The sequence below is a fragment of the Adiantum capillus-veneris genome, chromosome 2 (genome assembly GCF_014529385.1).
Source record: "Adiantum capillus-veneris isolate H3 chromosome 2, ASM1452938v2, whole genome shotgun sequence".
NCBI classification, from domain to species: Eukaryota; Viridiplantae; Streptophyta; class Polypodiopsida; order Polypodiales; family Pteridaceae; genus Adiantum; species Adiantum capillus-veneris.
Window position 1 is genome coordinate 81,888,196 of NC_140932.1, and position 144,179 is coordinate 82,032,374.

At 44.0% G+C, this 144,179-nt stretch overlaps 1 protein-coding gene across 1 annotated transcript; it reads right to left on the reverse strand.

Annotated features, from left to right (window-relative positions):
- Positions 1-21,595: 21,595 nt before the first annotated feature.
- On the reverse strand, positions 21,596-120,962 carry LOC147463079 (internal alternative NAD(P)H-ubiquinone oxidoreductase A1, mitochondrial-like). Its single transcript, XM_086487147.1, has 8 exons — positions 120,046-120,962; positions 65,964-66,180; positions 23,421-23,581; positions 23,204-23,269; positions 22,846-23,009; positions 22,626-22,740; positions 22,357-22,536; positions 21,596-22,101 (listed from the first exon to the last, which is right to left on the reverse strand). The coding sequence occupies exons 1-8, from the start codon at positions 120,856-120,858 to the stop codon at positions 21,949-21,951; spliced, it is 1,869 nt and encodes a 622-aa protein (XP_086343273.1). The 5' UTR covers positions 120,859-120,962; the 3' UTR covers positions 21,596-21,948.
- Between the last annotated feature and the right edge of the window lie 23,217 nt (positions 120,963-144,179).

Below are 144,179 nucleotides of genomic sequence, written 5' to 3' on the forward strand. Positions count from 1 at the left end.
ACGCCAGGATCTGATTCAGCTAGATACTAGGAGCACATGGATATAGCTGACACAGGAGTTGGGCACGAAGATGGCCTTCTACAGAGAGCATCTTCTCCAACTTATGGAGGACGGCTTTGTGACTAAGCTTGCATACATGGATACACACTTATCTCATAGGATAAGATGCGCTATTGGGCAAATAAGCACATCCTCACATCAGCTCCAGATCGAGATTGGCCGTTTTCGAGGGGTGCCAGCAGGGGCAAGGATATGTCACCTATGTAACTTAGAGCGAGAGACAGAGCTGCACTGCACGTCATTGCTCGGTGTACTATGAGATACGCGGTTGCTTCCACTGCCTGTTCAGAGAAGGTTTCAGACCTTTTTCTAGAGTCATGCAATACAAGGATCAGAGATGTCTCGGATTGTTCTTGCTAGAGCTGTGCAGACTTAGGGAGAGCTTGTTGAGGACATAAGGGGAAAGATAGTCTCAAAGACGAATCACAAATTTCATTACACCAGCCAGGGAGAACCAGAGGAGCAGTCATTACAACAGATCTCAGAGCCCACCCATACTAGAAGTACGTTGCTTGACGAGCCACTGAGCTAGGCAAATCCAGACGCCCACGACCTTGGGGGTCTCCTACCACCGATGAAGGTTGCAACAGAGGATACAGATCACTCTAGCTCGACATGCAAGACGCCCAACTAGAGTATTGACCATGGAGGAGGTTGATGAGATCCGATAACGACCGATGAGAGATTTCATCTGAACCCACCAATCGCCACCCACTCCCCCCCCCCCCCCCCCCCCCTATCTCGTCTCAATCTCGAATCAATTTCAGATTTATTTCCTTTCTCCTTAGTGTTTTAGTGTTAGTAATTTCCTTTCTCCTTTCTAATTTTCGAACTCAGACATGATATCAGATTCACCAATTGTAACTTTTCTGGTCTCATAGGCCATTTTGGCCTTTCGAAGACGTTAATATAACATTTCATTTCATCTCTCTCTGTCTCTCTCCACCCCCCCCCCCCCCCCCCACCCAAAAAAAAAGAAAAAGGAATACTATTCTTTATTTGTTAAACGTGAGTTTTCTTTCATTCCAAGTAGGCCGGCATAAATTCTTTAACATTTCTTACGTTTGTTTTAAAATTGAGTTGATAGTAAAATTGTCGTCTTTTGTGTTAAAAGGAAGAGGGTTGAAGGTGGTTTCTGTGGAGGGTTGTGTGAGTGTGTCTTGTCCCTTGCACATTCTAACATATGGGTGGTGCAATGCATAAAAGAAAAATGCAGAGAGCTCCTCACAGAGCTCTCTTCATGAGAGGCATACGATGCATCGGATTTTCGTGCATGTATCACTGGCCTTGATACCAGTGATACGTAAGCCAAAAAATATTGAAGTTTGGAGTGTCAACGTCTGTCATGGAGAGCTCTAATGTGAGCTCTCTAGCTTAAGAGCTCTGCTAATGAATGACCACTCAACCATAGGAGCTCTCTTTATAAAAGACTTTGACCTTCATCGTTCACACTTGGTTGAACAAGACCCAAGGCTTTGATGTGCTGGGCTACACACCCTATGGTTGTCTAAGGCCTCCTGAGATCCCGTGTGGACTCCACCTCTTAGCTTTGCACGAGTAGTGTGTAGTAAGCACCCTACCTGCGCGTGCCACATGTGCCTTATGGTTTCGATGCTATGGATGTCGTGACATTGGGCTCTTACCTCGGGGGTTGGATTGACCACCTGTGATTAGCACGTACTTGGGTATCATGCGTCAATTATCTACGGGGAGGGTACTCCGACGATGAGACATAATCAACAAATGGTCCTAATCTTCATCTCATATCATGTATTGTCATGTCATGTAAATGTCCTAAGGGTAGATTCTTAGGCAAAAGCCATTCTCATCAATCCTCCCCTTGTGGTTTGAGCTATGAAAAAATGTAAATACAACTCATGGGTGTCAAAATGGCACATAGGTTTGCCATGTCAAAGATTGCTCATATCTTAGATGCAAAATAAATGGCTCATAAGTGCCTAAAAGGTTCATAATTATGATGCCATAATGATTCATAAAACATAAAGGCAATGATAGTGTCTGGTTAGTTTTTTAGTTGTGGAGATACGATAATGATTGTTTTAAGTGGATACTTTCAAATCATTGTTTGTTCTTTAATGCTAAATCTTGAAGTTGAGAAAACCAAAACCAATCTCTTTGCTCTCTCTCTCTCTCTCTCTCACTCTCTCTCTCTCTCTCTCCCCCCCCCCCCCCCCCCCAAAAAAAAGAGAGAAAAAGGAATAGTATTTTTTAAACTATTAACTTGAGTTTCTTTCATTCCAAGTAGGTCAGCTCAAATTCTTATAACATTTCTTATGTTTGCTTTAAAATTGAGTTAACACAAAAATTGTTGTTTTTTTGCGTTAAAGGAAGAGGGTTAAGGTGGTTTCTATCGTGGGTTGAGTGAGTGAGTTTCGTCCCTTGTACATTCTAACAAATGGGTGGCAATGCATAAAATAAAATTGCACAGAGATCCTCACAAAGAGCTCTTTATTGGTATCATGTATCACTTGCTTTGATATCAATGATATGTAAGCCGTTGAATGCTATGGTGTCGATGCTTCTCATGGAGAGCTCTAATGTGAGCTCTCTACCTTAGGAGCTCTGCTAATGAATGACCACTCAACCATAGGAGTCCTCTTTATAAAAAGACTTTGACCTTGATCGTTCACACTTGGCCGGATAAGACCCAAGACTTTGATGTGTTAGGCTACATACCCTATGGCCGTCCTAAGCCTCTTGAGATCCCGTGTGGACTCCACCCCCTAGATTTGCACGAGCAGTGTGCACCCTACCTGCTTGTGCCACATGTGCTCAATTGTTTTGATGCTATGGATGATGTGACATTAGGATCTATCCCAAGGATTGGATTGACGACCTATGATTAGAACGTGCTTGGGTATCATGCCTCGATTGTCTAGGGCAGTGTACTTCAACGATGAGACGCAATCAACAAATGCACCTAATCTTCATCTCATATCATGTATTGTCATGCCATGTGAATGTCCTAAGAGTAGATTCATAGGAAAAAGCCCATTCTCATCAATCCTCCCCTTGTGGTTTAAGCTATGAAAAAATGTAGATACAACTCATGGGTGTTAGGCACAGAAGCTTGCCATATAACAGATTACCCTGAGATGCAAAATAAATTACTTATAAGTGCATAAGACTCATAATCATGATGCCATAATGACTCATAAAATAACCCCCCCCCCCCCCCCCCCCCCACCCAAAAAAAAAAAAAAAAAAAACTCACAACTGAAATCAAGCACTTCGAGGCTATCTCCAAAATGATGCAAAAAATAAAAGGTAGAGACAAGGAAATATGATCTATAAACTATCTAAATCAAAGTTTGAGGGGACAAAAGTGTGTGCTCTCTTCATCTTCTTCTTATTATCCTTCTTTTGTGCTTCTTGTTGATGGTCTTCTTTTTTGGTTGGTCCTTGTAGAAATGTATGAGAGGTGGACTACTTGCCTTCGATAGTGGGTATACTTTTTGTTCTTGTAGTGCAATCCTTTGAGATGTGTCTAAGCTTACTAGATGTCAAGACATTGCATATTCTAGTGTTCAATTCACTATAATAAACATTATATGGCATCTCGTGATGCATCAAAATATCACTTATCAAAACCATCCTCCAACAACCAAGATCCATCAATACCATAACAATGTCATCATCATAAATTCATAAAATATATAGACTAAATCCAAATCCATCTTAGCATAACCAATCATTTTCATCATATACTTGGGTTATAAAAACAACACAAACGGGAGTGGCTGCCAATCACATGTGGTGAATCAACACCAAATAGGCGTGCTATCTAAACCAAGAATCTGCAATGAGATTACACTATCTAAATCAATGGAGCTTCAATAGTGCTGCATGATATGCACTAAGCCGTCATGTTGCCTAAACTGATGAATCTGCACTATATACTTGTTGCTTAAATTGACAAATTGACATCAAAATAAAAATGCCCCTTGGTTAAACCGACGAATTTGTGTACATTTGATTCATGGACTGTGAATGGCATACAACTCATTTGGCATACTAGTATGAATTGAAAATTTTGTTGGAATTAGGGTTGCAGAGAAACGCACATAGCTTGGAGAAGCTCAAGGCACACAGTAGAGAGTGTATTACTTAGTGTGCAATGGAAAGATAGATAGCCCTAGAGTGATGGGTGTATATACAATGCACGGGGGAAAAAACCTCCTAAAGAGGAAAAAAATGCCCCGGCGGTCCTAGTGTGTTCACACACATCACTACCACATGTATATGGTAACAAATCCCCCTGGAGTGATGCAGTGAACGAGAGCTGGCACATGAGTAAAGGGAAGTGCCATGCCCCGAGGACATGATCAGTCCACAAAGGGGAGTAAGCCCAAAGCTTTGCAGAAAGCTTCAAGCTTCTCACGAGACAATGCCTTTGTGAAAAGATCTGCAAGGTTGTCCTGTGTTGGCACATAAGCCAAGCTGATCTCTCCTGCTAAGAGCCTCTCCCTGACATAGTGGTAATGCACCTCAATGTGCTTTGTGTGAGCATGAAAAACTGGGTTCCTCGCAACTGCCAATGTGCTCTGACTGTCAGTGTAGATAGTGTTGGCAGTGTCCTGCCCAACACCCAAATCATCCATAAGACGTCTGTGCCATACACACTCAACCGTAGCTGTGAAGACTGCCCTGTACTCAGCCTCACAACTAGAAGTGGCCACAGTAGGTTGCTTCTTGCTCACCCATGATATACATGAACTGCCAAGCATGAAACAAAAACCACTTGTGGACACTCGCGTGTCAAAACAACCAGCCCAATCTGAGTCCGAAAAAGCATGTAAGTCTGGCGGCAATGATCCCCCCTGGGGATAAAACAAGCCAAGGTGTAAAGTGCCACTAAGATAGCGGAAAATCCTCTTGACAGCATGCCAATGCTTAGACCCTGGGCTATGCATGAATCTATTGACCTGTGAGACTGCAAACTGAATATCTAGCCTCGTGTTGCATACATAAATGACGCAGCCAATAGCAGTTTGGTAAAGAGTGACATCAGCAGGATCGCCAACATCATGTAGACTCAACTTCAAACCTGTTTCCATGGGAGTGGCAATAGGTTTGCAATCCTCAAGTCCATACTTACATAGCAATGTCTCTATGTAACTTTTCTGACACAAGGCAATACCACCATCACACTGCTTAAACTGTATACCCAAGTAATGATGCAACAGCCCCAAATCTTTCATCTTGAAAGTAGCATTCAAATCAGCCTTAAATTCAGCAATATGTCTCTCATTTGGTCCAGTGATTAGCAAATCATCGACATAAAGAACCACAATGAGAAGTACATCACCCTCACGCTTTACATACAATGTGCTTTCTGTTGGACTGTTACGAAAGCCTCGTTTAACCAAATGAGTGTCAGCTTTCTCATACCAAGCACGAGGAGATTGCTTCAACCCATACAAAGCCTTCTTACATCTGCACACTTTGTCCTCTTGTCCTTTTATGACAAAACCGCGAGGCTGTGTTACATAAACTTCCTCAAATATGTCACCATTCTAGAAAGCAGTAACAATGTCTGATTGATGTACATCCTAACCAAAATGATCTGCCAATGCACATAGAAAACGCACAGTAGTCATACGACAAGTGGGAGCAAAAGTCTCTTCATAATCTATGCCTTTTTGCTGTGCATAACCCTTTGCAACAAGTCGAGCCTTATGGAGATCGATCTCACCATCCGGCTTGCGTTTTAACTTGTAAACCCACTTTGTACCGATGGCCTTTTTGCTAGAGGCAAATCACATAAAGTCTATGTGTCATTTTGTATAAGTGCATCATATTCTGATTGCATGGTAGCCATCCAATTTTTTGAATTCTGTGCTTCATCAAAAGATAGAGGCTGCTCAACATCATGTAAGCTAGTCACTGCCAAAGCATAACAATCTGATGCATAAGATGCATGGCGAGAGCCTGAACGAGTACGACTAGACAAAGGTGCATCCAATTTACTGTCACACAAAGTGTGCACCAGCCATTTTAGCATACCTCTAGCCTGCTCATTTTCAGCCCTTTCCTCATCAAGTACATCATGTATATCTGCATCAGTATAGGCTGATCTGTAACATTTTTAGAAACCCCCATAGGCTGTACATTTGCCTCATTGGAAATTACATTCGTATTTCCACCACTAAAAAGAGGCAACAAAGTGTCATAAATGTCCTGTGAGCTTACATTACTGTCTCTAGTACATGACAGCAAGAGCTGAACAGAATCTTCCACAAACACTACATCCCGTGAAACCAGAATACGTTTTGTTTGCGGATGATACAACTTGTAACCTTTGCTTTCATCACTATAACCAACAAAAATACATCTGACAGCCTTATCATCCAATTTTCTGCGCTGTGTTTGTGGCACCAAAGCATATGCCAAACAACCAAATCTATGCCTTTGTGCTATGCATAACCATTTGCAACAAGTCAAGTCTTATAGCGATCAATCTCACCATCCGGCTTGCGTTTCAACTTGTAAACCCACTTTGTACCAATGGCCTTTTTGCGAGGAGGCAAATCACATGAAGTCCATGTGTCATTTTCTAAAAGTGCACATATTCGGATTGCATGGCAGCCATCCAATTTTTTGAATTCTCTGCTTCATCAAAAGACAGAGGTTCCTCAACATCATGTAAGCTAGACACAGCCAAAGAATAACAATCTGATGCATAAGATGCATGGTGAGAACCTGAACGAGTATGACTAGATAAAGGTGTATCCAATTTATTGTCCCGCAAAGTATGCACCAGTCATTTTAGCATACCTCTAGCCTGCTCATTTTCAGCCCTTTCCTCATCAAGTACATCATGTAGATCTGCATCAGTAATAGGTTGATCTGTAACGTTTTCAGAAAACACCATAGGCTGTATATTTGCCTCATTGGAATTTACCTTCGAACTTCCACCACTGAAAAGAGGCAACAAAGTGTCATAAATGTCCTGTGAGGTTACATTACTGTCTCTAGTACAGGACAACAAGGACTGAGCAGAATCTTCCACAAACACAACATCCCGTGAAACCAAAATACTCTTTGTTTGTGGATGATACAATCTGTAACCTTTGCTTTCATCACTATAACCAAAAAAAATACATTTGACAGCTTTATCATTTATTTTTCTGCGATGTGTTTGTGGCACCACAACATATGCCAAACAACCAAAAACACGCATGTGCTCAATAGAAGGCTTTCTATCATGCCATGCTTCATATGGAGTAATAGACTGCAAAGCTTTCGTAGGACACCTGTTAAGTACATAAGTGGCACACATGATGGCCTCAAGCCAAAAAAGAATGCGGCAAAGCTTGACTTTTGAACATACATCGTGCCATTTCTGTAAGTGACCTGTTTTTCCTCTCAGCAACACCATTTTGTTGAGGTGTATAAGGCACTGAACATTGGTGTTTTATCCCATGACTAGCCAGAAATGCATTAAATTCATGAGACATATACTCCCCCCCTCGATCGGAACTGAGGGTGCCCATAATACATTTCGAGACATTTTCAGCTATAGCCAGAAATTGTTTGAAGCACATAAAAAGTTCGGACTTCGCTTTAAGTGGAAATACCCATACATGCCTGGAGTAATCATCAAAGAAAGTCACGAAGTACAGGTAATTGCCTAAGGACGGAGTTTGCATGGGCCCACAAACATTACTATGCACAAGCTGCAACTTGCATGTGGCCCGAAGTGAACCATCCTTTGGAAACTTAGAACGCTACATCATACCCAAAATACAGCCTTCACAAACATGTTTGGCAGGTGCTTCAAGAGGCGGCAAAGAAGCAACTACATTAGATTTCTGCAAAGGCAGCAAACTAGCAAAATTCAGATGACCAAAACGTGCATGCCAAAGTTTTGCATCTGAAATAGCCCTTGAATCTGCAACAACATTTGTAAAATTTTGTCCACACTTGTCATACAAAGTGAGCTTATACAACCCACGACACAAAAGGCCAGATGCAACAATTTCATCACCAAAACTGAGATCATGAAGTGTACATCTGTCATCCACAAATTTGACTGCAAGTCCAAGTCTAGCAAGTGCGGATACAGACAAGAGATTCTTCTTGATCCCAGGTACATAAAGTGCATCAACAAGTGTGAAAGAACTGCCATTAGCAGCAGTAAGCACAATCTTTCCAACTCCCTGAACTGGATAAGAGGCATTGCTGGCACAAGTGATTGAATTCCTATGTGGGACAGACTCGAGAGAGGTAAACAATTCACGATGTGAGGTAATGTGCTTTGTAGCACCACTGTCAAAATACCACACATCTGAATCTGTAGCAATTGACAAACATGTATCATGGACATCAGGATTGTAAGTACACTTTGCGCTAAAAGCCTATTCTGCATCAACACCAGCAACACAGTCTTCTTTTACAGAAGACTCAACAATGGCTGCATTTGTAGTGGAACCAACATTTGCAGTGGAACCACCCTCTTTCTTCTTAGCCTCTTTGGCCTTCAACTTAGGACATGACTTGATCAAGTGATCATTAGCTTTACAATAATGGCAACGCATCTTCTTTTTGCCCTTATCACCATAATTTCCAGACGAATTGCTGCCAGCAGAAGCATTAGGAACAGAATTTTTGCCACTCGCAGCAGAATCATAAGAAGTGGCTACATTACTGTTACCACCCTTTCTTTGAGAAGCAATAAAAGCCTGTTCAACTGCACGCTGCCTAGTCGTGTTTTTTCTAGAAAGTGACTCTTGCAACAGCAATGTGCATAATGCATCAAACTTGACAACTTTAGGATTTCCTTGGGTCATCAGTCTCCAAGTACTAGCAAAATTCTGGTAGGAATCTGGTAAGGCATCAAGAACAGTCTGCACAAGGGAACTGTCTGAAATGTCTTCACCTGCAAAAATAAGTTTCTCATTGATATCCTTGACACTAGCAAGAAAAGTGTCCATATCATGTTCCTCATGCATAATCTTCGACTTCAACTCTTTACGCAGCAAAGCAATTTTATCCTCATTGCGGCTTGCATAAAGACCTGCTAGAATATCCCAAGCCTGTTTTGCAAATTTTGCTGAACGGATGTGAGGAACAATGGTGCGCTTCACAGAAAACGCAATTAATGCATGAGCGTGCGCATCCTTTACATCCCAACGAGCTTGTTCTGCCGTAGGCAAAACAACCCTAACAACAACAATCCTTGCAGCAAGACCTGCAACATCCTCAACATCGCCTACATCCTCAGAACCAGGACGTACATCAATGCCCTGCACAATGTTCCAGATGCCCTTTGACACAAGAACATGTTGTATAATATAAGCCCACATAGGGTAGTTGTCCCCATCCAACCTGTCCTCAACAACAAACATCTTGAACACATCTGTGTTGTTGTTGTCAGCCATGGTAAAGCTGCACCTGATGTGAAAACTGTCCGAAAATAGGAGAAACGGAGCGGGAACAACACGTGCTATATAGCACAAACCATAGAAGACTATAAGGCACCTGTTATGTAGAAAACGGCTTGACAAAAATTCTACACAAAATGACGAAATAGCGTGTGCAGTACTGCCTGTAGTGGAAACGGAGGCCGAAATGAGCCCAAATAAAAAATCTGCGAACGCTTGCCAAAGCTCACTGAAATCAAAAAAAGTGAGTAGGCGTGTGTTGGAGCAGCTGGCGACTAAGCCCAGGAGGACGTAACCTGCTCTGATACCAATTGTTGGAATTAGGGTTGCAGAGAAACGCACACAGCTTGGAGAAGATGAAAGAAGCTCAAGGCACACAATAGAGAGTGTATTACTTAGTGTGCAATGGAAAGATAGATAGCTCTAGAGTGATGGGCATATATACAATGCACAGGGGAAAAAACCTCCTAAAGAGGGAAAAAATGCCCCGACGGTCCTAGTGTGTTCACACACATCACTACCACATGTATATGGTAACAAATTTGAGGGAGAATTACCCATAATAGTGTTGTTTCATATTGTTCAAAATTACCTTACTCATGCCCTTTGGCTTTATCCCGGAGGAGAAACTTGTCAATAAATCAATTAATATATTATGAGCAACAAGTTAGAAGGCAATCAAATTTGTGCTTAATAGCAACCTTTGCATTCATATCATCACTTAGAAAAAAAGAAAGAGAGGGGCTGGGGGATTTAATTGATCAACAACAACAAAGACAAAAGCTTTAAAGGGGTCTCTAAGGTGAATGCTCTAGAACTCCTATTACTATCATTAGAGCTCACAGGACACTTTCTTTGAATTTTTACTCCCCTTAATTAACAGTATAAATATGAACTTGAGAATACTAAAGCCAACTTCATGATCAAAATTAAAATACATGAAAAATATTAGAATAAAATATTCGACATGAAATAATCATAAGGAAGAAGAGCATGGCTGCAAGGTGGGCGTTCAAAGAAGTTGCTAGCTCTCTTCATGTGTGTGTGTGTGTGTGTGTGTGTGAGAGAGAGAGAGAGAGAGAGAGAGAGAGAGAGTGTGCAATTATGTTCTACAATATAGAGTCACTACATATTGAATTTTCTTGTTAAGGGGAGTTTGTATATTGGTAAAGGCGAGGGGCGATTAACGAACGTGTTATGGCTCAACCCCTACGCCATGCAGGTGTGTGGGTGCAATCTAGCTGACATTTCGCATCATACTGCAAAGAATAAAGATATTCGAGATTTTGTGGGTACTACAAAGGTGAGTTTAGGAAGAGGTACATACAAAATGGTAGGAGGAAGAGCCCAGGATGCTCTCTGCATGTGAATTGGTAAGCTGCCACGGAGATAGAGTGTCTTTTCACCCATGTGGTGGTGAATGTAGTGTTATTGGCTCAACTCACGCAACAAGGGGGGTGTGCGTTGTAGCAAAAGTAAGAGAGCACTATTGATGATTTTGTTAAAGTTATGGCATCTCAAGTGAATTGCCCAATGTGATAGCATTATTTATTGTGGATTTTAGGAAAGTATGGGTGGTATATATGTAACCCTTTTGCCCCATTGTATTATTATGAATTCATTCCAAGGTTGGTTGGTTCAACACTCTCTCTCTCTCTCTCTCGTATTCTCCATGTTGCTCTACGCTTTTGCATCGTAGACTTTGACATGGTATCAGATCTTTGTGCTCGATGATCGTGGGAGGAATTACACACCAAGAAGAGGAAAGGATTGAAGACATCTACCTTGGGTGATGTGTTCGGTGGGCATTTCTAGTGGCGTTCTGAAATGCTATCGGCGACAGGAAGTAGCACCGACAATTGCTTGGGTATCATGTGTCAATTATCTACGGGGAGGGTACTTTGACGACGATGAGACGTAATCAACAAATGCACCTAATCTTCATCTCATATCATGTATTGCCATGTCATGTGAATATCCTAAGGGTAGATTCTTAGGCAAAATCCATTCTCATCAATCCTCCCTTTGTGGTTTAAGCTATAAAAAAATGTAAATATAACTCATGGGTGTCAAAATGGCACATAGGTTTTCCATGTCAAAGATGCTCATATCTTAGATGCAACATAAATAGCTCATAAGTGCCTAAAAGGTTCATAATCATGATGCCATAATGATTCATTAAACACAAAGGCAATGGTAGTGTTTGGCTAATTTTTTTACCTGTGGAGATACGATAATGATTGTTTTAAGTGGATACTTTCAAATCATTGTTTGTTCTTTAATGCTAAATCTTGAAGTTGAGAAAACCAAAACCAGTCACTTTTGCTTTTTCACTCATCTCTCTCTCTCTCTCTCTCTCTTTCTCTCCCCCCCCCCCCCCAACCCCAAAAAAAAAAGAGAAAAAGAGAAAAAGGAATAGTATTTTTTCAACTATTAACATGAGTTTTCTTTCACTCCAAGTAGGTCGGCTCAAATTCTTATAACATTTCTTATGTTTGCTTTAAAATTGAGTTGACACCAAAATTGTTGTTTTTTCGTGTTAAAGGAAGATGGTTAAGGTGGTTTCTATCGCGGGTTGAGTGAGTGTGTTTCGTCCCTTGTACATTCTAACAAATGGGTGGCGCAATGCATAAAATAAAAATGTAAAGAGCTCCTCGCAGAGAGCTCTTTTTTGGTATCATGTATCACTTGCTTTGACATCGGTGATACGTAAGTCGTTGAATCCTATGGTGTCAACGCTTCTCAGGGAGAGCTCTAATGTGAGCTGTCTAGTTAGGAGCTCTGCTAATGAATGACCACTCAACCATAGGAGTCCTCTTTATAAAAGACTTTGATCTTGATCATTCACACTTGGCCGGATAAGACCCAAGGCTTTGATGTGTTAGGCTACACACCCTATGGCTGTCCTAAGCAACCTTTGCATTTATTCCACCACTTAGAAAAAAACAAAGAGAGGGGCGGGGGGATTTAATCGATCAACAACAAAGACAAAAGCTTTAAAGGGGTCTCTAAGGTGAATGCTCTAGAACTCCTATTACTATCATTAGAGCTTATAGGACACTTTCTTTGAATTTTTACTCCCCTTAATTACTAGCATAAATATCAACTTGAGAATATTAAAGCCAACTTCATGATCAAAATTAAAATACATGAAAAATATTGGAATAAATTATTCGACATGAAATAATCATAAGGAAAGAAGAGCGTGGCTGCAAGGTGGGCCTTCAAAGAAGTTGCTAGTTGCCTTCATATGTGTGTGTGTGTGTGTGAGTGTGTGTGTGAGAGAGAGAGAGAGAGAGAGAGAGAGAGAGAGAGCACAATTATGTTCTCCAATATAGTGTCATTAGATATTAAAGATTTTGTCAAGGGGAGTTTGTATAGTGGTAAAGGCGAGGGGCCATTAACGAACCTGTTATGGTTCAACCCCTACGCCATGGAGGTGTGTGGGCGCAATCTAGCTGATACTTCGCATCATATTGCAAAGAATAAAGATATTTAAGATTTTGTGGGCACCACAAAGGTGAGTTTAGGAAGAGGTACATACCACGATGCTCTCTTCATGTGAATTAGTAAGTTGCCACGGAGATAGAGTGTCTTTGACCCATGTGGTGGTGAATGCAGTGTTATTGGCTCAACTCACGCAACATGGGGGTGTGCGTTGCAGTAAAAATAAGAGAACATTATTGATGATGTTAAAGTTATGGCATCTCAAGTGAACTGCCCAATGTGATCCCATTATTTATTGTGGATTTTATGTATTTATTTTACTTGTTTTTCAAAGCCTTGGTGGTATATATGTAACCCTTTTGCCCCATTGTATTATCACGAATTCATTGCCAAGGTTGGTTGGTTCAACAGTATCTCTCTATCTCTTTCTCTCTCTCGTATTCTCCTTGTTGCTCTACACTTTCGCATCGTAGACTTTGACATGGTATCAGATCTTTGTGCTCGGTGATCGTGGGAGGAATTGCACACCAAGAAGAGGAAAGGATTGAAGACATCTACCTTGGGTGACGTGCTCGATGGGAATTTCTAGTGGCGTTCTGAAATGCGATCGGCGATAGGAAGCAGCACCGACAATTGGTCTCGTTGGCATTTCAACGAGCACGCTGCAACATCGTTTTGGAATGCTGTAGGCAAAGAGACCTAGTGCAATGTACTTTCTTGAGCATTTTAAGGCGCATGTGGGAGCAACAACGTCTTTGGTGTGTTTCCAAATGCATGCTATTGAAGGCAACGGTTGGAAGTGAGATTTGATAAGCCCCTGCGAGCTACGTTTTGAGATGCTTGCATTTTTATGAGACGACCACCTCGTCCGAGCTAGGTGTACAACTCAACAACGATTCCAAATGCCTAGAACGATTGTTCTCTCAATAGCGGCATGAAGCTGAGGTTGTTGCTGATGACAGTGGCCACCTTTTTCATTTTTAAATGCATGGGGATGAGAGGTCATGTGCCTTGGGGCAACTTTTTTGAGACCCCCAAAGATGGTTACCGCCTAGCTTCGACTTCAATGGAGAGCCAAGACCAACACCAACCATTGGCTATGGAAAGCGGATCAGCTAGCATTCTGTCATCCTAGGCTTGACCAAAGCTCTCAACTTGTTTGGCTTGGGAATTTGAAGCCAAAAGAAAATGCACGAGTTCGCTAGAGGACAGAGGCAAAGGCATGCTTGACAAGGTTGACAATACTAGTGCTCAATTAGTTGCCTCGGTACCCACGAAGACCGAGACCTGTTGTTATCATTGCGAGTAGATGCTTTGTTTGGCTCAGGAGTTTGAAGCCAAAGACAAAAGCAAGAACTCCCAAAAGGACAAAGGCAAGCTGAACATATGTAACAATGATAAAGTTTTGATAGAGGAGATCGGCATGGCACATGTGGTGGTGACCATAATGGCCACCACGACACCACATTTCTAGTCAAGAGGCAGTTGCCGCCACTAGCTTCAGCCAAAGAGAGGCTTGTGAGTGGTAGAGAGGGGCAAACAATGCTCCCTATAAATAATTGGGACCCTTGTCTTGGAGTTCAAGTTCTCAATGTTTGAACCTGTGGGTCAGAGTTTAATGCACATGCATCTGGCAGGGAACCAATCAGACTATCTAAAACACTATGGATGTGTGCGCCCATCCATTGTTGTTGGTTGAATTATGGACAAAATGTGTTTCAAAGTTTATTATCTTGGGGTATTTTGAATGTGATGTGTTCACAATTTATGAACGGGGATTCTTGGACATAGTGTGATCTACAATTCAACTTTCTAAAAGGCAACCAATGCTCAAGATGGCATTCTTTTAAGGTACAAAGTTGAGGGTAGACAATCTGCAACAACGGAGCTGTTGTTGCTGGGGTGTCCATGGTAGCTTCTTCATCGAATTGGTCTCATCATTTATGTCCACTATGAGCTACAAAGATATTATTAAAGTTATAGCATCTCAAGTGAACTGCCCAATGTGATCCCATTCTTTATTTTGGCTTTTAGATATTTATTTTACTTATTCTAGGTATGGCACTTTACTTAGATGTCCATGGTAGCTTCTTCATCGACTTGGTCTCACCATTTATGTCCACTATGAGCTACAAAGAGATTATTAAAGTTATAGCATCTCAAGTGAACTGCCCAATGTGATCCCATTCTTTATTTTGGCTTTTAGATATTTATTTTACTTATTTATCAAAGTCTAGGTAGGGCAATTTACTTAGATGGGCATATATATAACCCATTGCCCCATTGTATTATCATCAATTCATTGTCAAGGAAGGTTGGTTTAGTAGTCTCTCTCTCTCTCTCTCTCTCTCTCTCTCTCTCTCTCTCTCTCTCATATATGTATCTCCCCCTTGATGTCGCTATTATTTATGCCCCTAATAGTACTACTAGCCCATATCATAAAAAAAAAATCAATTATCCCACCATTTTTGTGTTCTCGTCCAAAAAAAACGTGAGTACATGCTACATAAATACTAGCACACCTTTCCTGAATAATTTAGTGCTCTCACAAAAATGAATTTAGTGCTCTGACAATTTGCAAAAACAGAAGCGAGCAATGACAACAAAAAATGAATGCATTAATAACAATTTTTTGAGTTCAAATTGACTTCAAATACTAAATGTGAGTATTTGACGTCATATGTCAGACCAAGGGTCAAAGGTCATGGGCCAATCTGAACACGGCTAGGGGGAGCCTATAAGAGGCTATGGCTGGGTGGAGAGTGGCATTCAAATCTCCTATGCGGTCTCATATTGGTATCAGAGCTAGACTATTTTTAGGAGGAAAAGGGGCGTGGTATCTTGTTTTAGTAGGGACACTTGCATGTGCCGGGGGCATGAAGTCTTAGCAGACCGAGGACGAAGGCCATGTGTAAGGCTGCGTTGACTAGCACCAAACCGAGTGCTTTCTGGCTCAGTGGGCTTGCACTACCAAGGGGGAGAAAATGCGACACTGCAACAACGGGGGTGTTTGAAGCCTGTGCCGTGTGGTGTGAGTCTCCTTCTCCTTGCGCAGGTGGCCGCCATCGACACTGCTTTGTGGAGCTTCATATTTTTTGCTTGTTTTCTCGCTAGTAGCAACCCATGGTGGTCTAAGGGTCCATTTAAAGAGCTAGGGAGGGTGCCCATAGTCGTCGTCCCCCCCCCCCCCCCCCCCCCCCCCCCCCCCCCCCCCCCCCCTTCCCCTCTTATTGGAGGTTCAACGAAGTTCTGAAGGCAAAGTTGAAGCGGTTGTCGAGGCAATTAGGGCAATGAAGCCAAGATGATTTTTTGTAATTTCGAAAAACCCATAGAAAATCAAAGTACGAGTTTTTACTAGGTCGAGGTTTTGAATCTTGGCAAATTACCAATAACTGGGGGATTCAAGCGGTGGCATTCGACCAATCGGCAACAAGCTTGAGAGAAAGCACGAAGATAGTAAAATCTCACAATTTTTTTTGGTTTTTTGCAGTTGGACAAGACACAGTCTTTTCCGATGGGCGTGTGACAATCGACAAAGAAAGCGATTGGACGCTTTTTAGCTGTTCAACATCAACATTGACAATTCTCTGCGTCTTCCTAATATTGAAATTAGCAAGGATAATTACTTTTTATTGTGGTGGTTCCGATTTGTTTCTAATGGACGTTGCTTTCTCTAAGGTACCTCTCTTCTCTCTAGCAGAACACAAAATTGCCATGGATTCGGACATTGACATGCAACATACTTTTGATTTTGAAAATCCTGCACAAGTTCCACCGGCCAATGCCCGCCGGTCGGCTACTCTCACGAAGGGTACCCACGCGGAAACATGGTCGGATAATAGCTACGAATTGCTTGACATCCAAGAGTTTAGAGGACTGCAAATATGCATGACTGTTTTAGAGTATAATTTTTCAAAGTTGAATAAAAATGTCACCAAATTTTTTGATATGCTTGTGCAATTCATGCAATAGTCGGCCAAGGGCCAAATTAATGAGTAGGCTTGCGTTTCAGCATCCCCCATGCCTGGCGGGAGCACACCTAGTTTGCAGGAGCAAGGCTCCAATCTGGAGAGGTTGCACCTTCTCAAGAAACGGATGACTTGTTCAAAAATACCAAGCCACCGGTTTGTAAGGGAGAGGAGAGGGAACACACCAAAGATACAGTGAATATATTCTTGAGAAAATGGGATGGTATTCATGATCTTAGATGCACTGCAGATGAAGTCAAAGCACTACAAACAAGTTTGATACTAGAGAGCAATGCCTACAAGTGGTGGATGTCTCTCGAGGAGAAGGGCATCATACCACAAACTTGGAAAACCTTTGAGACTGTGTCCAGAAAATAATTTCTGTCCATGAATGAAGCGAACAGAAATTGGTCTGCTTGGGATAAGTGCTCTATGTGTCAGCATAAGACACTGTTAAAGTATATCTCGCACTATTGTGATGTAATTATCAAGCTGGAGGATACCTTTCAGCAAGTACGTGGATTTATCCGTGGGTTTATAGGAGAGCTTAAGAAGCATGTCAAAACCGAGGACCCCAAGACACTTGAGGAGGCCATAGAGCAAGTGCATATACTCGTCAATCCCGATGAGAAAACACTATATAATACTCACGTGTCTCACATTGCACATGCAAATGCACGCACACATCATGGGAACAATAAAAGAAAGTTATAGTAGCTGCATCTAAGGGTCCAAGAAAGGTCCAAGAAATCCAAGGGGTCTATAAGGGTCCTCTGTCTAGTGAAGAGTTTGAGAAGGCTAAAAAGGAAAATTATGTTTTATATGTTTAGGGAGTGGGGAAGGCAAAACGGATTGTCCCAAGGATAAATCTACTGCCCAACGTAAGGAGAAAGCAGTGCACATGATGCAATTGTTACCTCTTGAGTCCTCCTCTCGTTTATCCAATGTGGAGGTAATACACACCAAAGCGGTGCACAAGTGGTGTATAACGGCCTCAATGTGATAGCCAACCTTTTGTCCATATGAGTTGGTGCATATGCATGGGTCTATCCAAGGGCACAAGGTACATATATTGGTGGACGATGATGCTTCGCACAATTTTATTAATTATAAGTTAGTGAAACGGCTCAAGTTGCCCCAGATTTTGAGTTCCCACCATTACAAGGTAGCAATGATAAACAACCATGACGTCGAGGTGTGGGATACTCAAGTGAAAGAAGTACCGCTTGAGATTCAAGGATGCCACAAGTCTTTGAATTTTCAAGTCATAAATATGGAGGGGACTGATGTGGTTCTTAGTCGGGAGTGGTTACATAGTCTAAGATGATCACTTCAATATAGCTATGAGCACAACAGTTTGATGTTCGAATCCAATGGAGTGCTTGTGTTACTATTGGGAGAGAAGGATGTGTCTTCCTTGTTACTCATTTGTACAACCGGGCTTATGAAGCTCTCTTCTTAAGATGAAATAGAAAAAAAGTTTTTGTGTTTCTCCACGTGTCATTTTCTTTCAAATGTTGATAATGTTTTTAAACGACACTTCCTCAACGTCAACCAAGTGCTAGAGGATATGGTATGATCATATGTTAGTAAAAAGCAATCACATTGGGAAGATTATCTTCCTATTCTCGAGTTTTCTTACAATAGTGCTAAGCATGTTACGAGATTGGTTTTAGTACTTTCATGCTTATGCATGGTTGTCCTACAACCTCTTATTACCTGCGCACTCTCGCACTCATCCAATATTTCATGTAAGGTGGTTACATAAATGCTTGCATAAGGACGACAATGTCATTGATTAACAGATTATCTTCCTATTCTCGAGTTTTCTTACAATAGTTCTAAGCATGTTACGAGATTGGTTTTAGTACTTTCATGCTTATGCATGGTTGTCCTACAAACTCTTGTTAATTGCACACTCTCGCACTCATCCAATATTTCATGTAAGTCGTTTACATAAATGCTTGCATAAGGATGACAAAGTCATTGATCAACAGATTTTGGTTGACTTCATTGAACTCCCAACTTAGTTGCATGAACTTGAGCGCATTTTTGATTACCATGATTTACGTACTCGTCATCATCTGCGTCGACAAGCATTAGTCAAGTGGAAAGACAGACGGGAGAAAGATGCCACTTGTAAAAACATTAGTGTTCTTAAGAAGAAGGTCCCCACTTTTGTTTTCGAGGACAAAAACGCTTTTCCAAGGGGGGAGTAATGTCAGGCCAACGGCTGGTTTGAACGTGGCTAGGGAAAGTCCATAAGAGGCTACGGCTAGGTGGAGAGTGTCATTCAGATCTCCCCTGTGGTTTCATATCATACACATGGAAATAATAGCATACATACAATCTATATTGATTTAATCCTATGTCTAAGACTTCATATTAGTCTTGCTCTCTCTCTCTCTCTCTCTCTCTCTCTCTCTCTCTCACACACACACACACACACACACACACACACACACACACACACACACACACACACATAAAGTTCCACATCACCACAAAATAAACAAATTGCAAGACTTAACTTTCAGCATGATGGTCTTTGTAGCCATAAAAGTGTCAATTGGAGCGTAGCTTTGGGCATTAAGATCATTGCAGCAAGCAAAGGCTGAACGTAGCATATGACATAAGAAACCACCTTAGATGATGATTGCTACAAGTTCCATGGATGGATGGAGAGAGAGAGAGAGAGAGAGAGAGAGAGAGAGAGAGAGCACCTTCACAACTGGAGTGCTACACATGCATGCAGTATACGAGAGGACAAAGAGGAGAAGAGCGACCTGGACATTGGAACAAAGGTTACTTCCCTCCATATGGGTCCTTCAACGAACCCATGTGAGCTTAATTATTAGTTTCATAAACCACCTTAGGTGATTGCTACAAGTTCCATGGAAGGATGGAGAGAGAGAGAGAGAGAGAGAGAGAGAGAGAGAGAGAGAGAGAGAGAGAGAGGCCCTCCGCAACCGGAGTGCTACACATGCATGCAAGAGAGGAGAGAACAAAGAGGTGAAGAGCGACATGAACATTGGGGAAAAGGTTACTTCCCTCCACATGGGTCCTTCAATGAACCCATGTGAGATTAATTATTTTTACAAAAGAGTCATAATAATAGAAAGAGAGAATTTATAAATAGAGGTGTCACTGTCATTAATAACAGTCTTACCCATATGTACCTAATATCATCTGTTAAAATTTGAGATGTAATTCTAGTTTGAGAGAATTTATAAATAGAGGTGTCACTGTCATTAATAACAGTCTTACCCATATGTACCGGATATCATCTGTTAAAATTTGAGATGTAATTCTAGTTTGCATATGTCAACCATTCAATACATATATAAGTGTATTGTTAATCGATACCACTACACTCTAGCCAAGGAGAGAACAAGGATTTTAGACATAAAAGTCAAACATGTAATGGGTCTCTACTTAGCTATGTCATCCTTGTTCTCCCCTTTTGTGTATGATTATACCAACATGAAGAGCACCTACTTTTGCCAAACTACGGGACCAAGAAGTCTTCATACTTGATTAAGAACTCATTGGGTAAACCATCTAGACTAGTATACTTTTGTACTTATACTTTCCCTAATCTCTTCTTTGGTTGTGGTCACGTGAGGTAGGCTTGGTGATATCAAATAACAAAGCCTTCCTTTTTGTACCTAAGCCTCTTTTGGCATAGTTGCAAAAGTATGCAAAAAGCTAAGCCTTTTAGCATTTTGCGCATGATAACGTATAAAAGTAAAACACCAAAATGCTTACATCACTTAGCTGAATAGGGGGATAACTATGCCTCACGTGACCATAGCCTAACAAGGTGTCTCTACATGGAGCTAATGATTTTTGTTTTGAAAGCGTAGTTTGAGCCAGTCAAGCATATGTTTGTTTCATCTACTAATCTTCTCTCTTAAGCAAGGGCACCCTAGGACCTCTTTCTATTTAAGTTTTAGGGCCATAAGTTCTAGGGAGGACATTGTAATGTCCTATTTATGAATCTAGCATGGGCAGTTGAGGCACCCCACAACTCTACTCAACTCTACTGTTCATTTTGAAGGCCTAAAAAAAACTCCACTTTTCTTTCTACACAAACTGGAACGGCATCCCATTTGACCCTCTCCTAGGCTTGTCTTCATTACTTGCAACCTATTCCATCCTTCAACCTCCAAGTTGGTAGCAGTGCAGTGGGGTTGATTCTCACCACACGTCCTACTTGACTTGTTTGTTGAACCATCTCTTTTGTATCTAACTCTGGGGAAAGTGAAGGGCCGTGCTGAAAAGCCTATAAATTATGGGAAATACCAGCTGAGGAGTTGCAATCCGACATTTGGATGTTCAATAGTATTTGGTTATCCGATTAAATTACTCATGAGCTGATTATGTGTTCTTGGCGTTTAGAAAGTTGGGGGTAGATTGTTTTCTTGGTATGTGTGTGTGTGAGAGAGAGAGAGAGCTTTCTGTATATGAATTTTTCTTGATCGCCCAAGCTGTTAGTGTTAAGAGGGTAATGAAAGTTTCTTTTGCAAAGAGGAAAACAATTAATAAGTGTATTCTTGGCGTTTAGAAAGTTGGGGGTAGATTGTTTTCTTGGTATGTGTGTGTGTGAGAGAGAGAGAGAGCTTTCTGTATATGAATTTTTCTTGATCGCCCAAGCTGTTAGTGTTAAGAGGGTAATGAAAGTTTCTTTTGCAAAGAGGAAAACAATTAATAAGTGTACAACCGCAAGGGTATGACTTGCGCAATTTATTGAATGGCAGTACGGCAGCTTATGAACTCAACCAAAAACTAGTCCTTGCCCACTCCTTAGCTACCTTAAGTGTCAGATTTTGTCTTTGTGAGAGTTTAGCCTACGTTACAAGATCTTCGAAGTCCTGTAGCATGTAATTACTTTGCTTTATGGACATGTAATACAACAATCGGATGATCAGGCCAAATTGTGACCATGCACACACCATTGACCAAGACAGAATGGGTGCTAAGTACATTTGCAGCATAAACAGAGTTGTGCTACCGAGCAAATGAGCCAAGCGCCCCATTACATTGGGAAATGCATGGCGCATAGTCTATATGCGTGAGATGTCCCGTCCAAACACAAAGGTTGTGGCCCAATTCACAGCAACATAGAACCTGTTTCGCCAACTGATCACACGAGTCAAGTATGCTGACCGCCATACAAGCCAGCTCAAAAATCCTGCCCAAGAGATTCCTTTGGCCTCCTGGAAAATTGGACAAACATAAAACATCAACAGACATTGATAACATGTATTTAAGTTGCCTCTACCTGCTATCCTAAGCAAGAGTTGAGCCCTGAGCTCAAATTTTGACATGAATAGTAGAGGGACTGCTTCATTACTTCCAATATGCACAGCAAGAATGCAAGCATAACAAGAATGGTGCTGATGATAAAAGAACACGTGAAAAATTATCCAGGGCCCGAACAGGATGATGTTTTGTGGGGATCAATTCACTACCTTGCTTTGACGAAGATCAACTAATGCTTTGTATCTGCCAACAGAGGCCATACTTCCCAAATGCTTGTAGACAAACAATGGGCCTTCTGACACATTCTTACTATTGCCTGCATGACCGCCACCACTTTTCAAGATTCTGTTCACCTCTTTAGCAAGATACTTACCCTGCCTCTCTGCAACCTGGACAGAACAAATCATGTAAGAAAAAGCAGCGCACATCAATTTCTATCATGTCTTCTTGGTCACCACTAAAGGATTGAAACACAGGCCTGTGCCAGTGCAGGAAGAACAGGTTTCCCAACACTTTCTACGTAGCCAGCACAATCGCCGATCGCATACACATCTTCCATGCCAATCACCTTCAGCCTTTCATCGATCCCAATCCTGCTAGCTCCAAATTCATTAGCACTTTCCCAGAGTTAATTCTGCAGACATGCTTTCAAGAAAAGCCACAGTCATTGATATTGAAAACGAAGGCTTAGTCGGAACCTTCCATCAGGTGATTTTGGTAATTGTAACGATTTGACGAAGTCAGAAGGTCCAACACCAGTGGACCAAACCAGCAAGCCATATGGTACCTCTGATCCATCACTAAGCATGATTTTACCAGGCTGAACATCCTTAACTACTCCTTGAACCAACTTCACCCCTGCCTAAAATAAGAATTCTGAGAACCATCTGCTTAGTGATTTGAAAAGTCAACATTACTCAATAAGTATGTTCAAGACTGAGCTTAAAGATTAAAAGAGTGTGGTGTGTAGGGAAAAACAAAGTTTTTGATGGAAGACTTGCAACAAAGGTTTAGGAAACATCCAAAAACCAGAAACACCTCTAGGGTTCTTAATACCTTAGTTAGATGCTTTATTGCATATGATCGTAAACTGACATCAAACGAGGAGAGTATCTCTTTTGCCTGCACCAAAACAATCGTAATCATAAACCGAGGATCTCTTTCGCCTCACCAGAACAATTGTAATTATAAACTGAAAATTACTAGGTACCAGCCTTTCCATATCATGTTTGTAGAAAAAGGCAACTTAAAAATGGACAAGTCTTTAAGTTACCTCAATTAATGTTACATGTATATAATGTTGTACATGAGCATATCTTTGGTGTACATCTCTTCTGATGAAGTCACTAAGCTCACCACTAAACTCAACCCCAGTAGGCCCTCCACCAACCACGACACAGTGCAAAAGCCTTTGCTTCTCCTGTTCTGAGGTCCCTGCAGAATGCATTCCGCAAAGCCAAATTAACATCAGCCACCAAGAATATAGTGCTGCAAATGAGTTTGTGTGGAATGACTTTAGAAAGACATAAAATTGGGAAAAACAATTTAGAAAATCAACACAGCACTAGGGACCAAAAGGTGGGCTGGTCCCCCCCTAGAAGGAGATTTTTATTAATTTCTAAACTGTTACAAGCACGTGAACCCAAAATAGAATTCACTGTTCATGTCCCAAAAACTTTATGTCTGCTTGGTACTGGGATTTTCAATGCGGGAGAGGCTACTACTGATATCTGCTCGTGTAGGGGATGCTTGGCTGAAATCTACTTTTGGAACGCGTAAGAGTGCTGAAATTTTCATGAACTGATACTGCGCTTGTCTGAGTGCGACTAGGCCTTCACAAACACCAGAGCAAGAAAATCGCGAGGAGAGAGAGAATTGGCTTGTCTGAGTGCGACTAGGCCTTCACAAACACCAGAGCAAGAAAATCGTGAGGAGAGAGAGAATTGGCTGAAGTGAGAGCCGAGAGAGGGGACTTTGTTTGTGGACGGAACTGTTGCAGAGCAGTGCGAAGAGGTAGCGCTAGCTCTTTCTTATATCTTGGCAAGAGAAACTGACAATCTAGTGTTGCATGAAGAAGAAGAGAGAGATCGTAAAGCAAAAAATGCTGGCTGTTGCAGTTTCTTACGCTAGCTAACTTTGTTTAATGTTTATTAAATCTGGCCCTTCCAAATTGGCCAGCCATTGAGTTTGAAAGGTTTTTAAACTTTACACTTAAAAACGGGCGTTCAACCAGGTTTTCTGTCCAATCTGAAGCATTAGTTACTCATCTGATTTCATCTCTCTCCTGATTCAGTCTGCCGACTCTCGCTGGGTCGTATCTCCACTGTGTTTTGCCTGGCCACTTCGTGGGCGGCCACTGCAAAATTATTAAATTATAGCTTTTTCTAGCGAATTGGGGACACCATCTTATTCATGTTCTTATTCTAAACTATTCTGCATTGCGTCACGCTACTATTCTACTTATCATACTATCCGGTCACAGATAAATTGCCAAATGGCACATTGCATCGGAAAATTTACTTCTTCATAACTAATTGGTACCAATAAATTCATAAATTCATTCTGTGTGCACAAAAATCATTTTCATTTATCTGTAGCGGTAGCTAATCATTTCCATTTATATGTAGCCGTAGGTAAGAATATTACACCCCTTTGGCTTCTAAAAGTTGTCCTCACCTATAGGGCTTCATGATACTGATGCAAGATGTCTGAGAAATCTTACAATTCTAATTCAATCATCCAAATTGCATCATTTTCATTCGGGGTTCATGGCAAATCCATTATAAAATCCATGGCTATACTTTCCTAGGGTACCCGAGGTACCGGTAGGAGCTGAAGCAAGCCAGGAGTCTTATGGCGATCATACTTAGCTTTTTGCCATAGCACACATTATTTGTCTATGTTAGCTAATAGCGTTGGCCAATAAAACTATCTTTCTAAGGCCTGTGTTGTGGACATCTGTGTCCTTCGTAAGGAGAAGCATGTGCTTCATCCATTACATTTGTTCTAAGTGGATGCGCTACACAAAGAGCCTGATGAAAATAAAGGTAACTGTCACAAATTGCTGACATGTCAAGCCATTGAAGACGGAGCAGCTTGCAGATCCTAGCTGAGGGGCCTAAACCCTAGAAGAAGCAGAGGCAACAGAAGAAGAATTGCGTAAATACTGATGACGTGGCACAGCTGTACGGAATCCCACATTTTACACTGACATGCTGACGTGGCAATTATATGGACGCCTGGATTTCACGCTGATAGGTGATGATGTGGCAGTGTACAGATTTCTGTGTTTTGCGTTGACAGGTGCTGATGTGGCACTGTACGGATTTTCGTAATTTGCGCCGATAGCTTTTAGACATGATGCTTTTGGACCAATTAACTACTTTTCATAGGTCAAGGGCCTTTAAATTTGTGCAGAGGGCTCATTCTCTAGCACTCTTCTGGGTGAAGGTGCAAAGCGTGAGTACTGGCATTGTATTGAGTTCAAGTAATATAAAGAAATATTGAAAGGGGCGCCAAGGTTTGGGGCCAATACTCTCTGGGGTGAAATTCCACCACTTCGTGTTGCGTGTGCTCTCTCTTTTTTTCAATTCAATTGTTATTGAAGTGCTAAAAGTTTGTTCAGTCCGTTCTTTTCTATTGACACGTGGTGCCCGTCTTGTGACAGTGATATTAGAGTTTCAGGCGTGTGCTTTTCTGAAAGCATACCGGTCCTACCAAAGAGCAGACAGAGCACTTGGGCACTCTGGAAATTTTATACGAAGAATCTTCAAAAAATCTTCGTACCCCAACCCTGGACTTATCAGTGACTCCCACCCTTACTTCATCAGTGACTTATCAGTGACTCCCACCCTTCATCGCGCATCGAGCGTGCTCTCGTCTTCATCGCTCTGTCTTACAGGGCATAAGCCATAAAGATCAATTGCAAGAGAAGGATCAAGGATTTGTTTCGAGCTGCTGTTTTTCTTAGAAGTAGTGCCATACAGAGGTTGATGTCTATAGCTACCAAGCCGCACACTCCAAGGACTTGGCAAGCTTTCAAGAATTTTTTTGCCAGAAGCTATATGGTTTCTGGCAGCTTCTGGCAAAGTGGGTTGACCTAAAATGCTTGCCATGGAACCCTAGCAGCTTATAACTTGAAATTTCTCGACATCTCTCAGTAGGTGTCTCTTCTCGAGATGATAACCTTGGAGGTCCAGTATGATTGCTATGTCTTGGGACTACCATCACCGCCAGCGAAACACCGTGTGTCCAAGAGCTGATGGACCATGCTGTGGTCGGCTACGACCTTATGGAAGGAACCTAACCCTAATTTTTGGTGCAGGTTTTAGGATGGAAAGTCAGTTGACTTTTCGAGCTCGGCTGTTGTTGAGATTGTTTTTTAAGTTTGAATTTTGTTTGAGAACCTGCCTTGGTGCTGATTTGAACTTTTTGACTCTAGTTTGAATACTGGTTTCAATGCTTGGTGATTTACTCCCGGGTGGAGTAGTGAGAAATGATGTTTGAGAATGCTTGCACATACTCATGGCCCGGACCCTTGTTGAAACCGGCCCATAGGGCGGTAGACTTTGGCTTTCACCCGAAACTTTACTCTAGACTTTAGGACACAGAGAAACTTGCAAATAAAACCTGTGACGGGAATTAACACTTCAATATACACGGCTTGGAAGCTAGAGTGCTTCCAAGCAGACGCCAACACCCGTTGGCCCTAAAGAATGGCGCCCCTTTCGGTATTTCTTTATTGTATTCAAAGAGAGAATAAAACTTGTGATTTCCTACGAGCCACCCCGCATAATCCGGGCTGAAAATGACCCGTTCTGGCCCAATTTCAGTAGCACATTGTACTAGGACGCTTCACAAACAATATCCCCAAGCAAGAAGTGACTTTCTTGACGCATACAAACACTTTACAAAACTTGGCGAGCATCTGTAGTACGCTGAATTCTCTGTTTTCTGCCTTGAAAATGCGCCAGATCACCCGCACAACGGTCCCCTCGCGTCCCTGCATCCTCTGGGGATATTAGGGACCGTTTAAGGCCGAAACCCTAAACCTGCAAAAATACACAGCAGGGTGTATTTCCTTGTTTTGGGCTCCGTTTTGCGAGCCGGTCGTATCTATAGCAAGTCCTCGAGCTCCCACACCTATGGGCTACTTGCCCTTCGAATCGGACGAGATTTCTTGCCTGAAATCTCTTCGAATTCACCTTTACCTATGGGGGATTAGCAACTAGCTAATCTAGTACCTGTGCAAGAGGCTCTTCCCTCAGCAATCGCGCATGAACCTACACAACTATACATAGGTCAAATGAAGAGCTCTCTTGTGGGGCATCACATAATTGCACGGAGGGGGGGGAGAGAGAGCAGTGAATGCTATACAAGGCTTCAGTTCTTGCACTTCCTTGTACATAGAGGGAAGGCAAGCACACAGTAGCTTTGGTACCTGCAACAATCCACCATACGGTTGGAAAATGTAGCCCATGTTTTATTTTAATGCTTCTCTCTCTCTTTAGTTGGAAAATGCCCAAAAATGTGCCAAGTGGCACTCTTGCATTAATTCCCCCTTTTGACCTTTTGGTCTAAAAATATCTCAACCGGTTGCTCAATTGACTTAGCGGTAGAGTAATGAAATGTTCCTCTTGTCATTCTGGAGCGAATGATGCGAACATATTTCATGGCCCAAAATAGCAGTTCCCTAAATTTTAGGAGAAGCTTCCATTGGACTCTCACTGGTCATCTGACCATCTTTCACCACTGGGACCACGTCCAAAAATGCAATGTAGCCCAATTCTCGGGTGATTTTCTCTGGGTGACCCCACCTTGTCACTGTGCCTCTATGGAATTAATTTCCTAGTGTCCACCAACTTACTAAGTGCGGAGAGGAGACCTAGATGACTTTGAACTGAGCCTAGACAACCACTAGTGGAATTCTAGTGCCGACCAACTTCCCGTCTGCGGGTGAAACTACTATTTCACACTACCCGTACAATATCCGTCCATTTGCAACTTCAAAAAGAGGGTCTCAAAAATTAAACGAAAATCATTGGGAAGAAACTAACAACTAAGGTTAGCAGTTGCTACATCCTCGTGACATACCCTCCTCTTGAAATCACAAACGTCCTCAATTGCATACCATATATACATGCCATTCATGATCTTGTGTTGTTAGCACTTTTTTATCATCGCATGTATCCGCAAGAAAGATGATAAGACATAGATACAAATGACTTAATGAGACCTTCATACTTTTGTCATTTCCATCTATGATAGAAGTGAACATTATACGTTTAACACTTAAAGAGCAATGCACACTTCTATTACAATGACCCATATGTATATTTGATGTTCTAGGTTTGTCATTACCCTCCTTTGCACATGTTGTGTTGGGGCATACATAGGCTGTAACCCAAAGGCCTCAAGGTAAAGCTGCAATACATTTGGTGACTCTAACAGCTCATGCTCATCCATCCACTTTACATCCATAGGTGGATAGTTCTTGAACTTCACCAAATAGCATCTTGCAACCTGTCCCTTAACTTTTCTTTCCTTATGTGCCAAAATCTGCTCAAGAACCAAAATTTCATCAAGTTCCTCAACTTTTGGCTGGTCCTCATCTGTCATATCTTCTAGCACATCACCCACGAAGGGTCTTAGAAGACTCACATGAAACGCATTATGAATCTTCCAAGCGTTAGGCAATTTCAGCCTATAAGCAGCATCGCTGATCTTATCAAGCACTTGAAAAGGCCTATCGTAACGCATGCTGAGCTTCAAAAATAACCTTTCCTTGTCCTTCACCTTGCCATTTCAAACCGTAGAAGTACCCAACCACTAGGTGAAAACAGTAATTCACGACAGTGACGATCAACAGCCCTTTGTTGCTTTGCCCGAGTCTTCTCCAAGGCAAATTTGAATTTCTTATACATTTCATCCATGTTTTCAACATATAGATCTACCTCAAAGATCTTGTCCTTTGTATGCAAAATGGGATGAACCTTTTTGCCACCTTCAACAATCTCAAAAGGTGCCTTGCATGTAACGAATGCACCGTATTGTTGTACGCATACTCAAGCATAGGCAAATACTGTTCCCACTTGCCCTTATTATCTGACACATAGCATTTCAAAAGATCCAAGACTCTTCTGACTTGTGGATGAAACGAAGACGAGAACTTGACCGTAGTGCCCATGTTCTCAAACAATCCTCTCAAAAAAAAACTTGTCATGCGAGGATCACGATCAGTGACAATCGATTGTGGCATACTGTCACGTGACACACCCAACCCTATGTGTCCGTGGACAAGCTACAGCACGACAAGGGTTCAGTCAGTCCAGTCACTCTAGAATAGGAAGTGATTTGACACTTTTGTGAGTCTGTTCGCAGACCGTGCATGTCCAGACACTTAGTGTAGATGCATAACCTCTGGTTGCACACAGCATGATCATAAGCATTCCCATCAGAATCCATCAGAATCCTTCAGGGGAATTTTCCAGTGTATTTAGCCTATTTTTCCTATTTTTGACATTTTTCACTTATTATTTTTAAGTGACTTTTGTTGGAAAGTAGGTAGGGCAATTTTGCTAAGTTTGTATATAAGCAAACCAAAGCTAGCACTTTCTGGCAGAAGAGGCAGTAGGAGCACTCGCTCAACAAGCAACTTCTCAGCAGAACCCCAAGCCCTAGCGTTTTTGCTCCATAGCAACCACCTAGCGTTTTTGGACTAGATCAGCCAGCGTTTTTGCTCTTGCAGATTCCTGGCGACAGAAGACTCAACAAGAGACCTAGCGTTTTGCAGTTGCAGGCCATCCGGCGACAGCAGAGCCATTTTCAGCCCTAGCATTTTTGATTTGCAGATCTGCCCCAACGTTTTGCAGATTTACCGCAACGGAACATCAAGAACCATCAGCGTTTTCAGTTTCCAGCCCTTAGACACCGCAGATCAAGTCCCGAACCTCATAGATCTCACCTTCCTACAACAGTTCCTCGCCGCACGGTCAGTTTCCGCAAGGTTTACAGTTTCAGCCTGGAAAACGCAGATTTCAGCATCTGCGTTTTCAGCGCGTCGTCGTCGTACCGTCGTCATCAACATCGTCACCGACATAGAGTCAGAATTCAGCAGATAAAGATTTGCAGATTTCAGCCATTAGCATTTTCAGATTTCAGCCCGTCTCATCGTCGTCCTCATCGTCGGCAAGTCCAAGCATTGTAGGGATTTGTGCAATCATAAGTAGACCGCTCTCGCCATAGAGAGTGGGGCCTTCAGAGGAGGGTTTTACAATGTCTCTGGTGTCGTATTTCTCTTCTCTCTCTATCTCTCAGTCTCATACACTTTCACGCACAGTGTCCATTCACTTTGTTTGTGTTCATTGCACTCTCTCATTAAGAACGGAAGGCTCTTCCTTCCATAAGAATAAAAGGAACCCTTGAGCACAGTTCGGAGCACTTATCTTGAGCAAAGTTCAAACATTTATTCCGCTACACCTAACATTGGTATCAGAGCTTTGACAGTGTTCTGTATCACTCAAGGAAAGAACCATAAGAACCACATAATGTTTTTTGCTTGTTGAGGTTGCACGAACCCAAGTTTACTTGGGCGTGTCGATTCTTAATGGTGTTTTTGAAGAGTGACAGGAAACCCAAGAAAGAAGGGCTTGTCCAGCCTCCCATTGTGCCTCTTTTCATTCATTGAGAGCGGACCGTGCACTTAGCGGCCAACCAATTGACGTAGGTGGGCAAAAGCAACCTTGATGTGAGCGCAAGGCCGCCAAGGAGTGCGCCCGCGGAAAAGAGCAGAACTCGGGTGAAGAGAAGATCCTTCTCAAACACAGATTGCAAGCAAAAGAAGAACCTCAAGACCCTCAAGAACTCAAGACCCTCAAGAACCCCAAGACCCAAGACCCCCAAGAACCCATGTTCCTCGTGAACTTAAGAACCCAAGACTTTAATGGATGGTCATCACTCGAAATGGAATGGATGCTTCGCTCCGACCCTCCCCCTTCCCCATCTACGCCAAGGATTGCACTAACTCCTATGGAGGAGTTGAAGCAGTTGTTTATGGAAAGAAAGTTAGAACGCGAAGAAAGAAAAGGAGAAAGAGAAGAAGAAAGAAAGGCCTACGAAGAAAGCATGGCAACCATAGATCGTGACTACGAAGAAAGCGTGACAGCCATAGAGCGTAAGTACGACTTGGAAGCGAAAGAAAGTCAAGCCAAATTGGATCGTGAGAACAACGAAAGAGAAGCAGAATTTGATCGCGAGAACAAAGCAAGACAAGAACAGAGCGACCAACACATGAAAGAATTCTTGCGACTCTTTTCTACTGTGCAGGCGCAGTTTGCACAGAATCAGGAAAAGGAGACTCTCTCAATCTCTTCTTATCCCAAGCATGACACACATGATTTGCATGATGATGATTTGAATGACAATGATAAGCATGATGATTTGGATGATAATGATGAGCATGATGATTTGCATGATCAAGATGTGATTTCTCACAAGCATGATGAGTTGCATGAAGATGATGTGATTGTTCACAAGGATGATGTGTTAGTTGATACTTTCTCTAGTGCAACTAACCTCATTGCAGAGACAATCAATCACGAAGCACCGATCTTGGCTCTCGAGCCTAGGTCCAAAGAACCCCCACGGGAAGATTCGACCAATCAGGAAGAACCGATCTTGGCTCTTGAGACTAGGTCCAAAGAATCCTTACAGGAAGTACTATGTGTTCGAATGATTCGTCAGCACTCATTGTTCAAGTGTTTCATTCGTGATCGTTTCCTGTATTTTAGTTGGCGTCTTTATGTGATCCCTTTTCCTAGGTATGACATGTTGTACGTTGAGCACGATTCACTTATGGATGAGCACGGATGTATGCGGATTTCTCATGACAAGATGAAATGTTTTCATTCAAGGAAGTCACATTCCATGTCTCTTCCTTGGCACGACACAGTTGTAGAAAGAGCACATGAAAAGCACCAAGCATGGGCATTTCCGTTGTGAATTGCCACAGTTGATTGCTTTAGATCAGAAGAGAAAGATTCGATCTCATTGTTTGCGTGTGTGCGGTGAATGGTTTGGCACTCCGTTTCTTGGTTCATCTACATTGCATGCACAGTCTTTGAGGAAGACAAGATTTTTTCCAATCACTTTACATGGAATAGGTATGTTCATGGTATTGTGTTGGAAGTGGTTTCAGGAATTTTCAGCCATAGAGATTCTTGAAGAAGAAAGAAGCATGACTCTAGACGAAGTTGAAGCATCGAAGGAGCCACAGAAGACTTTGTGTCGCTTTCAGCGCGGCCCAAAGAAGAAAGCATTGCAGACCTTTCTGAAGTTCAAGTACCGCACGACTCTCACATCAAAGTGGGCCGGCGAAGAGTCCCTTCCAGGATTCCGGATGCTATTGGCGACCTCCCTCGATGCCATACAGTTCGGTACCAGTATCTCACTTTGAAAAGGAGGGGATGTCATGTGACACATTCAACCCTATGTGTCCGTGGACAAGCTACAACACGACAAGGGTTCAGTCAGTCCAGTGAGTGTAGAATAGGAAGTGATATGGCACTTTTGTGAGTCTGTTCGCAGACCGTGCATGTCGAGACACTTAGTGTAGATGCATATCCTCTGGTTGCACACAACCAGAGGATATGCATTCCCATTAGAATCCATCAAAATCCTCCAAGGGAATTTTCCAGTGTATTTAGCCTATTTTTCCTGTTTTTGACATTTTTCACTTATTATTTTTAAGTGACTTTTGTTGGAAAGTAGGTAGGGCAATTTTGCTAAGTTTGTATATAAGCAAACCAAAGCTAGCACTTTCTGGCAGAAGAGGCAGTAGGAGCACTCGCTCAACAGGTAACTTCTCTGCAGAACCCCAAGCCCTAGCATTTTTGCTCCACAGCAACCACCTAGCGTTTTTGGACCAGATCAGCCAGCGTTTTTGCTCTTGCAGATTCTTGGCGACAGAAGACTCAACAAAAGACCTAGTGTTTTACAGTTGCAGGCCATCCGGCGACAGCAGAGCCATTTTCAGCCCTAGCGTTTTTGATTTGCAGATCAGCCCCGGCGTTTTGCAGATTTGTTGCGACGGAACATCAAGAACCATCAGTGTTTTCAGTTTCCAGCCCTTAGACACCGCAGATCAAGTCCCGAACCTCGCAGATCTCACCTTCCCGCAGCATTTCCTTGCCGCACGGTCAGTTTCCGCAAGGTTTACAGTTTCAGCGCGTCGTCCTCTTTCCGTCGTCATCGACATCGTCACTGACATAAGAGTCAGAATTCAGCAGATAAAGATTTGCAGATTTCAGCCATTAGCATTTTCAGATTTCAGCCCGTCTCGTCGTCGTCGACATCATTGGCAAGTCCAAGCATTGTAGGGATTTGTGCAATCATAAGTAGACCGCTCTCGCCATAGGAGTGGGGCCTTCGGAGGAGGATTTTACAACGTCTCTGGTGTCGTATTTCTCTTCTCTCTCTATCTCTCAGTCTCATACACTTTCACGCACAATGTCCATTCACTTTGTTTGTGTTCATTGCACTCTCTCATTAAGAACGGAAGGCTCCCCCTTCCATAAGAATAAAAGGAACCCTTGAGCACAGTTCGGAGCACTCATCTTGAGCAAAGTTCAAACATTCATTTCGCTGCACCTAACACATACCATGGCACTTTAACACATTGTAGATGAATAACCGTGCCATCTGGTCAGATTTTATCTTCTTCCTGACAGGAATAAAATGGGCGTGCTTGCTGAACTTGCAAATAATGGTCCATATACCATCATTGCCTGTCGGCGTTCTTGGAAGATCAAAGAAAAAGTCCATAGCAATGCTTTCCCATGGCTTATCCGGAATCGGCAGTGGCTGTAACAAGCATGGTGCCTTTTGCCTGTCAAACTTGACCTTTTGGCAAATCATGCATGCTCACACAAAGGCATCCACATCTCTCCTCAAAGTAGGCCAATAAAAGAATGTCTCTATCGCTTTAACTGTCGCATCAATACCACGATGCCCTGCATACGGTGGGACATGACTTTCTACCATGACCTTATGTCGCAATGGCCTAGTGACACAAAAGTCTGCCATGCATCATCATAAAACCGTCCCTGAGGAGGTAGTGCTCATGATGTTGCCCCTCTTGCAACTGTTCAAAAATCGTTGCAAAATCTTCATTAGTAGCACACTGTTCCTTCATGTCATCCAGCTCATGATGATAAGGAATTGACATAGCTGAAATTTGTGGGTTCCTTGATAACGCATCAGCCACAACATTCTTCTTGCCTTCCACATGCATAATCTGGAAGTGGAACATAGAAAGAATGTTTGCCCATCGCATATGCTTTTCGGATAGCTTTGACTGTTTGAAGAAGTATCGCAAGATTTGATGATCTATTTGGACAACAAAATCAGCACCTAACAAGTAGTGCTTCCAACTAGAGCGCATGAATGATGGCCAATTTTGCTTGGAAAGGTGACGGGCTGAACTGGCAAAGCCTGTAGAATAGGCGTCCTAACCACCTGTTCATGGACGTAAGGAACCTCTTTTGGAGCCCCCGACTCCTCAACATGCGAGTGCTCCCTATCCTGCTGAGACGCATGAAGTACTTGGGCTTGAGCCTCAACAGGCTCCACGGGCTATGTGAGTCGATAATCAATACACATGCACCATGAGCCATCCTTTTTCTGTACTAGGAGCACTACGAAGCAAAAAGGTGAAGAACTAGGCTGAATCAACCCCTTCTCTAATAACTCCTCAACCTGGCCCATAATCTCTTTTTGCTGCGCCGCATTCACCCTGTAGGGAGGTCTATTTGGTGGGCTACACCCTGGCACCAAATCTATCCGATGATCCTCACATCTCTCTGGCGGCAATTGCGACGGTAATGAATCAGAAAAACAACCACTAAACTCTCGCAAAAATGCTGACCTTTCTTTATCTAACGCAAATAAATTTGACTGACAATTATCTGAGACATCACGTGCAAAAATCAAGTACACAAAAAGATGATTCTTTATTACAGAAGTGATAGTCGAAGCAGATACAATAGGGATAGACTCCCCTTTGAACCTTACATCCAAAACATGAGTTTTGCCCCTATGCTGAAGGGTGATCGTCTTGCCGAAGGGATCCAGCACGCCATGTACTCTGAACATCCATGGAATTCGAAGTAACACATCACACCCTTCCAATGGCATGATATAAAATTCTTCTGTGTCTACATATGACTGAATATGCAGACGCAGCTTCAACTTTCCAATAATGGGAGTAACACACTCCGAGTGGCCAGGACATGCCAACCATGCCTGTGCCGTGTACCCCATCTCTTCAGCTTTGATGCCCAGCTTCATAGCTAACTCTGGTGAGATAAAGTTAGCTTTGGCAAAAAAGATGAGTGCCGTCTGACCTCTAACGTTACCCCATGCTCTGCATAACTCGTTGGCATCAGTACTAGGCCTGTCACCCACCATATCTGGCACCAAACCTGCCGTGGGTCAGCTGGTCTTTTCCTTTGTGGACAATTGGTAGCAAAGTGACCACGCTGCTCGCATATAAAGCATTTGTTTTCAGCCATTAAGACCTTCTTTTCCTCGAGCGACTTACGCACAAAAGGCTTCCTTTTTTGTTTCTTTGCCTGCGCTCCAGAAGTCCCGGCTGAATCCTTATCTTTGTTGGCCTTTTCTGACCCCTGTGACGCTTTAGGAGCTGTTTTCACAAAGGGCTTCTTCGTTGAATTTTTCTTTTGCTGCCCTCCTTTCTCAAGGCTCGGAAACCCACTGTCCTCTCCTTTCAACAAGGCAAGACGAGTGTTAGCAACTTCCATGAGTTGGGTGAGGGTAGCTACTTTGTTCTTGGTACAGTAGTCCCGAAGCCCTTTAGGCAGCCCATAACAACACTTCTCTATCTACTCTGTCAATGGCACAAATCTGTAGGAGGTTACTGAGAGTAACGCTTTACAAAACCTCCGATTGTACTATGGCAAGCTCTTGCATGTAGCCGAAGTAAGCTGGTGCCAATCTCTCATGACGTCGGCTTCAAATTCATTTGACAGCCAAGCAGATGCAAACATTTCTTTGAAGTAGACCCAAGTGGCAGGTGCCCGTCCTTGCATCAACAATGTCGTCCACCATGTAAGCGCATTGTCTTTCAAGAAAGTGGCAACTTTCCTGACCTTAGAGGCCTCTGTAAAATTCCCTCCTGCATAAGCTGTATCAAACTATTGGAGGAAGTGAGAGCCTTTGCTTTATTCTCAAAGCCGCTGAAAGTGCTAAACTTTACAGCTCTTAGCAAGTTGGTGGATACTAGGAAGTGAACTCAATAAAGGCAAAGTGCCAAGGTGGGGTCACTGAGGGAAAGTACCCTACACCTGGGCCACATTGCATTTTGTCCCAGTGGGGATAGATGGTTAGATAACCAGTGGGAGTCCAACGGAAGCATCCCCTAAAATTTAGGAAACTGCTATTTTGGGCCACGAAATCTGTTTCGCGTCATTACCTCCAGAATGACAAGGGGAACATTTTAGAACTCTACTGCAAAGTCAACTGGGCAACCAGTCGGAAAATTTTTCACTAGGAAGCCAAAAACGGGAAAATGCTTGTAAATGTGCGAAGTGGCATTGCCTGGTGCACTTTACTCATGCAGAAAGCTGGACGCTCGATTTCCAGCTGAGAGAGAGCTCATTTGTAACCTATCACAGGTTAAGAGCTATTGACTGCAAGCTTTCCTTCTCATGTACAGTGTGGTGCAAGAAGTCATGTCCTGCACACCTCACACTCCTCTCTCTCTCCCCTACGTGCAGTAATGTGATGCCCCACAAGAGGGCTCTTCATTTGACTCAAGTACGGCTGTGTGGTTACATGCGTTTTTGCTGAGGCAAGAGCCTCTCTGAGCAGGAACAGGAGTAGCTAACTGCTACTCCAAAAGCAGGCACCGGTGAGGGTGATAACCTCACCATACAGGTGCGTTTTCAGTGCTGGTTATGCGCTGAATTTTGACTGTTTTTCAGCCATACGGATGCCATAACCATTGTGAACAGTGCCCCACTATTAGAGGACAGTTCAGGGACTGTCTGGGACTGAAAACAGGGCAAAAACCAGTAAATACAACATGCTGAATTTACTGTTTTTGGGCAGAAATTAGAGGGTTTATGTCAATGGAAGTGAGTTCCTGCAGGGGAATTGGTTTCGGGCAAGTTTTGGGGTTGTTATGTTGCCGAAATTTTGCTAGAACAGGTGGTATCTAGCTGGATACAGGCAAAGCATTCCCAGGATTCTTCTTTGTAATTACCCTCTTAAAGAATAAAGAATACCGAAAGGGGCGCCAATTTTGGGGCCTACAAGTTGTCGGCGTTTGCTCGGAGCATTCTAGCTCTCGAGCCGTGTATGTGCTTTAGTGTTAACTCCCGTCGCAGGTTACCTTTTCAAAGTGATGTGTGTGTGTGTCTAAAGTAAAGAATTTGGGGCCTACAAGTTGTCGGCGTTTGCTCGGAGCATTCTAGCTCTCGAGCCGTGTATGTGCTTGAGTGTTAACTCCCGTCGCAGGTTACCTTTTCAAAGTGCTGTGTGTGTGTGTCTAAAGTAAAGAATTTCGGTATTCTTTATTCTTTGTAATTACCCTCTTAAAGAATAAAGAATACCGAAAGGGGCGCCAATTTTGGGGCCTACAAGTTGTCGGCGTTTGCTCGGAGCATTCTAGCTCTCGAGCCGTGTATGTGCTTGAGTGTTAACTCCCGTCGCAGGTTACCTTTTCAAAGTGCTGTGTGTGTGTGTGTCTAAAGTAAAGAATTTCGGGTGAAAGCCAAAGCAGACCGTCCCACGGGTCGGTTTCAAGGTTCCGTTGCCAGGACATCAATCACTTTTTCCTCAAGAAGTGAGCCTTGGTTGTTTTGGGTAAAGACACAGAGTACAGGAACGCGGGATTACACTATGACCAACAAAGGGAAGGGCATTATGGAAGAGGGTTCCTCTTCGAAGGACATACAGGAAATTCCTATGGCGTTCGAGATTGGCGAGAGCTCACGGCCACGCCTGTCTGTACCTCCTATTGATGTGAATGGCCCTCCACTACAGGGCTTTATGACTGGGCAATTGGAGGATGGTGCATTCAGGACTCAGTTAGTTGCCGCGGTGAATGTGCTTTCACAACAGGTGCAAAACCCAAGGTTTATGGAGTTCTTGCAAGCGCCAGCAGTGCCACAACAAAATAGGCAACCTACACCGCGAACAGAGCTTCTTGAGGCTCAAGCCCAAGTACCTCATGCGTCTCAGCAAGATAAAGAACACTCGCATGTTGCGGAGTCCGGGGCTCCAAAACACGTTCCTCCCGTCCTTGAACAGGTGGTTAGGACGCCTATTTCACAGGCTATGCCAGTTCAGCCCGCTACCTTTCAGAGCCCGCAGGTTGTCTTTAATGGACAAGGAACTGGTTACCAGTCAATGCATCCAGTTTTTCCACCACCCACAATACATCCTAAGTATTTTGGGGATGGATCTGTGTTCCAGAGTATGGCTGGTTATGCGCCTGGAAGTCAGCCGTACATGCCAGGAACAGTGTTTGGGGGTATGCAAGGCATGATGCCAAACCCCATGTATGGTAGCATCGGCATGCAACCAGGGCCAGTTTGGGGTGCCACAGGCTCATTTTGGCATGGCTGGTTTTTCTAGACAGCAGCCAGATATGGCACCTATGACACAAAATATCAATGACCAAGATGCGCTGATGATTCCTACTACAGTGCCCATGTTGTAGACAATTCCTTATGACAATTTGGGGGCACTGGAAAAGCCGAAAGCTTACAAAGAAGGTGATCTTGAACTGAGCATAGACATCTTGCTATACGAATTCCAGTGCCAACCAACTTCCCGTCTGTGGGTGAAACTACCGTTCACATTGGCCCTACAATGTCCGACCATTTGCAACTTCAAAAAGAGGTCTCAAAAATTAAACAAAAATCATTGGAAAAAAACCAACAACTAAGGTTAGCAGTTGTGTAGCGGGGGTAATGTGTCGTGCTCTCTACAGTGGGTGGTCCTCAGTGCAATGTGCGTGACAATCTCACTCAACAGACTGAACAGAAAGGAAACAATAGACATCAACAAAGCTCACAAGGACACAACAACAAACCAGAACATATGACTCGACTATCTCAAAGACTGATACAGACTCTGGCGTGGCAGCACACTCAGCTCCAGCCCAGGACTCACAGGTACAATGGGGGTGTCGAGGCTCAGATGTGCAGGGATGGTGAAGATGTACTCTGTGAATAGACTCACTCTAGACGACTACGTACAAGCTAATGCAACTGGCCCAAAACAACTACTCATATGTACAACCATAAAGAGCCACCAACGACTCATAAATGTCCAGTCAGCTAAGTCTATCTCCAAACTGAGTGGTGGTGGTGACCTGGCCACGATGTCCTCTAGACCACCGTCGGCACCCTACCACGTGTCACCCCCCAACCCAAAGGGTCCGTCTAGTGTGAACCAGACCAACTGTAACTAACTGTCCAACTGTCTGCCTGTCCTGTGAAGTGACACTGTAGCCCTGCTACAGGTTGCCCGCCACAAGACCACTCACCGTCTCGGTGAGAGGAAGACTGAAACTGTGAAAGAAAACTACTAGTATGTACAACGGTGAGCTCCTGAATCTGTCATCCAAGAGATAGAGTGGTGGCCACTGCTGCATCCGAAGTATCAGCCTCTGGAGGTGGAGCCATCAAATCGATTGTGGGGCCCTGTTGTATGTCAGCTCTCCTGTCAGTAAGTGTGCTTCCTGGGAAATGACCAGCCACCTGCTCCTGGGCAGATGGTAGCACATGTCCTGTAGTGTACTGAGGACGTCGAGTAACACAGCCATGGCGATGTGCTCCAGCAACTCCGTCACAACAAGTCATATTTTGCATCTGAGGCAATGGTGACTGAAACCCCTGAGGAGGATACTATGGTTGTTGATTGTAGTACTGAACGGGAATTGGAGTCTGTGAGTAAAGTCCCATGAACTGATGAGAAGGACCCGTTGCTGCATGCTGCACTAGTGTACCTGCTCCAGTCCACCCATATCCCATACCCATCATCGTAGGCTGTGTTGCCCTATTTTCATGTAAGAGCAATTCTCTAAATCCTTGTACTTGATTTTGAAGGTCACTGATCACTTGAGACTTTAACTTCAGGGCCTGTTGGAGTGCGAAAATAGTGGCATCCCTATCGGCGATGGCGCTCTCAGCAACTCGCAGAGATCCCTCCATAGTTGCGTAAGTAGCTGCGTGACGCTGGTGTGTGGCTGCTAAACGCTCTGCTCCAAGCTCAATGGTGGCAATGGCTTGCGTAGACTCCTACAATATATCCTCAGATAGCCGAAAAAATGATGTAGAGTCCGACCCTGTGGAAGGTCCTGTAACAGTGTCAAGGTGAAGAGAGCTGGCAAGTGGTACAGCTGGTGGGACTGGTGTGACAATTGGCACTGCACGTGGTGGGCTGGGCGCATGCCTCTCTGTCTAAGTAGAGATGGTGGGAGTGGTTGCAGCAGGACTAGGCATAGGAGAAGAAGCAACTGCCACTGGGACGTGGGAGCTAGTCACTGTGGTAGGGGTAAAAATAGCAGCAGTAGAGAGAGGAACACACATTGTAGAAGCCACAGCTGTGACACCACCTGAACTTACCACCGAATCAGTAGCGACCGTATGCGAGGAACGTCGAACAGGTTGCTTCACTCGAAGCTGTTGGCTTTCCGAAACTGGCAGGATTCTACTGTGTCCTTCACTACCTTTGCCCTCTTTTTCTTTGGCTTTTCAAGGAGATCCATTGTCTGTTCAATATCTTTCCCTTTTCCCTTAGAGCTTTTACGCCGCATCTCCGCATCCACATCCATAGGACTAACAGGTATATTAATGAAAGCTAGATTGCACAGATTGCACCTGAGCTCTTAATCTTTTTGCCCGCGACTGTAAAGAGGTAAATAGAATTTGATGAAAGCCACACGAGATGGTGTGGATGAGGCAGTATAGGCCTTCGCAGTGCGAGAATATAGTAGGCACGTCACATCTGCCCTTGCCCTTGCCCTTGCCCTTGCCCTTGCCCTTGCCCTTGCTGACTTTAGGATCTCTGACCAAAAAGTAGTACTTGAAAATGGCCCAGAGCTTTTTATTCCTTGCATAGTCAGCATGACTCGTACTAAGTAGCTCTTTGCATGCCTCGATTGTCGCATCTTTCGAAAGTTGTGAATAGGTTCTCGTAGCCGGTTTTACTGCAGGAAAGGTTGTCATCCCCAAAGCATTACCAATGCGTGTAGCAGTCAGTGGGTGTCCTCTGACTTTGGGAAAAAACTTGAGAACTGCATGCACCATATCCATGGGAATATCAGAAGGCAGATCGGTGTCTGTTAATGCTGACAGACCTAGCGTATGTATCTGGTCTTTTGATAAGACTTCTCGAAGAGACGGATGAGACTGCTGCAGATGGAAGTTCAAAGTGAACTTGGTTTGGGTTTTGGAAGAAGGAGGCCGGGGAATTTGATGACTCAGTACCTGCATGATGGCTTTCCTCTTCTTTTGGTTTTTCACAGCATCTTCGTGTTCATCATCTTCCTCTTCCTCTTTGCTAGAAGACTCTGAGTCAGAGTCAGAAGTAGAGTCTGAGTAGGACGCTTTGTAATTCTCATCACTGTGATCAGTGGAGGACACATCGGTGAGGCCATGGCTGGAGGTATCCACATCCTCTTCCTCTGCAGAACTATGGGATGTTTCATGTGATGTTTCAGTTGGCCTCTGTCGAGACAAAGCTTTCTTCCTCCTAGCTTGTTTGCTTGTACCAGCCATCGTGCAAATGTAACGCTCTCTGGCCAGTGTGCAGGTTGAACTCTGGAACTCCCAATTCAGAGATGTAGCGCTGTATTTGGAAAAGCTTCATCTCCTAAGAAGCTGTACTTGGAAAAGCTTGATTACGCAAGAAGCTGCATTGTAAAAAGCGATGATTAAGCACGAAGACTAGTAGGTGGCACTTTAAAAAACGATGATCAAGCGGGAAGACGAGTAGCAGATGGATGCAGGAAGAGGAGGGTGGCGAGGGGATTGGTGAGGACGAGGGGTTTGGGTAGGGTATGGGCGAGGGGAGTAAGAGGAGGGTAGGGAGAAGGCCTAAAAAGGAGGGTAGAGGAGGGGGTTGGGGTAGGGTAGAGACGAGGGCCAAAGAGCAGGGTAGGGGCGAGGGAGTAAGGGGAGGGTAGGGGCGAGGGGGTGAGGGAGTAAGGGGTGGGTAGGGGCGAGGGGGTTAGGGGTGGGTAGGGACGAGGGGGTTGGGGTAGGGTAGGGGCGAGGGAGTAAGGGAGGGTAGGGGCGAGGGAGTTAGGGGTGGTAGGGGCGAGGGAGTAAGGGGGTAGGGGCGAGGGGGTTGGGGTAGGGTAGGGGCGAGGGAGTTAGGGGTGGGTAGGGAGTTGTGGGTAGAGGCGAAGGGTGAGGAGTGGGTAGGGGCGAGGGTAGGGAGGGTTGAGTAGGGGTAGGGCGAGAGTAAAGGGGCGAGGGGGAGGAGAGAGGGAAAGCGCTAGGGCGAGGATTAGGGCTAGGGGAGGGGGTTGAGGGGAGAGACAAGGTCGAGGGTAGAAGAAAATAAAGAGGGAGTTTTAACGCGTAGGAAACTATCCCGGAGACCTTAAAGATTTAGCTACGAGCAAACTATATACTTGATTAATAGAAAGCATTGATAATTTCGAGGTACTCAGAAAGAATCAGTAGTGGCACATAAAACGCGAAGTACCTTCATAAATACCCCACTCCAGGATACGAAGGCATTTAAGCATAGCAAAAGAACTGAGTTTCACTTGAGAGGCAAAAGCTGTGAAAAAGTACCTGAGTCGAGATTGAGGAGAATAGGTTATGCCCAAGACTAGAATCTTTCCTACATACACAACCCAAAAGGGATTTACACAGGATACAGACAGAGATTGAAAACAGAGAGTGAAGGGGAGAGTTTATCCAATTCCATAATCAAACCCATTGAGCTTAACAGAGTCTGCAGAAGGAGAACTGTCTAAGGAGAGGGTGTAAGGAGAGGGTATATGAGATAAGATGAAAAGGAACAAAGGATGCCGAAGATAGTGATTCCGAAGTTATTTAAAGGTTCAGGAATCGGCGAAGCTCAACACTTGATTGTAGCTCGGTTAGACCCTTGGGCGGCAACTTAAGCATGATACCATTTGATCCGAGATCCATTGACTAAAGGCAGCGGAACTCCTTCGAGAGTGGCTAATTGTACAGCTCCGTGGGGTAGAATCTCCATCACCTGATATGGTCCTTGCCATGCTGGGACCAACTTCTTTGCTTTTTTCAGAAACTTGGCTTGATAAAGTAGCACCAGTGCTCCTTGCGTTATTTGCGGCTTTCTGAGATAGCGATCATGCCAGGCTTTACGACGAAGCTGCTCTGCTTCTAGAGCCAGTGAAGCCAAACTTTGGCTTTCCTCCAAAAGGAAAAGACGAGAGACAGATGCTGACCCCAAATCTCCATTGGCACGAAGACTGCCCACTCGCGAAGATCCTGAGTTGAATTCGAAAGGTGCTATCGCTTCCAAACCGAAAGCCAATTGAAATGGGGTGTGATTGGTTGTGGCTTTGATAGAAGTTCAATATGCCCAAAGTGTACCGTGGATAGCTTGAGCCCAAGTCGAGGGATGAAGATGACATGCTTTCCGCAGGAGTGCTATCAGAACCTTATTAGTGCTCTCTGCCTGCCCGTTTGCTCTAGGGTAATAGGAACAAGATTTTCGGTGAAAATTTTTGTAGTTGGCGAGCAAGGTAGAAATTGTTTCATTCACAAAGTGACTACCCCTGTCACTGGTGATTTCCAAGGGACATCCAAACCTGCACAAAATATTTTCGTAGAGAAACTTAGCTACTGTAGTGCCAGTGCACTCCATTGTTGCTAGTACCTCTGCCCACTTTGTTGCGTAGTCTGTAGCCACCAAGAGATACTTCCGATTGCCGGGTTGGGCAGAGGGAGTAATTGGACCTACAAAATCTATGCCCCATCTCTCAAAGGGTTGGCATGCCATAGAGACCTGCAGAGGACGGTTTGACTGTTTGGTTGGTTTAGGGCCACAGCGCTGACATACATCGCATACCTTTACATAGGCAATTGCATCGCGAAAAATATAGGGACACCATAAGCCACACTGGAGAATCTTCTATGCAGTAATATGACCAGGGTAATGGCCACCAGTGGGACCACTGTGGGCATCCTCCAAAATATACTTGACTTCATGAGGGGAGACACACCGCCTCAGAACACCATCCTGCCCTGATTTGTATAGCTGGCCCCCAATCACAGTGAAAGGCCTAGACTTCACCAACAGGCTTCTCTTCTGCAGGGGAGAAGCGTTCTCTGGGTAGAGGCCAGTAGAAAGCAAATGCAAAACATCGCCGTACCATTCCGGAGTGGTATCCACCTTAAAGAGACTGCTATCAGGAAAGTCGTCAGCAACCCCTGTTGCTTCTTCACCAGTGTGAACGCGAGAAAGGTGGTCGGCAAGGACATGATGTTTGCCGGGCCTGAGTACCACTTCGAAATCAAACTCTTGAAATAAGAGTAGCCATCGCCATACTCTACCTGCAACCTGTGGCTTGTTGAGCAGATATCGCAGGGCATGGTGATCAGTAATAACTGTGAAGTGGACCCCTAATAAGTAGTGCCGAAATTTTTGCAGAGCATACACAATAGCTAAACCTTCCCTTTCTGTGGTGCTATAGTTGCACTCTGCCTTGGTGAGTAGGCGACTCGCATAGTGAACAGGGCGATCCAGGTTGTACTGCTTACTAGGCTGAGTCAGCACCGCACCCACAGCCAGTTGACTGGCATCTGTATGCACATGAAAGGTGAGGGACCAGTCGGGAGCTACTAAGATAGGCGCTTCAGTGAGGCGTTTTTTAAGGTATGCGAAAGCTTCAGCCTCTGCATTTGACCATTGAAAGGGAACAACAGCACTGGTTAGGCGGGTTAGGGGTTGAGCCACTTGTGCATACATGCGTATAAACCTGCGATGATAACCTGTGTGGCCTACAAAGCTCTGTACCCCTTTTGGGTTGAGGGGAGGTGGTAACTTTAGGATTGCCACGATCTTCTCTGGGTCAGGCGCTAAACCTTTAGCAGACACCACATGGCCTAGAAGTGTGCTCTAAGTGACCAAAAAATGACATTTGTTAGGATTTAGCTTTAGGCGTGCCTCTCTGCACCTGAGGAAGACAACAGAGAGCTGAGCGAGGTGTTCCTCTAGATTTTCCACTGGGGTTGAACATTGAGGACCTGAGAAGGTTGAAAAATCGTCCATGAAGATGCGAAGATGATCCGTAAGCAGAGGACAAAAGATGAGATATACCGCCCTATTGAAAGAAGGTGGGGCATTTTTCAACCCAAAAGACATTCGAGTGTAGATAAAAATACCCCAAGGAGTCACAAAGGCCGTTTTCAGCTGATCACCTGGATGGATGCTCAACTGATTGTATCCACTAAACCCATCCATGAAACTGTACAATACATGTCCTGCTACATCTTCGAGCACACGCTCAGTGAAATGTTGGAAAACCATCTGGGATAGTTACCTTATTCAAAGCACGGTAATCTACGCACACACGGATTTTGTTGGATTGCTTCTTAGGCGCTATCACCATGGGTGATAACCACTCAGAGTGCTCCACAGGTACAATGATCCCTGCCTCTTGCATTTTTTCCAACTCTGACTTGACCGCCTCAGCATACTTCGGGTTGAGCTTGTAAGCTCGGCCTCTTACAGGCTTAGCCCCTTCAACCAGAGGTATAGTGTGGACACCCAATTCTGGTGGGATCCCCTCCAAATCCTTGCAGGACCAACCAAAAACATCTTTAAAAGAGTGTATGAAAGAGACTACCTGATTGAGTAATGCGGGATGCTCCCATAACCAAGCTGCTAAGAGGACGTGCTGAGGGTTGTCAGGGTCTCCCAGGTTGACTTTTTTGACAGGGTCAGGAGGTGTAACTGTGGAGGGTACTTCAGAAGTTGAAACATGAGCTGCCTCTTGGAGCTTCGAGACATCATGTGCTGGCATTTGATCGATTGGAAACTCCGCATACTCTTCTTGTAACCATCCAGGTGGAAGCTCATCGAAGGGTAAATCTTCAGACACAGACATAACCGGGTGCTTTAGAGTGGGCGGGGCGGATGCCTGGGAGATGTTAGAGGAAGGGGGGAATCATTGGCGAGTTCATGCAGAGGAGATTTTTTCCCCCTTCGGTGATGTGTGATAGGTTCCCCGAGGCCGAGGGCTTCCATAGGAGGATTATCTGAATCATGAGAATTTGGGGCTGACCCACTTACTTCTTGGACTAGTCCACTGTCTGCTGTAGGACTACTGTCTAGTGTAGGACTTGTGCCATCTGTGTCCGGCTGAGGAGTTGGAAGAGAGAGTGTTACCGGCACATGTGAGGTTTGAATAGAGACCATATAGCATGGCATCGAGGCCGTAGCTTCCAACCACTGCAGTAGGTCGTCGTCATACCCGTCAGGTGGGATGGGTTGCTTAGGGTCAGGGTTGGACTGTACTGATAATGAGCTGTGATGAACCACTGGATCCATACCTCCTTCGAGCCGAATTGGTTGCATGGGGGAGCCAGGAGTATGTATCCACATGGCGTCGTTGCCCCAATCATGAAGTGCCTTAGTATGCCTCAACCATGGTCGACCAATCAGCAAAGGAAATCCTCCCTCCACCTGAGGAAGACTGACCACCACGAAATCCAAGCTGAATGTGAAGTCTTGTATCATCAGAGGCACCTTCTCTACTATGCCCACAGGGTAGACTGTCCTCTGGTCTGCCAATGTAACAGTGAATGGAGCAGGGCGGGTAGGCTGCAGACCTAAGGCCAACATAGTAAATTCTGGCATCAGAATGATCCCAGATCCACCATCCACTATGACGCTTGAGAATTGATGCCCAGAATAGACACAGTGAGACGAGGACTTTTATAGTCGGTGAGGGGAGCAGCCGGATATGAAATCATGTAGGACTCCAAGGGCTGCACAGGTAGGTGCCCACCACTAGGCCTTGCACCAAGGTACAGAGACTGGATGATGGAAAGGGTGTCACTTCTAAAATTTGCATCAAGTCGAAGCATGTCGTACAGTGACACTTGCTGAAAAGTGTTTTTCAAGATAGACTCTGCTGTGGGCTTGTTTCCTTTGATTAGAGCTTGCTCTGGTATGTTAAGCTTCTGCAAGTCCTGTACTGCTTCGATGAGAGTACCATCAATATTTGATAGAAGCGAGGTAGGCTGCTCTTGACACTACCTGCTGGTTTGTCAGCTACTACTGGAGGTTGACTCATTTGTGTGACAAGAGATGGAAAGATTGGACCACCAGGGAGGCTGAGGCCAAGAGCAGCTCTCTGTGCCCGTGTGAGCACCCCAGCTGGCTCTTCCACTTGCTTCAACCCTTCTTGAGAGGCAACTACAAGAGTGGAAGGCGGTGCCTGTGGAATGGAGCTTACTGTGATGAGGTTAAGCTTTGGAAATGTAAACTCCTGTTGGCTTGTGCTTGCAAATGTGGACGCTCGTTGTTTTGGGCAATCCTTACTATAGTGATCCTTAGCTTCAGGGCAATGTCGGCAAGGAGGGGACCCTTCTGGTAAGGGACATTTGCTCTGATAGTGCCCATACTCCCCGCACCTATAGCACAAAATTGGCCTATTTGAGGGGCGAGGTGGTCCCGGCCCTTGCTACATTGGACCGGATACTGACATGTAGAAGCTTTGGGGAACTGAAGGAGTACTAGCATGATAAAAGCTGGGGGATGTAAAGTTGTTGTGCATACCTTGCATAGGAGGTGTTGTCAGCAGAGGTGGCATCGGGTTCTGATGGCTATATGGTGACACCAGGTTTGATGCAGGTGTAAGTCCTTGTTGGAGAGAAGGACCTAGACTTTGTTGTATCTGCCGCCGTAATCCCTTGATATAGTAGCAATCCTTGTCTTCCTGCCCAAACTTCTCGCAGAAGTGGCAATAAGCCCGAAGGGGACAGTCTTGTGGAGGATGTCCTGGAGAGCGACACGAGCTGCACCATACCATAGCCTTAATCTACTGTTGAGACCGCAACTCTTCTAGCTCTCTCTTGATTTGATCCAAAGCCTCAAGATGTGGGGGTTTCTCCTGGCGAAGAGAGATATTTTTCTCCTCTTGAAGAGCGCATTGTAGTTTTAGGACTTCAAGTTCTCTACGTAAAGAAGTCAATGGATCAGCAGGACTTTCCGAAGACACAGAGGGGGTTACTATGCGAGGGGAGTTGTTGAACAGCTTCCTAGCCCCCTCTATCCTAGTAGTAGCTGCGATGAACTCCTCCAAAGTGGCGTTGGGTCGCAGACTCTCTCGGAGTTTTTGTTGAGAAGTTTTGGGAAGCGCCTTCTCCACCCACTTCTTCACCATGAATTCACCAGGTTGCTGAGGAAGCTTGGCAACCAGAGACTTGGTCTTAGTCATAAGCTCTGCAAAAGTCTCCTCTGGCTGGAGCACCATGTTGGCTAACTCATCCAGCACCTTCTCCTGGTAGTCACCGGGCCTGAAAGCTGCACAGAACTGTTGCCTTAAGGCTGCCCAGGTTGCAAAATGGTTCTCTGCAAACTGGCTGTACCATTTGTCTCCTAAGCCATCCAAGGTGGATGGAAAGAGTATCGGATAAGCATCTTCCCTGTTAAGACCACGACCCCTACAGAGAGATACAAACCTCCTTGCATGGTCGTCAGCATCTTCTAAAGAGAGTCCTTTGAATGTAGGGAACTTGATGTTTACCTTAGCCAAAACGCTAGCCAACGGCTCCATGGCTCCTTGCTGAGCCTGTTGCTCAGTAGCCTGCTGTAGCAGAATAGGAGAGAGCTTTACTGGAGAAGGTGATCTCGAAGATGTGGAACCAGATGAAGGAATGGGTGATGTATGTGGAGGTATAGGTGATGAGGTTGATGGACTTCTACTAGATACCAAAGGTCGTCTTCTGTTATAGTACTTCAGAGGGCTCGGTAGTGCGCTTTGACGCTCGACTGATCGCCTTGTATGTGTCATGCAGTGACCACCACTCCCACCAAGCTTTAGGCAAAAAAACCTTGAACTGGCTGAAGACTGGTCTAGACTCTACTAGACCAGGCAAGTGACTAGACCAGGCTGGACGAGGGACGAGGAGGACTAGACCAGGGTCAAGGAGGTCTAGACCAGGGACGAGGACAGGTTGGACCAGGGCGAGAGATGACTAGGCGACAGAGGACTAGACCAGTTGGACTAGGCGAGAGGAGAACAGTGCAAGGCAAGGTCGGCGAAGCTAGATAGACCCAACTAGCTTCAAGATTTGCACCTCAGAGAGTGAGATTTCAGTTGCGGTCCCACCGTGATAGCCAAAATGAGAGCACCTGTAGCGGGGATAATGTGTCGTGCTCTCTATAGTGGGTGGTCCTCAGTGCAATGTGCGTGACAATCTCACTCAACAGACTGAACAGAAAGGAAACAAGAGACATCAACAGAGCTCACAAGGACACAACAGCAGACCATAACATATGACTTGACTATCTCAAAGACTGATACAGACTCTGGCGTGGCAGCACACTCAGCTCCAGCCCAGGACTCACAGGTACAATGGGGGTGTCGAGGCTCAGATGTGCAAGGATGGTGAAGATGTACTCTGTGAATAGACTCACTCTAGACGACTACGTACAAGCTAATGCAACTGGCCCAAAACAACTACTCATATGTACAACCATAAAGAGCCACCAACGGCTCATAAATGTCCAGTCAGCTAAGTCTATCTCCAAACTAAGTGGTGGTGGTGACCTGGCCACGATGTCCACTAGACCACCGTCGGTACCCTGCCACGTGTCACCCCCCCCCCCCCCCCCCCCAGCCCAGAGGGTCCGTCCAATGTGAACCAGACCAACTGTAACTAACTGTCCAATTGTCTGCCTGTCCTGTGAAGTGACACTGTAGCCCTGCTACAAGTTGCCACGTCCTTGTGATGGCCGCTCTTGAGATCTATGCGGCTGAAAATTCGTGCCCCTTATAGCTTGTAAGATATCATCAATTCGAGGAATTGGAGAACTATTCTTAATTGTAATCTTGTTTAGAGATCAATAATCGATGCACATTCAAAAAGTGCCATCTTTCCTCTGAACAAGTAAGACTGGCGAACAATAAGTACTAGGTCGAACAAGACCCTTCTCGGGGTTCTGAGGTGGCTCTTTCACCATGTCACAAATTGATGACATGTCACACACACACACACACACACACACACACACACACACACACACACACACACACACACACACACACACGGCAGTTTGATGACGTGGTAGACAGTATTGACATCCGCAAATGGTGCTAATAGGCTGTACGGCGCGCTGATGTGGCAACTGTATGGACGCTTGCAAAACACGCTGGCTGCTGACGTGGCGGCCTCTACGGAATCCGCTTTTTGTGCTGATTGCTGACATGGCAGAATTGTACGGATTTTCGTAAATTGCGCTAATTGGTTTTGCTGCAGTTTTTGGACCAATTTGATTTTTGAATATTGTGCTTTTGAGTTTATGGTTTTTGCGGCTCTGCTTTTAGCATCTCTTTGTAAGAATAAAAAGGGCCCAAGGGCTTCACTTCTCTGGGCATCTGGACGCAAAGTCTGAGAGCTGAGGACCCGCGGGAGTTGTACTTTGCTCAAAGATTAATACAAAAAGAAATACCAAAAGGGGTGCCAGTCTTTGGGGCCAATCTCTCTTGGCACGGAACTACGCCGGGCCGTGTCGACTCTTGAATTGTGACGTGTTTTAAGTAAATCTCCATTGTGTCGCGACAGAACCTAGACTTGGGGTGCCCAAGTTTGTTACAATATCTCCTCCTCTTGGTTGAGCCAAAGTACATCCTATGGCATAAGCAATATGCACATAGAAAATTTTGCCCCATTCTAGTGCTTTCAGAATTGGAACACTTTTTAGCCTTAAGCATAGGGTATTGCTTTGATGAGATGATCATTTTCCCTACAGTAATGACATTTTAACTTCTTCTCCTTTATCACCAGACTTCTCAGATCTATCGTTGTTTGAAGAAGCAAAGCGAGCAACAAATTGACGTGGCAAGGTACTCGGTGCAGTACTGCCACTACTGTCGTTGGCAGCAACATGCACGGGGACAGCACAAAGACACGAAAGTTCTGTGAGTGCTTTGTGAAAAAGAAGAGGATCAGTACCTGATGGGTGTGTTGGCTTGCAACTGCGCTCCCTCTCTGCGTGAAGCTACATCTGCAGACCTCATTTAAAAAAATCCTTGCGCCAGGAGCACTCTCTATTTTGGCAGCATGGGGTGGCTTGAAAGCATGCGGCGTTTCAACTTTTTTAGTTGGTGGGTGAGTGGGTTGTGTGTATGTGTGTGGGGAAAGGGGGGGGGGGGGGGGGGGGGGGGGTTGTTGGTGTGCTGGCGCGGGATGTAGTTGTAGAGGGTGGTTGAACCACCCCCCAATCCAGAGGTAGTGATTCTAGCAGGTCTAGGGGAAGGCCCCTTTGACACGGAGGCATTTCATGTAGGTGTATGAAGAGGCTCTTCCAGAGGGGCTTATGAGAAGGTGCTCTTAGCCAGCAGTAGCTGCAGCCCTATCCAACCCAAAGAAACATCTCCACACAAACACTCACGCCACTTGTTCCCTCAGGCATTATGCAAAAAGACAAGGGTACCTGCTAGTTTGATTAAGGAGTAGTCCCTTAGTCACGAGTGTTGGTGTTCATGTGCCTTTTAGGTTCCAGGCTTTTGGTGAGCTGCTCCACAAGCTCATGTGCATGCGGGTTTGCTCATTGGAGATCTCTTAACATACACAGTCCTGTCAAATAGAAAAGGTGGAAATATCTCCTCCTATCAGGTCATAAGCATAGCAAGAGGAATATCATCTATATGAGATTTAGGAGGTACTGGAGCTAAAGAAGAGGGGGTAGCAAGAGGAGATGGGAGTTCCAGCTGTGGAAACCCTATTCCAATATACCTGCATGGTGCTAAGGGCCTCTGTTTGCCTCTATCATGGGCATCTTCTTTTCTTTGCCTCTGCTCTTCTTTCTTTCTTTGGATCCATTCTTTTCCTTCTAGAAGTACCAGATACTGAAGAACCACAGGGCTCTCTCTCTCTCTCTCTCTCTCCCCCCCCTACACATCTGATTACTCTCTGCTCTTGCTGCACTATATGTCAAGTGCACCTGGCAGTCACATGATGAGTTCTAAGCAAACAAAGCGATGTCCTGGAAGCCAAATGAAGAAACCCCTCGGCCAAGTGTCACCACCATGTAGAGTTGGAAAAGGGATAAACCAACGGGATCCTTTTCGCTCTTAAGAGTGGGGGTTTGACCACTATCAGATGATGCCTACCTTCAGAATTCCAGGTAACTGTAAATCCCTCACCCAGGCAGTATAGGAGTGCTCGCTTGACTTATTCTCTCTCTCCGGTCAATATTTATTCCAGATTTGTCCTTGCTGGTTCAGTTTGGGTGGTGGAGTTTGCTGGGGAGGCTTGGACACCAAACTGGAGTCTAGTCTTGAGGAGTGGTTGCATGGCTGGGAGCTGAAGACCTGGCAGATTCGTATGGTTGTTATCCTTTGCAACGAATACGCCCCTGCCTACTGCCATGGGCTCTCCTTCACTACCCAATTATTTGAAACATCTGTACTGACTGGCCTGAGTTTTCCCACTTGGCTTTGAAATTTAGAGGGATTCCAAGCCCCTTTATTTCTTGCAAAAACAGAGATCCTAGGTAGGAGGACCAAGTACTAATGTAAAATGCAACCCACCTTAGCTATCACGGACCTTGAATACAAGGCACCTAGAGACCATGTGAGAACGAAAAAGCGATAAGGGACACGTGTTTCCAAAAAGTGCAATAGAAAACAGCAAGTAACCTAACTATATGCCTTCAAACAAGATCAGACTGATCAGAGTCCGCCGACCAAGACTCATTGGACTAGATAGGAGCAGTAGTTCACTGGATATAGACTTAATGTTTTTAGCTACAATTACAAATTAATGAATAAAATTAGCTACGGCTACATATATTTTTAGCTACGACTACAGGTAAATGAAAATGTTTTTTGTGCACATAGAATGAATTTATTGGTACCAATTAGTCACGAACGGGTAAATTTTCCGATGCAATGTGCCATTTGGAAATTTATCCGTTTCTGGATAGTATGATAAGTAGAATAGTAGCTGGACGCAGTGTAGAATAGTTTACAACAAGCACATGAATAAGATGGTGTCGCTAGTTCGCTAAGAAAAGCAATAATTTAATAGTTTTGTGGTGGCCGTCCACGAAGTGGCTAGCCCCATAGTGGAAATACGACCCGGCGGGAGCTGACAGACTGAGTTGAGAGAGATGTGAAATCGGGGGAGTAACTAATGCTCTAGATTGGCCAGAAAACCTGGTTTTAACGCCCTTTTTTAAGTATAAAGTTTAAAAACCTTTTAAACTCAGTGGCCAACCAATTTGAAAGGGGCGAGATTTAGTAAACATACAAAAAATTCAGCCTGGCATAAGAAACTGCAGCAGCCAGCGTTTTCTATTTTACTCTCTCTCTCTCTCTCTCTCATGCAACACCAGTTTGTGAGCCAAGCTGTAAGAAAGAGCTAGCGCTACCTCTTGACTGTGCTTTGCAGCAGTTTCCATCCACGCAGAGAGTCTCCTCCCTCGGCTCTTAGTTCAGCCAATTCCCTCTCTCACAATTTTCTTGCTCTGGTGTTCGTGAAGGTCTTGCTGAGGCTGTGAAGCGTGCGGTGGAGGCAGAGTATAGCCACATGAGCTTGTGTGCGTCCCTGCGGGGAATAGTGGCACTTAGACAAGCGCAGTACTGGTTGCCCACGAAAATTTCAGCACTTTGACACGTTTTAGAAGTAGATTTCAGCCAAGGAGAACTCGTCTGGGCATCCCCTACACGAGTAGATATCAGTAGAAGCCTCTCCCGCGCAGAAAATCCCAGTACGAAGCAGACATGGCCGTTCTTGGCTACAGGTATGATGAAATTCAGCCAAGAGGCTTATGAAACCATGCATCAAAAAAGTATTTAGGGCATGAACAGTGAATTCTGTTTCGGGTTCACGTGCTTGTAACACTTTAGAAATTAATGAAAATATCCTTCTAGGTGGGGGAACCAGCCTATCTTCTTGTCCCTAGTGCTGTCTCAATTTTTTGCATTATTTTTTCCAATTTTATGTAGTGCAGAATTCCACGTGAAATGTTAAATTAGTTTTGAAGTATTAAGTACACGCTTCCGTTTCTGTGACAATGGTATCAGAGCAAGGTCTTCTCGTTTCCTTTCTTAAGGAGAGACGGTCTTTGGCAGAAAAATACCCATCATGGCAAGACAAGCAGAAGAGCTTGAGCGGCCCAGGCAACAGATGGCAGAATTGTAAGCTGCTCTTGCTCAGCCAAAAGTGCAGAAATTGTTTAAGGCCCTTGAGAAAGGAAAAGCAAAGATACCCCCCTCTTGAAAGAATTGTAATCGCCCTCGATTACGCCTGCAAAACAGACACAGGCCATAAACCATTTCAGCAGACACTGACTCTAAGTACCGACACACTAGACATGACACATCTAGTACTTGTACAAAGACGACAATCACATCACTGCACATGACATCACAAGACATCACATGACAAATCAAGCACAAAAAATTCATTCCAAATCTCAAACCATGACTGCCAGCAACGTATTTAGTAACCGCATCTAGATCCATCCCGGACCTCATTGATGTCGGGTTAACTAATCCTTATTGCGATCGTGTCTATAGAGATTTATAAGACCGAAATGCTGCAGTCATTTCGTCTTTGAGTTCTTGGACTCAAACAAGTCACATGAGAGAGTACAAATCATTCATATTGAATTTCGAGAATTCCATTCATAAAGTCATACAACAGAATACTGTCAGCACAGCAATATCCCTGAAACCCAAAGGGATATCAGTGACTCTATTCAATCCAGGTAATCTCTGACAAAGGAGCGGAGTGACTCCCCTCTTGTGCAATCCCTCTGCACCAGATTCAACCCTGCTGATCTGCGGAATCTCTCGGAGTAGACGCAGCTAAACCGAATGCTTCAAAGGTAAAGTTCCAAAATCTGAGGAGTATCTGCTAGGTCCTCCTCCTCCATCCACTTCGCATCTAATGCCGGATAGTTCTTGATTTAACTAAGAGCCGCCGAATCACTTTACCTTTCACTTTTCTTTCCTTGTGTGCCCAAATTTGTTCAGGAATGAGTATCTCCTCGCTCTCTTCCACTTCGGGTTGCTCATCTGGCCCCCCATCAACTGGCACCTCATCTTTAAAAGGTTTCAAGAGACTCACATGGAATGCATTGTGAATCTTCCAAGTATCTCGCAGCTTGAGTCGAAAGGAGACGTCATTTATCTTTTCTATAATCTTGAAAGGTTCATAATACCTCATGCTAAGCTTTGGAAAAAGGTGCTCCTTTCCCTTTCGTTTCCTTAGGCGTGACTTTTCAACACATAAGAGCACCCAATCGTCTTCCTTTAATTTCAAGTCGCGTCGATGTTGATCTGTTGCCTTCTTATGTCGTACTTGAGACTTCTCTAAAGCCTCGCGGACCTTGGCGAAAGCAGTGTCCAAATCCCTCGTGTACTGGTTGGCTTCAAAAATCTTTTCTTTAGTGCTAAGAAAGGGAGGAACCTTCTGAGCACCTTCAATTATTTCAAATGGCGCTTTCCCCGTCAAAGAGTGAACCGTGTTATTGTAGGCAAATTCCACCGAAGACAATTTTTTTTTCCATTGAGTCTTCTGATCAGAGATGTAAGACTTCAACAAATCCAAAACAACTGAATTTGCGATCTCAGATTGCCCATCTGTCTGCGGGTGGAAAGATGATGAGAACTGTAACCATGTGCCAATGTTCTCCCAAATAGCCCTCCAAAAAAAACTTCTAAATGGGGAATCTCTATCGAAGACTATTGTCTCAAGCATACCATGTCACCGAAACTGTGCAATGAATAGTCTCGCTAAATGGTCTGGCTTGACTGTTTTCTTCACTGGAATAAGCTGAGCTTGCTTGCTAAATCTGTCAATGACAATCCAAATGCCATTGTGCCCCCTCTATATCTTCAGGAGATCAAAGATAAAATCCATTGCAATACTTTCCCAGGGGCGGGTGGGAATGGGTAAAGGCTGTAGTAATCCTTGTGCCTTATGCCTGTCAAACTTAACCTTTTGGCATACTAAACAATTGCGAACAGAGTCATTCACATCCTTCTTCTTTTTTTTCCGAGAAACAGATCCTTATATTAGTTAATGAAAACTACCCATAGGGCTACAACCACCTCTGCAAGAGAGGGCTACAACAAACATGATGGGGAGACTCTCCCAAAGAAAAAACAACATATATACAATGAGGCTAAATCAAGAGATGGGAGGAGGGACGAGCCACACAGGTGGACGGTAGTGCCATCTGAGCACACCCTGGACTATGGTGTAGAAAGGCCCGGGGCGCCAGAGTCGAAGGAAAGCCTCGCGGCGCTCCCGCATGCGGTCGGAGCTGCCCTGTAGTCCCTCAAGCTGTCCTCTGAGAGTATGGATCAACTCTAGCCAAAAGTCACGAACAGTCTCTGCTGGTGGCACAGGGCGAGCCTCAAAGATGCGGAAACAGCGAGCCCGCCAGATGAACCAAAGTGTCAGGCCACTGATGAGCTCCCAACACTCCTCTCTCTCACTACACCACTCCTGTGGAGTAAGCTCTATAGCAGGCTGGAGTGTAGGTCGCCCCCCCTGCATCACTATCATCCTGCTGGTGGAAGATAGCTCAAACTGAAGTGCCAGGCCTGTGAGGGTGGACCAAGCCGCTGCCCCCCAAGTGTACTGTCGAGCCGTGGAGAGAGCAGGCATCAGCCGAAGAACTCGTAGCCACACCTGCTGGGCCGAGGGACAGTCCCAAAGACAGTGACCCTGACTCTCCACCAAATGGTCACAAGCTGCGCATGCGGCCGAGAGACCACTATGCACTAGCCAGCTCCCTACTGCTGTAGCTTTGTGTGCGACCAGCCATTGAAACAAGGTGACTCGCCTCGGCTGTCTGGAGTCCCACCTCTCCCAAAAGGCTGCCAAGAACTTGACTGTGAGACCCTCCTCCTGCCAATGACATGCTGCAGCAGGGCGGGCCTCTCTCTGTGATGCTAGTATATGACGTTCCAATCGAACAGTGTACTGAAAGAACGGGACTCCTGGGTGGTCTGCCGAAGAGAAGGGATCCCTCCATAGCCACTCACCAAGATCCCACTGTACTCGTGCCAGTGGACAACACTTCCAAGCCCATAGCCTCCAGTGTCCAGTCTCAAGAGCTGCTGGGTCAGGGTCTATGACGCAAGTCCTCCCACAGATGCCCACTACTCAGATCCTATGAAAACAACACTCTGCTACCTGCGGGGCCTCTACTGCAACTCTGCTGCAGCAAGGCGGGCCTCTCTCTGTGATGCTAGTATATGACGTCCCAATCGAACAGTGTACTGAAAGAACGGGACTCCTGGGTGGTCTGCCGAAGAGAAGGGATCCCTCCATAGCCACTCACCAGGATCCCACTGTACTCGTGCCAGTGGACAACACTTCCAAGCCCATAGCCTCCAGTGTCCAGTCTCAAGAGCTGCTGGGTTAGGGTCTATGACGCAAGTCCTCCCACAGATGCCCACTACTCAGATCCTATGAAAACAACACTCTGCTACCTGCGGGGCCTCTACTGCAACTCGCTGTAGTCGTCCCCCACCCTGAAGCTCGAAGAACAGGGCTGGGACAGTCTCTGAGCAGGCCTTGACCGAAATGAGAACCTCCAATCGTGTGAAGGCTCCCATCCACCGGGGTGCTACTCGCTCGAGAGGCGTGAGCCACTCAGCTGGAACTGACTCTGAGATGTCCTGACACATGCTCTGCACCCCTCTCATGCCCTGTAGCTGGAACCCCTGCACCTCCTCTGACAAGCTTGTGAACTGTAGCCAGTCACCTAGAGAGCGCGTTGGACCTGCTGCCATGGGACCCCAGGAAACATGAGGCCGACTACCAACCAAGTGGCCTCTCTGAGTGCTAACCATGGGGTTCCAAACGAGGGGCTGCCGTAGGCGCTCCTCCGTGCACATCAGCTGTCTCTGCTCCAGGCCACGCCGTAAGAGCTCCCAAGATCGAAGCAGACTCACAACGAAGCGGTCCTCCAGTCTCCTGCTCAAACCAACTCTACGCATCTCTGTAAAGATCCATCTGGTCGAAGGTTGCCAAGGGCCTCCTGACTGAGGCACCCTGGCACGAAGCCGCTGTAGCAAGAACTCTTTCCAGGGCTCCTCACCTAGAAGAAGTCCTCTGACGATGAACTTCCCAAGAAGGGCTTTGCTCTGCTGTACTGGATCAATGATCCCAAGCCCTCCCCGAGAACAAGGAAGCGTGATGACTTGCCAAGCCACCTTGGCTCCGGCTATCTGAGTGTCACGTCCTGACCAAAGGAAGTTCCTGATCAGCCTCTCTACCTGGCTGATACGAGAACTCTAGAAGATCCAGCAGGAAGTGATGTACCGCATAGTCGCCAACAACACCTGGTTGGCACTACTACTTTGCCAGCCAGAGAAAGTAGTGCTGAGCTCCAATGTAACAACTTTCTCCCGATAGACAGGAGAAGGGGAGCAATCTGCTGCTCGGGAGACAAGTCCAAACCAACTTGACAACCCAAGTACCGAACTACAGTCCCTAGAGGAATCCACCCGAAACCCTCGCCTGGCATCCAATCTGGTATAGGAGCACTACCAACCGAGAAAGCCATTGTCTTTCTCCAGTTGATTAGTGCACCCGATGCACAACAGAAGGTCTCCAAAGCCTACTCACATCTGTGAAGATTGGCCTCCTGGCCATCTAAGTACAAGGCTGAGTCATCAGCAAACTCAGCATCCAGTAGCTCATCTCCCCGAATAGGGAGTGCTAAGCCCCGTAGACCAACCTGCTGTGACACCAAAAATCTGCTCATCGCCTCCGCATCGAATAGAAAGAGAAAGGGGGCAAGAGGACAACTTTGTCTGACCGAGCGTGTAAGCATGAAGCGATCACCTCTACCTCCTGCCAAAAGTACCTGATTGTGAGCCTGTCTGTACAAGGCTGACACCCCTCTGATCCAAGCATCTGAGAAGCCCATCTTGCGTAGACTGCCCTCAAGAAAGTCCCACTCAACTCTGTTGTATGCCTTCTCAAAATCGAGAAGAAGAATCATGAGGTCCTCACCACGGAGCCGTGCCAAGGCAGAAGTCTCCCAAAAAGTAAAGATATTGTCAAGGATACTGCGTTCCTTGACAAAACCTATCTGAGTCCCATGTATAAGGCTCTCTAAAAGTGGCTGAATGCTCAAACTCAGAGCCTTGGCAAGAATTTTGTAGGCTCACTTGAGGATGGTGATGGAGCGCCACTGTCGAATCTCATCCAAGGAGCCACCCTCCTTGGGAATGAGGTAGATCAGGCCCTCACTCATGCTGTCAGGCATCACTCCTGTGTGCAAAATGTACTGAAAAGCACTACAGAGATCTGGGCCAAGCAGGTCCCAGTACTCCAAGAAAAAGCTGGGAGTCAACCCATCCTCCCCCTACCACGCGGGAGAGCCCTAAGAGCCGTGTGCAGCTCCTCAAGCTGAAGTAGGATCTCTAGCCTCTGACGCATCTCCTCAGTCACAAGACAAGGCATCTGTGCCCAAACCTGCTCCCTGCATGCATCCTGCCGCTTTGACTGGGGCTCTGCAGACAGTAACTCACGGTAGAAGTAAGTAGCAACTGCACGCATATCCTCGGGCTCACAAGCAACTGACTGACCTTTGCATGCGAGTGCCGAGGTCCCACTGTCTCAAAGAAAGCACCAATCACTCTGTCATTCACTTGAGTCCACTGAGATGCATGTTGGTGGAAAGCAAACTCATGTCGACTCTCCTCTATGCTAGCAAGCTCCTTTCGAGCCTGTTGTAACTGCTCCTCCAACCAAGGACTGTCTGGATGTTGATCCTGCATCCTCTGTAATGAAGCAATGCCTCGTCTGAGACGCTGTTCCGCCTCTCTCGTTGCAGCGCGGCGAGCCAGAGACTCCTGAAGAAAAAAAGGGCTAATCTGAGCTAGGCCTGAGGCCACTCTGTCAGAAGGAGAATCCTGTCTGTCCATGCCCTCTGTCCAGAGAGCCTCTACCCTCTCTCTGCGTGCTGAGTCCAACAAGACCCTCTCTGGGATGTGCAGCATCGTGCTCCCACTCCTCTGCCTCTCACTCAACATCATGCGAAGTCAAGGGAAAGAGGGATAGCTACGTAGGGCCGAGGAGGGGTGGGTAGGGTAGAGGGCTAGATAGGGGCAAGGGGGGGTGGGTAGGAACGAGTGGAGGGAGGGTAGGGGCGAGGTAGGAGGGTAGGGGCTAGGGGGGTGGGTAGAGGGTGAGTGGGGGGAGGGTAGGGGCGAGGGCGAGGGATGAGTGTAGGGGGTGGGCGAGGTGTCACGGGGACTGGCACTTCCAATAACAACTGAATTGAAAGAGCTGTACGACACACGAGACACGGAGTGGTGAAGTTCCACCCCAAGAGAGCACTGGCCCCAAACCCTGGCGCCCCTTTTGGTATTTCTTTACATTGTTTCAACTCAGTACAAGCCGATACTCTGTCCTTTGTACTCTCATGCGGAGACTGAGCCCATGTCACGTATTTAAACGCTCTTGGCCTCTCAACAGCAGTTACATGAAAAGCTTCAAGTTCTAAAAGCATCTACCCAAAAGCACAACGCAAATCAGCCAACACGTTTCACGAAAATCTGTACATCTGCTACGTCATCAGCGTAAAACGCGGAAATCCATACAAGTAGCACGGTATGATGGCTAATACCATTTCTTAGCGTTATTTACCTAAGCATTTTTGCTTTTCACTAGATCAAATGATGCTCTCCGCCTTGCCAAACCTTGCTTTGATACCACATGATAGGATAAGGGTTAAGGAGGGTATGTACTAGTACCATTCATGGGCGATTAATATAATGGAATTAATTACAAGGTAAATAACAAGCGAACTCGATTTGAATGCAATTTTTTAAAAAAAGGCAAAGCATTAGAGATACTAAATGAACAATGTACATAGTGCTTTTATAGCCCAAGGCTAGGCTTCTAAAAGCATATAAGTTATGGACCTTGTTTATTGCAGTCTTTGGACTTCATTGAATGCAGTCTTCATGGGTCATGGATGTATGCATGCATGTATCCCTCATGGTAGTGTATGGCCATCATGTCATGGAGAGAGAGAGGGTATTTCCATAGCATTCCATGGCTAGGGGCAACCACATGGGCAGAAGGTGCCGGATGAGGGATGGTGCTAACTGTGATCAGATTAATCTTTGGAAATGTGAATTCCGGTTGGCTTTAACTCGGGCTCAAAGATGTGGAGGCGCGCTGTTTTGGATACTCCTTACTGCAGTGATCCTTGGCATCAGGGCGATGTCTGCAAGGAGGAAACCTTTTGAAAAGAGGAAATTTACTCTCGTAGTGCCTATATTCCCCGCATTTGTAGCATAAAATGGGTTGATTGGATGGGTGAGATGGGAGGCAACGTGATCTTAGAGTCTGGTCCTGTTGCATGGAGATGGACGCTGACATGTAGAATCTCTAAGGGGCTAACAGAGTGTTAGCATGATAAAAGCTCTGAGATGGAAAAGTCCCTTGCATACCTTGCATAGGAGTGGTAGTTAGCAAATGGGGCACGTGATTTGAATGGCTACAAGGGAAAACCATGTTGGAGGCAAGTGCCAACCCTTGTTCAAGAGTAGGGGCAAGGCTCTGTTGTAGTTTCCGCAATCCTTCAAGTAGTAAAAATCTTTGTCTCATGTTCGGAATTTTCACACAAGTGACAATAAGCCCGAAGAGGGCATTCTTGTGGAGGATGCCCCAGAGAGCGACATGAGCTACACCAGACAACAAGCTTAGACTCAGGCTGAGGCCTGAGCTCTTCTAGCTCGCGATTGATCTAGTCCAAAGCTTCCTGATGTGGGGACTTCTCCTCTCAAAGAGAGAGGGATCTCTGCTCTTCCAGAGCCCCTCGTAATTTCAATACTTCCAGCTCCCTAGGTAAAGAAATCAAGGGGTCAGATGCACTTTCCATGAGAACTGAGACGGTCTCTACCCGAGGGGGATCCTTGAATAGCCTCCTTGCCCCTTTTATCCTAGTAGCAGCAACGACAAACTTTTTCAGAGTTGCTTCACGTCGGAAAGTCTCCCGTAGCCTCTGTTGAGATGTCTTGGGGAGAGCATTCTGCACCCACTTCTTAACCATGAATTCTCATGGCTGTTGGGGAAGCTTGGCAACCAAAGAGTTCGTTCTTATCATGAGTTCTGCAAAAGTTTCGTTAGGTTGGAGCACCAAGTTCCCCAACTCATCCACGACTTTCTCTTGAAAATCACACGGTCTGAAGGCTTCATAGAACTGTTGCCTTATTGCCACCCAATTTGTAAAGTGGTTCTCAACAAACTGACTGTACCATCTATGTGCTAAGCCATCCAAGATTGATGGGAAGAGCACTAGGTAGGCATCTTCTTTGTTGAGACCGACCTCTGCAGAGGGATACAAACCGCGAGTGATCGTCTATATCCTCTAAGGAGAGTCCCTTGAAAATCAGAAACTTTCTGTTCACCTTGGTCTGAATGCGTGCCAGCTCCTCCATTACGGCCTGCTCAGGAGCCTGTTGTAACACAATTGATGGAAATTGTACTGGGGGAGGTGATAAAGGTGGTGAGGAGTTGATTGAGGTAGATGCCAGAGAGGGTAGTGGAAGCGGGGGTGGGGGACTACTACTTGATAAGAATCTACTCAATAAGAAAGGCTGATGCAATCTGTGGCAGTACTATGGAGGAATCCGTAGGGGGGCTTGGTCGATAATTAGATTGCCTTGTATGTGTCATGTAGTAGCAACAGACCCACCCAACCTTTGGGCAAGAAGACCCTTGAACTTGCTGGACAGTCCAAACCCTACGACCAGACTCGATTCGACTAGACTTGGACAAGGGCTAGGGTGGACTAGACCAACTAGACCAAGCTGGACCAAGGCGAAGGTGGACTCGACAAGGCTAGAGTGGACTAGACCAACAGACCAAGCGAGGCGAGAGATTAAACCAGCTAGCTCCTCGACCATGTATGCTCGGCGGAGTGAGACTTCAGTTGAGGTCCCACCGATAGCAAGAAAAGTATGCTGTGCTCTCTATTATGGATGCTCTCAATGCAATGTGCTAAGAAACCTCACCCTACACAGAGAAATGAACACTGTAGAGCAATATGGAACAAGTGAGACCAACTCAAATGACACATTAGTAGACTCCAAACCCAATGAAACTCGACTAACTCATGAACCAGTACAGACTCTCGCTGGCAGCAGACTCGGCTCCAGGCCCAGGACTCACGGGTACAATGGGGGTGTCAAGGCTCCGGTTGTGCGGAGAGAGTGCAGATGTGCAAAGTACTAGACTTACAAGACTCTTGACTCAATGACGACTAAAACCAACTGAGCATAGATACAACCATAAAGGGCAGCCGATGGCTAACACACATGTCTTTGCCAGTCTAGCTACGCATATCTCCAAACTGTGGTGGCGGTGAACTGGGCACCACTCCCTGTGTTTGCCACGTGTCACTGCAAGGGTGACAGTCCACCCAATGTGAACCCAAGACCAATTGTAATTGCATGTCCAGTGCAAGTGACACTGTAGCCCTGCTACAATCCTAATCCACATGTATCTAGCATCTGTAATTCTTTGCACGACTTGTACTACATCTTAAAGTCCCTCTATGAACGGAATAGCCACACTGCCAAATCCCCTCATACCTCCTTGCCTTCTAGGCTGAGATCAGTATGTCCGGCAACTTGCTCCCAGCGCATTGGTGTGTCTCGGTATACATAGCAATATCAGAGTTCCTAAATGTATACTCAAATTATCTTGCATCTAATCTCAAAGATCCATTACAATTCCATAATGTCATGCGTAAGGTCTCATAGGATGCACATCATCATGAAGGTTAGTGATCAGTATGATCACTCTCCATCACGATATACAGAAAATTTTCCTTCTTTCCTTGCTTCCAGAATATGTAGCCTCTATTCCTCTCTTTCTGCCACTTCTGCAGCTGTGAGATCCTCATCTAAATAATGAGTGTTCTCCTGTGTCAGAAGGTCTCTTCTTATCTGTGTCAATGAATGCAAGCATCAATCCTTGTCCTTGATTGTCTGCATTGCTATCAACGCATCATACATCCCTAATGCGTACATCATTTGCCCCCATTTTACTACTCAATGCCTTTGCATCCTCATGAAGGGCACCTTTCTCCCCCCACCCCACCAGCCGTTTTCACAATGCACGGATCACTTCTATCCACTTGGCATTTTTCTTGACTACGTGTTCCACACTCTCCATATTCTTATTTGCAACATCAAAGAAAAAAATTCATTTCTTTCCCCACATGGGACTTTAGTTCGCTCATTTCTTCCTGCAATTGAGGCTCCACTTTGGGCTACGCCATTCATGTCACGCTTTCTTTTACATGCAGCCAACTCTTCTTGAAGCTCTTTGATCACAACATCTTTGTTTGGCATACATTTCTCCATTATTATCTTCCAAGACTCGAAACCAGTGAGCATCTAAACTATTTTCTTATAAACCACAGATTCCAGTACGTTCACAAGAGAGATTGCATTTCCCCTTTTATGCTTCCAAGCAGCTTGGCTCATATATCTTTTACAATCTCCTTCCTCGTTTGGACATACATGTCATTCTTGCTAGCTTCCATAGACACATCCATTTCCTTTTCCATGTCTAGCCTCATGTTGCTAAGTTCCACTTTAAGCATAGTGTGCATTTTCTCTTACATGAGTTCATCTTTGACCCTAAACTGTTTTCTAGCTCGTAAAGAACCAGGAGACCAAGTAATCTCCTTCGAAATGTGTGTTGTGCTTCGGTGGAGTTTGATAAATTCATTCATCTTCCACATCCTCGAGTATCTCCATTCTGTAGAAACAGCCCCTTGCTCAAGAGCGATGTGTTGCACAGAGGACTTGCTGGTGTGGGTGTTGATTTTGCTGCTCACAAAGCCCTACAACTTTGCTTCGACCCTAGTGTGCTCAAGCTCACACTCAATCAGAGCATCTGCTGAAAATGAGTTAACAGAAGCCATGGCATTAATGTGATGATGTGAAGGCAATCTTACAACCAACAAGATAACAGCGGATGGCAAAGGGAGACAGGAATGTCTGCTTCCAATGCTTCTTAGCCCCAGAGACTTTTAGAACATTAGCCAGTACAAATGGCTGGTGCATTTGATGTGCTAGGTGTGCCATGCAACCACAGCATCAGACAAAAACATGAGCGATCCTTATCAGCACTTGGAGAGTGGGGCTATTAAGCCAACTCTTTCTTCAAAACAGGAAGTAATACTTGATTCACACGTCCGATCTTTGGAGAATGGAGTCTTGGTAGCTCCATATTCCATTTCCGTCGCTCATCTTGGAGAAGCATGGTTGCCACAGGCCAGCAGTGCATGACTAGCATCCAGGCATTAATGTCTTCATTGGTTGTATATGCGATTCAATTGCTATATACATCTCTTAAAGTGTCATGGACTGAATGAGTAGGTGGCCTTCCATCCATTGACAGACCTACCATACAGATTAGTAAACCTAGGCATGCCACATGAAGTAAGAATTATCTGTTTAAAGTTGTAACCACAGTTCACTTAGGTTTTCTCTTCCTGCCTAACTGGCCAATGGAATGTTAAAAGGTAGTAACATTTGTACCAGGAGTCTCTGATAACATGAGGTTCATCAACAATTTCCTTCTGATGCTTTGAGCATCTGAAACTTCTCGGAGAAAAATAGCATGGTCTTGTAGCCCATGTATGTTAAAAGTCAAAGCCTGAGCCCCTGCTGCAATCACAAGCTTGTCATAGGCTACCGTGAATCGTTTTGGTTCTCCTAACATTGATGAGCCCTCCTCCTCTGCCACACAATGGACCTGTATGAATCAGCAATTGTGTAAATAATGTGCCCTATTGGTTGTAGGAATAACACTGAAAGAAAAATCTGCATGCAGCTAACAGAGGACAGAAGAAGACATAAGACTCTCTAGAAGTAAAAAACGGATCAAGAGTAAGAATACAAAAGATGCTTGGAGACATAAATCTACAACTAGAAAGCAATAGGCAAGTACAAACTTGAAAATGGGATCAAGAGTAAGAACACCCATCAGTAAAAAATGCTTGGAGACATAAATTTACGAAGGTACAACCTTGACGTTTTCACCCGTCTTAATGATAAACACATAAAGAAACCACTGAAAAAAGAGAGAGAGGGGGTGGGAGTAGGGGTGTTGTTACAGACTTGGGCACCCCAAGTCGGAAATTTGGCACACACGAGAGAATCACTTAAAATCCTTCACAACTTTATCACACTTTAAATTAGAGTCGACACGGCCCGGCGTAGTTCTGTGCCCAGAGGTATTGGCCCCAAAATCTGGGGCCCCTTTCGGTATTTATTTTCATATTAATGCTTGAGCAAAGTTACAACTCCCGTGGGCCCTCTCTGTTCAGGAGAATGAAATGGACTGAAGAGCAGACATGCTTGACGACACGGGGAGTGGTGAAGTTCCACCCCAGAGAGTATTGGCCCCAAACCTTGGCGCCCCTTTCGGTATTTCTTTATATTGCTTTAACTGAGTACAATGCCGGTACTCCAATCCCTGCACCTTCACGCTGAAGCGTGCTAGAGAATGAGCCCTCTGCAAATATTTAAAGGCCCTTGGCCTCGAAAGCAGTTACATGAAAAGCAGTAAACTCAAAAGCAGGTGGTCAAAAGCTGTCAACGTACATCACGAAAATCCGTAGAGGCTGCCACATCAGCAAGCCAGCGCAAAAAGCAGAAATCCGTACAATCTGCCACATAACAAGCCAGTGTAAAATCCAGAAATCCGTACAAGCTGCCACATCAACAGTCAGTGCAAAATTCGGGAATCCGTACTTCTCTACCACGTCATCAGTTGGTTACGCTATCTTTTTGTGTGTGTGAGGGTCTAGCTTTATTTTAATGCCTTTATGTCACTTGGTCCCCATCGGACAAGGTCCCATAAGTTGGCGGGAACTCCTCTTTAAAAATAGGCCACTCGGCAAGACTTTGCAAGTTGGTAAAACTTCCTCTGCCGCTTCTGCTTCTTCACTTAGGGTTTACGCCCCTTGGCCGGGATCTGCAGGTTGGCTCCGTTCTTTAGTGGCTTGACACGTCAATAATTTGTGACATCCCCCCTTCTTGAAAGAAAGTAATCGTCCGCGATTACATCATATTTGCAAAACAACTCAAGTTAGCTCAAAAATTTCCGAGTGTCATTTCGAGGGACAATCAGTTTTCTCATTCCGAATCGAAGCTCTTGATTTTTTGGGTCGTTGGCTTCCTAGAAGAATCTCATCCAATAAGAAGTCTCGTTCCAAATTAGAACTCTTGATATCCTCGGTCATTGACTTCCCAGAAGTATCACATCCAAAAAAGAATATTCAGTGGTTGACACATCACAAATTACAATGCAACACAAATGCTCTTATATGCATGTAACAAGACATAGAAACATAAAGTCACCGATGAACACTCCTCCAGCATAATCTAACAAGGTCCGGGCTGGGAGATATTCAACGACTCCCTCATCACTCCTCCCACATAATCTAAAAAAGTCCAGGCCCGGAGATAAAGAGGCTTTTTACAACCAAACGCCCCCCAAGACCGTAGCCTGCGTCGTTTGGAGGTGCTGAGAGTAACCACTGCGCAAACTTCTTAATACTCCTCCTGTGAATAATCCAAGTCCGGGTCGGGAGCAACAACAACAACACTTTTCAAGCATTCAATACTCCCCCCACAAATAACCACAAGGGTCCGGACCATGAGTATGTGCAAGCATTCCCAAACATCATTTCTCACCACTCTGCCCGGGAGTAAATCACCAAGCATTGAAACCAGTATTAAAACCAGAGTCAAACAGTTCAAATCGGCACCTAGACAAGTTTAAAACAAATAGCATCCATTTCAAGCAAATTTCAAACAATACTTTCTCAAACAATGTTCAAAAGTATCTAGCTATAAAACAACTAGAAAGTTCATTCAGAGTTTTGTTCGGACAACCGAACTTTGAGGACGACTGGCTTGACCTTCTGCATCACGGTGATGGTTCGGTTCCCAACTTGAAGAGTCGCATCATTCTTGTCGTGCCACGGCATGCCCAAGAGAACGTCGCAATTGCCCAACTTCATAATGTGGAAATCGGCTTTTCCATGATAATCTTGGATAGTTACTAGAAGAGCACCAATGAGCGGTACCACTTTCTAAGTTTGCCCCGTGGCTAGCTTAGCTTCAATTTCTCCACCCTCTGCATCATAATCAAAGTACATCTGCTTCAAGAATTTTGGATGGATGAAGTTCTCTGTAGCTCCAGGGTCAAAGAAAATAAGGGCATTCAAGCCGTTGACTTTACCGTACGCTCGACACAATTCATTTGTACTTTCAAGGCGTATGCCATAGATATCAGAGACTAGTCCAATAGCGGGTCTAGCTCTCTTGGCTGGAGGTGGCCCTGAGGATCGTTCTGTCGTGTGAGCCGAACGTTGCTATGTAGACGTCAAGGCTCGCTCAGGACATGTAGTGAATGTATGCCTTGTTTGAAAACATCCGAAGCATCGGCCTTCTTGTAAAAGGGTTTCTCGTTGACGCTGTGTCAAACGAGGCCTTTGAGGTTGGGTTTCATGAGACTCCCGAGAATTTGTTCGTTGTTGTCGAGAGTTGTGGTTAGTGGCCGGAGGTTCTTCTGTGGTAAACTCTAGCTTTCCCTTCATCAGTTTGTATCCGACCACAGCATGGTTCATAAGCTCTTGAATGGTGGGAGAATTTCCTATGGAGACAATATTCCTGCAATGGTGACGGTAGTCCAATGGTATATCGCTCGCATTGGGCCTCCAAGGGAACGAACCTAAAGAAGGATACCGGAAGGTATACATCGCGAAACCTTTGATTATAATCGTCCATGGTCTCGTGGCAAGCATTTTGAAATTGCCCCATTCTGCCAAGATCTATACTTCAAACATAGAAGTCATAAAACTGCGTGCAAACACTATCTTGAAATCTTACCAGGTCCTTGGAGCATGCGGTTGTGTCGCGATTGAGCTCCACCACTGCATAGCATTATCTGTAAGAAATCGTGTTGCTCAAGAAATCTTGGATTCTTCTATAGTTCCCCAAAGGATAGATGATGTCGAATTGTTGTAGTAACTGCAATGCTTTCTTCCGATCTTTCACCCCGGAAAAAGTGAAATTTGACTATCATGCTACCATCCTTGAAATCTTTGGGCTGGTTAGGCGCGTATCCCGGGTACGGATAATAAGGTATCCATATGGGCTCCAACCATTGTAGCCTGCTGGCCGCGGTGGTGGTGGAGGTGGGGGCAACGGCGGTGGCAATGGCGGTTGCACTGGATTAGGGTCAAATGGCTGCACTATATTTCTGAAGACTCCCCCAATCGGAACATACAGCTGGGAAGGTTGTCGGTCGAAAGCTCTCGTACTTTCTGGTGCCAGAGAAGAAGGTACCACCTGGGGCATCAGAGGAGGTAACATGTAATTCAAATTATTGAAAACTTTGCAGCATCTAGCGATTCTGTTGAGGATGCCGTGAAAGAATGTCACGAAGCTCGTCGAGAAGAAACTGCAAATATTCTGCTGAATCCATGAATGCCATGTCTTGGGTTCTTTATGGCTTATGCCCTATAAGACAAAGCGGTGAAGACGGGAGCGCGTCCGATGCGTGATGAAGTAAGGGTGGAAGTGGATAATAAGTCCGGGGTCGGAGCACGAAGATTCTTCAAATAAAATTCGAGTAGCCTTTTGAAGCGCCGGTTTGCTCTGTCTGCTCTTTTGTAGGACTGGTATGATTTCAGAAAAGCACACGCTTAATACTCTGATACCACTGTCACGAGACGGGTACCACATGCCAACGGAAAAGAACAGACTGAACAGACTTTTAGCACTTCAATAACAACTGAACTGAAAGACGACACAAGGGGTGGCGAAGTTCCACCCCAGAGAGTATTGGCCCCAAACCTTGGCGCCCCTTTCGATATTTCTTTATATTGCTTTAACTGAGTACAATGTCGGTACTCCAATCCCTACACCTTCACGCTGAAGCATGCCAAAGAATGAGCCCTCTGCACATATTTAAAGGCCCTTGGCCTCGAAAGCAGTTACATGAAAAGCAGTAAACTCAAAAGCATCTGATCCAAAAGCAGGTGCTCAAAAGTTGTCAGCGTGAATCATGGAAATCCGTACAATCTGCCGCGTGAGCAAGCCAACGTAAAATCCGGAAATCCAAACAGGCTGCCTGTCACAAATTGATGACGTGGCAATGCCCACATATGTTGACGTAGCAGCCTGTACGTACGCCCGGGGATTGCACTGATAGAGTGCTGACGTGGCAGCCCAGAATTTGCACCGCAAATTACACTGATGACGTGGCAGTCCGTACGCTGTACGGAATTGCGGAAATTACGCTGGCTGATTTTGCTGGCAGCTTTTGGGACAATTGCTTTTGAGTGAGAAGCTTTTTAATTAATGCTTTTGGGGCTCTGCTTTTGGGCATCCCTTGTACCAATAAAAAAGTGGGCTAGGCCTCACTTCTTAGAGCATCTAGACGTAGAGTCTGAGAGTGAGCGCCTACCTACTCTCTTGTACTTTGAACACAGATTAATATTAAAAGAATATCGAAAGGGGTGCCAGTCTTTGGGGCCAATACCTCTGGGCACTAAACTACGCCGGGCTGTGTCGTCTTTGTGAACTGTTTTGAAGTGAATCTCTGTTGTGTCGTGGTAGAATCTCGACTTGGGGTGTCCAATTTGTTACAGTGGTATCAAAGTGCGGCCGATTTCTCTTCTACTGGGAAATCCGATCCTTTTCTCGCGGCATTTATGGATTCCAACAAGAAACAGTCGACTTCTTCTGCATCTACGAATGCGGGAGGAGATCACGAAGAAGATTCTCATAAGCGAAGCAAAAAGAAAAGCTTCGGAAAGGGCAAGAAAAAGGCAAAAAAGCCTAGATTTCGCCTAGTTTCTAACAATTCTATAAAGGAGTCATCCTCAGACAGTTCGGACTCCGACGTTCACATGTTTTATGCAAAGAAGAAGCATTTTTACAGAGCCAACCAATATGACTTCCTCAAAGATAAAAGCAAGAAAGTAAAAGAATTCAAAGAAGGTGGACAATCGATTAAGTTTGACTCTTTTTCTAGATTCCGAGATGCTCTGAGGGCTTTGGCCTTCATTCAGCAATTTGACATAGCTTTCTTTGGAGGGCATTACTCAAAGCACTCCAAGATTCGGAGGGCTATATCTTTCTTCAAGGGAAATGCTCGAACATGGTGGTGCACTCTTCTTCTAAGCCAGGAAGCGCCAGTCAAATGGTTGAAATTCAAAAGGCTCCTTATTTCTTCTTGGCTGACTCAAGAGTACGAACGAGATATATGAACCGCTTGGAATCATCTTCGGATGACCAAGGGAGATTCTCTCGACGCTTATTGCAAGAGACTTTGGAACTCTTTTCTACCAACCTCTTCATTTCAGAAGGTCTTGTTTAAGTAACAAATTGAACCGTTTTGTTGCGGACTTCCTACAGAGATTGGAGAGTACTGCTTCGAACAAAAGTCCAATTCTATTCAAGAATTGATGGGTCATGCGAAACGGGGTTTTGCAATACATTCGGGAAATTTGACTTACCCCACTGATGAGATCTTGACTCAGAAAACCCAAAAAACTTCTAACAATGAAAGTAAAAAGAGAAAGAGTTCCCAAGAAAAGAAAGACGAGGATACACGACCCCGGCTCACTCTTCGAGAGAGGGCCAATTACATCAAAGAAGGGAAGTGTTTTGGATGCGGGGAACATGGGCACGTCTCCGCGAAGTGCCCTAAAAAGGCACAGCAAAAACAACATGAAGACAGGCCAGATAGTTTGAGAGCAGCTGAGGAACGTGGCAAAAAAGGCAAGATGAAAGCAGCATGGGTACTGACCAAAGCATGATTCATGAAAGTACAGAACTTTCCGAGCTTGGGGCAAAGTGAAAGATCAAGATTGCTTTTCTAAGGGCCTGCCAGGCGAGATGCCACCATCTCGTCCTAAGGATCATACTATTGATCTGATACCTAGAAGCACACCACCAAACCAGCCACCTTACCGTGTGAGCCGAGCCCAGAACGAAGAGATTATGAACCAAGTGAAAGACCTTTTCGAAAAGGGTCTTATCCAGCCGAGTACTTCATCCTACTGCTCTCCGGTGTTGTTGGTTTTAAAGAAAGACGGATCTTGGAAAATGTGCATTGATTATAGAGCTCTCAATAAAATCACCATCAAGTACAGAGATTTCCGATTCCAAGAATCGATGATATTCTTGACCGACTATAGGGGTCCTCTTGTTTCAACAGGATCGATTTGAAAAGCGGATATCATCACATCCGAATCGCGCCGGGAGATGTCTACAAGACAGCTTTTCGGACGAGCTTCGGTTTATATGAATTTTTGGTGATGCCTTTTGGCCTTACCAATGCTCTAGCGACTTTCAACCGAATGATGGATATGATTTTCAGAGAGTACAGATCTTTTGTTGGCACTTTCTTTGATGACATTAGTCTTCTCCAAGGATGAGGCAGAATATACACACCATTTGCTACAGGTCTTTTAGGCATTGCGAGATCACAAGTTAGTAATAAATGCCAAGAAGAGAGAATTTTTCTTACCGCAGATACACTTTCTGGGACACATCGTCTCAGCAGCAGGAGTACAGATGGACCCAGCCAAGATTGACACTATCCGTGATTGGCCCAATTTGAAGAATATTCATGAAGTTAGAAGCTGTTTGGGCTTGTTGTAAGATGCAGTGGAAGTGGATGTTGAACTTTGCTCAAGATGAGTTCTCCGAACTCAAGGGGATCCTTTTACTTACGGAAGGGAAAGCCTTCCGTTCCTTTAGTGAGAGAGTGCAAATGATCACAAACAAAGTGGTAAACACTGTGAATGAAGGTGCTGAGACTGAGAGATAGAGAGAGAAGAATATGACACCAGAATGTTGTCAAACCCTTCTCCGAAGGCCCCACTCTCTATGGCGAGAGCGGTCTACTACTAATTGCACAAATCTCTACAATGCAATGGACTTGCCGACGATGTTGACAATGATGGGACGATGACGAGACGAACTAAAAACTGAAAACGCTAAGGGCTGAAATCTGCAAATCTTGTATCTACTGAATTCTGATTCTATGTCGGTGACGACGGCGATGACGACGATGCGCTGAAAACGCAGATGCTGAAATCTGCGAATAGCGGGCTGAATCTGCAAACTCTTGCTGATCTGACCGTGCGGCAAGGGTCTGCTCCTGCGGGAAGGTGAAATCTGCGAGGAAATCTGCGAGGTTTGGGGGCTATCCTGAGGTGTCTATGTGCTGAAAACTGAAAACGCTGAATCTACTGGGTGTTCTGTTGCAGAGAATCTGCAAAATGATAGGTTGAACTGCATGATGCAAAAACGCTAGGCCAGATCTGTTGTTTCTGCTAACGCTAGGGCTGATCTGTTGTGGAGGAAACGATGCGGTGAAGATCTGCTACCGCAAGGGCCTTGTCGCGATGTCGTAAGGCTGAAATCTGCAAAACGCGAGAGCTTGAGGCTGATCCAAAAACGCTAGGGCAGATTTGGTGTCTGTTGGGGGTCTTGCTGAGAAGGTGCACTGTCGGACGCCGGGTCCCTGCTGCCTCTTCTGCCAGATAATGCTAGCGATAGGTTTTCTTATATACTTGCTTGTCAAAATTGCCCTACCCAGTTTCCCAACAAAGTCACTTATTAATAATAAGTGAAAAATGGCTAAAATAGGGAAGATAGGTCTGTGCACTGTAAAAATTGTCCTGATGGGTTCTGATGGTAATCTGATGATCATGCTGTGTGCAACCAAAGGATAAGCATCTACTCTTAAGTGCCTGGACATGCACGGTCTGTGAACAGACTCACAAAAGTGCCAAAACACTTCCTAAGCTAGGTTGATTGAACCCTATGTGTATGTGGACAAGCTACTTCATGACACAAGAACCCAAGAACCACAAGAACCCAAGTTCCTCGTGAACTTAAGAACTCAAGATCTCAGTGTCTGGTCATCACCCAAAGCGGAATGGATACTTCGCATGAAGGTGATGAGCATGGAGGTGGCGAAGAAGAATTTTCCCCACTAGGAGGTTTTTCCGACCCTCCCCCTTCCCCATCTACGCCAAGGATTGCATCAAATCCTATGGAGGCTTTGGTCAAGACGATGATGGACATGACGAGACAAGAAGCGTGGCGCGAAGAAAGAATGGCAGCCTTAGAGTGTGAGCGCAAGCAAGCGCGCTTGGCGGCCGAAGAAAGACGTGAGACGTAGAGAGACCAACGCATGCAAGAGTTGGTCTTACAGGTTCTCACCTCGAAGTCCGAGCCACTTAAGGACGTGGACGAATCATCGGGTAGTGCAAGTCGAGAAGCGGATTCAAACAGCCCCGTCACGGAGAAGCTGACATTTAGTAAGTATGATGGTAAGATAGATGCTAATGTTATTCATTCTTGGTTGCATCATTTAGTAAGTATGATGGTAAGATGGATGCTAATGTTATTCATTCTTGGTTGCATCAATTTAATGCTTATTTTGCGACAACTAAGAAGACAGGGAATAGCAAAGTTTTGACAGTAGCCATGAATCTTGCCGGTAATGCCATTGATTGGTATCAAGCGTGGCAAGAGGAGCAATTGGCCGACTTCTAGTTGGGCCGACTTCCAAGACAAGCTCAAGGCGCGGTTCTTGCCCCCTTAGTACCTAGCGCGGTTAAAGGAAGATTGGCGCAAGCAAAATGGTACTCCAGCCATGTCTTTTTCTAACCGTGTTTTGCAACTTGGCACCCAATTACGCAAATCAGATGCGAAGCGCAAAGAGGCTTTCATTTTCGGATTGGACGACTATATTAGGTTTGATGTGGAAGTTTTCAATCCCGTGGATCACAACAAGGCGGTAGCGATTGCTCTCGCACACAAGATGAAGCACAACAAGGGAAAGCCTAAGGAGAACAAGTCGTCTCAAAGTACCTCTCAGACTTCTCAAAACCCTCAGAACGGTAAGAATGGTAAGAATGGTAACTCTTCTAGCCAATCTTCCTCTAATCCTTCGGAAAAGAACTCTCAAAATGAATCTAAGGGTAAAGCTAAAGCACCTGCAAAACCTAAGCTAACCCCGGATGAAAAAGTTGCACAAGGAATTATAGGAGGATACATAACGGCTGAAGAACAAGTTATTTATGCTAAGGAAGGTAGATGTTATCGATGTCACGTCAAGGGTCACATTAAGAAGGCTTGTCCTAAGACAGCCCCACTTAAAGAACCCAAAGAATCACAAGCACTTTAATGAATCAATTTGAGTCTTCACATGTTTCTGACACACATTGATGAGTCTCTCATAAAGTGTTATGGTCATGTAAAGGGTCAGCGTTTTGTCATATTGTTTGACCCAGGCAGTATGCATGATGTGATTAGTGTCTCTCTTGTAGAGAGAGCCCGCTTAGAGGTTCGTCCGACATCTCCTCTCAAGGTGTCTGGCTTCGCTCCCGGTATGGACTCCCTCAACACGCAAGAGTGCCGTGACGTGTTGTTTTCAGTTCAACAAGCTACCTTCTGTAGGAACTTTGTCGTGTCTCCTCTTTCAGGATGTGATATGCTTTTGGGCATTTGATAGTTACGTGAGCATAACCCTCTTATTGATTGGGAGGACAATACTCTCATATGAATGCCAAAAGTGACTCTCCCATGATCATTCGTGCTGAGGAGGGTCTGCATTCTTTGCCTCTCATTTCTCATGTGCATGCAAAGCGTGAATTACTACGAGGAGCACAAGCGGCATTCATCTATGCTGCTCCAGTTACCCAGAGCATTTAAGCTCCAGACAGGTATTCAGCTTTGTTTACCAAGTTTACACATTACTTTTTGCAGGATGATCTTCCACCCCGTCTCCCACCCGAGCAGCCGGAGGACCATTGCATCGAGCTCACGGAGGGGGCACAGTCTGTCAATAAGGCTCCCTACCGTTTGAACAAGAATCAGGAAGAAGAGTTAGAGCGGCAACTCACGGAGTTGGTGGCTAGAGGATTCATATGTCCAAGTGTAAGTCCTTTTGCTGCTTCTATTTTGTTTATCCGCAAGAAGGATGGTTCGTCTCGTTTGTGTGTTGATTACAGGGCACTAAACAAGATGACCGTCAAGAACAAGTTTCCGATGCCTCGCATTGAGTATATCCTCGATAGGCTCAATGGGGCAAAGGTTTTCAGTAAGGTCGATCTCAAGAGTGGATACCATCAGGTAAGGGTATTCAAAGGCGACATCTTCAAGACCGCTTTTCGCACAGAGCGAGGGCAATGGGAGTATGTAGTCATGCCTTTTGGATTGACAGGTGCCGTAGGTACATTTAACCGTCTCATCGTAGGCCGTTTTGGCGATATGGTTGGTGTATGTGTGTTCATCTTTCTTGATGATATTCTCATTTTTTCTGCTTCGTGGGAACAACATAAAAGGATGTAGAAAGGGTATTAACTCGTTTGGATGAGTGTCAACTCTACATTGCAGCTAAGAAATCTCAGTTTTTTCTCATTGAAGTTACTAGTCTGCGTTATATCATTTCTGCAGAAGACGTCAAGCTAGACCCCGCGAAGGTGGAACAGGTACGTAATTGCGATTTGCCCAAAACTTCATATGGTGTGCATTCTTTTCTTGGTTTATTTCAAGCATATAGTTCGCACATAAAGAATTTTGCACGCATTGCCGCACCCATGACTAATGTTTTGAAAGGGGTAAAGACTTGCCGACAGTGCGTGGATTTGCCCGAGGCAGCCATTGAGGCTTTCGCAGCTCTCAAGGTTGCGGTGACAGAAGCGCCATGTCTCATCCTTGCCTCTTGGGATGACCCCTTTGAGGTATATACGGATGCGAGCAATGTCGCCATCGGCGCTGTGCTTCAACAGCATGGTCGTCCAATAGCTTTTCTAGTTGGAAGCTCTAGTGCAGAAAAGAATTATTCAGTTTATGATAAAGAAGTTTTGTCTGTCATTCACTCTCTTAAGCATTGGAAGCATTTTCTGTATGGTAGACAGTTCACAGTTCGCACAGATCACCAAGCCCTCAAGTGGCTCCAGTCTATGCCTAGTGCACATTGGAGTGATCGCCAAGCACGATGGTCACAATTTTTTGAGCAATTTGGAGGTTTGATTGAGTATGTGCCTAGAAAAGCTAACCCTGTTGCAGATGCGTTAAATCGCAAAAGACAGATTTTGACTCTTAAGTCAAGATCCACAGTTTCTCTTCAGGGTGTGTCTTTCGACACCATGAAGAACCAGTATGCGGATTCCGAGTTTGGTAAGCAATGGTTGCATACTTTTGCTTCCCAAGGGCCAAGCAACTATCTCATTCGTGATGGTTTGTGGTATTTTCGTCAACGTCTATGTGTGTTGCCCTCTCTCAGGCCAACCAATTGCATGATGCACATGACACTCTCACGGGTGGGCATAGGGGAATGAACACCAGTCTTGAAAAAATAGAAAGATTCTTTTATTGGCCTAAAAATGCGAAAAGATGTGTTTCGTTATGTCACACAGTGCACTATTTGTCAAAAGGTAAAAGCTCCTCGAGGTAAGTAGCAAGGCCTCTTGCTTTTGCTGCCTATTCCGGATGGACCTTTTCAAGATATTTCCATGGATTTTGTCACTAACCTTCCACCTAGTTTGCATTGAAGGAACACTCAATGTTTGACAATTGTTGATTGTTTCAGCAAGTTTTGCATGTTGATTCCTTGTAAGGCCACAGCCACCGCACAAGATGTGGCGTGGTTGTTCATTAAGTATTGGTACCCCCTCTGTGGTTTGCCAAAATCGATTGTTTCAGATAGGGATGTTGAGTTCACGTCCAATTTTTGACGCGCGCTCTTTGAAAATTTTGGCACTTAAGTTGAATTTTTCATCGGCTTTTCATCCACAGTCACCAGAGATTTACAATCAATTGGCTTTTGATGTTTTAAAGTCATATGTGCATAATCAGCAGTCTCATTGGAAGCTCTATCTCCCATTGGTTCAGGCTATTTTGAACGGCTCTTATTCCTCTGCCATTGGTCGAACTCCGTATGAGGCAGCTTTTGGTCGTCCGTTCGAGTCACTTTTGACTCGCTCGATCAGTCACATGCCTGATGCCAATGCTGAAAGTTAGTCGTTGGATGAGATTTTTGAGAGTGTGAAGCTTCGGCTTAAGCAAGACTCAAGAGTCTTACTCACGCCAGGCTAACAAGCATCGTCGAGATGTTTTGATCAAGGAAGGGGATTAGGTGTATTTAAGAATCATGAAGCAGCGTCTTAAGCAAGTTGAAAGAAGTGTCCAAAGTTGTCTTTCAGAATGTATGGTCCATTTCCTGTCATTAAAAAGATAAATGAGGTTTCGATGAAATTGCAATTGCCTAACTCATGGTCAATGCACAACGTTTTCCATGTTTCTTGGTTGAATGTGTTTCAGGGAACACCTCCAAAGGACATTTCCGAAGAAGAAGAGTTGAAGATCATCGATGAAGCAGAAGTCATGGAGCCGGAGCAAGTGTTGTTGCATCGGAAAATGCTCCTGATGGGTTTTGATGGTAATCTGATGATCATGCCGTGTGTAACTAGAGGATATGCACGGACATGCACGGTCTGCAAACAGACTCACAAAAGTGCCAGAACACTACCTAAGCTAGGCTGACTGAACCCTTGTCATGAAGTAGCTTGTCCACATGCACATAGGGTTAGATGTGCACGTGACACTTATGTTCTTACTACCGGTGGTTCAAAAGTTTGCAGAGGTTGCTTCCCCTTTGCACATTCTGACACACAAAGGAGTCCCTTTGTCCTAGGGACCCACACAGGTGACTGCCTTTCAGACTTTGAAAGAGAAATTGAATATGGGACCAATTTTAACTTTTCCGGGTTTGCAAAAGTCATTCGAAGTATTTTTCAAGGACGGAATTGACAGCACAGATTTATGAGAAAGAGCTTTTGGCGATTATCCATGCTCTTACTCAGCGGCGACCTTACCTACTCGGAGCCAATTTTACGGTCTTCAGTGATCATCAGAGTTTACACTACTACTTGTCACAGAAGCAGCTTTCGGAAAAGTAGATGCGGTGGGCTAACATCTTGTCACAGTTTCGCTTTGAGATTGTCCATGTACAAGGATAGAAGAACTTGGTGGCAAATGCTTTGTCCCGCCAGAAGGTCAAGTTTGACAGGCATAAAGCACAGGGATTGTTATAGCCTTTACCCATTCCCACCCGCCCTTGGGAAAGTATTGCAATGGATTTCATTTTTGATCTCCCGAAGACACAGAGTGGGCACGATGGTATCTGGACTATTATTGACACATTTAGCAAGCAAGCTCATTTCATTCCAATGAAGAAAACAGTCAAGCCGGATCATTTAGTGAGACTATTCATTGCCTAGATATTCAGATTACATGGCATGCCTGAGACAATAGTCTCTAACAGAGATCCCCGATTCACGAGTTTGTTTTGGAAGGCTATTTGGGAGAACATTGGCACATGGTTGCAGTTCTCGTCATCTTTCCACTCGCAGACAGATGGGCAATCTGAGATTGCAAATTCAGTCGTACTGGATTTATTGAAGTCTTACATTTTTTATCAGAAGACTCAATGGGAAAAAAATTTGCCTTTGGTGGAATTTGCCTACAATAACACGATCCACTCTTCGACGGGGAAGGCGCCATTCGAGATTATTGAAGGTGCTTTGAAGGTTCCACCCTTCCTTAGCACGAAAGATGAGATTTTTGAAGCCGACCAGTACACGAGGAATTGGACACTGCTTTTGCCAAGGTCCAAGAGGCTATAACGAAATCTTAAGAAAGACACAAGAAGGCAGCAGATCGACACTGTTGGGATTTGAAATTAAAGGAAGACGATTGGGTGCTCTTACGTTTTGAGAAGGCACGCCTAAGAAAGAAAAAGGAAAAGGAGCAGCTTTTTCTAAAGCTTAGCATGAGATAGTATGGACCTTTAAATGATGTCTCCTTTGGACTGAATCTGCCTGATACTTGGAGAATTCACAATGCTTTTTATGTGAGTCTCTTGAAGCCTTTTAAAGGCGATGTGCCCGATGACGGGGAGCCAGATGAGCAACCCGAAGTGGAGGAAAGCGAGGAGATACTTGTTTCAAAACAGATATTGGCACATAAAGATAGAAAGATTAAAGGTAAAGTGATTAGGCGGTTCTTGGTTAAATTCAAGAACTATCCTGCATTGGATGCGAAGTGGATGGAGGAGGAGGACCTAGCACATACTCCTCGGATTTTGGAACTTTATCTTGAAGCATTCGGTTTAGCATAGTCTACTCCGATAGAACCCCGATTTCAGCATGGGTGAATCTAGTGCAATGGGCTTGCACAAGAGGGAAGTCACTCCGCTCCTTTGTCAACACATTACTCCGATTTTTTATATAGAGTCACTGATGTCCCTTTGGGTTTCAGGGATACTGTTGGGCTCACAGTATTTTGCTATATGACTTTATGAACTGCAATTCCCGAAAATGAAAATGATACTGATTGATTTGTACTTGACTCGTTTGAGTGCAGAACTGAAAGACGAAATGACTACAGCATTTCGATCTCATAAATCTCTATAGACATGATTGCAATATGGATTAGTTAATCGGGCATTTATGAGGTCTTGACTGGATCTAGATGCGATTACTAAATACATCGATTGGTACATGTGCTAGATGTGTCGTGTCTAGTGCGTCGGTACGAACAGTCAATGTCTACTAAGATGGTTTATGGCCTTTGTCTGTTTTTGCAGGCATAATCGAGGACGATTACAATTCTTTCAAGAGGGGGGTATGTCACAAACTAATGATGTGGCAGTGCCCACACATGCTGACGTGGCAGCCAATACGGATTGCGTTGACAGAGTGCTGACGTGGCAACCCGGAATTTGCGCCACAAATTACGTTGATGACGTGGCAGTCCGTACGTTGTACGAAATTGCGGAAATTACGTTGGCTAATTCTGCTGGCAACTCTTGGGACAATTGCTTTTAAGTGAGAAGCTTTTTAACTAATGCTTTTGGGGCTCTGCTTTTGGGCATCCGTACCAATAAATAAATGGACTAGGCCTCACTTCTCAAAGCATCTCGATGCAGAGTCTCAGAGTGAGCGGCTCCCTACTCTCTTGTACTTTGAACACAAATTAATATAAAAAGAAATACCGAAAGGGGCACTATCACAAAGTGATGATGTGGCTGCCGAAACCCTAACCCTAAAATAAAAAACCCTAACCCTAAACCTAACTGCAGAAAATGAAACCCTGATTTTGCTGACGTGGCTGTTGACACGTGGCAACAGTACGGACCTCCGGAATTTGCGGCGCATTTTGCGGCCAGCCGTACGGAAATCCAGCTTTTTCGCTTGCTTTTCCTACGCAATTGGGAGAGAGAGAGAGAGAGGGAGCCTCTTTGCTTTATTTGACTACGCAAGAGAGAGAAAGAGAGAAAAGCCTCTTTGCTTTATTTTAGCAAGAGAGAGAGAGAGAGAGAGAAAGAGAAATTGCTTTATTTTTGCAAAGCTTTTGAGCTTTTGATTTTCAGCTTTTGGGGCTCTGCTTTTAGCAACCGTTGTACTCTTTAAATAAGTGGGTAGGCCACTCACAACTCAGAGCATCTGGACACAGAGTCTAAGTGTGAGCGCCTGCCCGCACTCTTGTATTTTGAACTCAGATTAATACAAAAAGAAATACCGAAAGGGGCGCTAGTCTTTGGGGCCAATATCTCTAGGCACGGAACTCCGCCGGGCCAGCGTGAATCGATTGTGAACTGTGAACTGTTTTGAAGTGGTTATTTGGTGTTGTCGCAGTAGATTCTTGACTTGGAGAGTTTGTTACAGTGGTATCAGAGCACGGCCGATTTCTCTTCTGCGGGAAATCCGATCCTAATTTTTTTTTTTCACGCGGCACCTATGGCTTCACGCAAGGATCAGTGGACTCCCTCTACATCCGGAGATGCGGCAAGGGATCACAACGAAGATTCCGGCAAGGAGTATGGCCCGCCTCGGCCTACTCAAGCGGAGCGTCGTCGATTGATCGGCGATGCAACAAAGATGATGCTCAATTTTGCAAAGGACCCAAAATTTGCAAAATATATGAGTGTGACTTCTTTGCAAGAAGTGCATGCGTAGTGGCAGAAAACCACACCACCACCCCCAAAACCCGCTCTCAAGAAACCTTATGCTCATAAGAAATATTCAGAGAAGGAATTAGAAGAGGTGGTTGATGCACAGATTGCTCAGCTTTTTGACGCACAAAACAAACCTAAAAAGCACGGCAAAAAGCAGAAGAAAGGCACTGACTTCTCGCGCTATTTGGGTCGTCAGTCAACATTTGAAAAGGCAAAGAAACAGAAGAAGCATGTTCAATTTTTGTACCCATACTTCTTCTTCTTCTTCTTCTGACAGTTCTTCTAGCTCATCTGACTCGAGCGAAGAAGAGAGTCAGATGAGCTAGAAGAACTGTCAGAAGAAGAAGAAGAAGAAGTATGAGCTAGAAGAAGACCGCAAAGGCAAAAAGCGAACCAAAAAACAACACTTTGGAAAGGGCAAGAAAAAGGCAAAGAAGTATAAATCTCGCCCAATGACAGACAGTTCTATAGAGGACTTGTCTACAGACAGTTCAGGCTTTGATGACAACAACTTTTATGCAAAGAAGAAGAATTTTTATAAAGCCAACCAATATGACTTTCTGGAAGATAAAAGCAAGAAAGTCCGAGAGTTTAAGGAAGGTGGACAGTCAATTAAATTTGACACGTTTTCGGGATATAGAGATGCTTCGAAGGCTTTGTCTTTTGTACAGCAGTTTGACATCGCTTTCGCGGGAGGACGTTACTCCGAGCATTCTAAGATTCGGAGAGCTGCCTCTTACTTTAAGGGGAATGCTCGAACTTGGTGGTCCACGCTTCTATTAAGCAAGACTGCGCCAGTTAAATGACTAAAATTCAAGAGGCTTTTGTTTTCTTCTTGGTTGACTCGAGAGTATGAACGTGATATACGAACTGCTTGGAACCATCTTCTGATGACCAAGAAAGATAGAGTGGACGCTTATTGCGAGAGATTCTGGAGCTCTTTTCTACCCGCCTCTTCATTCAAGAAGATCTCGTTCAGAGAACAGATTGAGCGGTTTACCTTGGGTCTACCTATAAAGATCCGAGATCACTGCTTGGAACAGAAGTCGGCTTCTATTCAGAAGTTAATGAGTCATGCGAAACAGGGTTTTGCAATTCACTCTCGCAGTCTGACGTACCCCACCGATGAGGTCATGACACAAAGAGCAGAATAGACTTCAGCAAATGAAAGTAGAAAGAGAAAGAGCAACCCAGAAAAGAAGGATGCATGACCCAAGTTTACTTCTCAGGAGCGGGCTCGCTTCATTAGGGAAGGGAAGTGCTTTGGATGCAGGAAACTGGACATATCTCCGCAAAGTGTCCTAAAAAGGCACACAAAGAACAGAATGACAAGGATGACGAAAGGCCTGAGAGTTCGAGAGCAGCTGAGGAACGTGGAAGAAAAGGCAAGCTGAAAACAGGACTGGTTCCAGATTTCGTGGGTACCGATCCCAGCACGATGGATGAGAGTACAAAACTTTGCCGAGCTTGGGGCAAAGTGAAAGACCAAGATGGGACGACTTGCGGAGGCAGTTCTAGCGGCACCCGGCAGGGACGTAACCATTACACCTGTCATTGGAAAACTTCGGTTGCATTGTCAGGGGTATTTGGGGCATGAGGACTTTTACATAATGCCTTTGAAAGGTTGTGATGTTCTCTTGGGAATTCCTTGGTACCACAAGAACAACGCCATGGTCGATTATCGGGCGAGGCTAGCGACATTGACTACAAAGAAGGGCAGAACCATTGTACTCGATATAAAACTGAAGGGCGAGTCTGTCCCTATTGTATCGGCTTCGGCCATTTCAAAATTAATGAAATCCAAGCTGTTTGTTTACTCGATCTTTATGAAAGAGTTGAGTGATGAGGATAGGACAAATATGTCTAAACTTGTTAAACGACGCCAAGATTTTCTCCACTCATGCCGATTGCTTCTCAGAGGGCCTGCCAGGCGAGTTACCACCTGCTCGTCCTGAAGATCATACCATTGATCTGATTCTTGGAAGCACACTGTCACAAACGGGAGCGCATAACAATATAAAATACATTCGGATAAATAGAATTTATCACTTATTACTGAAGCCAAAGGATACAGAGAGAAATAGATAGAGAGAGAGAGACATTAAGTGAGAAGATCGACACAGTACTCGAGACCAGAAGATGGGCTGGTCCCCCCATAATAGTATCTTTATTACTGAGGAGAAGTCTATACAAGCACTTGAACCGAACGTATTACCACGTTCGTTCTAGAATAAGACTTGATGGTTCCCAGAAGCCTCAGCTTCCCAGCCCGCACCGAATTTTCGCAACTATAAGGGTAGTGGTGCTCGGTTGAGACGGGAACGGGGCGGACTGCAGAGCGAGGGACAGGTGAGGTGAGGCGACGACTTCCCTGCACCCCTCTTGTGACGTTGGGATGCAATCCCCCCCTCGGGCGAGTGCCAAGGCTACCTTCCGCCGACGGGCTTGGCTACTTTCGGGCCGTTTTCGGGTCTTGCGGGGCTTGGCGCGCTCGGGGGTGGCCGACAGGGCTCGGTAGGCGATGAGTGACGGCGGACCATGTCCGGGGCCGGGGCGCCGATGACGGTGAGCTCCCGCCCGGGCCGTGGTGTGATAAAGGAACGCGGCGGGCATTTTCCCCGCCGCGAGCTACGTGCGGCAAAGCACAACAAATGCGTCATCAAAGACCAAACAAGATCCTATGCAATGCTCATTATCGAGAGTCAAAAGATGGCAACAACATTCACTCATCCATCAAATGAGACCCACCTGGCTCAACTACCCCAGGTTTGCACCACCACAAAATAACCCACCCACAGAGGCGTATATAGCGGCTACACTATCCTCAATCATTCAGTTATTCAAAGGGATTCCAAACTTGGCATGCATCATGCTAGTTAAGGTTTCTAAAATACTCATAATCTGCTTACAGACTTTCCATTGCGCAGAGTAAACAGATGAAGCATGGATTTCATTCCTCAAAGGTAACAAGGGATTGTGCTATGATCTATTTGGCCAGCCTTCGGAGGAAGTGCTCCTTCCAGACTCAGGGCATGACATCCCTGCAACTCTCTTTTAGAACTCTATTTCCAGAGTCCTCTTCCCGCAGAACAACTTTGCTTTCCAGGACACAAAGTCCTTACTTGGGAATCCCAACTTCCGGATCGCAACTTGAGAGACTACCTCTCTCCGATCCGTGGATCTACTTCCCAAACTCGGGTACGAAACCCCTGGGCTGATCTGGCTCTAGTTCCTCAGAGCGCATTTCTCCTGCAGAGGCTCATACCTTCCTCTGCTCCTACTCCCTGCAAACAAATACTCAGAGTTCATAACATGAAAATCGTTACCTTCAAAGTCTCGACGCTCGAAACGCAACTCCGTTCTCGAAAGCAAATCCCCGGAAGAGATCTCTCCATAGAAAATCCTCTCTTCCAATCCTACACACAAAAGAGGTGTGTTCTACGGTTCCTTCTCATAAATCAGCCCCGTCTACGACATTTAGGGGCTGAAAACAGACAAAAACAGCAGCTTGTCGCAATGGAAACACGCTCCGTAGGCACTTCTTCGCGACGGAACTCGCGCACTGGGTCTTGGCGACATCTGGTACACTTGGGGCAGCCATGGGCATCACCTGCAACGTCTTCTTTACGGCTGAAATTTGCAGCAGCATCTCCTCCTTGCAAAGATTGGTCCTCCTCTCTGAGTAAGGGCATGTGATGCTTTTATAGCTCCTAGCCACGGGCACGAATAGCTGCTCGCGTAGAGATCGCGCCCGTTTTTTTTTTTTTTTTTTTTCATTGTTTTTTTTTATGCTCTGCCAGAAAAAGAGAGAGAGAAAACGCTGGCTGATCTGTTGCCTTATTTATCAGATGGCTACCCACTTATTAAGTGGGCGGTCGGTCACCTTTAAAAATGGTATGAATCTGTCCAAAAACTCAATAAAACCTTATAAGTTAAAAACAATGCTTTCACAGCACTTCCCAGGCGTCCCGGGATGCAATCACATGCACAATTGCAATGCAGACATAGACTTCCTCACGAGAAAGCATCTGCTGTCCCAAAAGGCAATCTCGCTTTCTCAAAAAGTATCTGTTTTTCCTCAAAGTTTCCTGTGAACCCATCTTTATTCAAGTGCTTGCTTTTTCCTTGTGCACAATTCTAACACAGTTCGGAATTTCCTCCCGACTATGGATATTCCCTTTCCGATGCACCCGTCACCCACCTTGTGACGCATCAAGAATACCCATCACCTAGTCCTTTCCTACCGAACTTACGGTACAATCTCCTTCACGATGCTCTATGTCAACCATCCTATGACGCATCAGAGATGTCCGTTCCCGGATGGTCGAATACTTCTTCCCGATGCTCCCCGTCACCCATCCAATGTGACGCATCAGAAGTACCCGTTCCTGGTGGCCTTACAGATATTCCCGTTCTTAGTGCTCCCGTCATTACTTTGATTGACGCACTAGGAATACTCTGTACTCGGATGTCTCCAGTGAGAAAAACCCTCTCACTTAAAATTCCAATAATTCATTTAGAATTATTTTTCCTAATGTTCCAAGCGAGAAAACCCTCTCACTTATAAATCCAATAATTCATTTAGAATTATTTTTATGTCAGATAAAGCCAATTTAGCAACATCCCTCTCACTTATAAACAGTTGTCATCAACTGTAGAGGTCCAACTGAACTGCCGGGGAGAAATCGGAAAAAAATCCAAATCTTGCTCAATGGTGAGTTGAGCTGGTCCTTTCTCAGTAGAGAACTTAAAAGTAAAGTAAAGAAAAAAAAAAATTCATAATTCAATACTTACCTTACCGGTTCATGTCCTTCCTCTAGTACCTCGAGGATATCCTTCACCAATCTTACGAGCCCTGTAAGAACTCGTCATTCGCGTCTTTCGAGAATCTGTTAACTCAATTCCACGTTCTCAATCCCGAGAAGAATAATCCTCTTAGAAATCAATCTAGGTCTTTGTCCTTGCACATAACCTTGCGCTATTAGTCCTGAGGATATTAAACCTCTTGTGTCCTCCCACATAGGGAATGCCCAAGTCATAGAGCATTAAGCTCGATGTCTTTCTTTCACAATTTACGATCACCTTAAAGAAGTTTCTTGTTCCGGGCCGTCGCTCAACGTAGGCGGACGGTTCCATTCCGAAGATTCCTTGTGCACGGCGGCACTTCCTTCCAATCTTATTCTCCTGCGAGTTATTACCACTAGCAGTGTTTTCCCGACGCCCATTAGCGTCTCTTTCTTGCAAAATCATAAAAAATGATTCACCCTGCAAGCATCAATGACAACTTGCAAAATCTCAGGCAGATAGGATTCTAGCCATAGCATTTTCTGAACGTACGTTCAAACCCGGTTCACAATAGAGCGAACCCTCTTTGATTCTCAGGGATGTTCTAATTCTTACCTTTTTGAAACGGTTGGCGAACTATATTCTTACGAACATAAAAGTTCACATTTATTCCAACAGCGTGTAAATGCTACTTGACCTGCTCATGGAGAAACATATACTGCAACCAAAAGTTGTTGCTGTAATGGTAAAAGCACATAGCGTACTCAACGATCAACGACCATCAGAAAACCTCTTCTCCGTAGAGAAACTCAAATTCCTTCTACCGAACACATCTCAAATAGAGATTCTCGTGTCGGAATATCCTTGCGCGCAAAAAGGCGCTCAAGAGAGTATAACAAACTCTCATCCAGTTCCTTGGCATAGGTCTGCATCTTCGTGTGTTATCCATGTACTCAAAAGTGTACATAATTCTTAAGCTGTGTTAAAGTTTCGGTGAACCTGGGAAATTACCTTCCCTTCGTAAGATCCTTAGAGCAAAGACGCTCAACTTGATGACGACTTGGCTCGATCTTAGAGCAAAACCCGCTCATCAAATAATCTAGGATTTTAATCCTTGGATTCCTCAAGCACAGGCCGTAGTCGTCGCTTGCTCCTTCCCTCCTAAAGAGAGTGTTCATTCACTTGTGCAAAAAGCACTACCATATCTTCCCTTACCGTGTAGGGGGTGTGGGCTTAAAGAGTACTCAAGCTTCATGAAAGCTTTTCTTTGCTTGAAAGCTCAGAATGGTTCCTTCATAATTTCCTACCCGCAGTAGCAGGTAATCTGTTCGAGAATTACTGGATACCAGGTCAACTATTACCAGATCAATAGTTGACCTTCCGGCTAGTTAAGCAAACCAATTCATCTCAAAAAACAATGTTTCAGTTTGATCCTGCTCTCATAAACACTCGAGAGTGGTAGTCCCGGTTAGACATAACCCTATTTTGTGCAAAAGAGCAAACAAGCACAATGCACTTTATGATTTCCTCAAAGATGTAACTTTGATTGAAAACCTGCCCTCTCACTTAAAGTTCGAGGGTCTTCTATTCAAGAACTCAGGAGTTAGATTGACTTCCCTTACTCCAAACTTTCTGTGTTCAATGATTCCCGTCCCACTACGGGGATTGGATTCTATGTATACTAAGGTGTACACTTTCAGCTTTTATTGCTGACTCTACCATCTGCTGCAAAGTATTTTGCAGATGCGTCTACAAAATTCGGGCAAAAGTCCTTTGTTGAATTTCTTCATCTTTCCTTCCTCAGAGAGGATCGAGAGTGGAGCTACCTTGGCAAGAGTGAACCACTACTTGCTTTGACTCACTCGTGTTCCTATTGGGCAAACCCATCCCAATCTTCTTGGATGCCTTCCTCAAAGTGTAGAGAAAAAAAATTTGTCGAAAAATTCAGCCTTGAATTGAATCCAAGTCTTGTTGTAAGTTCCTTGCAGAGCTTTGGTATACCACCAAGTACTTGCAATCCCCTTGAGGTGTTTAGTCACATGCCTCATCTTCGACGCTTTTTCAGAAATTGCCGTTTGCAAAGGCAACTTCAAACTCGTCGAATCAAAGCGGTAGCTTTCGGGGCATCTTCCCTTCCGTCAAAAGTATCAAACTTGACTGGAAGTGTTCCTAGGTCTAAAGACCTTCTTCATATCCTTCCCGAAATGACAGGATTTCTTGGCTATGGTTCTGGATTGATGTTCATGAATATTTTCAGGATTCTTAAGGATCTTGAGCATTCCGCTCCTTGGATTCTCCAGGTTCTTGAGCATCATACTCTTGTCGCCTTCTCAAAGAATCCAAAGTCTTGTGTCGACTTCTGCAGAGAGAAAAAAAAAGATTTGCCAACTCTGCGAGCTTTTCCTGCAGGACTTAGGTTTCCGCCTGCTTACTTCTCTCTTGGCTTGTCATGGCTTCTTCCCGTATCTTCCCAGAGTCGTCCTCCTTTACAGAGAAAGAGAGGAGACCATGCTCTGATACCACTGTAACAAATTGGAGCGCATAACAATATAAAATACATTCGGATAAATAGAATTTATCACTTATTACTGAATCCAAAGGATACAGAGAGAAATAGATAGAGAGAGAGAGAGAGAGAGAGAGATAAAGTGAGAAGATCGACAAAGTACTGGGGACCAGAAGATGGGCTGGTCCCCCCCCGTAATAGTATCTTTATTACTGAGGAGAAGTCTATACAAGCAGTTGAACCGAACGTATTACCATGTTCGTTCTAGGATAAGACTTGATGGTTCCCGAAAGCCTCAACTTCCGATTCCTAGGGCAAAACCCTACTCCAAGGAACTTCCGTTCCTTATTCCAATTCCTCGAGAATCAAGGTTCTCGCCTCTGGATCTCACCTTCCAGACTCGGGGCATGACATCCCTGCAACTCTCTTTTAGAACTCTATTTCCAGAGTCCTCTTCCCACAGAACAACTCTGCTTTCCCGGACACGAAGTCCTTACTTGGGAATCCCAACTTCCGGATCGCAACTTGAGAGACTACCTCTCTCTGATCCGTGGATCTACTTCCCAAACTCGGGTACAAAACCCCTGGGCTGATCTGGCTCAAGTTCCTCAGAGCGCTTTTCTCCTGCAAAGGCTCATACCTTCCTCTGCTCCTACTCCCTGCAAACAAATACTCAGAGTTCATAACATGAAAATCGTTACCTTCAAAGTCTCGACGCTCGAAACGCAACTCCGTTCTCGAAAGCAAATCCCCGGAAGAGATCTCTCCATAGAAAATCCTCTCTTCCAATCCTACACACAAAAGAGGTGTGTTCTACGGTTCCTTCTCATAAATCAGCCCCGTCTACGACATTTAGGGGCTGAAAACAGACAAAAACAGCAGCTTGTCGCAATGGAAACACGCTCCGTAGGCACTTCTTCGCGACGGAACTCGCGCACTGGGTCTTGGCGACATCTGGTACACTTGGGGCAGCCATGGGCATCACCTGCAACGTCTTCTTTACGGCTGAAATTTGCAGCAGCATCTCCTCCTTGCAAAGATTGGTCCTCCTCTCTGAGTAAGGGCATGTGATGCTTTTATAGCTCCTAGCCACGGGCACGAATAGCTGCTCGCGTAGAGATCGCGCCCGTTTTTTTTTTTTTTTTTTTCATTGTTTTTTTTTATGCTCTGCCAGAAAAAGAGAGAGAGAAAACGTTGGCTGATCTGTTGCCTTATTTATCAGATGGCTACCCACTTATTAAGTGGGCGGTCGGTCACCTTTAAAAATGGTATGAATCTGTCCAAAAACTCAATAAAACCTTATAAGTTAAAAACAATGCTTTCACAGCACTTCCCAGGCATCCCTGGATGCAATCACATGCACAGTTGCAATGCAGACATAGACTTCCTCGCGAGAAAGCATCTGCTGTCCCGAAAGGCAATCCCGCTTTCTCAAAAAAGCATCTATTTTTCCTCAAAGTTTCCTCTGAACCCATCTTCATTCAAGTGCTTGCTTTTTCCTTGTGCACAATTCTAACACAGTTCGGAATTTCCTCCCGACTATGGATATTACCTTTCTGATGCACCCGTCACCCACCTTGTGACGCATCAGGAATACCCATCACCTAGTCCTTTCCTACCGAACTTACGGTACAATCTCCTTCGCGATGCTCTATGTCACCCATCCTATGACGCATCAGAGATGTCCATTCCCAGATGGTCGAATACTTCTTCCCGATGCTTCCCGTCACCCATCCGATGTGACGCATCAGAAGTACCCATTCCTGGTGGCCTTACAAATATTCCCGTTCTTAGTGCTCCCGTCATTACTTTGACTAACGCACTAGGAATACTCTGTACTCGGATGTCTCCAGTGAGAAAAACCCTCTCACTTAAAATTCCAATAATTCATTTAGAATTATTTTTCCTAATGTTCCAAGCGAGAAAACCCCCTCACTTATAAATCCAATAATTCATTTAGAATTATTTTTATGTCAGATAAAGCCAATTTAGCAACACACACCACCAAACCGGCCACCTTACCGTCTGAGCCGAGCACAGAATGAAGAGATTATGAACCAAGTGAAAGACCTCTTGGAAAAGGGTCTTGTCCAGCCTAGTACTTCCCCGTATTGCTCTCCAGTGTTGTTGGTTTTGAAGAAAGACGGATCTTGGAGAATGTGCATCGATTATAGAGCTCTCAAAAAAATCACCATCAAGAACAGATTTTCGACTCCTAGGATCGATGATATACTCGACAGATTACAGGGATCCTCGTGCTTTAGCAGGATTGATTTGAAGAGTGGATATCATCAGATCAAAATCGCGTCGGGAGACGTCTACAAGACAGCATTTAGAACGACTTTTGGGTTATTTGAGTTTTTGGTGATGCCTTTTGGCTTAACCAATGCTCCTGCGACATTTAACCGGATGATAGACAAGATTTTTCGAGAGTACAGGCTATTTGTTGGAAATTTCTTTGACGATATCATTGTTTTTTCCAAGAATAAGGCAGAACATAGAGATCGTCTGCTTCAGGTCTATCAGGCATTACGAGATCACAAGTTAGTGATTAATGCAAAGAAAAGTGAATTTTTCCTACCAGAGATACACTTTTTGGGACACATTGTGTCAACAACAGGAGTGTAAATGGATTTGGCCAAGATAGAGACTATCCGTGATTAGCCCGATTTGAAGAATGTCCATGAAGTTAGAAGCTTCTTGGGACTGTGTTCGTACTACAGGCGGTTCATTCGAAAGTTTGCAAAGGTTGCTTCCCCTTTGCATATCTTGACACAGAAAGGAGTCCCTTTCTCGTGGGGACCCACAGAGGTGACTGCCTTTCAGACATTGAAAGAGAAATTGACTACGGGACCAGTTTTGACTTTGCCGGACTTGCAGAAGTCATTTGAAGTATATTGTGATGCTTGTGGTCGTAGTCTTGGTGCGGTCTTAGTGCAAGAAGACCATGTCATTGCTTACGAGAGCCGATTGTTCTCAAGGCCGGAAATGACAGCACAGATTTATGAGAAAGAGCTTTTGGCGGTTATCCATGCTCTTACTGAGTGGCGGCATTACCTACTCGGAGCGGATTTTACTGTCTTTACAGACCATCAAAGTTTGCGCTACTTCTTGTCACTGAAGCAACTACCGGAAAAGCAGATGCGGTGGACGAACATCTTGTCACAGTTTCACTTCCAAATTGTCCATGTTCAAGGATAGATGTGGTGGCAGATGCTCTATCTCGGAAGCCATTGGTTCTGGCTATTTTCCTCAATACATCATAGGAGCTTCGAGGATATGGTTGACCAGTATGCCACAGATACAGATTTTGCAGACGTTTTCACACGGATACGGGATGGGGAGATAGTAGCGGGATATTCCATTTGGGATGGCTACTTGATGAGAAAAACCATGTTGTGCGTTACACAGCCGTTGAGGGAAAAGGTTATGACCGAATGCCACTGTCCACCTTTCACGGGTCATCGCGGCATTGCTATCACCATGAAAGGGGTAGAGAGATGCTTCTTTTGGCCGAGACTCAAGAAGGATGTGGAAGAGTTTGTGCGCAGTTGCTTGGTATGCCAGAAGGTCAAGTTTGACAGGCATAAAGCACAGGGATTGTTACAGCCTTTGCCCATACCCACCCGCCCCTGGGAAAGTATTGCAATGGATTTCATTTTTTATCTCCCGAGAATATAGAGTGGTCACGATGGTATCTAGACTGTTATTGACAGATTTAGCAAGCAGGCTCATTTCATTCTAGTGAAGAAAACACTCAAGCCGGATCACTTAGCGCGACTGTTTGTGGCCCATATCTTCAGATTACATGGCATGCCTGAGACAATTGTCTCCGACAGGGACCCCAGATTTACGAATTTGTTTTGGAAGGCAATTTGGGAGAACATTGGCACGCAGTTGCAGTTCTCGTCATCGTTCCACCCGCACACTGACGGGCAATCCGATTTGCCAATTCAGTGGTTTTGGATTTATTGAAGTCTTATATCTCAGATTAAAAGACTCAATGGGAAAAGTATCTACCTTTGGTGGAATTTGCCTACAATAACACGATACACTCTTCGACGGGGAAGGCGCCATTTGAGATTGTTGAAATACTACAAAGGTTCCACCCTTCCTAAGCACGAAAGATAAGATTTTTGAAGCGGATGAATACACGCGCGACTTAGACACGGCTTTTGCCGAGGTCCGCGAGGCTTTGCAGAAATCTCAAGAACGACAGAAAAAGGCAGTGGATCGCCATCGTCGCAATTTGAACTTGGAGGAGGATGGTTGGGTGCTCTTATGTTTTGAGAAGGCATGCCTGAGAAAGAAAAAGGCAAAGGAGAGGCTTTTTCCAAAGCTTAGTATGCGATACTACTGACCTTTCCAGATAACTGAAAAGATCAATGATGTCTTCTTCCGACTCAAACTGCCTAACACTTGGAGGATTCACAATGCATTTCATGTGAGTCTCTTGAAACCTTTTAAAGTTGATGTGCCTGATGATGGGGAGCCCGATGAGCAACCCAAAGTGGAAGAAAACGAGGAGATCCTTGTTCCTGAACAGATTTTGGCACATAAGGACACAGAGAATAAAGGTAAAGTCCGAAGGCGGTTCTTGGTTAAGTTCAAGAACTATCCTGCATTCGATGCAAAGTGGATGGAGGAGAAGGACCTAGTAGATACTCCTCAGATTGTGAAACTTTACCTTGAAGTTTTTGGTTTAGCATAGTCTATTCCAAATGGAACCCAGAATTCAGCTTGGCCGAAGATCTAGTGCAGTGGGATGCACAAGAGGGGAGTTACTCCGCTCCTTTGTCAACAGATGCCTCGATTTTTGCATATTAGATTCATTGATGTCTCTTTGAGCTTCAGGGATACGGAGAGCTGACAGTATTCTGCTGTATGACTTCATGAAATGGAATTCCTGAATATGAAACTGATTTGTTCTTGACTTCTTTTAAGTGTAGAAACTGATAGACGAAATGACTGCAGCATTTTGGTCTAAATGATCTCGAATAGACATGGTTGCAATAGGGGTTAGTCAATCGGGCATGGATGAGGTCCCGACTGGATCTAGATGCGATTGCTAGCTACATTGCCGATAAATCATGGTCTAAGATCCGAATGAATGTTGAATGTCATGTGATCTCCAGTGATGTCTAGTGATTTCCCGTGATGTCGTGTGATGTGACTATCGATTGGTGCATGTGCTAGATGTGTGTTCCTAGTACGTAGGTGCTAACAGTCAGTGTCTGCTAAGACGGTTTATGGCCTCTGTTTGTTTTGCAGGCGTAATCGAGGGCGATTACAATGCTTTATTGAGGGGGGTATGTCACAAAGTGATGACGTGGCTGCCCGAATCCCTTATTCTGCTGAAACCCTAACCCTAAAATCAAAAACCCTAAACCTAACCCTAACTACAAAAAATGAAACCCTGATTTTGCTGACGTGGCAGTGGTACGGACCTCCAGAATTTGCGGCACGCTTTGCGGCCAGCCGTACGGAAATCCAGCTTTTTGGCTTGCTTTTCCTATGCAATTGGGAGAGAGAGAGGGAGCCTCTTTGCTTTATTTGACTAAGCAAGAGAGAGAAAGAGAGAAAAGCCTCTTTGTTTTATTTTAGCGAGAGAGAGAGAGAGAGAGAGAAAGAGAAACTGCTTTATTTTTGCAAAGCTTTTGAGCTTTTGATTTTCAGTTTTTGGGGCTCTGCTTTTAGCAACCCTTGTACTCTTTAAATAAGTGGGTAGGCCACTCACAACTAAGATCATCTGGACGCAGAGTCTAAGTGTGAGCGCCTACCCGCACTCTTGTACCTTGAACTCAGATTAATACAAAAAGAAATACCGAAAGGGGCGCTAGTCTTTGGGGCCAATATCTCTAGGCACGGAACTCCGCCGGGCCAATGTGAATCAATTGTGAAGTGTGAATTGTTTTAAAGTGGTTATTTGGTGCTGTCGCGGTAGATTCTTGACTTGGAGTGTCCAAGTTTGTTACAGGCGCCAATCTTTTGGGCCAATGTCTCTGGGCACGGAACTACGCCGGGCCGTGTTGTCTTTGTGAACTGTTTTGAAGTGAATCTCTGTTGTGTCGTGGTAGAATCTTGATTTGGGGTGTCCAAGTTTGTTACATTGCCACGTCAACAGTCTCAGCGCAAAATTAGGGAATCCGTACTTCTCTGCCACGTCATCAGCTGGTTACGCTATCTTTTTGTGTGTGTGAGGGTCCAGCTTTATTTTAATGCCTTTATGTCACTTGGTCCCCATCGGACAGGGTCTCATAAGTTGGCGGGAACTCCTCTTTAAAAATAGGCCACTCGGCAAGACTTTGCAAGTTGGTAAAACTTCTTTTGCTGCTTCTACTTCTTCACTTAGGGTTTAGGCCCCTTGGCCGGGATCTGCAGGTTGGCTCCCTTCTTCAATGGCTTGACACGTCAACAATTTGTGACATCAACCAAGTAAATCCCCGTGGGGAGCACCTGTGTTGCTTTCTCGAAAGAAGGATAACACTATGCGCTTTTGCATGGATTACAAGGGCTTGAACAAGCTCACTGTCAAGAAGATGTGTACATTTATTAGCATTTTGGTTGTTATCATTAATGTGGTAGTGATGTGTGTGAATACACTTAGGACCATCGTTTCTTTTTTCAGTAAGTTTTCCCATCAGGTGCGGTCACTCGCCATGGCTGACAACAACACAGGCATTTTCAAGATGTTTGTTGCTGAGGATAAATTGGATGGGGATAACTACTTAAGGTGGGCTTACATGATGACACATGTTCTTGTGTCAAAGGGCGTTTGGAATGTTGTGGAGGGCATTGTTACTTAGTGTGCAATGGAAAGATAGATAGCCCTAGAGTGATGGACGTATATACAATGCACGAGGGAAAAAACGTCCTAAAGAGGGAAAAACTGCCCCGGCGGTCTTAGTGTGGTCACACACATCACTACCACATGTATATGGTAACAGTAGTTTGAGGGGATGGTTGTGCAGACACAATCCATGTGTTCTGATCTGGGGCAAGCGGCAAATTGTCTGTCATGCCGATAGCATGGTATGCTATTCATAGTTACAGGGGACGGGGGGGACGGGCCCTAGGGCCGGGGAACGGCCGTAAGCGGGCCGGGAACGGCTGGGAACGCCGAGGGACGGACGGAAAACGGGCCGGACGGGCGGGTCGCAGGGGGGACGGACCGGGGACGGCCGGGGACGGACCGAGGACGGCCGGGGCCGGACCGGGGTCGGACGGGCCGGACGGGGACGGCAGGGGTCGTCCGGGGTCGGATTCAAAAAAGTGACCGTTTTTTGACCGTTTGCAACGGCTCTGTGCAGCCCCAACTGCCATATTTTTTAAGCCTTGGCCCTTGGGAGGCTATAAAAGGCTCCCTTGGGCCTCTTAAAAGTTAATACTCATAGTCTCAATGCTCAATGCTCATTCCATTTCCCTCAAGCTCAAGGCTCAAGCTCATTCCATTTCCCTCAAGCTCAAGGCTCAAGTTTGAACTTTGAAGCTCTCCTCTCCCTCTTCTACCCACTTTGAAGCTCTCCTTTACTCTCTCTCCACACAAGCTCTCCTCTAACCCTTCTAACTTCTAAGCTCTACTCTCTCGAGTCTAGACTCTTGAGTCTACGACTCTACCTACTACATAGCCCTTTGTACTTTTTGTTATCCTTGAGGCCTCAGGCTTGTCCTAAGTCCTTTAGGCTTTTTGACTCTTGAGCCCTTGTGGCATGCACTTCTCATTTTGTATCCATCGATCATCGATGTTTTATTAGCACATTTCAGCCTATATGACTCGTGTTCTTTGGTCTATTTAGTGTAAATTTATGGTCAAAGTGATGCTCTATGTGTGTGGCATGTGTGTAGGTCAAAAAATGCCAAAAAAACTCTCTTTTTTTTTTTGCCGTTCCGACCCCCGTCCCCGTTTCCTGACTTTTGCCGTCCCGACCCCGTTCCCGACCCCGACCCGCCGTCCCATGTAACTATGATGCTATTATTGTGAGTACTTCATGTGCTCCTAGATAGGTTATCTTGCCCTCTTTCTTTGTTCCCTTCAATGTAGATAACACGTATTGTGCATGGTCGATGGGTTGTCTGGTTGTCGACTTTAACACTTGTGTAAATGTAGTCTCGCAACTGCATGATTGGGTGTTGTGTACCTTGGCGGTCTCTTTGCCAGAATATGGAAGTGCTGGTGATATAGCCTTGCAGGTTCTTCCACCTGTTTCTGGATGAGATCAGCAAATGTTGTTGCAGCAGTCTCGTTTGCCGACTGTGGATACAGGCTCTGTTGAAGATATTGCAGGTTCTGTCACAAAGTGATGACGTGGCGGACAGCAAAAACCCTACTTTCTGGCTGAAACCCTAAAATTCCTGCCAACCCTAAAATCTGCCAAAACCCTAATTTGCAGCAAACCCTAATTTCTGGCTGAAAGCCTAATTATAGGAAACCCTAAATTGCCGGGGAGATGCCACGTGGCAGTTGGTACGGATTTTCGTGAATTGCGGCGCGTTTTACGGCAATGTGCTTTTTCTCCTCCACGCAATGAGAAAGAGAGAGAGAATGCTTTTGCTTTCAGTTAGACTCTCTGAGAGAGAGAGAGAGAGAGAGAGAGAGAGAGAGAGCAGTTGCTTTTGATTTTGAAGCTTTTTGGGGCTCTGCTTTTAAGCATCCCTTGTAAACAATTAAATACGTGGTTTGGGCCTTCACTTCTCAGAGCATCTGGACACAGAGTCTGAGAGTGAATCCCGACCCACTCTCTTGTACTTTGAACTGATTAATATAAAAAGAAATACCGAAAGGGACGCCAGTCTTTGGGGCCAATATCTCTAGGCACGGAACTCCGCCGGGCCAGTGCAAATCTATTGTGATCTGTGAATTGTTTGAAGTGGTTATTTGGTGCTGTCGCGATTGATTCTTGACTTGGAGTGTCCAAGTCTGTTACAGTGGTATCAAAGCACGGCCGATTTCTCTTCTATGGGAAATCTGATCCCCAATTTTTTTTTTTCCGCGGCACCTATGGCTTCACGCAAGGATCAGTCGACTCCCTCTGCATCTGGAGATGCGGGCAGGGATCACAACGAAGATTCCGACAGAGAGTATGGCCCGCCTCGGCCTACTCAGGCGGAGCGGCGAGAGATGGGAGCGTCGCCAGTTGATCGGCGATGCAACGAAGATGATGCTCAATTTTGCGAAGGACCCAAAATTTGCAAAATATATGAGCGAGGCTTCTTTTCAGGAAGTGCATGAGCAGTGGCAGAAAACCACTACACCACCCACGAAACCCACTCTCAAGAAACCTTCAGCTCACAAGAAATATTCAGAGAAGGAATTAGAAGAGGTGGTTGATGCACGAATCGCCCAGCTTTCTGACGCGCAAAAGAAAGCCAAAAAGCACGGCAAAAAGCAGAAGAAAAGCACTGACTTCCCGAGATATTTGGGTCGTCAATCAACTTTTGATAAGGCAAAGAAACAGAAGAAGCGTGTTCGATTTGAAGGAGTACCCAGTTCTATTTTTTTTCTTCTTCTGACAGTTCTTCTAGCTCTTCAGATTCGAGCGAAGAAGACAGAAAAGGTAAAAAGCGAAGAAAGAAACAAAGCTTCGGAAAGGGCAAGAAAAGGCAAAGAAGGCTAAATCTCTCCCAGAGCCTGACAGTTCTACTTAGGACTCGTCTACAGATAGCTCAGATTCTGATGATGGAAACTTCTATGTGAACAAGAAGAACTTTTACAAAGCCAACCAGTATGACTTTCTCGAAGATAAAAGCAAGAAAGTCCGAGAGTTTAAGGAAGGTGGCCTCGATCGAGTTTGATACCTTTTCAGGATACTCAGATGCTTCGAAGGCTTTGTCGTTTATACAGTAGTTTGACATTGCTTTCGCGGGAGGACGCTATTCAGAGCACTCCAAGAATCGGAGAGCTACCTCGTACCTTGTGGTCCACGCTTCTTTTAAACAAGACTGCGCCAGTTAAATGGCTGCAATTCAAAAAGCTGTTTATTTCTTCTTGGTTGACGCAAGAATATGAACGAGATATACGAGCTGCTTGGAACCATCTTCGGATGACCAAGAAAGATACAATCAATGTTTATTGTGAAAGATTCTGGAGCTCTTTTCTACCCGCCTCTTCATTCAAGAAGATCACGTTCAGAGAATAGATTGAGCGGTTCACCTTGGGTCTACTTACAGAGATCCGAGATCACTGCTTGGAGGAGAAGTCAGATTCTATTCAGGAGTTGATGAGTCATGCGAAGCGGGGCTTTGCCATTCACTCTGACAGTCTAACTTACCCCACAAATGAGAACATGACACAGCGAGCTGAACAAACTTCTGGGAATGAAAGTAGAAAGAAAAAGAGCAACTCTGAGAAAAAGGATGCACGACCCAAGCTTACTCCTCAGGAGCGAGCTCGATTCATCAAAGAGGGGAAGTGCTTTGGATGCGGGGAATCGGGACACATCTCCGCGAAAAGCCCCAAAAAGGCAGAGAAAGAACAGAATGATAAGGACGACGACAGGCCTGAGAGTTCGAGAGCGGCTGAGGAACGTGGACGAAAAGGCAAGATGAAAACAGGACTAGTTCCAGATTGTGTGGGTACCGATCCCGACACCATGGATGAGAGTACGGAACTTTGCCGAGCTTGGGGCAAAGTGAAAGATCAAGAGGCCCTGATTTTCTTTGATGGAGGAGCCAAGGCCAACTTCATTTCACTCGAATTGGCGGCGCGGCTCGAGATTACTCCCGATCGGATGGGACCACTTGCAGAGGCAGTTCTAGCGGCACCTGGTAGGGACGTAGCCATTACACCTATCATTGGCAAACTTCGGTTGCATTGTCAGGGGTATTTGGGGCATGAGGACTTCTTCATGATGCCTTTGGAGGGTTATGATGTTCTCTTAGGGATTCCTTGGTACCACAAGAACAACGCCGTGGTCGATTATCGGGCGAGAAAATCGACTTTGACTACAGAAAAGGGCAGAATAGTTGTACTTGATATTAAACTGAAGGGTGAATCTGTCCCTATTGTATCGGCTTTGGCCATTTCAAAATTAATGAAATCCAGTCTGTTTGTTTACTCAATCTTTATAAAAGAATTGAGCGATAAGGATAGGACAAATATGTCTATACTTGATAAAGAACACCAAGATTTGCTCCACTCTCACGCCGATTGCTTCTCAGAGGGCCTACCAGCAGAGTTACCACGTGCTCGTCCTCAAGATCATACCATTGATCTGATACCTAGAAGTACACCACCGAACCGGCCACCTTACCGTGTGAGCCGAGCACAGAATGAAGAGATTATGAACCAAGTGAAAGACTTCTTGGAAAAGGGTATTGTCCAGCCTAGTACTTCACCGTATTGCTCTCCAGTGTTGTTGGTTTTGAAGAAAGACGGATCTTGGCGCATGTGCATTGATTATAGAGCTCTCAACAAAATCACCATCAAGAACAGATTTCCGATTCCTAGGATCGATGATATACTCAACACTTTACAGGGATCCTCGTGCTTTAACAGGGTTGACTTGAAGAGTGGATATCATCAGATCCGAATCGCGCCAGGAGACGTCTACAAGACAACCTTTCGGACTACTTTTGGGTTATTTGAGTTTTTGGTGATGCCTTTTGGCTTAACTAATGCTCCTGCAACATTTAACCGGATGATGGACAGGATTTTTCGAGAGTACAGACTATTTGTTGGCACTTTCTTTGACGACATCATTGTTTTCTCCAAGAATGAGGCAGAAAACAGAGATCATCTGTTTCAGGTCTTTCAAGCATTACGAGATCACAAGTTAGTGATTAATGCAAAGAAAAGTGAATTTTTCCTACTAGAGATACACTTTTTGGGACACATTGTCTTAGCAACTGGAGTGCAAATGGACCGCAAATGGACCCGGCCAAGATAGAGACTATCCATGATTGACCTGATTTGAAGAACGTCCATGAAGTTAGAAGCTTCTTGGGACTGTGTTCGTACTCCAGGCAGTTCATACGAAAGTTTGCAGAGGTTGCTTCCCCTTTGCATATCTTGACACAGAAAGGAGTCCCTTTCTCATGGGGATCCACAGAGGTGACTGCCTTTCAGACCTTGAAAGAGAAATTGACTACGGGACCAGTTTTGACTTTGCCGGACTTGCAGAAGTCATTTGAAGTATATTGTGATGCTTGCGGTCGTAGTCTGGGTGCGGTGTTGATGCAAGAAGGCCATGTCATTGCTTACGAGAGCCGATTGTTCTCTAGGCCGGAGATGACAGCACAGATATATGAGAAAGAGCTTTTGGCGGATATCCATGCTCTTACTCAGTGGCGGCATTACCTACTCGGAGCGGATTTTACTGTCTTTACAGACCATCAGAGTTTCCGCTACTTCTTGTCACAGAAGCAGCTTTCGGAAAAGAAGATGCGGTGGGCAAACATCTTGTCACAGTTTCACTTCCAGATTGTCCATGTGAAGGGACACAAGAATGTGGTGGGAGATGCTTTGTCTCGTAAGCCGTTGGTTCTGGCTATTTCCGCGATACATCATAGGAGCTTCGAGGATATGGTCGATGAGTATGCCACAGATACAGCTTCTGCAAATATTTTCACACGGATATGAGATGGGGAGACAGTAGCTTGATACTCCCTTCGGGAAGGCTACTTGATGAAAAAGACTATGTTGTGCGTTACACAGCCGTTGAGGGAAAAGGTTATGACTGAATGCCACTGTCCACCTTTTACGGGTCATCGCGGCATTGCTACCACCATGAAAAGGGTAGATACTTCTTTTGGCCGAGACTCAAAAAGGATGTGGAAGAGTTTGTGCGCAGTTGCTTAGTATGCTAGAAGGTCAAGTTTGACAGGCATAACGCACAAGGATTGTTACAACCTTTACCCATACCCACCCACCCCTGGGAAAGTATTGCGATGGATTTCATTTTTGATCTCTCAAGGACACAGAGTGGTCACGATGGTATCTAGACTGTTATTGGCAGATTTAGCAAACAAGCTCATTTCATTCCAGTGAAGAAAACAGTCAAGCCGGATCACTTAGCGAGACTGTTTGTGGCCCAGATCTTCAGATTACATGGCATGCCTGAGACAATTGTCTCCGACACAGACCCCAGATTTACGAGTTTGTTTTGGAAGGCAATTTGGGAGAACATTGGCACGCGGTTGCAGTTCTCGTCATCATTCCACCCGCAGACTGATGGGCAATCCGAGATTGCCAATTCAATGGTTCTAGATTTATTGAAGTCTTATATCTCAGATTAGAAGACTCAATGGGAAAGATACTTACCTTTGGTGGAATTTGCCTACAATAACACGATACACTCTTCGACGGGGAAGACGCCATTTGAGATTGTTGAAGGTGCTGCGAAGGTTCCACCCTTCCTGAGCACGAAAGATAGTCTACTCCAAATTCAGCTTGGCCGGAGATCTGGTGCAGTGGGATGCACAAGAGGGGAGTCACTACGCTCCTTTGTCAACAGATGCCTTGATTTAGATACTAGAGTCACTGATGTCTCTTTGAGCTTCAAGGATACTGAGAGCTCATAGTATTCTGATGTATGACTTTATAAAATGGAATTCCTGATTATGATACAGATTTGTTCTTGACTTCTTTTCAGTGCAGGAACTGATGGACAAAATGACTACAGCATTTTGGTCTGATTGATCTCGAATAGACATGGTTGCAATAGGGGTTAGTCAATCGGACATCGATGAGGTCCCGATTGGACCTAGATGTGATTGCTAGCTACATTGCCGATAAATCATGCTCTTGAATGTTGAATGTCATGTGATGTCCTGTGATGTCGTATGATTGACTGTCGATTTGGTACATGTGCTAGATGTGTGTTCCTAGTACGTAGGTACTAACAATCAGTGTCTGCTAAGACGGTTTATTGCTTTTGTCGGTTTTGTAGGCGTAATCGCGGTCGATTACAATGCTTTCAAGAGGGGGGTATGTCACAAAGTGATGACGTGGCGGACAGCAGAAACCCTAATTTCTGGCTGAAACCCTAAATTCCTGCAAACCCTAAAATCTGCCAAAAACCCTAATTTGCAGCAAATCCTAATTTCTGGCTGAAACCCTAATTCCAGGAAACCCTAAATTGCCGGGGAGATGCCACGTGGCAGCTGGTACGGATTTCCGTGAATTGCGGCACGTTTTGCGGCGTGTTTTACGGCAGTGTGCTTTTTCTCCTTCACGCAATGAGAAAGAGAGAGAGAATGCTTTTGCTTTCAGTTAGACTCTCTGAGAGAGAGAGAGAGAGAGAGAGAGAGAGAGAGAGAGAGAGAGAGAGAGAGAGAGAGAGAGAGAGAGAGAGAGAGAGAGAGAGAGAGAGCAGTTGCTTTTGATTTTGAAGCTTTTTGGGGCTCTGCTTTTGGGCATCCCTTGTAAACATTTAAATACATGGTTTGGGCCTTCACTTCTCAGAGCATCTGGATGCAGAGTCTGAGAGTGAATCCCGACCCACTCTCTTGTACTTTGAACTGATTAATATAAAAAGATATACCGAAAGGGACGCCAGTCTTTGGGGCCAATATCTCTAGGCACGGAACTCTGCCGGGCCAGTGCAAATCTATTGTGATGTGTGAATTGTTTGAAGTGGTTATTTGGTGCTGTCGCGATTGATACTTGACTTGGAGTGTCCAAGTTTGTTACAGGTTCTAGTGGCAGGTCAGTTGCTGCTAGAGTTGTTTTGCCTACGGCTAAGGAGTCTCGTTGGGATGTTAGAGATACTTAATGCCTTTATGTCCTTTGGGCCCATCAGACGGGGTCCCATAAGTTGGTAGGACTTCTTCTCCTTCTGTTGCTACTTCTTAGGGTTTAGACTTCTCGGCTCTGTAAGTTGGTTCCGTTCTTTAGTGGCTTGACACGTCAGCAGTTTGTGACAGATGTACAGTTCAAGATCTCAGTTTTGGTGATGAAATAGTTGCATCTAGCATTTTGTGTCGTGGGTTGTACAAGCTTACTTTGTATGACAAATGTGGGTAGAATTTTGCAAATGCAATTGTGGATTCAAAGGCTGTTTCATATGCAAAACTTTGGCATGCACGTGTTAGATTTTGCAAGGATCTATGACCAGCTTGTTGATGGGCAACATCATGAGCACTATATGCTTAAGAATGACTTTCTCATGATGCATGGAAAGTTATGTGTTACTAAACAGTTACGGCCAAAGATTTTGATGGAAAGTCATTCTCCACCTTATGCTGGGCATCGTGGAATTGATGCGACAATGAAAGGGGTTGAGGCATTCTTCTATTGGCCAGCTTTGCGTCAAGATGTTGACACATTTGTAAGATCATGCTTAGTATGCCAAAAAGTCAAATTTGATAGACAAAAGCAATCGGGATTGTTGCAGCCATTGCCAATCCCAGATAGGCCATGGGAAAGCATAGCAATGGACTTTATCTTTGATCTTCCAAGGACGCAAACAGGCAATGATGGGATGTGGACTATCATTTGTAGGTTCAGTAAGCAGGCCCATTTCATTCCTGTGAGGAAGAAGATAAAGCCAGAACACATGGTCAAGATATTCATGAGCAATATCATGGGATGCCTCAGTCAATTGTCAGTGATAGGGATCCACGTATAACGAGTCTTTTCTTGAAGGCATTGTTTGAGAACATGGGCACTATGCTAAAGTTCTCTTCTTCGTTTCATCCGCAAACTGATGTTCAGTCAGAAGAGGCAAATTCTATTGTCCTGGACCTGCTCAAATGTTATGTGTCAGAGCATAAGGCAACTTGGGAACACCACCTTCCATTGGTTGAATATGCTTACAATAACATTGTGCATACGTCAACAGGTAAGGCACCATTTGAGATAGTGGAAGAGGGAAAGAAGGTCCCGCCCATTTTGCAGACTAAGGACAAGATTTTTGAGGCAGACAAGTATGTGCAAGATATGGATGAAACATACAGGAAGATAAAGATTGCTCTTGAGAAGACTCAGGCTAAGCAAAAGAAAGCTGCTGATCGTCACCGTCATGAACTTGTATTTTCACTTGGTGATTGGGTGCTTTTGCGCTTTGAAAAGGCCAGGTTAAGGAAAAGGAAAGGCAAGGAACGCTTGTTTCCTAAGCTCAGTATGCAATATTATGGTCCTTTTCAGATTTCAGAAAAGATCAGCGATGTAGCTTACAGGTTGAAGCTACCCGAAGGCTGGAAAATAATAATGCTTTTCATGTCAGCCTTCTAAGACTCTTTGTTGGTGACGTGCCAGAGAATATGCTTGATGAGGAACAACCCGAAGTGGAAGAATTGGATGAAATCCTTGTTCCTGAACAAATATTGGCACATAAAGAAAGAAAGGTTAGAGGAAAGGTTGCAAGACGCTATTTGGTGAAGTTCAAGAACTATCCCTCGTTGGATGCCAAATGGATGGAAGAGTCTGAATTGGTTGATTCACCTCAGCTATTGCAATTATATCTTGAAGCCTTTCAGATGGAACCCACAGTGACTTGATGTAGCCTTTTCTAGAGCAAGGCAAGAGCATGGTTCATGATGCTCAAGAGAGTAGTTAAGCAATTGCATCTACTCTTTCCATACAGAATTTAGCTAGAGAAGTTTGTGCTTCAGAGTACACTAGAAGGCTTCTATGCTTGATATATGTGTCGTAGCCAGGTTGGTGGGATTGTTTAATCGTCCAACGCTACATTTCTAGAAGCATCTATATCTTGGATTCCCATCATAAAATATGTGTGATATCAACAGATACCGCATATATTAGTGGCATGCAAGCGAGGTCGCTTGCAGTATTTCAAAGGTGGGGTGTGTCACCAGGAGGTGTATTTTTCCTATTGCCTTCCGTAAATAAGTACTAGATATTTTTATTTATTTTATTTTTACTTGTTTTCCCCGGAACCCTTGAAAAGGTGCAAGTGGACATTGCATGGCCAGTGTGAAACGGCTGCGGCCGAATAGGTTTCTCACAGCGGGAGTATGGGTCGGTCAGTCTGGAATTGGTCGGGCCAGTTAGCACTGAATTCTGATGAGTATGGAAGCCTGTGCGCGCCAAATGAAGTTTGGGCCACTCGGAAAGTCACTTATAACTTTATAAGTCAGTGGGAACTAGAGAATTAACTCAAAAGGGGCAAATTGGACACATGGCGGCTCCTGGTGAAGTTTTCCACTTCCACCAGCAAGAGGGGGTGCCCAATTTGAGAGAGGAGGCTAATTTTTTATCATAAGTGAGATACAGTGTGTGTGTGAGTAGTGGATGCAGGTCTACAGCTTTAATGGAAAGCTTGCCTTCTCCTCTGTCTCATGTAGCGTGATGATTTGCTCTCGTGCATCTCTCTCCCCCTTTTGGCATATATGGTAATGCCCCACTAGTTGGGCTACTCAAACGAACATGTACAGTTCTGGGGTTTATGCGCGTTTGCCAAGGCAAGAGCCTTCTGAACAGGAACCGGATTAGCTAATTGCTAATCCCCCACAGGTACGCACAGTTCCATCGTGAAAGATTGCGAGTTCGGAGAGTTTTCTCGCGTGAAAACTCGTCCAATTCACAGGGGAACCGTCCCATTGTGTGCGGGAGCCCTTGGGACATGCGTAGGCGTGTTCGCTCCACTAAAAACGATCCGAAATAGCGAATTACAGCCTGCTGTGTTTTTCTTCAGGTTTAGGGTTTCGCACCTAAACTTAAAGGGAACACCAGGGGAGCCTCGTGAGAGCCTTGGGATGCGTGTACAGGCTTTTGGGCACCCGACAATGGAAAACAGGGAATTACAGCCCGCTGAATTTCTGTGATAGCTCACCAGAAAGCTTCCAGATAGCGAGGGAATCCGTCCTAGACAGGTGCTTTTGACCTACAAGGATTTTTGCGCCGTTATGCTGCCAAAATCAGGTCGAAAACCTGCGTTTTCAGCTTTCGCCAGGTTTGGACAGCTTTGTGAAAGCTTGTGCGAAGTGGTCGGATCGTCTACCTTAATTTGAATAAAGAAATACCGAAAGGGGCGCCAGTCTTTGGGGCCTACACGGTGTCGGTCTCTCGTGCGCAGTGACATTCTAGTCGCTGGACGCAACTGTGTTCTCTTCCCTTCTCAGTGCTCTATGTAAAGTTAACAGGTAATTCAAATAGTACCGCCCTCTACGTTGTAGAGGCAGGTTATACTTACGTCGCTTGGAAACCCTACGACATGCTTTGGGAGGCTTCTATGAGTGATTTATTCACAGTGACTTGTTTTAATTTGTTGAGTTTTTGCATTGGCCCTAAGCTTTGGTGGATCTCATCTCTATGTGTTGCCCTTGTCTACGGAGACTTGTTGATAGAGTTTTCTCCTCAGAACTGTGCGAAATTTGCGTTTTTTTTTTTGCGGCCGCTTTGATGCTGCATTTTTTCAGCCCATCTGCGACCTGAAGATGCGGGAACTTCACGCTCATCTTGCTTCTTTTGGTGGACAGCTGTAGATTAGCCTCCTAGCAGCAAAAGCGACCTTATTCTGGAGTCAAGTTCGGCTTCCGACAGTAAATCATCTGTGTTTTCCAATCAGCCGTCTACACTTTTGTACATCAGCCCTTGATCCATCCTCGCACTGCCCAAAGCAACTTCAGGCCAGAGCCTTTGTGTTTTTGGTTCCTGTGGATAGGAAGTCAAGCTCCGAAGCTATCACAAATTGGTGACGTGGCAGAGCCACCCGGACACACACACATACACCTGTTGACATGGCAAAGCCACCCACAAAATGTGTTGACTGCTGACATGGCAGCAACGTACACAACACCTGCAAAATGCGCTGACAAGCTGACGTGGCAACAACGTACGGAATTCCGCGATTTCCGCTGACTATACAGGATTCTGCTTTTTATGGACAGCTGTACGGAATCTCTTTTTAGTGCTGGCAGCTTTTGGGAACTCTTGCTTTTAATTTTAGAAGCTTTTGGGGGCTCTGCTTTTAGGAACCCTTTGTAATCTTTATAAGTGGCCTTTAGGGCTCACTTCTCAGGGCATCTGGACGTAGAGGCTGAGAGTGAGCACCTGCGGGCTCACTTGTACTTTGCACACAGATTAATATAAAAATAAATACCGAAAGTGGCGCCAATCTTTGGGGCCAATACCTCTTGGCACGGAACTCTGCCGGCCCGTGTCGTCTCTCTTTTGTTATATTAGTTAAATTAAAGTGAATCTCTGTTGTGACGCGGTAGAATCTTGACTTGGGGTGTCCAAGTTTGTTACAGTAATATCAGAGCATGGCTGATGTCTCTTCTACCGGAAAATCCGATCCCTTATTTTGCAACTCTTATGGATTCCAACAAGAATCACTCGACTACTTCTGCATCTGCTGATGCGGAAAGAGACCATGCAGAAGATTTAAACGATTTAACATTGGAAGAGTACGGGCCACCTCGGCCTACTCAGTATGAACTTCAAGAGATGCAACGTCAACAGCAGGTTGACGAGTGCACAAAGCAGATGATTAAATTTACGAAAGATCCACAGTTTGCAAAATTTTTGTCTCAGCAATCCATCGCTGAAGTGCACACTCAGTGGCAGAAAGCCACTAAACCACCAATCAAACCGGCACTTAAGAAACCTCCTTCTCCGAGGATGTTTACATAACAAACTTCAAGAGGCGGTTCAGACTCAAATCAGTCAACTTTTGGATACAAGAAATTAATCCAAAAAGCGCAAGAAGGGGACTAACTACCCTGGTTATTTGGGCCATCAATCTTCTTTTGCATCTGCAAGAAAGTAGAAGAAGCGTGTACGCTTTGAGGGACTACCCACTTCTTCTTCTTCCTCTTCTTCTAACAGTTCTTCTAGCTCTTCTGACTCAAGCAAGGAGGACAGAAAGGGCAAAAAGCGAAGCAAAGAGCAAAGCTTCGGAAAGGGCAAGAAAAAGGCAAAGAAACCCAAATTCCGCCCAGTATTTGATAGCTCTACAAAGGAGTCATCCTCTGACAGTTCGGACTCAGATGACCATATATTTTATGCAAAGAAGAAGCACTTCTATAGAGCCAACCAATATGACTTCCTCGAAGACGAAAGCAAGAAAGCAAAAGAATTTAAAGAAGGTGGACAGTCAATAAAATTTAAATCCTTTTCTGGATTCCGAGATGCTCCGAGGGCTTTGGCCTTCATCCAACAGTTTGACATAGCCTTCTCTGGAGGGCATTACTCAGAGCACTCCAAGATTAGGAGGGCTGCATCTTTTCTCAAAGGAAATGCTCGAACATGATGGTCCACTCTTCTTCTGAGGAAAGAAGCTCCAGTCAAGTGGTTGAAATTCAAAAGGCTCTTTATTTCTTCTTGGCTGACCCAGGAATACGAACGGGATATACGAACCACTTGGAACCATCTTCGGATGACCGAGGGAGATTCTTTGGACGCTTATTGCGAGAGGTTTTGGGACTCTTTTCTACCAGCCTCTTTATTTAAGAAGGTCAACCTTAAGGAACAAATTGAGCAGTTTTGCTACGAACTCCCTACAGAGATCCGAGACTATTGCCTGGAACAAAAGTCAAATTCTATCCAAGAATTAATGGGTCATGCGAAACGAAGTTTCTTGATACATTCGGGAAATTTAACTTACCCCACTAATGAGATCTTGACTCAGAGAACCAGACAGACCAACAATGAAAGTAGAAAGAAAAAGAGTTCCCAAGAAAAGAAGGATAAGGATGCACGATCCCGACTGACTCTTTGAGAACGAGCAAACTATATCAAAGAGGGAAAGTGTTTTGGTTGCGGGGAACAAGGGCACATCTCTGCAAAGTGCCCCAACAAGGACCGATTGAAGACAAGGCCAGAGAGTTCGAGAGCGACAGAGGAACGTGGAAGAAAAAAGGCAAGATGAAAGCAAGACTGGTACCAAATTGCATGGGCACTGACCCAAGCCTGATAGATGAAAGTACAAAACTTTGCCGAGCTTGGGGCAAGTGAAAGATCAAGAAGCCCTCATTTTCTTCGATGGAGGAGCCAAGGCCAACTCATTTCACCTGAATTGGCGGCACGGCTCGAGATTGCACCCGACAGGATGGGACCACCAGCAGAGGCAGTTCTAGCGGCACCTGGACGGGACATAGCCAGTACACCTGTCATTGGCAAACTTCGTTTGCATTGTCAAGGGTATTTAGGGCACGAGGACTTCTCCATCATGCCTTTGGAAGGGTGTGACGTCCTCCTAGGAGTCCCTTGGTACCATAAGAACAACGCCGTGGTCGACTATTGGCCAAAGAAAGCAACCTTGACGAATGAAAAGGGCCAAACAATTGTACTTGATGTAAAACTGTCCGTCCCTATTGTATCGGCTTCGGCCAGTTCCAAATTAATGAAATCGAGTCTCTTTGTTTACTCGATCTACTTGAAAGAGTTAAATGATGAACACGGAATGAACATGTCTGAACTTGACAAAGAACGCCAAGATTTTCTCCACACACATGCTGATTGTTTCTTTGAGGGCCTGCCAAGCAAGTTACCCCCATCTCGTCCTAAGGATCACACCATTGATCTGATTCTTTGAAGCACACCACTAAACTGGCCACCTTACCATGTTAGCCAAGCCCATAGTGAAGAAATCATGAACCAAGTGAAAGACCTTCTGAAAAAGGGTCTTATCCAGCCGAGTACTGCTCTCCGATGTTGTTGGTTTTAAAGAAAGACGGATCTTGCAGTAATGTGCATTGATTACAGAGCTCTCAATAAAATCACTATCAAAAACAGATTTCCGATTCCAAGGATCGATGATATTGAAACCGGCCCGTAGGGCGGTAGACGTAGGCTTTCACCCGAAACTTTACTTTAGAAGTTAGGACACAGAGAAACTTTGCAAAAGAAAACCTGTAACGGGAATTGATTCTTCAAACACACACGGCTTGGAAGCTAGAGCGCTACCAAGCAGACGCCGACACCTGTTGGCTCCAAAGACTAGCACCCCTTTCGGTATTTCTTTATTGTATTCAACGGGGAATAAAACCTGTGATTTCCTACGAGCTGTGGTGCTTATATACTCACCTCAGCAAATTGCCCTACCCAAGATTTGACAAATAAGTAAAATAAATACCTAAAGCCAAAATAAATATTGGGACCACATTGAGCTATTCACTTGAGATTCTATAAACTTTAACAGTCAAGTCCTCCTTGAAGTAAACACGGCTAAATCGAAAAAAATATACTCCAAAGAAATGTGCCATCAACAGGATAGCCATATCCTCCAAAGAGATCAATGCCTGAATAATCACTTGTTGCATCGCGTCTATCTAGCGGATGTGATCCTTCATAGACTTGGGATTGCCAACGATCCAAAGTCTGGAATCGTACACTTAGGTGAGCTCTCTTCATAGTGTCATCCTATTGTAGACTTCATCCAAAAGGCTCAAGATCTTCTAAGCAATGGTGATACTCGGAATGTGTACAAGTATCAGAATATACAATTGAGGAAGACAAAAGACAAGATCCCAGCATTCCCATGAGCATTGGTATTGCTCAAGCTTCTCCAACTCCTTGGAAGAGAGGGTACGGTACATAGGAACCTTGGGTTTCTCAATCTCGTCATTCACCACAAAGAGAAGGACGTACATCTCCAGCACGGCCTCCATAAGCACTTTCCAATCCAGATAATTGGTGGCATCAAGCTTTTCATAATGTGGAAGCACCAGCAACAAGCTCCTCCAATGTCAAATCAGATTCTCCTCTCTGAAGTAATCAAGACTCAATAGAAAGCATTGAAGAGAGATGTGTCATGAGGATCATAACCATATCCTCTGAAGAGACCAGTTTCCCTACCTGAAGAATTACTTGCTGCATCACCTGCATTTGGTGGATGTGATCGTTCAGAGACTATCAGAATGTGTAACGGAAGTAGAGAGGAAAGAGAGAATGGCACGAGAGAGCACAGCGAGACAAATGGACGAAAGGCTGGTGAGCCCAATTACTCCAGGTGGAAAACTCTCCAATGATACAAGAAAAAGGACAAACAGCCCCCCTAGGCCACGTGTATAGTGAACCAGGGGCAAATATCTATGTAAAATACCACAACCAAAATGTTAAGAGTTCATCTTCCTATCCGGTGGTAGCTCTGGTATCTCCCAGGAGCAGATTAGGGAGTGGATTGTTTTGTGGTTGTGCCAGGCCGTACTAGAGGTAGACGTACCTATTCTCGGCGGTGTACATCATGGTATTGCTCACCCGATAGGATGGCATGAGGCAGGATCCCTGTTCTTAGGGTTTCCCGGGGTTAGAGTCTCGAGTCATCTACACTTAGGCCACTAAATATGTATTCCAGGTCACTTTTAGTGAGTTTACATATTTATTAGCCATTTTAGCCAATTTCTAGAATCGTGGGGTTTTAGTTTGTCCTATATAAGCAAACCCCCCCCCCTTCACTTTTGGCAAGTTGTTGAATGCAGATTACCGACGTTTGGGCTCTCTCTCTCTGCTAGCGTTTTCTCTCTTTTAACGTTTTCACTTTGTGGCAAGCACTCTCTCTCTAGCGTTTTCTGCAGAAGGCGACATCAGCCAGCGATCTCTCTAGCCCTAGCACTTCCCTTTCTGACCTGTGCCACCGCTCCATAGTGGTTGTGCATCCCTGGCAAGATCCAGTGACCGTTCGGTGGGCAGTACGAGCTTGTGCCTACACGGCGAGGAGATCCATCGCGATAGATTCGAGATCTATTGGCTGCCCCTCACAGAGAAGTGTCTTAATCGCAGTTGCAGACAGTTTCTCATTCAATTCACCTTCTTTCCGCTGCACCTTTGGCATGGTATCAGAGCCACGGCATGCTCTTGAATCGGATCAGTGATTTGTGTGAGATTGAGTTGCTGTTTTTTGCGACAAAAGGAGGCAGTTTGCTGTTTATTTTGCGTTTTTCACTCTTTTGGGGCTGATTTCGGTTGTAGTGGACAGATTTGCAGATTTCCTATCTTCCACTTGATCCTAGCCGTTTCACATGCCCAAATTCTCCAACACCATGGATAAGAGTGATGATTCTGACACATTTTTAGCCCATGGTGATGACGGACACCAAGAGGATGGGGTGGCGGTGACCACACCGTCAATGACGAATGGGGAGATTGGTCCCAGTTCTATTCCGGAGTAGGTGATCAACCAATCAAGATACCTACACTTCCTACCTTTCCCTCGAATCGGCGATTGAGTGAAGACAATTATGCCATTTGGAAAGTAACTATGATGGCGGGCTTTGACTCCTACGAGCTCGGAGGATTTGTCTCAAGCAACTCTCAAAAGCCAAAGGACTCTAAGGGAGCGAAGTTATGGGAACGAGTAAATTCCCGGATCGAGTCTTTTATTATTCTCAACAGTTCACCCACAGTGATAGGCGACATTAGGCTAATGCAAGATGCGAAGTTGATGTGGGATCGTCTTTCTTCTCTATATGATCGAGTCTCTCCAATGAAGCGGATAGCCCTCGAGGTGCAGTTGAGAACCTTGGATGCGAAGAATACTTCCATGCAAGATCATATCAACAAGATGTAAGAGCTTCAGGAGGAGATACTTCATATGGGAAAGCTTATCGGTTTGGAAAATATGGCCATTCAACTTTTGGCTCAATTGCCTCCCCGGTACACCAACTTCTACTCTTCCTTGATTACCAGCGGACGGTTGAATACTGTCACATGGACGGAGCTAGTTCCAATGGTTTTAAACCAAGAGGAGCCGTTCCAAAAGGGGAAGAAGTCAGGCTTCGAAGCCTTGGCCGGTTCTTCCAACAACAACAACAACAAGCAAAAGGGTAAGAAGAAAAGCAACAACACCAAAGACAAGATGAGTGATGCCGAGCGTGACGCCTTGAAGGCGGAGCGGCATTGCAATAATTGTGGTGAGAAAGGACATTATTGGAGGAAGTGTCCAAAGTGAGTTGGAGAAGCTTCGACCTCCTCGGCGGCAGTAGTAAAGTCACCGGCCTTTGTTCATTTGGAAATTCTCCCTTCGACGGACTCTCCAAAGACCATCGGAGGCATTGGTGACCCATTCTCCTCAAGAAATTCATGACTAGATTCTTGACAGTGGTGCCTCACGGCACATGACACCTACGAAGGATCTATTGTCCGAAATGCGTTGACACTGTGGTACTATCTTCATCGGCGACAAATCTGAAATTCGTATTCACAGCGACGGTTCCATGGAGCTCATTCCCAACGGCAGAGGAGGTATGCATACCTCCAAGGTACTTTATGCTCCAAAACTAGGTTTTCATCTTATATCAGTACACGAGGTGTGCAAGCTTGGCATGGAGGTGATCTTCACGAAGGACTCAGTATCTATACAGGATCGACAGGCCAATGTAGAAGTCAGAGGGGGCTCAATAGAGAACGGCCTTTATCGACTCCACGCTCTCGGATACCCACAGGTGATTTATGGAATTACAGGTTTGGCCATTTGAACAATGATGCCCTTCGACTTGCTTTTCGAGAACAGTTGCTTCAAGGCTTACCAGATGTTGGGAGTGAGCATGGGAAATGCATTTCGTGGGAAACAACATCGAGAATCCATCCCGAGGTTTTCTACACGCCGAGCCACTGCCGTGTTGGAGTTGGTTCACACCGACCTTTGTGGACCTATGCAAACCCCTTCCCTCGGCAAGGCTCTTTACTTTATGTTATTGGTGGATGACTTTAGCCACTTTACTTGGGCATTTTTTCTACAACACAAGCACGAGGCTTTTGGCCTCTTCAAGAATTGGCATACTCTTGTGGAGAAGGAAAGCAATCATGTATTGAAGACCATCAAATCAGATAAAGGTGGGGAGTTTACCTCCAATGCTTTCATTCAGTTTTGTACGGACCATGGCATTAAGCAAGAGCTTGCGAATACCAATACACCTTCAGAGAATGGAGTTGTGGAGCGGAAGAACAGGACAGTAGTAGAGATGGCTAGGACCATGCTTGAGCATCGAGATTTGCCTAAGTCCTTGTGGGTTGAGGCAATTGCGACATCCACACCCTCAACAGATCTCCAACCTCTTCGGTTCCAAAGATGACACCATTTGAAGCCTATTTTGGTAAGAAGCCCGACGTCTCCCATTTCAGAATTTTTGGGAGCGATGCTTATGTTCACGTACCAAAGGAGTAAAGGGGGAAGTTTGACCCCAAGACCTACAGCATGATCTCTATCGGCTACAACTCTCTTTCAGTGGGATATAGACTTTATGATCCAAAGAAGAAGGAGATTGTTCTCAGCCGTGATGTAGTCTTCAATGAGACCTTACCTTCAGAGGGGGTTCCCGCTCCCAAGCCTTCCACGACGACTCTTGATCTTCCGATTCTTGGAGACCCAGATTTTGACTTGCCCTATGATGAGCCCTCTTCTCCTTCTTCTCCTACCCCTGTCCCTCAAGCCACGGAGGAGGATGTACCCATTCCCGAAGATACAGTTGACAGTGGATCTCATCACAGTGCCGATGTAGAGACAAATTTTCCAGTGGCTCCCCCCGAGGGGAGCAAGCCCGACAAGTTACCGAAGTGGTTATTGGAAACCTTGCGAGATTCAGCAATCTCAGATTTTCCACCCGATTGGCAAGATTCTGGTACCTCACGACGCTCTCATTGACTTCGACTTGCCGAGGTAGATGACCCGTTACTACAGGTGAATTATGCATTGATGTCTTCAGTGCTCCATGACAGAGTTCCTCTTACAATTGAGGAGGCACTTTCACTACCTCAGTGGAAGTTGGCCGTGCAAAAAGAGATTGATTCCATCAAGAAGAAACACATGGGTGTTGGTTCCGCGGCCTCCCAAGCGGAAAGTGATTAAGGTCAAGTGGGTCTACCAAACCGAGTATAGCTGATGGTTCTCTGGACAAGTACAAGGCGAGACTTGTTGCCAAAGGCTTTTCCCAGAAACCCGGTGTAGACTACGAGGAGACCTTCGCCCTGACCGCACGGACGGCGACTATTCGGATTGTTTTTGCTCTTGCTGGCCTTCACGGGTGGCCGGTTTTTCAAATGGATGTGGTTTCGGCATTCCTTAATGGCGATCTAGAGGAGGAGGTTTATGTGGAGCAACCTCCAGGGTTCGAGGATCCAGAGTTTCTAGACATGGTCTATAGGTTGCTTAAGGCTCTCTATGGCCTCAAGCAATCGCCTAGAGCGTGGTACCGGAAGATTGATTCCTTTTTTCCTACGACTCCTTCCAGAGATCTTTGATCCAGATTTGTACATTTTCCGTGAGGGAGGGTTAGTGACACTTGTTATCCTCTACGTCGGTGATCTTGTGATTACAGGTAGCCATGTTGAGCACATCCGCAGTATTATGGCAACCTTGTTAGAGGAGTTTGAGATGACAGACCTTGGCTTGCTTCATCATTTTCTTGGATTAGAAGTTAGACAGACAAAGGGGGGCATCTTCCTCTCTCAAGAGCAATATATCCAAGAATTATTGGAAGCATTTGGTATGACAGAGTGCAAATTCATCTCTACTCCAATGGATCCCAATCAAAAGTTGTCACAGTGTGATCTTCCTCTTCTAGAAGATGCGACAGAGTATCGGAAACTGGTTGGTTCTGTCATTTGGGTCCTCGACACTCGATTTGATGTGAGTTTCCCGGTGGGTCTACTCAGTTCTTTTATGCAGAAACCCGCCAAGTCACACATGCAGCAAGCCATCAGGTTCCTGCGGTATTTGAAGGTGACCCAATCATTGAGCATTCACTATGCAGCTGGAGGTTCGGATCCCCAGGTCATTCAACGAGGATGGAGTGATTCAGATTGGGGAGGTGATCCAGACGGACGACGATCGACCACAGGTTCTACTTTTTCTTTTGGCTCAGAAGCAGTTTCATGGAGCAGCAAGAAACAGCCAATATTTGCTTTGTCTTCCACAGAGACAGAGTACCGTGCTGTTTGTAGTGCTACATGTGAGTCAGTTTGGATTAGAAGGCTACTTTTGGAGATGGGCTTTCTGCAGCAGACGACCATTATGTACTCAAACAACAAGAGTCGTATTGCCATTCCGAGGAGTCCAGTGTTTCACGCCCGGACCAAGCATATAGAGAATCAGTACCATTTTGTTCGTGAGAAAACAAAGGATGGCTTTATCTCACTAGAATACATCCCGACTTCGGATAACCCTACTGACATCTTCACCAAACCTCTTCCACAAGCTACACTATCCTCTCATACCAGCTCCCTTGAGAGGGGGTGTTAGAGTTCATCTTTCCTGTCCGGTGGTAGCTTTGGTATCTCCCAGGAGCAGATTAGGGAGTGAGGGTTGTTTTGTGGCTGTGCCCGGCCGTACTAGAGGTAGACGTACCTATTCTCGGCGGTGCACATCATGGTATTGCTCACTCGATAGGATGGCATGAGGCAAGACCCCTACTCTTAGGGTTTCTCGGGGTCAGAGTCTCGAGTCATCTACACTTAAGCCACTAAATATGTGTTCCGGGTCACTTTTAGTGAGTTTACATATTTATTAGCCATTTTAACCAATTTCCAGAATCGTGGGGTTTTCTAGCTGAGTAGGGCAAACTGGAGTTTGTCCTATATAAGCAAACCCCCCCCCCCCCCCCTTACTTTTGGCAAGTTGTTGAATGCAGATTACTAGTGTTTGGGCTCTCTCTCTCTCTGCTAGCGTTTTCTCTCTCTAACGTTTCACTTTGTGGCGAGCACTCTCTCTCTCTCTCTCTCTCTCTCTCTCTCTCTCTCTCTCTCTCTCTCTCTCTCTCTCTAGCGTTTTCTGCAAGAGGCGACATCAGCCAGTGATCTCTCTCTCTAGCCCTAGCGCTTCCCTTTCTGTCCTGTTACCACCGCTCCGTAGCAGTTGGGCATCCCTGGCAAGATCCAGTGCTCGTTCGGTGGGCGGTACGCACTTGTGCCTACACGGCGAGGAGATCCATCGCGATAGATTCGAGATCTATTGGCTGCCCGTCATAGAGAGGTGTCTTGATCGCAATTGCAAACAGTTCCTTATCCGATTCACCTTCTTTCTGCTGCACCTTTGACACAAAATTAAAACCCTCAAAAGTGTTGGTGCAAACCCTAAATGTGCATGAGTTCCTTGTCTAACAGGTGTATGGGGGTGCCCAACCCACAACCAAGGGCACGAGCACATGTGATACAAATTCTATCAGCAACAGATGTCAAAAATCTGTGAAGGAAATGGCAGGAATCCGAACAAATTTGGATTTTAAAAAAATCCCTAAGAAATGAGCACCAAACCCACAAAATGAAGACCCGTACAACACCAATGTGATGATGACCAAGGCTAAGATGACACCGATCAAGTAGCACAAAAGGAAGCTGATGGAGAGACCAACTATGGAACAAGTTGCTGAAGAATCAAATAAGAAGTCACCAAGATTACTTGAATGAAATTTGTACAATAACTCAACCATAAAGCCATGCACAACAAGGACAAACCAGCACAAACAATTGATTTCTAAACTTCGACTTCTATAGCAACATAGAATAATACAAAAGAGAAAAATCTTAATTTTTGAAGTATGAAAGTGATTATATAAGATTTTACAACGTGCAGGCCTTGAATAATGCAACAGACAACAGACAACCATATCAGACACAATCTTGAAACCCTGATAATATCCAACCTTCATATGATTGTGATTCCAAAAAGGAAACGCAAGATCATCACCTTCATCATGCGTAGCCAGCTATCTCATCTCTCCTTAATGTCATCAATGTCCAAGGGTGTTTTATATACGCAACTATTAAGTGTCTATCATGCTCCTAAATACTAGTATCACCTCCTTGATAGCATCTAACTATATGGTCATCCTAGCTATTAGTATGCACCTCTTTGGTGCCCTCTAACATGCCCAGCCTCTACCTTCGAGTTCTTTTGCAGTTAGGTACATTTTTCTTGAGATAATATCCTTCCCAACAAAAATTTAACTTGTTCACCCTAAAGTTACATGAGGAGATAACAACTTGGTAGCACCCATCCAGGACAGTTTTTTTCGAAGTCTTGAAAAGAGGACGTGCTGAAAATTCAATTGCTGGCTGACTCTTGCAACAAAACTTGTTGAGCTCCCATTAAATGCTCCCAGAAGAAATGCTGTAGATAAATAGAGAGACCCTAACATTACATAAGAAACAGCAATGCTCTTGAGAGGATGAAAAAGGTCCATGTCACAAGAAAAGAGTTTTATTCCGGGAAACACAACTGCCTAAGTAAGTAAACGCAAGAAAAAACCTCCCATGTATATACATGGTAGGGAAAACCCACCCCTCTTCTTTTCTTTAAAAAAAATTGCTCATAAGAATGTCCCATACTTGTTCTCAACATTTATTCGGTGATAAAAGTGTACATATCTTACCATTATGTGCATAAGAAACCAACCAAAAAAAAAAAAAAAAAGATGTCTGAGCTTACCTCATGCTTCACTGGATCAATGCCGACACAACAGCTGAGCAAAAAGTATGAATTTGGGGATTTAGAAAGTGCATGTTGAATGCGCACCACAGGCTCAGCAACGGAGCGGAACTCCAGAGTACCAACACAAGTAGATGCCAACAAAGGAGTGAATACCATATGGTTTCTGGGAGAAATGCAGACTATGTCGCACAACCTAGCATTAAGATCCTTCATTAGACGTGAACCTGCCCATCCTGTACCAAGCACCACTATTCTCGGCTTTTCATCTGGTTTTGTTGCAGGCAAAGAACCTACATTGCTGCTGGTAAGTCCTTTGTTTGCAGTTTCCTCAACCTTCTCATGTTCAGTATGAAAGACACGATACTGTTGATAACTTCTGTATGATCTCTGAAGTGCAAGGGCTTGTGTAACCCTTGTCTTTGACATATGTAAATAAGGCCCTGCTGGAGCTGGTGAGGACGAGCCCTTTTCTAAATTTGATGGAAAGGAGAAGGTTGATTGCTCTGGGACTGCTACTGAGGACCACAATTTGCGTGAAAACAGAGAACGCGGCGAAAATGCTGGTAAACCCTGCAATGAAAGCTCCAAGCTTGCAGCTGCATTTGCTGGTGTAAGTAATGCAGAAGTATGTGCTAGGGATGGCGATGCTGAGCTTGTATCAAAAGGATATCGAAACTGCGAGCTTTCTAAAAAAAGCCAAGGCCGACGCACACCTGAGCATGGAGATGAAAAAGATTGTGAATGTACAGCATGAAAGCTTCCGCCACCGAAGCATTGCTGGCGAAACCTCGAAGCGCGTCGCACTGCCATGAACTCTCTGAGAAGCCGATCTTTCTCTGATCAAAGACTAGGGGTGATGTAACATGAACGCTTCCCCAACGATCAAAAAAGAAAGAATCAGCACTTTCCACTTGGCGCAGTGACCATACGCCAGATTTCGATCGTTCGTGAAGCCAACGTGAATTACATGTGATCCCATTGTGAGCTAAGGTTGACCGAAAAGTGCATTGAATTTAGGGAAAATTACCAAAATACCCCTTAAATTTCAAAAATTCCCAAAATACTCTTGTATCTATTTTGGTTGGATTGTTCAAGATTTTTTAATCATTATTCCTTTTTGATAATTGAGATCCATTTTTGCATGCTTAACATGTAATTTGCCACAAATTACCTCGCAAAAAAAGGCAATTATGTCTAAAGATAATGAACCAATTCATCTACAAAGCCTACATAATCGACTCAAATTCTGAATTTAGCATCTTATATTGATAAGCAACCAGTCTTCTTATGAAAAGCTACAAATTTTTTAATCTTTGGAGAAATTTAGTTTCACAACCAGGAGTATTTTGGGAATTTTGGAAAATTTGAAGGGCATTTTGGGAATTTATGACAAAATATTAGGGGTGTTTTGGGAATTTTAAAATTTGAGGGGTATTTTGGGAATTTCCACAAATTAGAGGGGTATTTTGGTAGTTTTCCCTTGAATTTAATGTGGACCTAAAAGTGTGTATTTATATGAGAGATGGCTCTTTTCTTTCTTTTTTTTTCTTTTTTCTTTTTTTTTTTTTTTGGAAGGGGGGGGGGGGGGGGGGGTTCGTGACTAAACACGGACATGGGAGGGTGGGATCTATGGCAGGGGATTGTGGGTTGTAGATCTGGGTGGCGGCACTGAAAGTAATCTATGGTACCCTAGATTACTTTCGACGCTCGTCGTTTTGCATACGTGCTTTAAGTAAATTAGGGCCCCCACGCTTCAAAACGCGCGCATGGCGAAGTGATTAGGACATGAGCCTCTCATGGGTGACGTCACGGTTTCAAACCCCACACCCGCAATATGAGGTACCTAGATTACTTTCGAAACATGGGTACCCTAAAAAGTAATCTAGGGCACCCGCATTCCAGATCTACGGCCCACAATCCCCCAGCCTTAGATCCCATCCTACCCAGCCCGTGTCACTTATTCCCGAGAGAGAGGGAGAGGGGGGGGGGGGGGGAACAAAGAGGGATCGATGGTGGAGAGAGAACAAGCATTGCGGGTGGGTTTAATTCTCATTTAGTTGCAATCATTTGATCAATTTATGAACCACAATGTGAGCTACCATAGATTTTTACCAGTGTGAACTCAAAGTGCTCTACATGTGATTCCATTGTGAGCTAAGGTTGACCACAAAGTGCAAATGATTTAATGTGCATTCAAAAGGTGTAGTTACGAGAAAGATGACTCGTTAATGTGACCAAGAGTCCATTTTTTAATCCATTTTTGAGTCTAAAACTTCAATTTGCCACTTTAAAGAGTATTATATGCAACAAGTATCCATGCATTTCCAATCTTTGGATGGAGAAGCCTCAAGCTTAATTGTGAGAACCCCAGTGGAGTGCATTGTGTGTGAACTACAAGTAAAATACAAACACAAATGGCTATTTTATGGTTTTGAGTAGGAAAAGAGGCGGATATAGTGTGTTCAAGTATTGATGCAATCAAGAGTGAGCACATGTAATCCTATTGTAAACTATTTAACCGAGTTGGGTTTGGAGCGAGCTTTGAAGCGAGCAATTATTGCTTTAATTATAATTTTTGGCAAGAAAAGCTCGCTCCAAAAAGCTCTCCCCCATACGAGCTTTAGAGCGAACTTTTTTTGGTTATTTCTTTGATTACCATTTTTAGCAAGAAAAGCTTGCTCCATACTCTTCTCTCTATTTCTCCATCTCTCTCTCTCTCTCTCTCTCTCTCTCTCTCTCTCTCTCTCTCTCTCTCTCTCTCTCTAGCAGTCGCCGTGCTGAAAGAAGCACAGAGCAACATTCAAGCCAAGATGATGACAAACATTTACAGTCACAATCTCAATAGAGATGACAAATATGTACTTTGGTATGAGGGAATGAAGTATCGACTGCAATCGGGCCAAAAATGTAAAGAAAATTGATAAATAGTTATTAATTGGAGCTGGCAGGTAGCCCATAGGTAGCAAAAGCATAAGTGAACTCTAGACCATCTGAAAGGATAGCAAGTTTATGGATATCTAATTATTAAATTTCTCTTTATGAGCTATGGTCAATTTATGTCTGGGTGGACAATTTGTAATCATTCTGAGCATTCAAGAAATCTATAAATAAATACGTGCAATAGGAAAATGCTCCACTTCCAATAGCGTGCAGTCCCTCTTGGAGTGTCTAAGGTTCACTCAAAGCTAAGGTTTCTTTAGTGCAAATTGACAGTCGACAGTAGCCTTTGTAGGAGGTTAAGTAAAGCTTTGAATACAATAACGTTGTGCAGAGAGTTTTCAAGTAGGAATAGAGAGAAATCTCAGAGCAGGTGTGTGTGTGTGTGTGTGTGTGTGTGTGTGTGTGTGTGTGTGTGTGTGTGTGTGTGTGTGTGTGTGTGTGTGAGTGAGAGAGAGAGAGAGAGAGAGAGAGAGTTGAAATTCGCATCTGCGTGTTACAATTTCAAGATGGATTTCATTTCGGTAGTTGTTGTATCTTCTTCATCATGTTGAGAGTATTTTTTCCAAGTGTCCTTAAGTTTTATCCCACTTTCAAATTCATTTATGCCCTTAGAATCTCCATTTGAGCACCGCAGTAGAAGGTAGTTTTCAGCCGATATTTTTGGCATTTGATTTCGACTCTCGATGCTTCTCCAACATTCGACATTGGCTTCAGTGATAGAGGGAGATTAGGTGCTTCTTCTCCGGCATCGGAGAAAAAGAAGCAGGGTGTGTGCTTTGTGACACACACAGACTCTCTCTCTCTCTCTCTCTCTCTCTCTCTCTCTCTCTCTCTCTCTCTCTCTCTCTCTCTCTCTCTCTCTCTCTCTCTCTCTCTCTGTGTGTGTGTGTGTGTGTGTGTGTGTGTGTGTGTGTGTGTGTGTGTGTGTGTGTGTGTGTGTGTGTGTGTGTGTGTGTGTGTGTGTGTGTGTGTGTGTGTGTGTGTGTGTCCTGCTAATGGATAGATGACTCTTCATCTATGGTAACTACCTGGGGTACCTTTTACCCCTCGATACTATTGATAACACTGATATCTCTCCCTTTTGGAAATTTATCTTGCAAACTTCCACGGGAAGAGCCTTTTTTCTCTAACTCTCTTTCCCTCTACACCCAGATAGGAATAATTGGGAATTCTATCGTGAAGTATCATCGGGCTTCTCGCAACCCTGATAAAATATCTCTCTTGTTTTTTTCCCACATTGTATCTGGGTATCCATTGTAAAACAATCAGGCTATAGATATTCTACTGCCATAATTTATCACTAATTTCCACCTTAAAATCCTTGACAATCATAAGATGGCATAATGTCTCATATTTACTGAGGGTATGATTGCTCTCCGTATGGATTGAAAATACTATGAGATAGGTACCCCGGTTAATGAGACTTTTTTTGAAATATCTCTTGTGTAGCACTGCGTGAGGTCGGGATTTTTTGGTACATTTTTCTAGGCCTATGGCTCTTGTGGGGAGAGGTAAAGGTAATAATACATGGGAATAGAGCCCGTGGGGGGAATAACTAAAATTTTAAGGCGCCTATTGGGGCTCTAAGAGTATCACTATTTTTTTGGGCCATCATGTTGGCGTGACAGCGATACACGAGCCAATGCAGGAAATGATCGCCGCCTGCTCCATTCTGGGGCTGTTGCAAGTGGCACCGCCGCATATCCTCTGACTTGGTGGGTGGATACTCAAGGGGTGCAGATCCATCTACTACGGATCGGGCTCCACAGCCAATAACCTTATAAGGTGAGCTGCGGCTCACTTAGCTTCCATTCGGTTAAGGTTTTTTTCTTTATTCTGTTGTGTGAATTCAAACGGGTGTGTGCTTCGTACTCTGCAAGCAATTTTGGTGATGGCTCCTAGCAAGAAAGCACAGGTCGACTCTACAGAGGTACTTATACGGAAATTTTTTTGCATTGGTAAATAATCTTTAGGATAAGAAGGGTATGGCATATAGTTATTTGTTGATTACCGCAGAGAGTACTGTGTGGCGGTGCCATGTTGTACATGCTCGATGATTATGTGGAAATACTTACCTGGGATTGGCTTGATGAACTGGCTGTAAGGGTATATGTTGACTGAACTTACAAATGGTTGCATGCTTGTCTATATATTGATAGAGAATTGGATGTGAATTTGAAATGATCGACTGGCTTCTTGCCGATCCTTTGTATAGGATACTCGGAGCTACTCTATGCTAGCCTTAGAGGTTGTCGACTGACCATTTGTCTAACTACAAGAATAACAGATTTCTGATGCTCTTCTGAGTGATAGGTATGAGGTATTGCATGCTTTCTAAAGTACTTACCTAAAGTTGACTGGATAGTCTCTCTCTATAAAGGCTATATCTCCAAATCTGTAAGGTATTGGTCGGGGTTGTAGCATGTCTCTTGGTATCCAATTTAAGGATTGGATTTGGAGAGGATAAGGTCTCCGGCTTTGGATCTGGTTTTCTCTATATTTGAGTTTATGGTCGGATTGACTTACCCTAACCCTTGGCGTGTATGGAAATGACATCTCTCTGTGCTTTGATCATGTTACCTGGCTTTTTTCGCACTACTTTTTGACTGTTGTTTTTCTAGACCGACTGGGTTGCTGTACAGTCACTACTAACAGGCTGTTTGGGATGAGTATGCTTAGACTCTTGGCAGTATAGGTTGGTGGCATATTGGATAGAGTGAGGGTATTTGCTTGCCGATTATTTGCTGCCGAGCAAGAGACAGTTGACTGTTTTTTGCAGTATTATCTGACTGTTGTTTGTAAACCGACTGGATTGCTTGCTTATATATGATGACTGAACTTACAAATGGTTGCATGCTTGTCTATATATTGATAGAGAACCGGATGTACAGAACTAGGCTGGGAAAATTTAGTGGCTCTTTTATGGTGTGACTTTGAATTGATCTACTGGCTTCTTGCTGATCCTTTGTATGGGATACAAAGGAGCTACTCTATGCTGGCCTTAGAAGTTGTCGACTGACCTTTTGTCTAACTACAAGAAGAATAGATTTCAGATGCTCTTTTGAGTGATAGGTATGAGGTAATGCATGCTTTCTAAAGTACTTACCTAAAGCTGACTGGTTAGTATTTCTCTATAAAGGCTATATTAAAAAATCTGGATGGTATTGTTCGGGGGTGTAGCATGCCTATGTGTATCCAATTTAAGGTTTGGATTTGTTGGAGAGGATAGGGTCTCCGGCTATGGATCAGGTCTTCTCTATATTTGAGTTTATGGTCGGATTGACTTACCCTAACCCTTGGCGTGTATGGGAATGGATATCTCTTTGTGCTTTGATCATGCTACCTGGCTTTTTCGCACTACTTTGTGACTGTTGTTTTTCTAGACCAACTGGGTTGCTGTACAGTCACTACTGACAGGTTGTTTGGGATGAGTATGCTTAGACTCTTGGCACTATATGTTGGTGGCATATTGGATAGAGTGAGGGTATATTCTTGCGGATATTTTTGCTGCCGAGCAAGAGACAGTTGACTGTTTTTTGCACTATTATTTGACTGTTGTTTTTAAACCGACTGGATTGCTTGCTTATATATTTGCTGCCGAGCAAGAGACAGTTGAGATGATTACACTTATGGTAATTTGAATTTCGGGTAATCATTATAGCGTAATGGAACCTGCAGGCAATCCAATATGCTTTAAAGGTGGTACTGACCATGTATCCATGGCATGGTGGGTTTAGTTCGGGTGTATTACTGGGAATGATGAAATAAAGGAAGGATCGGATCCTTGCCATGGTTTGATATAGGATAGCTTATGCTATCGTATGTTGTCTTAGCAAATTTGCAGTTTGGTTTGCCTTTCTTTCTATGGATATTTTGCAGACACTTTTTCGGGTGCGGCCTGTTGCATAGCTCACTCTATCTGTCAAGGAGTAAAGTGTGAAACAGAGAGCAGTTTCGGGCTACTGGACTGCTCTTCCCTCTCAGTTTGAGGGGTCTGACATACCCTAAGTCTTAGCATTATCTCATAATGCTGAGTGGTGGGACTGAGTTTTAGTGTATGACTATGTGAGGTTCCTTGCCGATGATGGAAAGGTAAGCTTTCTATTGCTGGTCTTGACTGGTTTTTTTTGCCGACTGTTTTTTCTGACTCTTGGCAGTATTCGGTAAATGGTATATTGGTAAGTGGACTGGCTAATTTGACTGATTTGCTGATGGATAAAAATGCTGCCTAGACAGTAGGACGAGTAAAAGTTCTACGTTTGGCTGACTTGGGTCTCCGATCTTGTACGACTGTATAAAGTTCCGTGAAGATCCTTGCCATGGATTGAGGTATGTAAAGGCAAGATACCCCTTGCTGGTCTTGACTGTTTTTTTGCCGATAATTTTTTGCCAACTCCTGGCAGTATATGGTAGTGGTATATGGGAAAGGGTTACTGGAATTTTTCGACTAGATTACTGGTGAATTAAAATGCTGCCTAGACCGATTGGCTGCTTGTAAAAGGTTCTTATCATTACTGTGAATTTCATTTGAAATGGGGCTTTGGCTCAAAAGATTGTTAAAATTTATTTAAAATTAGGTTCTCTGAAATCTTTATGATGGTAAAAGTACTGGAAGAAAAAGACAGCCTTTGTCATTGACTATTTAAATCTGATTGACAACACTAAAATCTGACTACATATTAACATAAGAAACAATTGGAATAGCATGAACATTGTTCTGGGCTATAAAAACTTCACTTAAAAGAATGGAAGGAAAGAATTCAACTTGAACCAAAACTGAAAAGTTGTTTTCAAATTCTAAACCTTAGCAGCATGATTTTTTTCTCTTTTGGTACCTTGGTGACATGGATGACAACTAGGTCACCCTTGTTACCTGCAATGCTATTTGGAAGCTAACGAATGGTTTGTTTTCTTACTGTGGATGCAGGTAAGGGTGTCCTTTCCTTGGCTGCTATTTGAGAGGATGAAATGCTGTATACTTTCTACTGTAACATTTATCAGGACCTTCTTTCCCTAATATGGCCTGACATTGGCATGTATTTTTTAGATATTCAGTCGAAAGGAATACATGATTATGGACTTTGACTGTAGACATTGGTTTTTGTAGTTCATCTCATGTGTTATGTATATTGTAAATAGATTAATCTCTCTCGGCGAGTTCTCCCCTTGGCATCGGATACACAGAAACACTCCAATTTTTTGCTTCGGTGACTCCAGCATTTTTTTGCATCAACGACACTTCCGTCCGATGGCAAACGTCAGCATCGACACCTGGCATTGGCATCGGCATCAAATTTTGGCTTCTTGGCGAGTTTTCGTTTGATGATGGAAGAAGGCATCGGCATCTTCTTCGTGGCATCAACATAGCAAGAGACGGGTTGAGAGAGAGTGGCATTGGCTCTCCTCTAGTATACATCTGGAGCGGCTCGGCCACGACGTAGTCTCCCCGGCAAGCCTCTCGACATTGTTTTTTTCTCTGACGACACACATCAACAACACATACAACTCCGACGGATTCTTAGATAGATCTTTTTGATGAGCGGCTTTGACTCCTGTTACGATCACAGGACCTTGGACAACACACAGATTTGGCACCAGATTGTACTTCTCTCGGGCACAAAGCTCAAAGCATATGTATGCCTTTTGTGGCTATAGGTGGTTTTTTGTTCTACGTGTTTGATTTTCGATCAATGAGCTTTCTAATCAATGAGGTAGTGTGCCAGGTTTCAGGCCTTTTGCTCACATGTTGCACATTTTCAGTGTGGATTATGCGTCACTGTCATTGTGCGCCATATACGACATTGTAGGTAACTTCAAAGAGTTTTTCCAGTATGACTTTTGTGCTATTTCTTTTGCTATGTATGCACATGTGTGAGCTAATTACATCTTGTAGGTGGTCGATTCATAGATTTACAGGGAATTTGGACAAGTATAGCTGTCCATAAAGCCGCTCTCTCAAGAGTGAGTGACAATGATTTTGGGAATTTATGTATACCATATGTGGATTCGCTACTAAGACAGTAAGTGTTTGTTTATGGTCTATGTGGTTTGGTGAGTTTTTTGAGATTTTGCTTATATTTCAAGAGAAGCTTTGTCCATTTTTGAAGATTCTTACCATGTTTTCTACGTATCTTTTGTTTTATTCTATGATGGTATAGTAGTCGATTTACTCCCACTTTGACATTGATCTCTAGTATTTACTCACTTTGATAAATTTTGTCAACTTGTTTGGTGTTCTTGTATCCACTCTCATAGGAGTAAGATTTATGGTATGCTCATAGTGGCTAAATGTAGATTTATGGTATGCATTATTTTTTATCAACAGACATTCCAATCGTGAGTCTACTGCATACAATTTACATGTAGTCATTGGTTACAGGTTTTACATGCGTACATGTGCAGATTTACACAATTGTTGGATTCGTAGCACTTGTCGGTGGACTTTGTAGTGGAATTTACAGATGCAGAGGAGTAGCGCGATTGCTTCAATGAGACACAACATGTGTTGTAAGAGTCTGTGTAGATAGAGGTAGAGCAAGTCTAATCCCTAGAGACACAGGCAGAGATGACGAACATTGATTTTTGTCATGAAAACTAATATCTAATTCTCCTAAATGATTTTCTCATGTTAAAATGATCATTTAATATGGGGAAGTGCCAGGGGAGAAAAAGCTAGAATATTGGTTAAGCTGGCAAACTGGCCACAGTAGGCTTCCAAAGGAGGAAAAATAGGGATCCAAAGGGGGGGCCATCTGCAAAAGAGCAATGTGCAACAATGGGATTAAAAGACCCTAAGGTTCAACCCATTAAGACTTCCAAAATGCTAAGGTTCCAAAATTCAAAGGTTGTGTCCAAAGGTCAAACATTAGGGAAATTGGATGCTTTGTGTGTGTCCCAAAAGTCTTCATGCATCCCTACATAGGAGGGGGCGAGCCCTAGTTGTAGGAGATGAGAGGGAAACTCACATACACACACACACACACACACACACACACACACACACACACACACACACACACACACACACACAAGCTCCCTTTACACAAAGGGAATGAGGGACACATGTCAGCTCCCTAGCCCAGATGCCCACAAGGTGTACTCAAATCCTATTGGATGACCTTGGAGGTGGACCAATGAGAATTAGGCTAGAGTAAATCTAGTTTAATCAATTTAAAAACACTTAATAAAAGAACCAATAAGAATTAAGCTCTCTAGAAGACTATTGGATAGTCTCCCAAGGGGTCCAATGAGCATTCAACATCCCAATGGATTGCCTGATTCCTATTGGCCAGGAGGCAAAGGGGTCCAATGAGAGTTTAGTTGCATTTATTAATTACCTAAAGCTCTCACAAAAGGGGAAAGGGGGATACATGTCAGAAGGCTATCACTTATGCTGCTTAATTTCCATTGGCTGAGGTTGGGGAGGTCCAATAGGATGTGAGCATGAGCAAATAGCAAGAGGGGTCGACCAAGAGAGAGAGGGGGCTGATTTTTCAAAGGCATTATTGACTTACACACTCACACAATCTATGTGTGAAGCAAGAAGACTCTCTCTCTCCTCCTCAAGCTTTGGAAAGCTTACCACCTACTCCAAGCTTGTGAGAAGGGAGGCCTACACCAACAACTCTTGGCTTTTGTGATGCAAATCCAACCAAGAGCCAAGCTTCAATGCATGCTCATCTCCTCTACCATGCTAATTACAAAGCTAAGCTATGCTAATATGAGTGATTATGTGAGGAGATGTACATCTTTCTTGTAAGAATACTCCTTCTTCCTCTCAATCTACTCTCATACCCTGCTAGCTCTCACCATCTTCGAAGGTGTGTAAGGTCTTGGTTCTGAGACCGTGAGGGAATTGATGTTGTGTTTAATAAGTGTTGCGCTTAGTGCTTGAAGTTTCCATCTTTATAGCACTAGCTAGTATTGAAGGAACACAAAGAATTGTCTTGTAAAATGTCTCTCTTGATTGGAGAAACCATAATCCAAAGCCTTTTGGAGGGGGGACCAACTCCATGCAAATCCGTTCCTCAACTATTGTCAATTGCTTAATCTCTCTCTCGTTTGAATTATTGTTCATGCTATCTAACTAGGTTTTATGATTTTTGTTGCTCTCTCCACCCAAGCACTCTTGTTATTCTCATTAGGAATCTATTTTAATGAAATGCTCACTATGTTCATGCTATTTTCCGCTACACACAAGTTAATAGACCATTAAATGTTACAATTTTTTTGATATGCTCATACTAGATGTTGATGAGTTGATGCCATGACACATTGTTTCATCTATGGATGAGAGGGACGTAGCCATCCCAATGTTGGTGATGACAAATCCATACGTGATGAGTAGTCTTGAAGATGTAGTGTATGTAGATAGATATGAGAAGGCTAGTACAATGAGGGTTGTGCACATTTCATTAGCATTTGAGCGTTTCATGTATGACTTACTAGTGTTGAGGCCCAACCTAACAACTCCAGTGGGACCATTTGCAGCAGGGATTGTTAGTTGTATGATGATTGACACTAGCATGGTGCATTGTGGAGCTATGCAAACCATACACAGATGTCTGTGGGATTTTCATGCAGGCTCTAACGTGGATTCACACGCTCGCTTATCACTAGAGCTTATATGGTTGCATGTAGAAGCTAAGAGAGCCTCTTGCCTATATTTCTTTTGTATACACTAGTAGGTATCTAGGAGGACCCGCTTATAGGCACATTCGCCTTTTAGTGGGGGATTGTTGGGGTAAAGGCAACATGCCTTGTTTTGGGCCATACATCAAATGTTCGGTCGCCCATTGACTCACTAACCACTCATCCCTTATTCTTTTTATACAATAGAATAAAGAGATAGATTTTGATACTCTATTCCCACCCACATAGAGTGCTCCTACTTCTCCCCCTTCCCGCATGCATGTACACATCGCACACTCACGTCCAACCACCCACTGACTGCGTAACCTTTATTCTTTATATGCATAGAAGAATAAGCAATGAGGGCCTTCTTGCCACTCTACTCCGCCTCACATAGTGACTTCGTCTTCCCTTTCTTAAACCGCACATGCATGCACCTAGCGTGCTCACACTACTTCTTTTTACCCTTATCTACCTCTTACCTCACAGTTCTTTCTCCCTGTTGGGGTGTTTAGGGCTTGGGAAGGAGGGTCACATCATGGAATCATGAAGCTCATCATCTTCTTGGTTCAATGAAATCTCCACAAGGGCAAATCTTGCATTTTAATCAAAGCTGTCGTTGAGAGAATTGTAATACAAAGAATTTTTAGAGAAGGGACCGAAATCTCGTCCTCAATAAGTTGTCAATCTAAATTGTGTGATTCTTTTCAAGTTATGTGCATGAATTGATGTTCTCGTGTGTAAAATACACAAAGAAATCAACCTGGCATAATCTAAAGTCTCCTCTAAAGAGTTGTTTTGAAGGAAAATTCTCCTTTCACAATCCGATTCTACTGTGTCTGCAAAAAAATACTAGATTATCTGATACTTACTATAAATGAGGATATCATCAAGAGAAACCACTAGAAATTTACCTAGGTATGGGCTTAAAACATCATTCATTAATTTCATAAAGGTGGTTGGAGAATTGGTAAGACCAAAGGGAGTTTCCAATAATTCATGATGACCATATCTAGTCCTAAATGCCATTTTATGTGCGACTTCAGCTTTGATTCTAACTCGATGATATATTAACTTAAGATCAATTTTAGAGAACTAATAAGCTCTTGCTAATTGATCAAAAAGATATTCCATGCAAGGCATTGGAAATCTGTTCTTGATTGTGAGATTATTTAACACTTTATAGTCAACACATCCTTTTTCTTTACTAAAAAAATTGGGGATGCCCATGGAGACTTGCTAGACTTAATGAAGCCTTTATCAATTTATTCTTTTAGGTGTTTTTCTATCTCTAGGTGTTGTGCTTCTCCTACACTATAAGGTGATTTACAGATAGTTTTAGCATCACTTATATAATCAATAGTGTGATCAATTTCATCTTATTTTGGAGGCAAACCACAAGGGTGATAGGAAAAACATCTTTAAACTCATCTAGCAACTCATTTAACTTTTGCTTATACTCACAATTATAAGACACAGATAAAAATGAAAGATCTTTCTTCATTTCAAAAACACAAGAAGACTACATGGAAACACTAGAAGATTGTACATAAGGCTGATACCAAACCATATACAACTCACAAGACTCTCTTTTTACAAGATTTTGAAGTTCCAAAGAAAAGATTAAAGGAGAGCTAGGCACATCTAGCACTACCTTCCTTTTCAAATTCCTATAATTTTTGTTGATAGATCTTTACGAATAAGGTTCCAAAACCCATAACCACTCTCTCCCCAAGACCAAATCTTCACGATCCTTATTCATTATTTGGAATTCAAGGGTATCGTTATAGCTCTAAATTCCTAGTTCCAAATTGGATATCAAGGTATCCCACCCTGCATAAGAGAGACTACATACTGGTGCATTCTAGATTGTTGGAACTTTTTTAGTATCTTGAAGAGCATAAATTTAAAAAGTTATGAGTAGCACATTCGTCAATTATAACTCTTCTTTTAACAAATTCGTGCATTCTAGCCAAGTCATGTGGTCCAAAGGTGGAATTCCTCATATTAGTTGATCGATGATCACTCTTTTCCCTTTGACAAATCCATGAATTCTAACCAAGTCATGTGGTCCAAAGGTGGAATTCCACATATTCGTTGATAGACTACAAGTGTGAGTACTGTTAGTATGTAAAACCTCTATGGATTTATACCTTTCATTACCCGGTAAAGAGAGGGTTTGAATAACATAGATTTGCTTATCTTTTATGCCCTTGTCAAGGAATATGTCTTTATCATCAACCTCTTTCTTCTTCTTCTTAAAGAAATTCCATATAGGGTGGTTTGGAGACAAATGGATGAAACACAATTTTTCTTTGCTTGCTCAAAGTCTTTTTGACTAAGCTTATGCCACTTAATCATTTTTTTCTTAAACAATGGGGTTTTATCCTTTGAAAAAAGTAATTTTCTTTTCCACTTCACGAATGGTTGGGAAGTTCAAGTTTTCGTACCTTTAGGCTCACCATAAGTGGGGTTTGAAGTGCTTCTAAGAGCGTGTGGTCTTCATATATTTGAACAAATTTAATTATGTCTTCTAAGGTCTTAAGAGCACTCCTTTTTACTTCTCTTTCTTTTAGAATGTTTATCCAACCCCCTAATGAAACCTCTTGTCTTATGAAAGTCTTCAATACCTTGAAGGGTAAGGACGATCTCACACTATCCAATTATGTAAGTGACCAATGATCTACCTCTTTGCAAATCCTTATCCCAATCAACCCAATTTCTCTCTAGTTCCTTCTCCGAAAAGGACTATTCAAAAAGAACTTTTCAAATTGAGCCCAATCTTCTAGATTTTTACTCATTTATTTGAGGCTCATCCACCATTTATAGGCTTTTGTGCCTAAGATGAGACTTGCCTCAAGCACTTGGTACTCTAGAGGAGTGTTTTCCTCGGGGCGGTCACTATGTGTAAACTGTGGATATCGTGTGCATTCAAAGACTATTTTTAAAACTCCTCATCTGTAAATTTTTGGCAAATAAAATACACCCTTTTTATATTCAATCTGTAAAATTTTTTCCCCATTACATTTTATGATACCCTTCTGTATGTGAAAATGTGAGAAAAAATAAAAATAAATAACCCCTTCTACTGCACTCACGTGATAGTGCCATAATTATGAAGTGACCCCCCCCCCCCCCCCCCCCCCCCCCCCCCCCCCCCCTTGTGTTTTCAAGCCTATTCAAGTCTTGCTATTTCTAGATGAAGGTGTAAAAAAAATCTTTGGTTGTATTGTTCTCCTCATTGCTCAATTGGGGTGGTTTCATATCTTTAAGAATAGGATCTTTTCTAGCCCTAGCAGCATGGTCTTGAGAAGGGATATTCTTATCTTTGGGCACTGTTTTGACATCCTTAAATGTGGACGGAGTGTCCATCATTACCGACTCATGAATTATTTTTCCCTTCTCAATCAATTGAGTAAGTTTTATCAATTGTGTTTTCATAACATCTAATGCACTAAGGAAGGTTTGCATTTAAATTTCCAGAGTGCACACCCTGTTTGTTAATTGTTCATGTTGCTCATGAGAGGCAACGTCCCATTCTTGTTGATTTTCCCAAGTCCAAATCTCCGTCATATGGAGATTTTCTTCATTTGCTATTATATTAGTAGGAAGGTTTTCATTTTCCCTTTTCATTTTGGGTTTACCTTCTCTCTCTCTCTCTCTCTCTCTCTCTCTCTCTCTCTCTCTCTCTCTCTCTCTCCCCCCCCCCATGCTATTATTGCGACTACTAAGCCACAACTATTGAGCCTAGGCCTAGGTTGATGCTAGAGTGCTGGAATTGCACAGAAAATGGGCATGGAATGAACAATCGTGCTTATCCACCAAGAGGTGAGCCGAGAAGGACAAACCTAAAGTATCTTGTGATAAATATGGGCAACCCTTCAAGATAACCACTTTTGTTACACCACAGGAGCATATGACTAGTGGCTAAAATAAATCCACCCCCACCTACCAACAATGGAGAGAAACTATTTCACATTTACCACACCCTAGTGTGCATGTAGTAGAAGTAGTCAATGCATCTCAAAGTAATGGGGGCATCATGTAAGAAATGGGATAAAAGAAGATTGTGGTAAAGAATCAATTGGAGATGTTGGAATTAGAGTTGCAGGAAAACACACACAGCGTGGAGAAGACGAAGGAAGCTCAAGGCACACAGCAAAGAGTGTATTATTTAGTGTGCAATGGGAAGATAAGTTAGCCCTAGAGTGATGGGCTTATATACAATGCACGGGGGAAAAAAACCTCCTAGTGAGGGAAAAAATGCCCTTGGTGGTCCTAAGTTGTTCACACACATCACTACATCATATATATGGTAGTAAATCCCCCCTGGAGTGATGCGGTGAACGTGAGCTGGCACATAGAGTAAATGGAAGTGTTATGCCCTAAGGACATGATTAGTCCACAAAGGGGAGTAAGCCCAAAGCTTTTGTGAAAATCTTTGAACTTCTCTCGAGACAATACCTTTGTGAAAATATATGCAAGGTTGTCTTGTGTTGGCACATAAGCCAAGATGATCTCTCCTGCTAGGAGCCTCTCTCGGACATAGTGGTAATGCACCTCAATATGCGAGCATGAAAAACTCGGTTCCTTGCAACTGTCAATGCACTCTGACTGTCAGTGTAGATAATGTTGGTAGTGTCCTGTCCAACACCCAAATCAGCCATAAGGCGTCTTAGCCATACACACTCAATTGTAGTTGTGAAGACTGCCTTGTACTCAACCTCACAACTGGAAGTGGCCACAGTAGGTTGCTTCTTGTTCAACCGTGGTATGCATGAGCTGTCGACCATGAAACAAAATCCACTTGTGGACACACGTGTGTCAAAACAACTAGCCCAATCTGAGTTCGAAAAAGCATGTAAGTCTGGTAGCAATGATCCCCCCTTGGGATAAAACAAGTAGAGATGTAAAGTGCCACTCAAGTAGCAAAAAATCCTTTTGATAGCCTGCCAATGCTTAGACCCTAGGCTATGCATAAATCTGTTAACCTGTGAGAATGCAAATTGAATATCTGACGTCGTGTTGCATACATAAATAAGGCATCCAACAACAATTTGGTAAAGAGTGACATCTGTAGGATCACCAGCATCATGAAGACTCAATTTTGAACTTTTTTCCATGGGAGTGGCAATAGGTTTGCAATCCTCAAGTCCAAAGTTACATAGAAATGTCTCTATGAAGCTTTTCTAAAACAAGGCAACACCACCATCACACTGCTTAAACTGTATACCCAGGTAATGATTCAACAACCCCAGATCTTTCATCTCAAAAGTAGCATTCAAATCAGTCTTAAACTCAACAATATGTCTCTCATTTGGTCCAGTGATTAGATAATCATCTACATAAAGAACCACAATGAGAAGTAATCACCCTCATGCTTTACATATAATGTGCTTTCTGTTGGACTGTTACAAAATCCTCGTTTGACCAAATGAGTGTCAGCCTTCTCATACCAAGCAGGAGGAGATTGCTTCAACCCATACAAAGCTTTGTTACATTTGCACACTTTATCCTCTTGTCCTTTCTTGACAAAACCACGAGGCTGCGTTACATAAACTTCCTCAAATATGTCACCATTCAAGAAAGCAGTAATAATGTCTGATTGATGTACATCCCAACTAAAATGAGGTGCCAATGCACATAGAAAATTCATAGTATTCATACGACAAGTGGAGCAAAAGTCTTTTCATAATCTATGCCTTTTTGCTATGCAAAACCCTTTGCAACAAGTCAAGCCTTATAGCGATCAATCTGACAATCCGATATGCATTTCAACTTGTAAATCCACTTTGTACCAATGGCCTTTTTTCCAGGAGGCAAATCACATCCATGTGTCATTTTCTATAAGTGCATCATATTTTGATTGCATGGCAGCCATCCAATTTTTCCAATTCTATGCTTCATCAAAAGATAGAGGTTCCTCAACATCATGTAAGCTAGACATAGCCAAAGCATAACAATTTGATGCATAAGATGCAGGGCGAGAGCTTGAACGACTATGACTAGACAAAGGTGCATCCAATTTACTGTCATGCAATGTATGCACCATCCATTTCAGCATACCTCTAGCCTGCTCATTTTCAGCCCTTTCCTCATCAAGTAAATCATGTACATGTGCATTGGTAATAGGCTGATCTGTAACATTTTCAGAAACCCCCACATGTTGTACATTTGCCTCATTGGAATTTACATTTGAACTTCCACCACTGAAAAGAGGCAACAAAGTGTCATAAATGTCTTGTGAGGTGACATTACTGTCTCTAGTACATGACAACAAGGGTTGAGCAGAATCTTCCACAAACACAACATCCCATGTGACCAAGCTACACTTTGTTTGCAAATGATACAACATGTAACCTTTAATTTCAGCACTATAACCAACAAAAATACATTTGACAACCTTATCATCCAATTTTCAGTGCTATGTTTGTGGCACCAAAGCTTATGCCTAACAACCAAACACATGCATGTGCTCAATAGAAGGCTTTCTATCATGCCATGCTTCATATGGAGTAATATATTGCAGAAGATTTCGTAGGACACCTGTTAAGTACATAAGTGGCACACATGATGACCTCAAGCCAAAAAAAATGCGGCAAAGCTTGACTTTTGACCATACATCGTGTCATTTTTGTAAGTGACATGTTTTTCCTCTCAGCAACACCATTTTTTTGAGGCGTATATGGAAATGTACATTGGTGTTTTATCCCACAACTAGCCAGAAATGCATTAATTTCATGAGACATATACTCCCCCCCTCGATCAGAACGGAGGGTGCCCATAGTACATTTTGAGACATTTTCAGCCATAGCCAAAAATTCTTTGAAGCACATAAAAAATTTGGACTTCGCTTTAAGCAGATACACATATGCATGCTTGGAGTAATCATCAATGAAAGTTCCCAAGGACGGAGTTTGCATGGGCCCACAAACATCACTATGCACAAGCTGCAACTTGCGTTGGTCTTAACTGAACCATCCTTTCAAAACTTCGAACGTTGTATCTTACTCAAAATATAACCTTCACAAACATGTTTTACAGGTGCTTCAAGAGGAGGCAAAGAAGCAACCATATCAGATTTTTGCAAAAGTGCAAAAGCAACAAACTGGCAAAATTCAGATGTCCAAAACGTGCATGCCAAAGTTTTGCATATAAAATAGCCTTTGAGTCCACAATTGCATTTGCAAAATTCTGCCCACACTTGTCATACAAAGTGAGCTTATAAGAACACAACATAAAATGCTAGATGCAACAATTTCATCACGATCGTGTATTGTACATCTTTCATCCACAAATTTGACTACAAGTCCAAGTCTACCAAGTGCAGATACAGACAAAAGATTCTACTTGATCCCAGGTACATAAAGTGCATCAACAAGTGTAAAGGAACTGCCATTTGCAGCAGTAAGCACAATTTTTCCAAATCCTTGAACCAGATAAGAGGCATTGTTGGCTCAAGTAATTGAATTCCCATGAGGGACAGACTCATGAGAGTGAACAAATTACGATGTGAGGTAATGTGCTTTGTAGCACCACTGTCAAAATACCACACATGTGAATCTGTAGCAACTGACATGCATGCATCATGGACAACAGGATTATAGGTACACTCTACACTAAAAGCCCATTCTACATCAACATGAGCATCACAGTCTCCTTTCACAAAAGACTCAACAATAGTTGCATTTGTAGTGGAACCAGCATTTGCAGTGGAACCACCCATCTTTCTTCTTAGCCTCTTTGGCCTTGAACTTAGGACACTGCTTGATCAAGTGATCATTAGCTTTACAATAATGGTAATGCATCTTCTTTTTGCCCTTATCACCAAAATTTCCAAACGAGTTGTTGCCAACAGAAGCATTAGGAACAAGTGATTTTCCACTCGCAGAAGAACCATGAGAAGTGGCTACATTACTATTACCACCTTTTCTTTGAGCAACAATAAAGGCATGTTCGACTGCACACTATCTAGTTCTTTTTTTTATAGAAGTGATTCTTGCAACAACAATGGGCATAATGCATCAAACTTGACAACTTCAAGATTTCCTTGGGTCATAAGTCTCCAAGTACTAGCAAAAGTCTGGTAAGAATCTGGCAAGGCATGAAGAACAGTCTGCACAAGGGAACTATCTGAAATGACTTCACTTGTAGAAATAAGTTTCTCATTGATATCCTTGACACCATCAAGGAAAATGCCCATATTATCTTCCTCATGCATAATCTTGGACTCCAACTCTTTTTGCAGCAATGCAATTTTTGCCTCATTGCGACTTGCATAAAGACTAGCCAGAATATCCCAAGCTTGTTTTGCAAATTTTGTTGAAGGAATGTGAGGAGTAATAGTGCGCTTCAGAGACAACACAATCAGTGCATGAGCCTGTGCATCTTTTACATCCCAACGAGCTTGTTCTGTCGTAGGCAAAACAACTCTAACAACAACATTCCTTGTCGCAAGACTTGCAACATCTCAACATCGCCTACATCCTTAGAACCAGGACGTACATCAATGCCCTGCACAATATTTTAGACACCCTTTGACACAAGAACATGTTGCATCATGTAAGCCCACATAGGGTAATTTTTCCCATCCAATCTATCCTCAGCAACAAACATCTTGAATACATCTGTGTTATTGTCGGCCATGGCGAATGCTTGCACCTGATGTGAAAACTGCTCAAAAATAGGAGAAACAAAGCGGGAACAACATATGCTATATAGCACAAATTGTAGAAGACTATAAGAGACATGTTATGCAAAAAAAGACACTGCCAAAAATTTTGCACAAAATGACGAAATAGCTTGTACAATACTGCCTGTAGTGGAAACGAAGGCCGAAATGATCCCAAATAAAAAATCTGAGCAGACCATGCTCTTCGAGCTTCCCCAGAATATTTGTCGACCTGCAAACGCTTGCCAAAGCTCACAAAAATCAGAGGAAGTGAGCAAGCGTGTGCTGAAGCTGCTAGCGACTACGCCTGGGAGGATGCAACCTGTTGTGATACCAATTGTTGGACTTAGGGTTGCAGGAAAACACACACAGCGTGGAGAAGATGAAGGAAGCTCAAGGCACACAACAGAGAGTGTATTACTTAGTGTGCAATGGAAAAATAAGTTAGCCCTAAAGTGATGGGAATATATACAATGCATAGGGGGGAAAACCTCCTAGTGAGGGGAAAAATGCCTCGGTAGTCCTAAGTGTGTTCACACACATCACTACCACATGTATATGGTAACAAGAGGGTGGTAAGGAGAAGAGTAAAGAAGAAGGAGCCAAAGTGAGGAGAAGATGGCGGATCAATCTCCAAGAGTTTCACTTGGTCATGAAATGGATCCATATAAATTGATTGAAGATATGCAAGGTAAGGGCCCCAAAATTTCTTGGCCTCATTTCTTAGCTCTATGTCCACAAGTAAGGAAAAAGCTTGCACAAGTAATAAACGCAAGAGTGAAAGTCAAGGGAGGGATTCCCTTGGTAAAAATTGTACAATTACATGCTCAAGAGGACATCACTTCAACACTTGATTTCTACATAAGGGTAAAATTGTCAAGAAAGGGCTTGTAGATGGGGGTGCTCAAATCAATATCATCATGGTAGATAATTTAATGATCAAATTGGGATTGAGGATCCAAGAGCCATAAAGATTTAAGGTAAAAATGACAAATAATGGCAAGGCACATTCCTTAGGCCTTATTAAGTCTGGTGGGGGTAGAGATCCTCCTCAAGATAAAAATCATGTTGATATCTTCATGATAAAAACAAAAGGGAATGGATATCACAGACTCATATACAAAAATGACAATCATAGAAGGATTGTCCACAACATAAAGTAGCAACATGAAGAAGGCCTACAAGGGGAGTCAACACCAACTGAGATTGAAGAGGAGCTCACAACCAAAGCCTCTCAGGAAGAAGTCACCATTGAAGAAGATTCCTCTATAGAAGTTGGATATTATACTTATGCTATTCAAAGCCCTCACATAGGATGAAAGGGTGGAATACAAGAAAATGTTGCATCTTCAAGATCAATGAAAATTTTGCCCATGCCTTTAACATACTTTCTCTTTTGGCACACACAACATTGAAACACAAAGGTTCAATATCCATTTTCATTGTAACCCATAAAAGCATGTCTTGATTTTATTCATGGTGACTTGGATTCATCTTTATCTTTTGGCACACATAACATTGAAACACAAAGTGTTCAATATCCATTTTCATTGTAACCCATAAAAGTATGTCTTGATACTATTCACGGTGACTTGGATTCATCTATATCCACCAGAGGTAGAGCATATGATTCATACATAACCTTCTCTTGCAAAGAGTAAGTTATACATGAATTTTCCATAAACAAGATTACCATTTTGCAACATAAATGGTGAATCTTCTTTTTGTGATAGATCTATGGCAAATATGTCACCTTTGAGACTAGAATCTGATGTGTACTCATCTACCATAGTTGTAAGATCATTTTGTATGCTACCAAGACAACACTAGACCAAGCTTTACGTGAGACTACATCAACTACAAATAGTTTTTTCCAACTATACAAAAATAATTTGAGAAGATAATTTTCCACCTCATTTTCTTGTCGGGTAAATTTGCTTGAGTCATATGGTGCTTAAGACTCTTAGGATCCATTTGAATTCTGAAGAGCATTCCAAGTGAACTCTCCATGCTTCCATGTCTAATGTGCAAAAAATCATTAGAAGCTCTTTCACATAGATGCTTAGAGTCATTCGTTCTAGCATAGGCACTAGCTTTCATATGCAATGGTATGACATTTTTGGAGTAAAACAAACCAAAGGTAAGTATCTCATGCATCATAATAAATCTCAAATTGTTTGTGAGAGTGGTTGAGACACAAGTCTCCATTTTAGTATAGTGAACGGGTTCTCTCTCTTTGATAGTGCTGTTTTACTTACCTTCTACTTAGTTAATTCATAGAATGGACATGCGATAGTAAAGAATTTCTCTTATGGATCTTCTTTAGTTTGAGCACATTTATGTAATACTTTGCATCTTGTATAGATTCTTGGTTTAAGCCATCCATTCTAATGCCTTTCCTCTTCAGGATCCATTTAAATATAAGGTTTTGAGATATTATAGCTCAAATATTGGATCTTTTTTATAAAGAATTCTTGTGGTTAAATATGGAGCTTGTCATCTCTCAATGCTTGGGGCACTGCGTTTCGATGCTCTTTGTGCTCTTATAAGGACTTTGGGGTCAATATTGATTTCATCAAATAGTACTCCCATATACTTTCAATGCAATCATAATTTTCTCTTCTTCATTTGGTTGAATGTGTTATGAGCATTTGTCAACCCAAATGGAAAAAGGATACATACATATAGAGAAAACATAGTGTGAAAGACACTCTCTATCTTTTAGTAAAATCTCATTTGATGATAACCACTCTTGATCCTTGTAGGTTATCAAGGAAGACCCTTTTGAACCAGAAATCTATTCTTATGCTACCTTGTTAAGTGAGCAATAGTTCACATGACACATATGGTATTAACCATCCTTCTTTTGCACTAGTCAAATTAAACCAAGTTGCAAAGATTTTGATCTTATCACACATCCTTTGCTATAAGTTCATTAGCTTGTTCCATAATCTTGTCTTTTGGCATGGATGAGGAAGTTCTATCTTATGGCCATCATCCCCTCATTTAGGAGACAACTATCTGGGGATGTCATCGATGAATTAATCAATGTTTTCATTTAAAAATCGACATTTTCTCTTTTGATGAACTAAAACCTTTTGAGAGAGAGTGTGTGTACATCATGAGAGTCACTGAATAGTATCATGTAAGCAAAAACACACATCTTTATTGATTTATCAAAGAGCCTTGCAATACAATGGGTATTGTACTACTAGGTTGGTAACGTAACATGACATAAAAGTGTATTTTAAGGGTTTTGAAAAAAAATTCCAATACCATAGGAGATCCACTCTTTTTAGAGAATCTTGTTAACTTATACATGTGGTACTGATGTGTGTGAACACACTTAGGATTTCCGGGGCATTTTTTCCCTCACCAGGAGGTTTTCCCCCCCATGCATTGTATATACACCCATCACTCTAGGGCTATCTTATGTTTCCATTGCACACTAAGTAATATAATCTATGTTATGTGCCTTGAGCTTCCTTCGTCTTCTCCAAGATGTGTGTATTTCCCTGCAATCCTATTTCAAACAATTGGCATCAAAGCAGGTTGTGTCCTCCTAGGCTTAGTTGCCAACAGCCCACACATACTTGCTCACTTTTTCTTCGATTTTTATGAGCTTTGGTGAGTGTTCGCAGGTCGACAAATACTTCAACTCAGACTCATTTTGGCCTCCGTTTCCAGTATAGGTAGTGTTGTGCAGGTAATTTATGTATTCTCACATTTTCTCATCCAGAAGGGTGTTGAAAAAATAATATTGAAAAAAAATTATAGATTAAATAGAAAAAGGGTCATTTTACTGATGTAAAATTCATAGCTAAGGGGTTCTATAAATAGTCCTTGAACACACACACAATATGCAAATTTTAGATATAGTGAACTCGCT

What these genes read in the sequence shown, in the direction of transcription:
- LOC147463079 (XM_086487147.1), bottom strand. Translation starts at nt 120,858, where the DNA reads ATGGCAGTGCGACGCGCTTCGAGGTTTCGCCAGCAATGCTTCGGTGGC. An exon ending in TACATGTAACATTAATTGAG is followed by an intron (nt 23,270 to 23,420) that starts GTAACTTAAAGA and finishes GTTTTGGTGCAG; the next exon opens with GCAAAAGAGATACTCTCCTC. An exon ending in TTCTTCCTGCACTGGCACAG is followed by an intron (nt 22,537 to 22,625) that starts GCCTGTGTTTCA and finishes TGTTCTGTCCAG; the next exon opens with GTTGCAGAGAGGCAGGGTAA.